The sequence below is a fragment of the Tetrao urogallus genome (genome assembly GCF_951394365.1).
Source record: "Tetrao urogallus genome assembly, chromosome: 12".
Taxonomy (NCBI): domain Eukaryota; kingdom Metazoa; phylum Chordata; class Aves; order Galliformes; family Phasianidae; genus Tetrao; species Tetrao urogallus.
Window position 1 is genome coordinate 4,427,403 of NC_136825.1, and position 121,454 is coordinate 4,548,856.

Here is a 121,454-nt window from a genome sequence, read left to right on the forward strand (position 1 = left end):
TCAATTGCTTCTCTCATTTACAAGTATAATAGTTACTTTCAAGTCATAATTTTTATTTACTTTTACAGCAGCTGCAGGTCAACCTTGGTCTTTTCGTTACAGAAACATGCATTTAAAATGAAATTAAAGTAAACTGTCCTTGGACAACGGCATCACTCTGCCCTGCTTCGTGTTTGGGTCCAGGTTTTCACTGAAGGACAAAATGCAATGTAAGAAAAGAAGAGGATATGACAAAGTGCAGGAAGGAAAAAATAAAATGAGGTAGCTGGGAACAGGGGCTTCCCCCCTATGGACCAAAGGCAAACGTGTGCCCAAAAGAACAGAGTACACACGGCGTGATACACATGTCCCACATCAAGGATTGCTCACGGCAGCTCAGGTGATGATTAACCTGCAGACAGCACCAGCTTGATGAGCAGCCGTTTTATCATCTGTTAGCCACAAGCACTGAGCAGGTTGTCAGGGGACGCCAAGACGTGCAGAAAGCAGCAACAGCAGCACCGAGTTTGTGCAGACCGTCTCTGACCCACCAAAGCATTTCTGAGTGATCATCTGCAAAAGCACTTGATCCAAATGGAAATTTGGGACAAGGGTGAAATCAAAGGCATGCTAGTAAGACTGAAAGACGGAACAACCAAGGCCAGGAAGCAGTAGTGCACTGAGGGCATGCACAGGAACCCAGATGTTTTGGGTCAAGGCTTTGGCTGGGCTGACCCTCAGACAGCCTCTCAGGCACCAGGCCTGACACATCCCAGCCCTGCTTCCCAACAGCAGAGGCAGCAATGGGCAGCATCACCCCAGCTCTGTGCCACAAAGAGCCTCGTCCCATCGGATGAGTACAGCTAATGCAATAAAAAAAAAAAAACACTGACACTTTATTGTTCCCTTTCCTCACTGCTTACCAGGCAGTATTAATACTACCCTGAGATGCCCACAAGAACACAGCTCACTGTTTAAATCAATCAAACTAAGGTGCTGACAGAATATCAAAAGTTGCAAAATGTCACCTCTAACCCTTAGATACAGAAAGCTTCAATTGGGAGAAGCAAAACTTTAGGTTTGGGAAGCCAGAGAGAGGAAGAAATGCTCAAAATTAGCTGAGCAGGTGTTTGTCCATGCAAACAAAAGCTAGAACAGATCTCAGCCGCTGTGAGCAATCCTGAAGAGTCCTTTGGAGTAATTTAAGACCTGTTCTCAAAGAGTTTATGAGAAAGCACCACTTGCAGGGCTACCCTTCAGCTCCCTATCAGGACAGAACTTCCACACAGCTTCAGGGAATGTCTGTTCAACACGACCACCCTGCCGTGCCCTGCAGTGCACCGTTTCACTTATTCCAAGATGGAAACAGGCTTTGCTTTTTAAGAAATGGTGAAACACGTGGCAGATGAGAACGCTTTCCCACTTTCACGCACAAATTAATTGAACAGATGCTGCCAGGCTGAAGCTGTAGCGTGTAGATCATTAAGCTGAGACATTCAAGAAGAGTCACAGTGATAAGTCTTTACAGCATACTGCCTACCCCATGCAAAAATGTAGGCTTTCCAAAGTGGCTCCTGCTTTTTAATCAAGTGCAATTTTGTTCCACAGTGTTTTTGATTTCTGTTCCGAAATGCACGCAGGCGGCAGCACACTGACAATGCAGACAGGCAGGAATGATGCTGTAAAGGCAGCCTGCAGTACAGCCCACCTTAACAACATCCCTCAGGTTGTGACTGGGGCTAGGAGCACAGATGGAAGAAACTCGCCCTTGACAAAACCAGAGGACATCCTAGCATCAACTGACGAGACATGAAGAAAGGAAGACAAAGGGAAAAAAAAAAAAAAGGGCAATACGTGGTGATTCAGAAGCACCCAGCATTAAAAAAAAATACATACTTGTGTTTTATCAGTAACATAATAGATGTTCCTTACAGCAGGGATGCTTCTGTCTATCCTATCATTGTAATCAAATCCATCAGCTTTTACAGGCCTACGGTACAGCCTCATTGCATTACAAACATTCAAGGGCACAGGTAGGCAATGGCATTGAGCACGTTCATTTACTGAGGTGCTGGGCAGGTGTGCAGCAGCCACACGCAAATCCTGCACAGATAGTGAGCAGTGAGGTTTAACTGCTTGCACTGAGAAGTTCCAGACTTTCAGCACATTATTTCAAATAACCTTTAAACGCTTTTCCTAAACAAGCCTGACACATAGATGACAACTTCTGGAACTACTGAGCAGCTATCCTGAATAAGCTATTAAAAAAAAATTTTGTATCACAAACAAATTTACACCATTATCAGCTGTTGGTAGCAGGTTATTGTTTAATACCCCATTACTATAAATAGCTTCTAGCAGATGTTCATCTAATTCATTAGGCACTTAGAATGGTTTTAATGCATTGTTTCAGGGTACCTGTTAATAAGGAATGGAGAAAACTGGTTACTGGAGCACAGCAACATAAGGCTGCAGTTCCCACAGGACACAGCTGACTGGGGTTGTTGCTCTGAAGCCTGGTTGCAATCCCTCCCATTTGAATAAACATAAAAAAAAAAAAAAAGAGAACCAAATCATAAGATGACCTGTCAGTAACATTCACAGCACACAGATGTCATCTTCACAGCAGTGCTTCACCCTCATCTTACTGGCTTTACACTTTATATCTCCCAGTGAGCTTCACTGGCCCAGCTTCTCCACCTTCAGACATCTCTCCTCCCTTTTCTTGCCAAAGTGCTACAGAAAAGCAGACACACCCAGCCCAGCTCAAGGCTCCAACAGCAGACAAGAACAGCAGCAGATGGCAAATATCAAAAGGCTACAGCATCAGTGACTGCAGCACAGGCCCCAGCTCAGCCTTCAGCAGGAAAGTACTCTGAGTGAACACAGAATAAGTAGCCTCTGCCTCAAAAAACAAGTATGCACATAATTAACACCACGCTCTGAAAAAGCTGGTTAATTACTCCAAGAGAACACAAACCCTAAAACCTTGATGCTTATTACAGGAAGGATCCATGCCCTACATCAAATAAAAGTCTTTTGAAAGCTTCACTGAGCAGCACAAATCACTCCTCGGTTAAAATCTGAAGTATGCCCGTGTCCTTTGCCATATCCACATCGCCCCAGAGACAACCTTCCTCCTGCAAATAAGATTAATTCAACTGAATTGTACTTTACCCAAGTATTTATCATTTTAAATATTAAAACCTATTGTCAGCTGCCATTTATTATACACTTGCATGGCATCAGTGCTCTAATAGAGAGCAGTGTCCGCATGCACCACATGGAGTGATGGCTGAAGGCAGCTGTGAGGAGTAACACAAAACTGCAGAACAGTACTTAAAAAAAAAAAAACCTAAAGATCTACAGTGTTTTAAGTAACATTCATTTAAAAAAAAAAAAAAAAACAAAAAAAAGAACCGCTACTCTTTTCTGGAGCACAGTGAGTTTTCAGCACCTCCACACAGAACAGAAGAGTTGAATTACTGCTATACACAGAGGAAACAGAAGTTTGGCACTTGTAACAACTACTGTTTGTTATTGCATCCTGCACTTGGCATGGCAAATGTGCATCACCAAAACCCAGGCAGGCAGTACAGACAGTGCAGTTACTGAGCTCACCAGAGATGCTGCAGCCAAAGCAGGGAAAGCACTCCCTAAACCCTTCGCTTCTCATTCTTCTGCATTTACCAAGTCACGCAGGCACAAAAAATACTGCACAAAAAAATTAATTAAGCTGCCTGATGCTCTCTGGAAGGAGAGCTGGTAAGAAAGCCAGGCACTTGGGAGCTCTGATGGAAACACTTGTACCTTCAGCAAGAAGTCTGACTCAGAAGCAGACGCTGCGACACGCAAGTTTTGTGCTGTCAAACACCAAAGAGATGCAAGCCTGTCTGCTCTCACCATTGAGCCGGCTTGGTAAGTTTGCCTATCGTGTAATCTCACGTTAATTTGAGTTTAATTTAAAGATGAGGCACTGTCAAAGCTACTGAAAGCCACTTGACCCAAACAGTTGAGCTGATATAGCGTTTCCACAAAAGTGAAAACTTGAGGAATAGCTGAATTATCTAAAGATGTGCAGACCTTGCTGCAGTCCGGAACAGCGCAGAGCACAAGGCCCTACACAGGATATCCCTTTTTCAGCTTAGGAAGAGGATGAGAGTTGGAACCCCAGGGCTGGAGAGCAGTCCACACAGGACAGGTGAGCAACAGGAACCAGGCCAGGAGTTCTGTTACCCAAAAACAATCTTTCATACCGAGGAAAAAGAATAAAAGTCTTTTATTTTTGGGAGGGGGACAGTGGTAGGAAGTGGAGCAAGGGGGGAAAAGAAACACCACCATGACTCCTGTCTTCTGCAGCCTTCACTCCATCACTGGTGGCTTTCTGTTACAATTACCAGTTTGTCCAACCCTATCACAGTGAAGGGGAAAAAGCCACACCTGCAGTGTTGCCCAGCTGCTGTGCAGGACCATGCTGGGCTCAATCCAGGATACAGCCACCCCAAACCTGCAGTGGTGAACACAGTGTCAGGGGGCACAGGGATGAACATCCTGGCCCCAAGAACTTCAGCACTACGGCTGCCTGCTGCCGTGATCCCCAGAAAGCAGCACAGTGCCCAGGCAGCTCATTGAGAGGACGGCTCAGCAAGTTACCTGTGGGGCAACCGTGCGGATTTATGAAGGCCGATTCAAGCTGGAAGGAATTGAGCTGGACTGGCTATCAAGAGCACCATGCCAGGCAAGGACAACTTAATATATTGTTACTAAACTGCCAAATCATTAGAAAACTCCTGGATTGCAAGCTGAGAAAATGCAGGAGCTGCCTCAGGCGTGGCTTGGCCATCCTGTGCAGGGGAGGCAGGTGCCAGGGCAGCACAGGGGGCTGGGTGGCAGCACCTACAAATGAACCCAGTTCAACCCTGTGGCTCAGGAAGCTGGTCAGTGCCTTCCAGTCAGTACTTCTGGAATCAAATCCTCCCTATCAAGCCAAACATCTCTTCCACCTTGCACAGAGACCAGCCATCCACCTTGCACACCATCAGCAGTACAGCACGGCTCTCTTTAGGAAAGCAGGGCCCTGTTTTCCAGGCCCAGCTCCAACCAGGGGCACAATTTCACATTCCCAGAGAGGCAGCGGTCACTGAGCATGCCAACTGACACCAACTGACACTTCCCACCTTCCTCTGTGCCCAGCGGCTCTCCAGGAACCGCTCACTAACGTAACACAAAACCACAACACGCAAACATTTCCAGGCAAGGCCAACAAAGACAATTTTGAGATCTCAGGAGCGCCTACATTTTTGCCTTGAGAACGTACCTGAAACTCAAGGCGCAGGTGTTGGCACAGGGTTGGTCCCTGACCTCCAGCCACATGCTAGGAAATAAAGTTAACTGTTTCAGGTGAAGAGACTTAAGCTTCTCGGTCAAATCTAGCTGAGCACATTTGCAATACAGCTCGGTTACAGCAGAACTGCTTGCTTTATTTACCTTTACAAAAAAAAGTAAGAATACCTACTGTTAATCCTACTTCAACTGTAAACATTTGTTCAATAACTTTAACCACAAAACACTGCTAATGTATATATGATTTGGATTTATTATGTGCATTTATTACTTAGGCCTTCTGGACACTAAATGCCCTCAAGTGTACTGGGGAGCTACAGGGACTCAGGAGATAGCAGCCTGCAAAAGTCTACATACAGTTTCTGAGAGTTTTCTAAGCACTTAGAAAACCAAGTTCAAATACTTAGAAACATTCAATCACTTTTGAATACAGGATCTCAGCACTTTGCCTAAGAAACAAAATTAACATGAAATTTTTGAAGAGGGGAGATTTTATAGATAAGCCAACAGCACTCGATTTATTTCACATGATGGCTGAAGATGGAAACAGTGGTTCACATTTCTGTAGTAAAGCATTATATATAAATTTAAAACCTAAAGACTATATATACACACATATCAAGTTCACCGCAATGCATAAATATATAAACTTTTTTAATATGCCATCTAATAGAGGTCAGAAAATCGATGTCTACAGTTCAAGTTTTGCAGCACTTCAGCATTGTAAAAAATAAAAAATAAATAAATAATGGCCAACAGATTGATTGCTGCCCTCTTTTGTTGCCTTTTTTTTCCCCCACCCCTTTTCTCAGAACCGGAGTAATTCCCACTACACATCAGCACTGTGGAAGGACTGAGCAAAAGCAAGTTTCAGAAAGCCTCGCCAAGGAACCTTTAGTTGAATGTAACTCTTGTGTGAGTTCAGGATTGTATTTCAGCAGATCTAAGGAGATTCAACAACAATGACAAAGGTTGATGCTAACACAACCGAGGGCAGATTGGTGTCTGAGGTCCATGAAGTTGCAGCATGGAAAGTACTGTACTTAGTTATAATACTGGTTGTACAAAATCTTTTTCTGAAGGGCAGGAGGCCTCATTTCTATTTCTACCTCTTTCATGTTATTACTTTTAAATAACCTTTAAATAACTACAAGTTGCATCCCACCCATCATAAACAACAGTGAAATCAAGAAGTGAGGTACAGTGTTCTACCAGCCCATCTTTACCAAGAACAGAAGTCAGTCGAAATCACTACTGACGTGAACACGACTCAATAGGAAATAAAATGCAAGATACTGAATTCCTCACTATAACCACACCGTAAAGCCCAGCTTTCAAAATCAAACAGCAGTAAACAAGACTCTGTGCCCTAGCATGGAAATCATTAGCACACCAACTTTTGATCCCAATTTAAAATAGCCATACAAATTTCCTGCAAGTGATAATACAAAAATCTGATTTCTGTGAAACAAATGTATCCTTGCCACATTTCACCTTTGCTCCAGAGATAAAATGTTTCTATAATCCTCAGTCTTATAAATAAAAAACAACATCCTCCTAGTTTTCAAGTGCCCTGAAGTAGGAAGGAACACAACCTATTCTCTTTAATTTCTCAAGCTTCGTTGTCTTCTACCAAGAGCAGCAGTCATCATGAACCATTCCAAAAACCATTTCCTCTTACTGCAAGGAAACGACCTCCAAAACCCCATGCAGAAACACATGCTGCCCATCTATATACCAGTTCATCAGGCTATCCAAAAGTCAGCATAAAAAAAGCCACAGTTTACTTCTCTGTAGTATACTGCATCCATTTTAGATTAGTCCATTTTAAATATATTAAAAATATTTTTAGGAATGAAAACATTGCAAATGAATGAAAAACATATGTACACACCACCACCATTTTTAGGCACAGACCTTAGCTTTGAGGAAGGACTCGGAGTGAAAGGTGCAACAACCAACGCCTCCTGTGGCATCACAGTCAAACAGCAGTCTTTGCAGTACACCAGGGAGGTTGGTTTTCATATAGTTTTCATAATATTCTGCATATTAGAGCTATCTGGTGCAAGATAGCACATTTGTTCTTATCGGTTCCCCCCAGGGGAAACGCACCTTAAATCTTTCTCTCTTTCCAATAAACTTCACCAAAGGAATACCAGCTCCCACCAGTTCCAGACACAGCAGATCTCCTTCAATAACACACTGTAAAGTCCAAATGGTTACGACTGAAGGTGTTTCCTCGATCCCCCCTCGTTTTCCCCCTCTTCTTTTTAATGTTTACGTAAGTTATTTGTTCCCGAAACAAGAACTGAGACTCAAGCTTTTTAAGCATTTAAAACAAAAACAGTTACCATACCAAAGCACAGCATACAGTGTAAGTTTCAGTTGTAATTTCTCAGCTTTTCCTTTATATAGAGCTACATATGGTGGACTGCGCAGAACTCTTCCAGTCTCCTCCACTGCCAGCACACGGATCATGGGGAAGGAACGCGGATGCGGAACAAGCCCTGCTGGAGCTGCAGTCGGAAGAGCTTGCAGTTTGCAATCCTCAAGGCTGCACAGCCAGTACGGCGAAGGTCCGACGGGAACAGCGGCTTGGTGCGCTGCCACGTCCCCGTGCTTCTCTTAAACTCCCTAACGTAGTCGTAATTCGTACCTAAACCCACATGTGGAGAAAGAGAGAAGAATGCTTAAAGACATACTGGACCCAGCAGCACATTCCACCTCTAATAACGGAGATGTGGGAACAAGAGCACACACAGGACTGCAGATCGGCTTCTGGATGCACTGCTGAAATCGTTCTCAAAAGGAAACTGTGACATTTCTTCTACCCGAATACACATCGCTTGGACTTTTGCTGTTCTATATTCTGCAGAAAGCCCTGTTTTACACACACACAGCCATAAAACATGTACTCTCTCAGACATCTTTTACAGCAGGGCCAGATGCTGACAGCTGTGTGGGAGGAGTACAAATGTGTTTGTCAGTACACCTGTGTGGTTAAGACTTAGAGGTAAGGGCCAATACCACAGCCAGGGACAGCAAAGGATGAGGGCCCAAAATGCAGAGCCATCTGCTTACTGCTGCAAGGATGGTGCAGCAAATGGACAGATCAATATGATGGGAAAGGCATTACAACAAAGGCAGGATGACAAAAGGACCAGCACAACAGAAAGGTGCTATGAGGAAAGGGAAGAAGATTGCTCACCTGTATCAGAAGATTCCAGGTTCACAGGGGAAAGCTTCACCAAGGAGGGATCTCCAGAAAGAGATCCTACCCAGTGGCAGTCAGCCCTTAAATGAGGTCTAAGAGGTGCAGCCAGGCTGCAGCCCTTCTGCTCACACAGCTGAATTGCCTTCACCTGCGCCTGCAGGGCTGACCAGGTTCTTTCCCCAGGTGCTCAATCAGTGGGTCAGGCCACGGCTCAACAGTTCTCATACAGATGGGATGAACAACCCTGGCACTAATTTTGTTCTCATATTTACATGAATGCATTAACAATCTCTTAGTCCTGATTTCTTCCAATCTTCAAGCAACAAATCAACCAAATGTTTACAGTGCTCAATTTCTTTTTGAAGAGGTACAGCAACAACAACAAACCACTATAAATCTCTCAACATCTAGCATTAACTCTCTGAAGACAACAGTAACAATGTAATCTGATCTATGATTACAGAGAACTGAAGTTCTAGGTTCTTATTCTACATGCATAATATTAAAAAAAAAAAAAAAAAGAAAAACATACTACAAGAAAATAAGCAGAAGTTATTAGTTTTAATTCTGACCTGTATCAAGATCTCCAATCACGTAAATGCTGGCTCCAATAGGCACAGCTCCATACACAAAAGAAGAGCTAGTTGGGATGCATAGGTTCTGGTCATTTAGATAAATCCACCTGTAAGAAAATAATAACAGAGAACTGCTGTATATTTGGTTTTTTTAATCTAGCACATTAAAAAAAAAAAATCCAGGTTCTCTTTCCAGCCACCATCCTCGAGTCAAAAGCAGAGCGCACAAGTGACTTTCTTTAAGAACTGCTGGGAACATTGTCCAGTTCAAGACAGTCCTGGCTCCTCCTAGCTGGGAAGCCCACACAGTACTGCTATTTGTCAAGTTCTGATGCTTCATGCTGAAGTTACTTTATTTCAGAATTGCTTCACTCTATAACCCAATCTGAAACAAATTCTTACACACAACCAGTAATCTTATGAAGACAGCAATCATGTAAGAGCCCTTTCTGCAACAGCTGCAACAATCAATTGTCCCTACAAAGACAACTTCAAGGAACTTTATCTTAAAAAATCAAAATCATAATTGTAATAGTCCACAGCACAGGAAATAACATGTTGCTATAGCAAGGGCTTGTCACGAAGCAATGCCTTCCCATGTATATTTCCTCAACTTCTTCAATTGCACATTATCAGCTACAAGAATCCCCTTGCCCAGTAAGAGGAATGCAGCGCTTGGCAGTGCTTCATTTTAAACAAGACATAAAGATTGGAACTCAAAATTGTAAGAGATTTGGAGACAGAAACGTCCTCACCTTGGAATTTAAAAAGAACTTCTCAATCAGGTATCAGGCTCTTCTCAATCACTTCCCAGCTCCTTCTGTAATCTTACAACTCTCCCGTGTTCCCATTTAAGATATTACATCTTAACACTACAACAGCCTGACCTTCCTACCAAGCAAAATACGCTTTTCCATGCTGAAACCTTTGGTAGCCAAGTGAGTACATACTCTTTACCCACGGTGGCCTTTAAGGATGTCCCCTGTCTGGAGCTGTCAGTTCCCTCTCTATGGCTTTGAACGAAATCTCTGCCACTGCACTTGAGCAGCTGCTGTCATAGTTACTGAAGACAATGCAAATTAATGATGCTTCAGGTGACCGCTCCTGGATCTTTCATTATTTAATAATTTAAAGAGAACAGGAAAGTTGGATAAGCCTTGCCAACAGCTCCACCTATTTCCAATCCCACACGTGGTTAGTTTGAGGGGAAAGTTCAGAAATATTCTCACAGCCGACCTTTGAAAATCCTGTATTGCCCTAACTCATGATTCAGAAGTAAGAAGCCTCCCTTCTGGCACCAAAGGAGATGCTGTTACACACCATTTGTCTTGGGACAGCTAATCCCTTAGTTTGGCTTTCAAAAGTTTCTCTCTCCAACTTTGTGTCTGTGCTATACAATAAATGATTGGGATTTTAGGAAAAGCATGGGAATGTCCTCTGCAGCTGTCGCAAAGGACAGCAACCAAACCATGATGAGAGGAAAGCGATCTTTTTCTGAACCACTGTAGCTCTGTTACACCACAAAACACCTTTCAGCAAGTTTCAGTAGCTCCCTTCCCTTGCTGCAGGAAAGGAACAGATTCAGTAGCTTCACACTTAGCACCAAGTTACCTCAAATTAGGAAGGGTGCATAAAAGGCAGAGAAATGGAGGAGGAAGACTGTAGGTTTGTTGGGGAGGAAGGGGTTGTTTTGCTTTCTAGTGGTAAATACAGGCCTATGTCAAGGGAAGGAAACACATAACACTAGATGGGTTATTTTAGCTACTCATCAAGTTCAGAAATCACACGAACTCTGGGGGTTGGCTCCACTAGAAACCCAAGGTTCCAGTTTAAAGGAAAAAGTGTGGGACCCAACCGTTTTACTACTGCTGCACTTCAGAAAAGAAAGAAGAAATTAAAGCATCTGTGGTTGCTTGTGAAAATTCACTCTCAGCCTTTCTCAACACGTCTTTTAAAAGAACAGCCACAACTTTTCAGGAACGCTTACAGCAGTTTTCACAGTTAGAACTAGGAAGGAACAAAGACAGGAAGGGCAAGGGGTCACATTTCATCAGCACTTGACGAAGCTCCAGCTCAACGTGGGCTGTGCCTACTGCTGGAACAGTATGGAAAAAACACCATAAAAAAGGAATGTGAAAACACTCTCTGGAACGTAACTCTCACATGCTTCTCCAGGATGGGTCTCCTCAAACCCAACCCGAGAGCAGCGGAGGAGACGGCGCCTAACTAGAGACAAAAACAATTACCATCAAACTGAAATATGCTTCCACTGAAACCTTTTAAAAAGAGAAGAAATCTTTTTTTTTTCTTTCTGTCTTAAAGTGATACAGACAAATAAATTCATCTGAACTGCCGTAAGCTGTAAGCAGGATGGTAACTTTTATTTCCAAACGGGAAGCACGCTGAGGCACAAAACAGAGCCCATGTATTCCATACACGTCACCGTAAGCTAACACAAGCTGTGAAAGGAAGCCTACAAATGAATGAAAACCTCTTCTGTGTTCCTCTTAACTGGCTGACTGATAGTGCTGTCAGATTTCTCATTACATCTGCATAAGCATTTCTTCGTAAGGAGATTCCAAGATACTGTATGTAAGACTCTTCCTAGTACTATGTTACAAAATCAGTTGGTTTACCATTCACGTATCACTGAAAATATCTTATTTCCATGATGGCCCATCAGCAAAATAAATATTTTAAGTAGTTGTTAACTGACTGTTCAGAGCAGTTGTTAACTGACTTGTTTCAGAGCAAGCACCCCTCACCATTACTCCCCAAGATAGCAGCAAACTTCTGAATGAGGAGCTAAGGAAAACAAAAACTGTTTAGAAAACCATTCTCCACTGACAGCCCACCCATGGCTATCACCCATGGCTATAGCCAAGGACAGGGCACACCAACAGCTCTGGCACACACTGCACATCTCCCACTTTCACATTTTTAAAAATCAATTCTTATCTTGAGAAGTGTTTTAAAAGAGAGGATGCATGCACACAAAGCTCAACCCCTGCCTTTAAAATCTGCATTTGCAGCCTCAAGAAAGCTGTGCTCCAATTGTATTCTACTTGCCTATGCTCACTCATGTAAGTCTAAAGACAAACTGACAAAATATTTATTAACTGAAACATTTCAGTTACAGAAATTTTTCAAGTACAATATAAATTACTACAGTACTCTGTTTATATTTCATGTTTATGTTAGTATTCCATCTCACTTCATTTATCTCACTACTTGTTTATGTAGCACAGTGTAGCAGGACTCAATGTTTGGTTTTTTTCTAGGGTGAAGAACTCTGCATATTCCCAGTCCTTGGAGGAGTCTGTATTGTACTTAAGAACTACAATTCTCAAAGACTATGCACCGTGAATTATCTCGGACTGAGTTACCATCAGAATAAAGCTAAGCCTCAGCCTTTTTACCCAATCCAAAGCAGATTTACACACTGATGTAATTGCATATGCTTATTCATATACACTGAACAAAACTTGTAACTCAGTTCCTCACGGGCTCTAGGGTTCCTAGGATGATGCTACATCCTCTGTTCACAGGTAATAAGAGCTATGACACATAAATGAGACGTGCCTATTGCTGCCCATAGCTGTGAACCACCAATATCTGAGAGCTGAACTCAGAGAACCAGAAGTGCTTCACACTCAGAAAGCAAACGTGATGGAGTTCTGAAGTTAATTAAACCCAGAAAACTCTGTGGTTCATTAGGAAGAATGAGATAACAACATGCAACTACTGAAAAGTCATTAGGAATTTTGGCTACAGAACCCTTCTGGAATTTACATGCTGTGCTTTTGGCTCACTGTCACTAAACAGTCTTGCAAACGTATACCACCCTTCCACAAATCTTCCCTTTTATCCTCATGCTTCTAGATTTTTGTCAATCATGTCATCACAGTCAATGTGGTATTTCAGGTTTAATTAGATAGTTCCAGTACTATTTCTTCATCCTGACTAGAAAATGAATAAGCTCTTGGCAGTTCAGAGGCGCTCATTTCCCTCCTCCTGACTCCTTGATGTTGCTGGTCTGAAGGAGACTGATTACTATTATTTGTTTTAGAAACTATTACTGCAGAAATACATGCTTTTCAATAATAAATTAATAATCTGTAATAACTGCAAAACATTAAGATGACGAATCAGTCTCTGTATGTACCACGTTAACTATGCACTAAGGAAAAGGAGGAACTGTCCCTAAGCAGGCCCAGCTCAGGCTCCTCAAGCCCTGCCTTGCCTCTGACAGATGGCACTCACCCTGCAAAGTGCAACTGTGTCTGGATCTGGAGATAACTACCAGTCCGTGCTGGCTGTTGCTGTAACAGACCATGGTATCACAGCACCCTCTTCTGGTAAGGAACATCACTTCTTGCTCCAACGGTGACAAAGGGCTCTCCCAAAACCAGAGCAGAGAACTGCTTAGAGCAAAGGTAGATCTGCTGCCTACAGCCCTAACTCAAGGTCACATTAAGACGAATTTTCAAAACAAATGACATGCACTGGCAATGCAGAAGATAAAGAGACAACCTGAGCAGCTCCCTACAAGTGCCTCCAGCTGCAGCTGGACAGTCAGACTACTGCTACCTCACCTCGTGCCAGCACACCCTTGTGGCACTAACATGACAGAAGGGGTGCAAGATCAAGAGCTGAAGTGACTGGAACTGTATTATATCTTTAGTCGAATCCTGTAACTCCCTGGGATGCCACTAAGCAAAAATAGAAATGCAGGCATTAGAAATGCTGCCTGGCAGGTACCTGTGCTGCAGACAGCAGGTGGCACCAACTCACCTGTGCTCAAACTTCACCAACCAGTGAAACAAGTTTACAGTCACTGGTAAGGAATTGTGAGCCACAGAGCACCTGAAGAATGGCATCAGTCTGGAAACATTTCCATCAAATGAACTAAAGCAGGAGGCAGTTCGTTGGACAGCATCTATTTCCAGAATTTTTCTTCTGCAAACTCTCCTGCCCTAAGGCTTATTCACTTTTAACATCTCCCCATGCCCCCAAAGGAACAGAAAACACCAGGGAGAATCAGCAGGAGGAACTCTTATCATCTGTCTGCTTCCCATAACCACCTTGAAGTGCGTTACCCCTCCAGCTTCTTCTGGTTAGAGCTCTTTTGGACATCACTTAGAACAACAAAAAGTCAATTTCATACAGAGATTAAAGTCTCTTTACATCTGCACCTTAGAATAAGATTATATAACAAATTCCCCACTGCTATACGATTTTTATATGCTTTTATACAGGTCACATCCTAAGATGTGATCTTGTAACAGATTTAGTAAACTCCACCACAGTCAATTCTCTTTGAGATATCTGACTGCAGAGTCTTATTTCAATTTGGTTGATTAAAAAGAAAACACAAAAAGAAATTTATAGTTAAATGCAAAAAGAAAACACTGGAGGTACGAAAGTTTTCCAATTACACCCAGAGCATAAGGTAACTTATCCATAAAATTCAGACTAACATAAGCAATGTTTTAATCAGTTACCACATGCAGTTAAGTAGATTCTAAAACAAGAGTCAAGAGATAACAAATGAAGTTGTCAGAAGCAGATTCAAAACAAACAAGAGGAGATCAGCCACACACAGTGGTGGAGGTAACTGTGGACTGAACAGCATCCACAGCATCTTTTCTATGACAAGAATCTACACTGTTTCAAAAGCCAACTGTGACTGTTGATTTGTATGTATTCCCTAGGCTTATAGCTATAATTAGTTACCTTTTAAATTCATCATGATAAAACTCAGATTTACACGTCACCATCTCGCTGGCTTGGCTGTCATCACGACTCCTGACTCCACCAAACACATAAAGCTCAGAGGCAACTCCACAGGCCACTGCCCCAAACCTAAGAATCCAATAATGAAGAAAAAAAACACAAAAACCACAAAAAACACAGAGTCAGAAGACATACTAAAACATTCCATCCTTCTCAACTTTTTCAGTTTTTTTACATGTATTTTTAGACATAACATTTATTGATGAAAAATATATGTATACAAATTTAACACTACATAATGCATTTATCTCTAGAGAAAACGTTGAAGTTCCAACCAAACTGTGATTTCTACTCTTCACTTTGCCTCAGAATAGTATTGCTTGTAACATGCTAAGCATATCTCTACAGAAACATTTTGATTGATTGGATACTTCTCTTTGCTCAGCCACATCTTGGCATTACAATCACAGGCCACCATGATCAGGAAGACAGTAAAATCCTCAGTGATTTCTAACAGCAATACATAGGGATTTACCCCATGAATAAAGGCAACTTCCACTCATCAGAGCATCAGCACTTCAGTGTTAAAAAGGCCACACACGTTATCAAACACACACTGACACAGCACTGATGACATCATCAGTCAACTCTTCCTTTACTTAAAAACAAACAGAAATAATACTGGTGCTTCAGTGACTATTCTGGGGGGTTCTGACTGAATAGACTCCAGCAGTCTAGCCATCCCTCTCCCCTCCCAAACTCCATCTTCACCCACCTTCTCTCTTTCAGAGGACAGATGGCCGTCCACTGTTGAGTCCTGGGGTCGTAACACTCAACAGACTCAAAGAGCTTTCCATAGGAGCCTCCACCCATTGCATAGATTTTCTTCTTCATAGCTGCATAGCAGCCAATCTCAAAAAAGAGAAGAACACAAGATTACCCACAAATGCATTATATCAAGAGCTCAAAACTAACCACACACACATTTATGTACACTTACATGTATTGTGCACAAATGTTTTCAGCCATGGTTCTAACATACATAAACAAGGAATGTGCTCTCATTCCCATGCTACTTACTAGCTTCTAGTTGAAGCAAAGCCTTATGATACACAGGATGGTTGCAATTGTTTAACAGCAAGGAAGGTGGTAACATACAATGTAATTCTTACCTTTCTAACCATAGTCAAGTCTGGCTGCTTGGTCCAGGTACGGTTATAAATATCATAGCTCTCCATAGAGATTAGTTCCCTTTCACCATCCTCGCCTCCCAGAATATACAGAATTCCATCAATCTCCACCACACCAAAATTATGTCGTGCCTAAGGAATATCAACAAGGTTAGCACTGTAAAAAATAAGTGCTAATTGTGAACAGTCAATACAATCTTCTCTCGTGTCTCTCAGCCCAATGATAATGGTATCAATTACTACAGTGTTTTTTCCATATATATTTTTTTTAAATACAATGAAGTCTGAATCTCACAAATAAGATTATTATATTCTCCAATTACAGAATATAAAGGATATGCAAAGAAAAAAACCAAAGAGTAGCAAAAGCGACGCTGCAGAAATCTAATAACAGAGCTTGGCCATATTTCAGTTTGCACAGCAGTGGGCTCCAAAACAAAGCTGTTGCTTTTCAGGTCTCTACTCTCACAATGCATCACAACTACAAATGTGGATTTCCTTTGAGCTCAAGTACAGGCACTTGACAGCAAGGAATTCCTGAAGTTCAACTGCACAGCAAGCTCTTCAGTAACAGTTTGTGTTTGCCAGTCCTGCAGCCATTAACAACAGGTAGCAACAGGGTATAAGCAGAAAGCAATCCCTAGCATGACTCTGAATGCATAAGATGCAAATGATCAGAGATTCAGATAATAATTCTGCAGAAGCAGAATTTTGCCAAAGTAGAAAAAAAAAAAAAAAAAAAAAAAATCAACTCCAACAGTTAAAAATGATCTTGCCTCATTCATCGGTGGCAAGGAACTCCAGGAATTGGTGTCTGGATCGTATTTCTCTCCAGAGCTCAGTGTTCCCTTGTTTTCATCCTGACCACCAAGCACAAATAAAAATCCTTCTGTAAAACAAAAAGCAACGTGATCTTAAAAACAGGACTTGTGTTCACTGAGCAAGGCAACAAGACTGGTGAGCTGTATCCTACGTTTGCTGAGAGTTTCAGATCAGTCACAGGTCATGCTCTGGACTGCAAGAAGTAAAGTTCTACCCACACTGAAGCCTACCACTTGCAGATACTCCTCAACACATTCAGTGATGCAGCAACTAGAATTCACTCAAAACACAATACACTCCTGGAAAAACAGATGAGCAGATTCCAACAGATACTTTGGGGATGGTGACTATAAGACACTCACATGACAGGGATTTTCACAGAATAAAGTGATGTTTTGGGCAGACAAAGGGGAAGCATGAAATAAGCCCAGTGCAACGTAATCTTAAACAAAAAACATATATAAACTGTATCTCATATTTTGAGGCACTGGTAAGTTTCCATAATACTGCCTTTACAAAAACAAAGCTCCCCTTTACCTGCTGACAACACTCCATGATTGATCCTTGGAATACTCATAGGAGCAAGTTCAATCCAGAGCTGTCTATTGGGATCATAAAGAGGACACATACACCGCATCACTGAGGTTGGTTTCCGGGATCTGAACACAAGGTGGGGAACAAACAAAACCAAAGCACAGTTTTACAAGTTCACCATTAACTAACTACTTGTATCTAAAGCTATGCTGTCCACAACATACATTCATAAAGTGCAGCAATTCCCTGATAAGGTAAGTTTAGTTTTGTACACACTGGAGACTTAAAAAGCAGGCCCTCCTCATTCATACTGCATTTACCTGTATTATTTTTTTAGGAGCAAATTTGAACAAAAGAATGGATAGAGATTATCAGTAACCTCTCAGCAAAGTGACCTACAAACTGATGAGCAAAATGTTATTTGAATTGTAATAATGAGCTATCTTTTAGAGTGCTGCAAGTACTAGAACTGCTCCGGCACAGAAAGGGATTATTCTGTGACACACCAATTTTCACCTGGCACCTCAGGTGCACCAATAATGACTTTACTTTAGAACCACAGCTGTCGTAGATGAAGCAGTTAAAGTATATGCTCATTATCTTTCAGGTTACTATAGATGCTTTTTAAGACGATTAGAAAAGTGTTTCTCCAAAGTTCTGCGCTTGTTTTGAGTACAATCTATTGAGTAAGAAACAAAATAAAAAACACCAACAAAGCAGCCAACAACTGATACCAAACAAACACCACATCCTACTCCAAGTCAGAGGATTATCACAAAACAACTACTTACTGCTGAACCACTCAAAAAATATCTCAGGCGTGGCTGAACAACTCCAAACCAAGTTCAAATGATAGGGTAACAAGCACACTGAGGTGCAAATACTGACTCCACGCTGCATTCTCAGACCTAGATGCTCCACCTAGACGCTTCTATTTGACCACTCGTACCAACCTGCATTGCCACTCAATACTTACACTCTTTCTTCCCCACCGACAGTCACGATGCACTCTGAGTAGCCACGGGGCTTGAAGGAGGCCAGCATGGCCTCTCCCTGCTGAGGTGGTGTGAGTGGGATGTTGTTGCATTCTTTAACAATCTCCCGTACCAGAGGTTCGCTCATCATCTGCTCACGTAAATACGCCGCATCCAAGCCTGAGACCCACACTGCTGACATGACATCCTTCATGTGAACCTACAGAAAGAGACCAACTCAACATTCCCAAGACTCCGTGGAATGACACTAAGGCATTCACACACAGATTAACAAAAACTTTAAAGAGCATTTCTGATATTTGGAAGTAGTAACAAGATCTACTGCAATGTTACTAAGAATTCTTTGAAGTCTCACTATAAATGTGCTACTTGCTTTCTCTCTCTGAGAACAACATTATATCATTAAGTGTCAAAGGGTTTCTTTTTTCTTCTTAATGCCTATTAAATAATAAAGACAGGAAATAATATATCATCAGCACAGCTTTCTTTCATGCTTTTACTACAGTCACACAGTCTGCATTTCTGGCAAAATTCAACTCTATAAAAATCAGATTAGCCCTGAACATAACATTCCTGGAAAACAAGAACTAGAAGGAGCAGCTGAGAGAGCAGGGATTTAGTATTGAGAAGAGGAGGCTCAAGGGAGAACTTGTTGCTCTCTACAACTGAAAGGAGGTTGCAGCAGAGGAGTCGAGTGACAGGACACGAGGAAACTACCTGAGGTTGCACAAAGGGAGGTTTAGATTGGATGTTAGGGGGAATTTCTTATGAAAGGAGTTGTTAGGCATTGCAGCGGGCTGCCCCAGGAGGTGGTGGCATCCCCAGCCCTGGAGGTATTTCAGGGTCACGTGGACATCAAGCTGGGGGGCATGGTTGAAGTGGTAGACTTGGTAGTGTTACATGATGGCTGAACTTAATGATCACATGAGTTTTTTTCCAAGCTAAATGACTCTACGATGCTACCTGAAGTTCCCACCCATTAGAATAAGCATACTGATTGAAGTCACATTCAAAAAATAAACCTTTCAGTATCCTGACCTTTCTCGATTCTGAATCGTGAGAAATCCACCTAATCACTGCTTCAAAGACGTATCTTTCATTTCCAACATTGAGCTTTTCCATCGACAGCACTTCTTTCAGTTTTTGAGGAGTCAGTTCCAAGAATTCCTCTGTGCTGCTGACATCTCGAAAATGAGTTTCCAGATACTCTGAGGCAAGGTAGTGAACATGATGCAAACAATAGTGCAGTGCAAAGTCCCGAATACCAATACAGTTCTCAGCAGCTATGCAACCTTCTAAAAACTCACAGCAGAGTGTTTTTAAGTCTGTAAGCAGCAGGAGATCAGCTGCCTGTACCACATCTTGGATAGTTTCTTCATTTAGCCTGATCTGCAAGAATTAATTTAGAAGTTATGCTACTATCACCCATTTGCTTCATGACATGTCCATATTCACTACAATCATTCTCAGTGGCTGGGAAATGGAATATTAACAGCATTGCAAAAGTTATGAGAAATCAATATGACTACTACACATATATAAATTAATCAAGGAATGGGAAGGGATTGGATTGACAGAAGGTGTCACTGCACCCCAGGGAACCATGAAATTGCTACTCTCATCTGAGAACCTGTAATGAATTTTTCTGCAATAAATTAATAGTCTTTAAAAAAGTGAACGTCCAGAAAAGAATCTCAAGGCATATCTGCTTCTTTGCTTTTGCCTAAAGCTTAAGCAGTTCAGCAGTAACTCTGGTTCTGAATGAACTGCACACACTGATTCCTGCTAAGGCTACTGGAATAAAGACACAACGGGCACATGGCAGGAGAACCAGATGTGAGAATGCCTGCAGTACTTCAATACATGGGGTCAGTGATGTGGTCTCAGCCTACACTGCTGTCAATCCAGTATTCTTTCCTGGTAGTGGTCTGTTTTAAAGCAGGTTACTAAACAGTGAACAAGCACAAGTTACTAAAGAAAAACAATTACTCAAAATGGAATTTTTCAGAGTCCTCCTCCATGGTGCGACATGAAAGAACTCCTTGCAGAACTTGCTGCCTCTATTTCATGGGCAGAGCCTATGTGAGATGTAGCACTCTGCAGTTGCTTCATCATTAATCTTTAAAGTGTGCCTCCTGATGGATTTGTCTTTCAGTATAGTACTGTTAAAACCCAGATTATTTTGTCAAGCAATCCAATTTCCACCTAGTTCTTTTTAATACCATACCTGTCCACTGAAGATGTAATCTAGTATCTCTTTCATGATATCAACAGATATCCCTTCAAGTTCAATCTTGTATGTTGAGCCATCATCCTTTGGAGGATTATAATTCAACTTCGTCCTAAGAGAAGAAGGGAAGATGAACCAATAAATAAGAAGCACTCATGAGCTGGGCACAGCATTTCTTTCTACAGAAAAATGACAGCAGGCAAGCTGCAAATTACATCTGCTGAAAAAGAAATGGTAAAACCTTACAACATAATCTGAAAATTGGCAAGAAGAGACTATACGCATGCTCTCTGGTACTGCTTATCACATGTGCAGATAGAACAAGCAGGCTAGCCTTGGAAACTACTTATGGCATTGGAGAGCCAAAGCAATTTTCTCCTGGCTCACTCATCCCAAGCATTCACAAGCATCACCCAAAGCTTCAAACAGAAGGGCAATTCTGCTGACAGATGAAAAAAGAATCTGCTTTGGTAAAGGTGAAACAAACTAACAAACAGCCCCTGTTGCTTCCCCCCCCCCAAAAAAACCAAAAACACACTGGAACGAGCACAGGTGACCAAATGTACACTGGCAGCACAACAGGACCATTCTGCCTGGTTTATGAAGTTATCATATCAACGTTACGACTGGCTTTCAGCTGCACTGTGTGCTCACAGTTCCAGGAAACAGACCATGTTCTGCTCAGTCAAGCTGTAAATATTCATCTATGTCAGCAGACACATTACTGGTGAGCAGTCTCTTCAAAAATCCCAGGAAGTTTGGATGTGCTTTTGAATAGAACAGAGAACTGAAAAACACCTCACATTGTCACTGTCTTCTGTTATCCACACTCACACCAAGCAGACACGACCTAGTTAAGGGCTAGATGCTGCTTCACTTACACTCAGAATTAATCATCTCAAAACATGCAACTCACATCAAATAAAATCTGAGTTATAAATAGTTATGAATAGTTATTCTGAAGTACAAATAAAGATGGCAATTTCAGCCCTCCACCATATCTGCTGCCTTGTTTTCACATTGCTCTTCTAAGCTGTGAGCAAAACTCTGTCAGAAATAACTGCTCCAATTCATGCACATCACTGCAACAGCACTGACACTGAGCTGCTTTGCTCTGTGTTTGTGTAGCACCTCGCACAAGCAACAGAACAACAACATCATTTGGATGAGCAAATTGCTTATTTCCTAACTCCTGGAATGAGATTAGGAAAATTAAACACCTTCTGTAAATGGCCCACATGACTCCCAATCATGTTGAAAGAACAGACACTGATCTGTGAACTGCCAGCTAAAAACTTCCATAGCAAATGTAGGGCTCAAGCAATTTCGTGCAACTTGTCTCCCAACCCACCCCTTCCTGCCCATGGGAAACAGGCATTTCCCACACCTACAAGCTCCAAACGAAGCAAAGAGCATATGCACACACACCAACATCCATTCCCAATTCCAGGGTTAGGTTTCTATACGCAGATTTTTCAAGTCTATCCAAATTAGCTCAGTTTTATGTATGTTGGTTACACTTGAGTTCAGGGTTTCTTGCTTGATAATGAAAGCTATTCCTCATTTCCTGGGACAAAATGGCATTTTTGTTCAGTAACACCAAACAGATCTACATTTGCAGTATCTGGCTTCTTCCCAGGAACAGCAGCCAGATGGGATCCATTCCACACCAAGCACCTATGTGCAGCAGCTACGGAACCACACCAAACCAGGGCAGCCAATGCAGTGTGGGTTTTAAACCGAGTGCAAGCATATAATAAACACATTGCATGGCAGCACTAATGGGGAGATTAGGAAAAGGACTAGCACTGCTTATCACTAACTTTCATCTCAGCATCACCAGCCCACACCCAAGCTAAATCACCTCCTTGCATGGACTTTACACTGACACCTCCTAGTAACAAGGAAGCATTGCCCACAGCTTTGGGGTCTTATCAGGCTCTGTGTTCTATTTCCTGTGTACTCCTTCAGGGTACAACAGTTGTTAACCTGAAAAGTAACAAACCAATTGCAGATGCCCAAAACAAACAGAGCAGAGAAAATAAACTTGAGAGCACATGGAGAAGTCGCACAGTTACAGACTCTTGTGTGCAGACAAACACTCACAGTATGCAACTGCGGCCCACTCAGTTTCAGACGACGCTTTGCTGTTTCTCAGATGATAGGAGCAGTTTTCCATCTGTCTCAGAGCCTTAATTTGCTAGCTAATGAACTACGAGGCTCTCCGTTTTGGCACAAAGGTATCTGAGCCATGACACAAGAACCACTCCCAAACAGCAGCTGGATGGGATAGCGGGGCTTAGGGCTGGAAAAGGCTAAGATAGAAAACTGAGTGTAGCAGTTCAGAGAAATCTGGAAGAGGAGAAATTAACAGGGTATGTAAGAGGAAGAAACGGGGACCTGCCTCCTCTTGTACCACCTGCATCCATTCCTCACCAGCAAGAAGAGAGCTCAGGTATCCTGATCACAGCACATCCAGCTCTCAGAACTGGGAAGTTTCCAAACACGTTTGTTCCCAGCTCAGGTAGAGAGCAGACAGCAGCACGAGTAACACATAACCCTGGTTTTCTCCACTAAACTTCAATCTAGAAGAAAGCTTCCAAACCACGCTTGAGCAAAGGTTTCCAGTCTGTGAATATGCCAGGAAGGATGTTTGCTTTCCCTGCCAGCATGCTCTTTTCCATAGTGATTCATTCTTCCTATGATCTGCATGGATGAAATCTGGAATCCAACAACGAACAGCGACGCACTACGGCTGCTTCTAATGCATGCATGTGAGAGCTTCCTACTAAGGACAACATTTCTGATGACTTTAAAAGCACTCTAATTTGCCAAACCATTGCATAAATAGCTGCCTCGGTCTTCCTCATCTCAGATGAAAGACCAGACCATCCAGATTTGGAAGGAAATAAAACCTCACGGCACAGAGCACAGCCCAGATGCATACAGAGCTAGGGGAAAACAAAGCAATGGAATTTCTTAACCTTATTTTCTCACCTAATTCAGTTTTGAACAGTTTGACTCCATGCATGCAAACAAGCACTACTGTGCTGTGCTTGATGTTGTGTGGCTGTCATAGACAAATTTAGAATCTGCTCTTCCACGTCACTTAAGGAGCACAGTCCTAATGAGTCATCTCAGATGTCACTGCATAACGCACAACAAGGAAAAACATCCCAACACCTCTTCTTGAGATGTGAGCAATAGCACCAGCAAGGTAAATGAGAGCAATGCAGCCTCCAAAGAGAACGCTTCAGATTGCAATTACTTGAGTAGATTTAAAATATCTGTAGTGAAGAGCAATCAGAAATTAGGAAACAAAGCTAGTTGCTTTGGTTTTGGTGCTCTGCAGAGGTTAAAACAAAACAAAACTTTTGCCTACTTGGACATCACCACACTGCTAACAATGCAGCTCTGCAGAGCTGCTTACACAGCTGTGAGAAGCCAGAACCCAGGAGGGAAGAGGGAAATGCTCTTCTTTTTGAAAGAAGCTGCCTTTCCAGATTACTGATTTAGTGATTAACTCCAGATTAGCCACAAGGGCCAGCCTACGCCGCACAGACTCTGCCAATGGACACTACTCTATCTCAGCACTAAGGAAAGAAGGCTATCCTTCCAAATCAAGGCATAATAAAATCCATTTGTGCTGACACATCCCTTATCTGCACTAGTGCTGTGACCTTCACAAGAAGGCATTTTCAAATGGAGCTGTATCTCTAACAAAAATTTCTGGCAAAGCTGCACCCCAGGCCAGAAGGAGATGGCCATGGGATGCCAGAGAGCACCAGAAACGCCAAGTTAAGTGCATCATTGCTCCTCATCAGTAGGGAAAAAACTTTCAAATTCTGGTTTCAGTGCAAACATAACGTCAGCAAACATCATTTTATCTCTTCCTTACCCTGGCTGAGTCTTCACACTACAAGCTTACTGGGTTAAATCTAACCCCTGCTTAACTTCACCATTACATTGGCCAATTCTTTCTCACATCTGCCCTTCTATCATAGAATGGCCTGGGTTGAAAAGGACCTCAAAGACCACCTGGTTTCAACCCCCCTGCTATGTGCAGGGTCATCAATCACCAGACCAGGCTGCCCAGAGCCTGGCCTTGAATGCCTCCAGGGATGGGGTATCCACAACCTCCCTGGGCAACCTGTTCCAGTGCGTCACCACCCTCTGTGTGAAATGTTCTATCTGCAACATTTTCCTTCCAGCCAGGCTGATCTTTCTGCATGCAAAGAACTTTAATAATTACACCGTTAAATAGGTCACACACAACAACATGATGCAGCAGTTCACTCCACCCACTGCCCTCCTCCAACACTGCACTTTACAATCAAATGAGAGGCTCTCCTGGAGGTTGCACCCTGGCCTTCAGCAGTGCACATAAAAGACTGACTGTCTTCACCACACCCTGGAAAGGGTGCCAGCTCTCAGTGCGTTTTGGCTGTGCCTTCACTAGGTCTTTCTTTTTAAAAGCATCTGTAACTGCAACTTCTGGTCTCAAGGCAAAATATTCCACCCAACAGCTCAGCATAGAGATCTGCACAAGTTGCTTCCTTTGGTTTAAAGGGGAACAAAGAGGAATAACCTCAACTTTCCAACAAAGAGAAAAATTTCAGGCAAAAACTTAACTTACGGTCGGACTAGGAGATGTTGGAGATCTTTTCCAACCTTGGTGATTCTATGATTAAGGCTTTTTTCCCCTCCCTCTATAAGAGAAAAGTGAAACAAAACAAGAAGCGACTCCTTCAGCAGCAGCACAGGGTGTGTTCACAGCTGGTGGGCTTCCCTCAATGAACTTCCTGCTTACCCCAAACATCTGACTATGCTGAGCTCGCCCAGAGCCAGGCTGCAATCTCAGTTGGCAGCCTCCCCTCAGCCAGCACGTCCTGCACAAACACAAGGTTAGCATTAAGCAGATAGAACACACACCTGACTAGAACAGCCTCCAAGCAGGGACTCCTGGCTTTGGGGCTCACCCCAGAGCTGCGTAGAGCCAGGCCTCACCGGGTCGTGTAGCTGAGGAGAGCAGGCCTGGCTGCCACCTCCTCATAGGAAAATGACTATCACATACCTTCCTGTAAAAGAAACACCTCTGAAATGTGGTATTTCTGTACCAATTGTTTCAGATAGGTCATCTGTTCCTTTTAAAAGGTGGGAAGAAATACTGAACTGCAGTTCCTCAGCAGGCAGCAGGCTAGTTCCATGCAGCACTCATCAAGGCTGTTCCTCAGCTACTTCAGTGTCACATCCACACCATTTTGGCGCTCCAGAGCATGTTCACATCCACCCACTGAACAGATGACTCATGAGACTTCCATTCAGCATCAGCTGAACACTAGAGCTGAGTTTCTACCAAACAGGAAGCAGCCTGGAGCCAGGTCTTCCTTGGAAGAGCAAGGAAGGCATTTCTACAGCTTTAAACCAAGAACTGAATTGTACCTTAATTGAAAAGTCTTCTTTTAAATTGACACTGTGTTTAAATGTGTTAATTTTTTTTTTTTAAATAAGTAGGAGCGAGAACAGTACCATACTCACACCACTAAACTACTAATAAAGTCTTTATGAACTGTAACACCATCTAATACATCTCTAATAAACTAGACTCATTGCGACTTACTGCAAACTTCCTGGAAAAACACCAAAGAGCCTGCTGAGAAAACCTGATTTTTTCAGGTGGGTTTTTTAACCCTCTTAATCTTGCGGAGCTCTGAAGAACACCAGAAGCTGGAAAACCACAGTCTGCAAGGCTGCGATGAAAAGCAAAAACAGCCAAGAGGAAAAAGGAAAGTGAAGTATAAACTTCGCCAGCACAAGAAGCCAAGAGTCTGCAAGTCAAAGGGCTACATTCATAACAAATAGCAAGAGTCGCAGTCGGCAGCTTACAGTTGTTCAGGAGATGTAAAAGCAACATGCCTAAGGACATAAGCCACCAACTACATGGTATTACAAAGCTATTTCCTTGATAGGCAGCTGGTAGTTTCAGAGCTGTCCACAGCAGCAATTTTGTTTGTTGGCTTGGAACTGTTGGGAGATGAACAGGGGAGACTTCAGCATGGAAACACACATGGCATTGTGCTCAGCAGCAGGATCAAGAGGGGAAGATTTGTACACACGTGACATAAAAGGTCTACACAGAGCAAAGAAAAACTCTGTCAGATCATTAGTTACTTCCCATTTCATTATCTGTCAGCCCACATGAGGAAGAAGTTCCTTCTCTGTTTGTAGCTGAGATCAATGCAAACAACACAATGAACGAAGCGTTCAAACTCAGTCTAGATTTTCCCTGGGGCGCAGCAGCACCATCAGAACAGACCTGCTCCACACAGAGTACAATTTAAAGAAGAAAGGTTAATACAAAAAGCCCTGTTAACAACAAAACTTTGGGCAAACAACAATTAACAGAGGTGGACACACAACCTGCAGAGTGGAACTGACCCAGACATCCTGAACTGCTGCATTCTGCTCCCCTCCCTCAAACCAAGCATGTGCTTGAATTGCACCTCTTCAATACAGAGACCACAAAGGGTCACCTCAAGATCTCCTCTGTAAACAAGATGGTCTGATTTCATGCTCCCCCTTTGCCTGACATGGAGCAACAACCGGCTGCATTGCCTGCCTGTACCTTGCTGGGCAGGAACCTTATTGCTTCCTCCCTCCAGGCTGTCTTTAGGGGCTTGTTGGAGCAGGAACGTAATTAGTAACTCCCCACTCAAGCCCGGCATAGCCCTTTTTAAACCATAAGCTCTTAATATACCTATATTACTGCTGCCCCTCAACTCCTTACCCAAACACAATCCACGTTTAGACACTTCTGGGCTGTGCCAGATAAAGAATTTCTGGATGCAGCCACAATTTTGACTCACTGCTCCTCAAAGCTGCAGAGACTCTACAACTGAGGTATCACTAAAGCATCACCAGTAACACTGTAGTATCATTTGGAAAGAAGTCTTGCATGATTTGCAAAACAGTCTTAAAAGTCCGGGAGGAAAACCTGTCACAGTCTGTTCCTACCTTACTGCAAGAGTTCACACTGTCAGGGCAGCCTCTGAAATCCCCGGGAGACCGACAGAAACAAATCTCTCCTAAGAAAGCTTTGCTATGGCACGGCTTGAAACTCCTGCTTGTAGAAGCACTTACTACAACAGCACTCTGCAGTGGGGAGCAGACAAATGGAGAGGGATGGGCAGACATATGCCTTCAACCTGCAAGAAGCAGAGAGCAATTCAGCTAAAGCACAGCTTAGGAAAACAGAGCCCTCATCACCAAAGTAGCACCCAGCTTCAGCTGTTAGTTGTCTCAGTCCTGAACAGTGCTAAAACACTACAGAGTCCCCATAAATGCCAGTTAAAACCAAACAAGGATCAGGAAATAATCAGCGGGAGCAAGTGCCCTGGAACCCACTTTGTGCTGCTCTCCAAAGGAAGAAGTCTTACTGGCTGCCTCTTGGTAACTCCAATGGACCAGTGGTGGCACTGAGAGGAAAGGAGCCAGGTGACAGAGGACACAGCACAGATCCACTGCGGTCTGTGGAGGTTTGGGAGTTGCAGAAAGGTCTTGCAGACGGGTCTCACAAGGTGGGCTTGTGAGCATGTTTTAGGTATGCCAGAAGGCTGAACAGCACAGCTCAGAAGGTGCAAATGCTGTCGTATTATTTCCAATCAAAACAGATCTACAGGTAAAGTACCAGAACTTCACCTTTCATTTTTATTTTGGCTATATTACGCTTGTCTGGGAAAAGACACAAGTATGGTTACTGGTCTGTTGTCGAGTCAGAAAAATGTTGAGGAACAGCACAGAGTACATACACCCATCTACAATCTGTTCACACAGATGTGTGAAAACCAAAGACAGACACACTGAGATAACAAAAAATTCCTGATTTGTTAAACACAGCACTTAATTGAGATAGCAGAACAATCACCACGTAACAGTGCGAAGTTCATTCACAAACTTGAGTTCCTACATCCCCCTTGCTCTCAGTGTGCCTTGACACACGGGGAGCAGACAGAGCTGCCAGGCGCCCAGAGCTGCAAGTTTCAGCCAGCCTCAAACTGCTCAGACAGCGACAGACCTGCTCGGATGAGAAACCTGCTGCTGAGGATACCAGGAATACTTAACCAAACCTATCCTATAAAAGGGTTCTGGATGAATGCTACAACTTATACCATGCTAGTGTAAGCAGTTTATTCTGTCAAAAGCGCTCTTATGCTGGAGTAATTTACTGTGGGTTCCCAAATCAAACAAATTGAGCCAAAGGAAACCATCTTGGGAAAAATGTGTTACAGCTATTGTCAGGACAAAAGCACAGAAGAAAAAAGCAGTAGTGCAGAGCTGTGGCTGATTTGTTACAGCAGAGAAAGCCAAGAGCTAACCTGGCTCAAACCAAACCTCTCTGGGGAGCAGAGCAGTGCCCATGAGCCAAACCATGCTTTGCCCTATGGCAGACTCCTCATTAGGACCACTCCTTTTCTCAGGCTCAGAAACATACCACGAGATGTTAGAAATATGCAGGAAGACTTCTGGTTTGTTTGTTTGCTTTTTAAATGTCAAGATTCGCTCTGGGGCAGGCTAAGGGATGAAATAAAGCTGCACAAATACGTCCATCCTGTAGGAATTCACACAGCCACCCAAGGCCCTGCTGCCCATAAGAGGACTATGAGCAGCCTGGCACTGAGCAGCTGGGGCAAGACCTCAAGCTACCACACAAATGCAGTCTTACTGGCCCAAAGGCTGACAGCTCATCCTTGAAGCTGGTGCTTTTTCCTGCCCCTGCAGAAGCCAGCAAATGAACAAAGGCAGATGGGGTCCACAGCATCAGCAGAACTTCCGTGTGTCTCTGCTTTGTCTTCACGTCTTTCTGCCTCTTCCCAGCTGCCATTTCTGAGCTGCATGGATACTCAAGCTGCCAAGTAACAACAGGGAAAACCACATCACTGCAATTTATAAATGTCCTACTCATAACCGCTCAGCCAAATAACTTCCATGCAAAACTCAAAAACAGGTAACGCTCCTCTCTCTGTGGCTACACAAATCCTTCAGCACACAGTGCTGTGCTCACACCCAACCACCCCCTCAGAACATCCATGCCTACTTATTTTCCTGCTCACACCCTAAATTCAGCATTCATGCAAACGATACGAAGTTTCTGAACTTGCCCACAGCCACAATATATAATGACAGAGCCAGGAAAGGCAATGCCAGCTAATACTTCCACTGCTACGTTCCACATATCCACTCATTTTTCTTCCAAATGTTCTTCTGAAATTAGTTATTGGATTTTTGGAGCTACATATTGGAATAAATGTAACTCAAATCAATTGGCAGTTGGACTTTCAGACTCTGGTAACATAGCATGCTTTGGAATAAGCTAGCTTTAAAATAACATGACATTGAATTCCTGCGTCTCCTGGTAACTCTTTATATAGAAACATAAATCAATCATTCTGAAAACACTCAGAATAAATAGGACTTGCAGAAGTTCGGGTACAGCTAGAGCTGCATTTTATCACCAAAGCCACTGAGATGTTCATTTCAGCTGGAACCACAGTTCTCCAGTACTGGTGCCCTACCTGACCCATTCCACCCAAAATAAAGGACAGCTGGAGTAAGAAAGGGATCCTATATAGTGATGAGAAGAGACAAGCATCACAGGTAAAAATGTGGTTTTGCAAAGGCAGGTAAGGCAAACATGTTTCTTAATGTGCTGCAGAATTGGGTACATGTATTGTCACATCTTGTAAGCCCAAGGAGAAAAGATGAGTAAGCTCAAAAAAAAAAAAAAAAACAACCAAAAGAAACAAAGGGACCAACACTACATCATATTTATGTACTAATACAGGTAACCTACTTTCCACATAGCTAATGAGTTCCTTCTTGGATATGAGCCTGAGCAATCCCGAGTTACAAAAATACCCACAACTCCAAGGAGTGCAGGTTTTGTTGGAGCCAGTGCAGTTCTGTCTAACTCCAGGACACCTAATTTGTGTTTCCCAGCTGGTTTTTCAGAGATCAAGAACAAAATGCAATACATTGAAATGAACATCTGTGAAAAGGCGCCCTTCTATAGAGTAGTTTATAGTATCCTTGAACTACAGAGGTTGTGCAACCAAAAGTCACACATTCTGTGTATGCCTATACTGCTGCTGCAGCAGAACGACAGCATCTCCCACTTACAGCAAGCCTTCCAGTCTTGATTTTGGATCTGGCATTGGGTCATCTACAAAATGACAAACAACAACCAAAAAAGGATTCAGGCATTTGAAGAACATTTCATTGACTGCTCACCCTTACTTCATGCCTTCGGCTTGCCTTTCAAAGCAGCCTTCCACAGCTGACTCTGAGTACTGAAGCACCTCAGTGTCCATTCTGAGGGTTCTTTTTCCTGCTCTTCCATCTCAGTGAGTTTTATGGCACCCTATTCCCGGCCTCAGCCGCGCCTGCTCATGGCTACGGGCAGGGAGAAGTGCTCCTTTGGACCAACATCCATTTAGAAGTTAATCACCAACTTCACACTCCGTTTGTTTTTACTTTGTTTTCACGCTTGAAAACGTTGAGGCTGTACCACAAAACACCGCGCCGCCCCAAAAGCGTACAGAAATAGAGCCGCGGAGCGCTCCGCGATGTGGCAGCAGCAAGCAGGCAGCGCCCGGCCCGCGCTCCGCGCCAACCCAGCGTGCAGGCGTGCAGGCGGGCGGGCGGGCGGGCGGGCACGACGTTCCGCACCCAGCGTCCCAACAGGCCCGGCCGCAGCAGCCCGGAGCCGCGCTGGCCGGCGCTGCCCGAGCCCCGATGCGCAGCGGCCGGCAGGCAGAGCGGCGGCCCGCAGCCCGCGCTCCCCGTTACATAACCGCCCCGGGACGGCCCGGCACCGCCGCACCTGATGTAGGGACTGGCGGCCGCCAGGATGTTCTTCTGCACCGGGATCTCCTCGCCTTCCAGCACCAGGTGCGCGTCGCAGAAGCGGCTCTCCTCTCGGAAGGAGCTGAGAGCCCGCAGCAGCCGCGCCGGGTGCTGGGGATCCGAAACGGCGCTCGGTCCCGACATGCTGCCCGGCCGGGCCCCGCCGCCCGCAAACACCTCGCGCTGTGCCGAGCCGCGCCGCGCCGGCCGCCTCAATCGGTGCCTCGCACCATGGCTGACGTCATCAACCCGCGCCGCCCATCTGGGCGGGAGCGGCGGCGGCGGAGCGACGCGCCCCTGCCCCGGCAGCGCCCCCGCGCGGAGCGGAGCGGCGATGCAGGAGGGCTGGCGGCGCTGTTAGAACGCGAGGAGGTCGCTTCTGGCTTGGATGTAATTATCCGGAATGTCAGATGTCTCTGCTTCGAACCAGACCGGCAGGACGCAGGAGGGCTTCACGCACGTCTCCGCAGCACTGAGCAAGGAGAGCTCTCGGGCTGCTGGTGGAAGGTGTATTTTGCTCATTGTTGGGTAATTGCACACCCAAGGGAGCAGTGGTTTGAATTATTGCAAAAGCTGTCATTGAGTGGCCTGGTTATTGGAAAAGACAAACGCGGGTTTGTTTCTGTGCCTCCTGCATGGGCTATAAGGGTGGAAAACACAGTTGTGTTACTGGTTTTAGCTCTTCCTCCTGCTGTGTATATGGGGCACTGGGACAAGGCGTAACAGATAATACCCACTTCCAGAGAACAAATTAATGGTTACATTTTGTTATTCATTTCATTTCATGAAACTCACTGATAAAAAACAACAATGCACCAAACCTGTGCCTCCTAGAGGGCTGCTTGCAGCATCTTTGAAGTGACGAGTTGTGTCCATCCCGCTCTGCTCAGCTTTCACTCAGCTGTTCTTTCCCTTTGAGGGAGCAATCTCTCTTTACTATTTTTATTTGCAGCCACTGAGTGTGGGTTCTTTTTCTGCCGTTACAGGAATCCCAGTAGTTTTAGGGGCTAGCTTAAGACTGGAACTGGTGCAAAAATCCAGCCCTTACGACCCTCAGGATCTCATTCATAGTGAAGGACGTCAGGGAAGCAAAGCAAATTAGGAACTTGCCTACCATGTGTTGTACTACCACAACAAAACACCCACAAGCCTTGCAGCCACTTGGCAAAGCACGCGTGCATTCCCTCTTGCTGTTGTCAGACTCGAAATTATACTGTATGCCACTGTACTTGTGGTAAATGTTTCATCAGATCACCATTGCAACCACTAAAAATAGTCTCAGAAATCTGTGATTAGCTGTATGGTCTGATCTGTATTGTCTGTGGTGTAGGATGACCTGGATCAAATACTGAGATTAGCAAATAGTAGTCTGTAGATAACCAATCTGATCTGTTTTTATGATGAATATTCCCCTTTCATGTCTTCTCTGTGGTATGAGTTAACTCCCCAGAATCCTGTCACTCCTGTATCCAAACTCATGGTCATCCAAACATGTAACACTATAAAATCTCAGATGGAATTCTGGAGATAAACTCTTAAAATGAGATATAACAATGGTTAGACCTTTGACTGACTTCCCTCTTATAATTTCAGAAATATTTATGGAGATTTTGGTAAGTCTGAAAGTATCAGCTCCTATTTATTTCCATGGAAACTACAGGAGATGCAAAGAGCACAATAACACTACTTGATAGTGCATGCCACACTCATAAAAATCTGCACCAGAAGAGGTGACCCACTGTCACTGTCCCCACCGCCTCACTGTGCTCACTTCCACTGTTTGGTCTCCGTAAATGTTCAGCAAGCGATGAATGTCAGTGGGTGCCATTTTTTTCTGCACAGAGGAATTCAATAACACACCTTTGCTTCATACATGCTTTCTTGTCTGATGTCATTCTGCCAGACTGCCCCTCTGCTGCCATCTGTCACACGGCAACAAAATGGAATGGAATATCGGCGGGAAGCTTCAGCTTCTACTGTCGTACCACAACATCCGCCTCTGATTTGTGGGCCAACATAATAATACAGGAGGCATTGCTTTTGGAGCAGCCTTTCTACTGTCCCAACACCAAAGGTCGGTCTGCCATTTCAGCACTACTTCTATGTTACATACAAAACGGAATTCAGTTTCTTCTTTAGATTATAAAATTCTCATATAGGGTGGTGGTAGCATGCCTTGAAAACACTGATGATCACTATTTCTGCATACGCATATTGCGGAGTGTTTATTTCCATTTTAGGGAACATATAAACATTTGAAAACCCCAAACTGCTTACTTCAGCTTTAGATCTGACCCCAGTGACTTTTTAACACGAAAATTAGGCAGTGTATTCTTTATGCATGCAAACTATAAAGACAGCAAAGGGAGTCGTAACAGAGGAAGCAAGAACTATGGATGGTGTTGGTTCTATTGCTGCTCTGCATGGTTACATCTTATGTAACCATGAACAAGTCACCAAAGCCCAGTTGTTCTCATGTGATGGGGCAATAGATGACAGTGATCCCATTTTGTTTCCCTCCTGCAAAATACAGTGAGTAGCACAAACACCGAGAACAGGTATGTGAAAGTGAGAGATACCCAAATAGTGTGGTGACACATACAGACCAAGTGAACACCTAACATGGATGGATGGATGGATGGATGGATGGATGGATGGATGGATGGATACACAGTTTTCTCACTCATTATGATTCAACCTCCATCAGAAAATAAACTTTTACCTAAAGAAATTGTTGAACATATATCTGAGTTATTCTAGAAATATATTGCTCTCATTCATATGCATTGTGTTAGTAACACAAATAACAATATTAATGAAAGATACACTTCTATTCATCTTTAGACAACATACTCATCTAATTACATGAAATGTTATGTTAGATATTGTCAAGGAAAACTGATTTAAGTACAAATTGCTTACAACATTAGGATAGAATAGCACTGAAGTATAACTGAATGCTACATAATGCTACATATGTACTTGGTTTTGTCATCATAAAAAGGAAAAGTATGGGATTATTAGCAAAGCAAGTTTTGTTTGCTTGTTTGTTTCAGTTTTAAATTAGAAAGTTGTAGCACCTGAATGTAATACTTAACTTTGGTTAAAGTGGAAATCAAGCACCAAGAAAATGCATTGGTATTAATTACCAGTAGCAGATGGTTTAAAACGAGGTTTTCTGGCTGGAGAAAACTTGCATCACAAGCTGCAATCTTGAAACGATCTCTGAAAGATACACGAGCTCCAGACCTATGTGACTCATGCCATGCATCACACTATAAATACTGTACTTCATTTGCTCAGAAATCTATATTCTACTTAAATATTCTCATTACCTTTCTCTCCAGTTCCCTCTACCACAGTTATGTACAACATTAGCACTTTTAAAATACCAATCATTCTTCTTTTGGAATAGTTATGTGCCAGTTGTGCATCTCGTTACCTGTAGTAAAAGTCATTGCTGTGTCTTAAAAGGATTGTATCTATTATTTAAGAGATTATATACAGTCATTTTGTGTCATAATATGGTTGTTCTTGAATGATAAAAGGGATATTATCCCACGCTCAGTAGAAAGCTGTCTCAGTTTGTGTAATGGGATAAATAGTGCTTTACTCCATCTCAGCCTCCAAATCATTCTGTGGTATAAACATTCCATGCAGGTCCAGATGCATTTCTACATTAACAGTGGCTCGGCCCAATTCTTTGAATGTTTTAGCATCCAAGATGAGTAGGAAGGGTGCTTTGTTTGGCTCAGTCACCACAACACAGGTCAAAACAACACCTGTGACATACAAGTGGAGAATTAGAAGCTCATACTGGTTACACCAAGCTGAAAACATAACACTGTCAGGAAATGAGTCTTGTTTGCTAGGAATCTGAGGATACAAACTGAAAGTGCTTACTAGATGAAGTCTGACTGGGGGAGCTGAGGAACTACTGAATGATTCTCTTCTGTTCCTTTACCTGGCCTGCCTGCAGCAAGCAAACACTGAACTGTGTCTCTGACAGTCTTGTTGGGCAACTGAGTAGTGAAGCTTGGGACACATCCTTTCAGCTATTTATCATTTGTCTTTGCAAGGAGCTGCCTCAGAACAGAACCGGATCCAGATTACAGGGAGACTTGCAATGCCACTTTGTGTTCTCATTTGTAACAGCACTGTCTTCCACAGCTCCAGCTTCTTCACTTGATAAATCTAGTTCCCAGTGGCAATCTGGAAAGTCCTAAGCATGGATTTTACTGTTTATGAATAGTGTGGGACGTTATGCAAGCTCCTTTTGCTCTGTCATTGATCTGTCTTTAGTCTGCAGGAGTAAAAATTATTGGCAATAATTCTAATTGATCTGCAGAAACATCGGCCTAACTGCCTTGTTCTGACTGACAACAATGAAACTTTTAAGACTTAATGCAAAACCCAGCTTTCAGAATGTTGTTGCTATTTTACCTTCATCTTCTTCTCTTGCACCGGGGCTGGGAACGAAGATGGGCTCTGAGGGCCAGCAGTGCTCTTCTCCCCAGTGCAGCAGTTCCTTTGTTTGGACGTTCAGTTTCGCAATCTAAGTTGTGATCAGAAAAGAAAAGTGTCAGTGACAGTGGTTGATTTTATAGAGACTATTTTAGTAGTGTTAAAAAAGGCATAGATACCACTTCATTACATTGCAATTGCATCTTCCCTTGTTGGGCGTGAAGTATTTGACAAATCCTAATAGGTGGTAAGATTTGCTTACCCTGCATCATGGCTAAATAACATCCTCCCCATACAGAGAAGAGTGCACAGCACAGCACTTTGAAGTGACTTGCCCCAAATGACTGCAGTTCTGTTGTAAAGCAGGAAACAGGATTTAAACCTTCCAATTTCTAATCCTGTGAATTATTTTCCTTTTGTTGTGACCTCAATATTCCTCAAGGCCTTCTATTGTTAATTGGGGTATATATGCCAGAACAAGGGCTATTAATAGTGATGTAAAGGTTAAACCAATGGAGCAAGAATTCCACACGGACACTGGCATTAACCAAAGGAACAGGGCACAGCTTTTCATCTCATTAATGGCTCAAGCGCCTGCCCAAACCACCTTCCACTGGGGACACACTTCCACGTAAGTTAAGTGTTTTTTCTTCACATCCAGATGCAGTTTTATTCCTTTCCCTTTTAATGTTCACTCCAAAAAATAACTCCAAACAAAAATGAAAGCATTTAAGCATTGGAGGAAGAATTTTCCCTTATATCCAAGATGACAGCAGTTTCACTGACCTAAGGATCATACATGGTTGTTGTTGTGACTGCATTCGTTAAAGAAAAACTGATGCGAATAAGCAGCAATATAAATATAAATTGCTGTCAGATTATGTTTTAAGTCAGGCAGGGATTATCTGCACTGGAAATCACAAACGTGCTTATTTGCTCAATGTCAAATGTTCTGCAATAAATTTTCTTGCATAGTGAAGAAATCCAGCTTTATTTTGTAATCAGAGGTGGTAATTATATAGAGCCAAGAGTGATCTCAATTTGCTCTCAGTACAGTAATTATAAAGTGTGAGTCTGTGTGTGCAATACTCCTTCACTAGCAGTACTTTTCACCTTAATCTGTTGGTAATTCAAAGCTGTCTCCTAAGAAGCTGCCATACACAGAGTGCCATACACATTTGCTATCCTGTTACACAGAACTAGCTCTCTAGCAAAGGAAAAAACTTTCTGAAAAATTATATATTATTTTAATAACTTCTTGTTTTAGCTGAGTTTCCTAAGGGAAAAAAAACAAACATACTTATTACAGATATGCGTCTGCCTAATGCTCTTCCTTTCTGCTACTCTCTCCTTTGTAGGTATTGGCACATGACAGAAGTTCAGTCAAATTGAGCAGAAAAGTGAGGGTCTCTGTAACTGCTGTATTCAGAAGACTGGAAATTAAAAAATGGATAAAGAAGCCTGACTTTATCCATACTTCACAAGAGAAATGATACAACTTGAGCTTACCCTTATGAGAATCCAGCCATTTCCTATTGCTTTGCATGTGGATGACTCACAAATGGGAAAAGTTTTAATAGAAACCGATTCTCTATTGAACATTACAGCATCCAATCTCAAGTCACACACCTAAAAAACCACTTGTTTGCTCTTTTTGGAGCTACACGTTTTGAACAGCTGGCAACAAAGTTCCATACCTTCAACTAGCAAAACAGGGATGTACTTCTTCCATAGTTTGGCCCGGTGGGGCTGTTTCGATTATACCAGTAAGCTAACATATGTGCTCAACTTTTAATCTCAGTGCTTTCAAGTGCTGAAGTTTATTATCACAGTACGCTGCTGCAGTGTTGTCATTTAGAAGCTTTATCAGTTTCAGTTCTGTCCTCAGAAGCCCCCCCTTTCAATTTGGATTGATGACTGCAGATGACACTGTATTTTGGGCCAGACTGAAGCATGGTCTACTTATAACTGCTTACATTTGATTTGTGTTATATATATACTGTTGCTGACTTTGTAAATGTTAGTGATACCTTTGTAGGAACAGGACTCCACTGGACTTCTGTTGCATAGACATATTTGTATTTTTTGCCATTGTAGTCATAGTTGACACGAGGCAGCTCTATTCCTAGGTAAAATAAAGCCCAAGACTTAGGAACAAAAGAAGTACAATTCTGAGCATACACTTACCTAGGCCAATTAATCTTACCCTGTGAAAAAAAATGTTGACAGCATTTCAAACATTTTATATGTTTGAATTTCTAAAAAGCCAATGATGGTATTAACAGAGCCCAATTAAGCCAAGGCAGTTTGTTCAAAACTGATAATTTTTCATTCTTGGGAATCCATTATACTGGAAATGATTAGTATCATGTCATTTGTTTCATAAACACATTACATGTGAGCTTCTGAGATATAATTGGAGGGTAACATTCTAAGAAACAACTTTCTCTTTAAGCACATCCATACCCTTTACAAATCCCTGTTATAACCCCTCATAAAATTTAAGTATCCACTCTCAGAGGTAAAACTCATAAAATACAGCACATAACTGAAGTTACCAATTTTAGACCTCAGTACAGGTAGATTTACAAGCCACATTAATAGCTGTAAGATCAGGCTTGGGACCCCAGAGCAATATAAAACTGATATAACTGATTTAAAAGATATCATGCTTGATGAATACGTATCCAGGTGACAGCAACCCCTTCCTCAGAGTGCTAGGATGTTCACCTTTCGGAGGGATGCTGTTTGGGAATCAGGATCTACCTGACCTAGGAGATCTTTTGCAATCCTTTTAAAAAGCTGTGCAGATCTCCAGTAAGCAGGCACAGATCTATCTGTCACTTGCAAAGTGAAGCTCTCTGTCTTTGACACAGTGGTATTTTGAACTTTCTAAATATAACTGTTTCTAGAACTGGGGTACCATTATAAGTCACAACAATTCACTTATTCCCTAGCTTAGCAACTCAGCTTCTAAATACTGCCTCTGAATCATTCCTGAGCAGGTTCAGGGTCTTATATTAATGGATGGACTCCAAGGAGTGAAATAAGAAAGATATTGTCCATATTATGCAAAACATATCAATTAAAGCTTTTGTTACTTTCAGCTTTATAAAGATCTGACATACAGCTGCTAGGCATTGTTAGAATACAGCTAAGTGTAAGTGTGTAAAAGAACACATCTGAGATCTGTGTAACAGACATTTCTTACCTTCACATAATATTTCAGGTTGGCAATAGATGCTGCCATCTTTTTCTTTTACAGCAGTCGCAGAAGTTGGAAGTTTGACTAAATTAGAACCTACTTCTGCATCCTGAAAGAGAGGTATGCTGAAAATGTAATGTGTTTCTAATTTAGAACTTTCATCAGGTTTGATATGAACAGGGACAAATTTGGGATTAACACAGATATTCCAGGTTCATGAAGTTCCTCCATTTATCCTGTAACATTAGATTCTGACCTTCTCTTTAGAAATCTGATTATACTCAGAGGGCTTGAATGTATCATTGTGTAACTGCTTTGAATCACAGTGAGCATTTAGAAAGGTTTAGAGAGATATGGCTGTGTTCCAGAAGCACAATAAATAGATGATACAGTTTGTGTATTTAATTAATAGAGATAGGCTTTAAAATGTTAGGGATAAAATTCACACTAAAAATCACCAAAGTTAAGGTGTGTTCTTGTTTTTAATATACTACAGCTGAATCTTTAACACTGCAGCATAGGTAGGATAGTTGAGATCCAACACATCCTTTGCCCTTGCCACATAAGTTTTCGAGACACGAAAAGCCAGCAAGATTCTGGGATGTAGGAGGAAAAAGCATTATCCGTTCCAAAGGAATCAAGCAGAAACTTGCCCAAGTTGCTGGCCAGTATATAATCTTTGCTGCAAACAATGCTGTAAAATGATGTTTTAAATTATATTGAAAGATAAGATCATTCCTCATGCTAGTAAATCTTGCACTTAACTGAAATCTTCTCATTTTAATAAAGCTATTGCAACAGTGGGGAGTGTGAATATATTTTATATAGGCTTCCAGTAAAGTGAAAAAATCATATTGTGCAAAATCTCACGAATACCTTTCTAACCAACGTCAAGTTGATATATCTGCTCATATTTTACAGCATCTTACAAATAATTGCACTGTTAAGGAAATGATACATGCTCAACAACCCTCCATAAATCTCCATAAATGCTGGTATCAGAACCTTCACCCACGTAACAGTAGGTCCAACTGCTCATTGCCATTTCTCACAACACATACGAGAAACAAAACTCCTGAACACTTTGTGAATATGTTATTTTTAAAGAACTAAAAATTTGCACAAGAGGGCTGGCAGCTGCTCATCCACCCACTTTCCTAATTGATCATTTGACATTACTGAACAAAGAGAGGTTTAAAAAGCCCTTTTCTTCCTACCTTGTCATACTGCAGAGGCACAACAAACCGCTTGCAGGTTGGGATGGAGGTAAGCTTGTTGTTGTCTTCAAAGTCTTTGTTCAGTTTTTTCAAGTAAAACATATCATACAAGCTATTGTCTTTGTAGGCAACGATATCAAAAACAACATGGCCATCTTCTTCATAAGCATTGATGTGGTGATAAAGCACCATAGCATCAGTGTAAAACTTGGTGGATACCTCTTTTTTTGTCTTTCTGTCTACAAAGTGAAACCACGTCTGAAAGACAGCGAACATTACGTAAAGCCAGTAATGATCAGCAAACAGTTACATAGGAAATTATTTTTCTAAGATAGCCATCTACATTCTAAACCACTGCCTGTTTCTACTGAAGCATATTACAAATTCAGGATTTGCTGCTAGGAGGTGAGACATTCCAATCTTGAGACCAAAAAAATGCAGTAGAAAATGAGTGTGGAAGTGCTCCAAACTCATGTCACTGTTGCACATTGCTGTTTGGGCCAAGCTGAAGGTAGAAGTTTTCCAGTAAACCTGGAAAATCCCCTGGCCTATTTTTAATTTACATAACTCTGCCCTAGCATCGAGTCTCTGTCTTCTTCTGTGACGGTGCCCTCTTCTCCAGCACTTTCCCCAAGTTGTGGGTCACAAAATATTGCCTCAACAAAACAGACTGTCCTTTTGTTGAATTCAGGCTTTTCCACCAATCCGTCTCTACTTAATCTGATGAAACGGATCTAGAACAGATTTCATCCACACTGTACAGCATTTTGTATGGAGCAGGAGCAGCTGCACATGCCTGGGATGTTAGAGCAGTTTTATTTTCTCTTCTTGCACACATTTTGACTATGCCAAACTGTCACTTCAGCATCAGTATTTGTGAAATTTCTGGAGATGGGAGATAATATTTAAAAAATACAACATTAGTTTGAAAAAAGTGCAACATGACAGTAAGAGCTTTTAAAGAAAGTGTTATTACTGAAATTAATGAACTTGACAAAAAACAGAGCAGCAACAGTAACAACAGGTTACTGGCCTGGCTGACTCCATTGCTCAGCATCAGATAGAATACCTTATCCTCCTTATGAAAGGCAAGGCAGGAAGCCCAGTTCACACCTCGGATGTAGGCAGTAGCCAGTTTGACAATATCCAGCTTGAATGGCTGTTCTATGAACACAATATAATTCTCTGTCATTCCAAAGCTGTGGTAGTAACTTGGTTGGAGCAGGGAGCGAGAAGGGATGGAGCATACTACTTCTGTGTGTTTAAAACTAGATTTCTTCTTTTCTGTCTCTGAACAGAAATAAGAAAAAGTAAAATTACATTTATAAAATCTTGTGTTTTCACCCCTTAACCTTAGAAGAAAAGAAAATGTTGACAAGTTTCTAAGAAATACTGCTAAAAGCCATATCTTACCTGGTACAGAGGAGGGGATCTTAAAGAGAAGATATTTCGTTCTCCCTTTATCAACAATTGAAGTACCCATGTTGAGAATATTTCCAGCACTGTCGTAGTGCGGGTGAGCAGTTGCCAAGTTTACAGCTACGTATTTGCTGTAGTCTACCTGGAAGATGATACAGTAGGAGAATTTAGAGATGTGTAAGTACATTAAAATTGATCATAGCTAACGGCACAAATCCACCCGCCCTTCTGCACTGGTAGCCTTATACTGGTGCCCCCCAGAGGTCTTGAAAATTCATCATTTAAGTCACATAACTCATGCAGGTTCTCAAATAATTTCCTAATTTGAGGCTAAACAAACTACAGAAACTGAATTCACCCCTCTGTTGCAGCCACACAATACAGCAGGGTGGTTGGCTAAAGGCATTACTCTGAAAATGCCCATTTCATTCTGAGAGCAGTTATTTAACAGGGCAATGAGTCTAACAGTTTTCTGGAACAAAATTATTTCTATTCAATTTAAGGAAATTGTACTCAAACCATAGTGTACGACAGGAAAAAATCAATATTCAGTATGTCCACATTTGCTTTTAATAATTAAGTAATAGCTTGCATAAGGCACTTGAAAAGTCATCAAATAAATAACCTACCAAACTGTTAATTACGTAAATCACTTCAGAACTACAGATGCATTATAATGGAAATCATCCAAAATAATCACGTCATAAGCACGATATGTGGAATTATGCCTGAAGCCTCACTACGCTGTGTACAGCTGTACAATTGCCCAAAGCCCCACTTTTCTCTAAACTGCTCGTGATTTTCTTTTGAACTCTTGAGTTCTTATGTGAACAGTTCTTACATGAATCTTCACCATTTCATTTTACCACAATTTTGAAAAAGTCTACTCTGCTAGCCTGGACATAGGAGGAAATACATCTTCCCAATTTTGAGTACTGCAGATTTAACTTGCAGGCAGGGAACCAGAACGACACACAGACATTTATACCTTTTCTAGTGTCTCCAGAGTCTGTGGATCAATTTTTCTGATGAAGTTAGTCTCACTGGTAGCATAATAATCATCCCCACTTTTCATAATGTTGATCAGGCAGTTGTCCGTGAACTCAGGAATGGTGTGAGATAAGTATGAGAATGCCCTGAGGGGAGGGAAATGTCATATTAGAAAGAAAAGAAAGCACTTGCCTGTTCAAAACTACAACAAAATCTACTTGCACTGGTGAATAAAACAGACAACACTACTGACAAAGTGGAATTATAATGTTTGCCTTAGACTAATGCACAGAGCATACGGTACCGGGTATCACTCCTGACCTTATCACTATGTGGAAATTGTAAATTTACAAAACAAAATTCGTATTTGTATATATCTGTCAAGAGTAAACAGAAAAGACAGCCGTGCTGGAGAGAGAGAGAGATAGCAGCACCCTGTTGGGGAAAGCATTGCTTACTTGGCAAATATGTTTTTGCATGGATCTGGATAAGCCATGGTTCCAAACTCGGACACCACAATTCGGTTTGCTTCTATATTGCAGCTGTATGTGTCACTTCGGAGGTACTTACTTCTGTAGTAAACTTCACCTGACAAAGGCCAAATGGACTTCAATCACATTTCATGCTAAGTTTTTTAGAAAACTGGCACAAAGATAGAGAAAGAATCTGTTAAGCAGATGTCCTTTAGCAAAGAAAAGTTTGCAATGGATCAGGCTGTCTAAATCCCTGCTATGGAAAGCAATCTCAGCTGTCTAGATGTCTAGAGGAACCAAGGATTGTTCTTGTGGCTGCTGAGATCAGCAACAATTTCATTACCTTCCTCAATTACCATCAAACTTGGACAATAGTTGGGTCTAGGGTGAAGAAAGAATGGACTTGGATAAATTCTTCCAGTAAACCAAAGGAATCAGTGTAAAAATGATTAATTATGCAGCAATGTGTGGGTGGTGGTAAATCTCTAGTACTGGCAAAACTTACACTTTGCTATTGATGTCAGAGTAGCACACTGCTTGAAGGAACCAACTTCGGCACTAACTGATCTAATGCACTGATATACTTGACCTAGCTGAGCTCTGTTTGCATCAGGGAGGTAAAACAAGTAGCAATTTAAAAAACACTGCTCATTACTTTAAGTTATTTTTTGGTGATGTAGACCTGGTCAGGCTAGGAGACCCCGCAGCTGCACCAAAAGCCTCAAGTTACAGAAATGAAAACTAAAAAGGAATGGAGAACAGCAAGGGTGATCTCAGTTCTTTTACAGAACTGTACTTTTTGTGGGAAGAATAGATGTAAAACATCCTGCCTCACACTGAAAAGTACTGAAGCAACAGAAAACGCTTTCACTTCAATGTTTATGAAAAATGGCCCTCTTGGTGCGTGTGGAAAGCAAATGCTGCCCTGCGGTGACCTGCTTAGAGCTGGCTGCACGCCATCCCACAGTGCAGACAGCGTTGAACTTTGGCTCTTCAGAAAGAAGGACAACATAATCTGCCCTGGAGAACAGCCCTGGAGAGACACCTCAGCTGCTGTTATGGAGATTGAGGTGTGAGTGTGCGTTTGGAGACACTTTACTGTAAGTGTGTTATCATTTCAGACACTCCGTTCTGCAGACAAGAGGCAGAAATTGGCCCTTGCTCACACTGAGTGGCTGAAACAACTTTTAGCCTCAGTTATCACAGCCAAAGAACTGTGGTTTTGCTTACATGACTTTGTGAAGTTGGTCTTAAAACACGTAATTGTTCCAGAGATAGGACTGCCCACTGAACCATCACAACAGTTTCTTCTCCATCTCCATTTATGTCAGGAGGGAAGGGCTGTAACTGGAGGACACAGCTACATCTGAGATCCTGGCATCAAGAAGCAGTCCCTCCAGAGCTCAGTGTTGTGACTGGGCACCTAACACACACAAACCAGAGCAGTGCCAGAATCGGAAACACAGGCTCTCCTCACTGATGTGTGCACAGCCCTCTCTCACAAAGAACTTACAAGGAACAGCTCACCTGCTCTGACTGCTGGCTGTGACAGACTCACCAGCACACAGCGCCTACATGGCTGTTTTTTTGCAGGGTTATAGCCAGACACCTGCAATGTCTGGTTATACAATTAATGCTAATCTAACTCGGAACAGAATTGGCAACACCAATGTTTGGTTTGTTTATCTTTCTGTGATCTGACGTGCAGTAACTTACCGTTTTTAAATGTGAAGCTGTGCAGCAGAGCCAAGCCATCGAACCAGTGGTTGTATTTAGTGTCCCCTATTGTATGCATCCCTGGGCCGTTTCGGAGAAGTACTCCTTGCAACCAAGTGGGCAACTGACCTGAGAACAAAAGGAGCATTCCAGTATTCATTCCTTTAGGAAAGGAGCATGCTGCAGGACAATTTTACTAAGGGCATAGGCTTCATAGACAGATGGGTTGTGAATGCAAGTCCACATCTGTAGTAGCAAATAATTATGCCTCCGTTTCGGATAACTAAAGCACAACCTGCTAAAAAATGTTGCTAGTAATATTCTGCATAAATGTTGTGATACGACATCATCACTTGAGTAAAAGACTGCTGGAAATTGCTTAAAGCCAGGAAGAAAATAGAGTTGGGCCTTTTCTTCCTTGCACTCAGTTTTTAAAGATCTGTGTTTAATCCTTTTTACTCATGCCAGGAAAAGCTAGAGCTTCTCAGAAATCAACATATTTTATAGGATGTGTGACTTGTACTGGTCTTCATTACATCAACTGAAGTGTCAGAGTTAAAATTTTTTATCTATATATTTAGATGTCTCTAGATATTATCTATCTATCCATCTATAAATAGGCATGCGTCTCTTTATACAGATGTCTAATAGGGAGATATATTCCCTAAATGAGAAGAAAGATGCTCAAGGAATTCCAGGACAGGAATAATGGGGAAAAAAGAAAGGTAGTCTTTTGTTTAAGGCACCGTAGACTTGATGCAACTTCTGAATCTTCTGGTGTAATTCATTGTAATTTCTGACACAGTTGCAGTATAAAAGTCATAGAGAAAATTGACATACTTTGAAGTTTTCAGATGAAAGTTCATGTAAGTGGGAATTAAGAACATCTGCAAATCACAATAGGTATCAGTCAGCATTTTTAAGTGCTTAAACAGCTTTACAGATCTGGACTGCATCTCTTTTTTGCCTCGTGCTTTTAACTACAGTGAAAATAATAAAGATTTTCTGTACTACATGAGGACACAAGAATGACAGCAAAATCTCCAAATATTTGGAAGAGTACGAGCTGTCACAGCCGTGGAGGATGGGATGTTCATGTGGCTGTACAGTCTTTAGGACAACAAGAGTTTTATGTCTGATGTTGGCGTTGAGGGGTCATATTTACAGTGCACATATTGAGTAACAAGGAGACAGTTCACGGGCAGGACGCAGGGGTTGCTAAACATGTGAAGAGGTCAGAGTCCTCTTTAATTTTCACTACGGGTAAATACTGAATGACCATTACCACTGAAGTAATATATTAATTTAATTTACTCAACTGTTCAGTTTTTGTTCAAATAAACCATTCCATAACACAGATAAGTTGTAGTAAAAGTTGTTGCTTGCAAACAAATTCATATATTTCAATACTAAGCTTTTATTTTGGGTGACAAACATCTGAAAGGCATAAAATCACCTCCAATTTAAACAAGGCACGTTGAAACAAAATCTTTTTCAATTCAGCCACCAAGCTGAACAACAACAACATAGCCATATGTACCTGATATGACCTACCTGGGAACTGACTTTAAAACTGTCTTAGATGCCTGCTATATGCATATGTACTGGAAAGAGGTACTCAACAACAAACCTCTCCTGTAGCTGTAGCAAAAATCTCTTTAAGTCCCTCTTCTTCAAGGTGAAAAAAGCAGAAAAAAAGGCTAAATTGATCAAGTCTTCGTACCTAGAAAGCCACTTCAGGCTATCTCACTGGAGTATACTCTGCATTTTTTGCTAGAATGCCTTCACGTAAAAGTACCTTCTGTACCCTAGAGAGGGTAGTGAAGGGTTACGGAGAGGAGAAAACGAAAGTCTGTACGGAACCATGGGGGAGGGAGTGCCACCAGATTAAATGCTGAGATTTTGTCCCTCACCACCAACTTCAGTGAATCCTGTTCAGACAGACTTTCTGAAAAAGCACGTAGAAATACCCATTAAATGAGAAAAATCCCACGGTCAGGGGCACAAATAAGGTCTGAGCTCAGTCCTTTAAACAAAACTCACTGACGTTTCTCACTTCCCGTTTCCCTTTTCTGCGTTGCTTTGAGAGAGCAAGTGTTTCAATGTTTTATATACTTGAAAACACAGGAGTTTGTCATTCACTTACCTTGCACCTCAGCTTTTATGGGCTCTGGATGTTCTTCTTTGTTTCTGCTAAATATTGTCTCCATTGCTCACGTAACCAAACAGTTCCTGCGTCCTCGACCCAGCTGCTCCTGCAGGCGTAGCGGTTCCCTCCTCTCTGGGCTAAGAACAGCTCTTTCCTGTTACATAGAAGGATGAGGTTAAAGTGCAACTCGAGCTAATGGCTGCTGGCTTATAGATCGACAACTTATAACAGTTGATCTTTAATCCCTAACACATACACAATAATTCTCGCACATTCCTTTAACTCTTTCACTAGTTTGATGTTAGAGGAGCACAGCTCACCTGTTTGCTCTGTGTGAAGATAGCTCAAGCAGCCAGGCACACCAAAGGTAAAAGGAAACTGAAATATCACCTTCAGCATTGCAGGGAAAATCGGAGCTGTTTGTAGGGGTGCCTGCCCTGCTTGGCAGGAGCAGAGAGAAAAACAGAAGAAAGCTCTACCCACTGTTCTGAATTTGTCTTGTTGGGAGTGATAGACAATGGAGTGTCATCGGTTTCTCTCCATTCTGCCAAATTTAACCTGGGCTATTCTATTAACTCACAAAATATCGCTGCTGAACAACTATGAGGTTTTTTTCTTTAAGTACAAACAGTTCCAGAGCAAACTGAGCAGCACACCTTTGAATTAAACACCTGTTTACAAACAGACACTATTATACATTCTCCCATATGTGACCTGATTCCACCTGGTTATCAGCTCCTTGAAGTCTCTGCGAAAGTATGGCAGGAATAATTAAGAAGAAGGGGGATTTTTAACTTCATGCATTTCTTTCAAGATAAGGTACTTAACTGAGTTCAATGTTGTTAATTTTAAAATCCTCTAGGAAAAGAATTATTTCAATATAAAGCATGTGATTGCAGAGGAAATCACAGGCTCCATTGAACATGAAGGATAAAAAGATTCTTTGCACAATCATATATTATGCAATTTTATATGAGGTTACCCTAAAATCCGATTTTTTTTCCTGCTAAATCACTGTTGTTCCCAAAATGTTTGAACATCCATTCCTAAGTCTAATAGATCACTTATAAATATCCACACTCGCTGTATTGAAAACACTATTTGTGCCACAGGTGACTGCTCAGACTCCTGTTATACACACACATTGCTCTTCTCATCCTTACCCCATGTCTGCTGATTTATCTTTACCTTGAGAAGTCACCAGGACAGCATGCCTTTGTCTCCATTTGGAAAGCACTGATGGAAACAAGTGATAAAAAAATCAGAACTGCTAACTGTGCAATTTTCCTCTTTTTACACTATTGTATTAACATCCAAGTATTTATTTACAATTATAATGTGTAACCGCTGGAGGAAGGGGGTGTGGATGAGGTGACTTCTCTAATTTCATTGTTTCACAGTGTTCCTTCTCCCTTTGCAAAGATGTGTTTGATGGGAGAGCGTGGTGGAGGTTACAGAAGTCCATGTTCTAGAGAGCATAGAAACCTTTTCCACTTCTCCTTATTCTTCTCATCTATTTTGAACAAGAACAAAGAAGTTCAGTTCAACTATCAGAAGTTCAGTTCAACTTCCCTTAGAGCTGAAGTTCTTCGTCAGCATGAAGTTGCACATCCTTATGATGAATCTGAGACTGTTTCCTATTAATATTTCCATGTCTGCATTTTGGTTTTGGCTCAAAACTCCTATACAGAACAACAGAAAGAGATTAGAAAGGGAGCTGCTGCCTTTAGTGGGCCTATAGAACTAGAAGCCCTCCTGGATTTTGGAGAGACTGCCTATCTCTGATGTTGGGCTTATCAGACACATGATAACTCACACACCCAATATTTTCCAGACCATCATAACTGTGGGCAGACTGTGCTGTCTGCATGAAGAACAGATGGTTTTCTGTAGTGTGAGATTTTCGGCATGTTGCTGAAGCTGCTTAATGGAATAGTCTGCACTGAAGGAAAGAAGTGAGAAGAGGGCAGTGCTTACTTTCTGGCTGTATAAATAGTTGAACATTTGTACAGCTCAAATTGTTAGTTAATTAAGCTTCTTTTATAACAATAATGTAATTGCCACGTGTCTACCTTTGTACTTTTGGTTTGCTTACACAAGAAGCAAATCAGTGCCTTTTGAATCAGGGAGAGACCAATCCTATTCCTTATCTTGATATTGAAATGGAAGTACTTATTCAATTTACTTTAATCACTACCTTTCCATTATAAAATTCAGATTATAGTTAGAGCCCATTTACAAAGATCAAATTACCTGACTACATCTTTAGGCTGTCCTAAGAACTTCCAACTAATAACTGTTATCTATTATTACCAAATAAAGGCTCCAGCAGTAAAGCTGATAGGAACTTAGGGCTGCTCTTGCTGAAATCATACTGGCTGCTATCTCACTGTACCAGGAGATGTAAGCTCCAACATTCATCTCTGTTAAATATTCTCTTATTGACATCATCTCATTTCAAAAGATGTATGGCCAGCACCACTGAGGAATAATCCTCTTGTACTGTCGAAGTCCAATTGCAGTTAATATCGTTTGTGTCAAACAACAGTAGTTTCCATACATTGTTCAGACTGGGCTTTGTTTGGATCAAACTAATTATTTTTACTGGTTTTGGTGATTTTTTTGGTGAAACTTCAATACATTTTGTAATAAATAAAACATTTTTTTTTTACAATAGCATGTACAAATATTACCAGAAAGACTGATTTAATCATTCAGATAAGAACATTCTGTAACTGAGCATTAAGACTCTTCAAGCACTGAGGCACAGAACTGCTGCCACAACCACACTCGTACCTAACCAGATTGAGCTCACTCACTTATTATAATGCTCAAATATTCAAATGCCCAAACATTTAAATGTGAGACATTCAAATAAGTAAAATATCACAATACCCACGTAAACTTCCTCATCATGAGGCTTTCATGACCCTACCTGCACTTATCATCATCCCAAGACTACCTACAAGTTTCGTTATTTAAGGACACAGTTAAGCAATCTACACTCAGATGTCACCTGACTAAAACAAGAACGTAAAAATACATGTAAAAAGCTTTTTACTTGTTCAGCAACATGTTCTCAAGTGGGCCAATTGCCAGTGTGGAGGACAGCATTTTCATCTTTGACTGAAGCTGTAAAAATAGTGTTACAGGCATCCAAATTGAGAAATGTTAATGTTGCTGCACACTGTCCTACCTTTAACCTACTGCACATCTTTGGGACAACATCAAATCAAAAGTGAGAAAGAACTGGTTTCTGGTTTCAGTCAGGTGGCATTTGAGTGCAGGCTGCTTAACACTGTCCCAAACAGCCTCTGGGACCTCTTCTCAACACGGGGACTGTGGGGCTGATCTCTTTGGTAAGGTTCTTTGAAATCTGCTGATGAGAAATGAAAATGTGTAACACAGCTTTTTTTCCATGTTCTTGTCCAATAAGCTCGGAAATATTTCGTGTCAAGATGGAGCAAAACAAACAGAAGATGGACGTAGGACTGCCTCAGAAATCTCTTGTGCTCACAGAAATCTGAAGAGATTGCAGAGATATGAGTGAAGTTGCAATGGCTGTAATTTATATCTAAGCCATTTTTTTGCCTGCTAAGTATATGTACTAGGAAAAGTTCAGCCTGTTTGTATCTACCAGTGTTAATGTTTTACCCAGATAGGGTGCCTTTAATCACTATTTCTTGCATTAACACACACATCTAAATTGTGCCACTTATGATAGTAAGAACACATGAGATGTCAGCAGATGTTTCAGATAGCTCTGCTACTTTATATGTGAATTCAAGTCTAACCTTAGCTATCAATAGCCCAGCCTGATTAATGTTCTTACGTGGCACACGTTTACTCTTCTTCCCAATAGTCCAGATTCTGCTGTGGACAGCAATAAAACATAGGAGCTATATGTGAGAGGGGGAGGTATACATGCATCAACTGCATGGCAAGCTAGGAAGTCGAGCTACTAGCCCTAAGGTAGCAGTACATGCTTCTATATGGACACTTCTCAGAAGACCTCCAGGAACTTATCCAGACAACAACTATGCCAGAAGGTAAGCATACACATCCTGTAAACACAAATTATGTCCAACTCAGCAGCTCCTGAATGTAGTCCAGCTTATCTGCACTCTGACCCTATCCTTCCAGGTATGCATCTAAATTAATTATTGCACCCTATAAAGATAAGAATTATTTTCTGTTTTTCTTAACCAGATAAGATCACAATTGGCAAGACTCACTGGGAAGTTCACTGTTACCACATGGAAAATTAGACATTAGAACCACAGCAAAAACAAATCCCTTTGATTCAGCAAACAAATCAGGACACCCAGCCCAGAGATCAGCAAGGAAGGAGGCCTGACTGTGACCCACCTTCTAAAAGCAGTTGATAGATGGACTCTTCCAAAGCACTCTGCGGATATGGAAGATCTATGTGTCCATAAGTACTTTTCTCCATACCTTTCCAGGCAGTCTGTTCCATACTCATTACTTCCTTCTTGGGTAATAATGAAACAGACCTTTTCAAGAAGCAGTTTGGCACACGGTGGAAGTGCATATGACACACAGTCTAAACTTAAGATAGTGATACCTGAAAATCATCTTTTTTTCCTACCTAAATGGCAGGGTAATGTAAAATGGTTTTCCATTTATATGATGTTCACAGAACAGAGATACATTTCTATTTCAGATAAAATCTATACATTACACCCAGTAATATTCAGGAATGTAAAGATGGGATGTCCTATAGAGAGTAAACTTGCTCCTCCTTCAGGCAAATGAACGATGGCCAAAACGAAGAAGGGTGTGATTTATCCTTTCTTACTGGCAGCTCTTCACTTCCTTAACTCTTCCAATCTAATTCTTTCTGGCCTGTGGGGGAGGATTGTCAGGCTGTCTTGCTGGGCTGCCGTGGTCCTTTGAAGCGCAGGATGATGTGAGGCTGCACTGGGGTACAAATCAGGACCACCACAAAGTCAGTGTGGACACCACACCTCTCCTTGTCTGTGCACCAACAGCACAGTGAGACTCTGGAGCTCATTTTCCTCAGAAAATCCCAGGGCTCCCTGTAACATTTCTGTGGAACATGAAAGACTTATTCCAGCATATGCAACAGAGCTCATAAACAAAGGAGTTATGTACAGCTTTATCACAGCTTGGAGTGAGGGTGTAAAAAGATTGAGAAAGCTTTGTCATTAATTTCTAGTCAAAGCTTGCAAAACACAACTGTTTTGTAAGCCTTATATTTGCTGGACAGTGTTTTAGTTGGAGCTGCTGGTATGTAATATGTGCTATAAAGGTACACAGCCTTTCAGGTGGACAGCTACAACTGAACAGAGATGAACAAATCTCAGCAAGATGGGAAACTTCCACAGGGACTTCTGACATTAAGAAAACTCTTTTTAAAAACGTACTTCTGTTGAAGCAGAATGCAAACAGCGTGTTTCCTACAATATGAAAAAATCCAGGAGCAACGTTTATATGAAATAAAGTCATTTTTTAGTTAGGAGTGAAAAAGGCTTTTAGGATTTTTTTTCCTGAGGACCCTAGTTGCTAATTTTGATGCTGTTAACAGATTTTTTCTTCTTTGTAAAAGCTTTTCTCTTCTTTGTGGTAAGCAAAATAAATGGCCAGACTGATTTAATGACACTAAAATGCATGAAACCAAGAAACTGCAAAAGAGAGAAAACTATCTTTCTTCCATTCCCCATCTGCTGCAGGCAGTTGAGGAGTCATTTACTGCTACTGTAGGTTAGGAAAAAAAAATCATCAAGCTGTAGAAATTGCTAACAGTATGTTACTTGAAGAGCTTGGCTTTATTTGTAGATATTTCCAAGCATTGCTTGTCCTTTCTGAGGCCTGTTTCAAAATCCATCAAAGTCAGAGACAAGATTTCCATTAACTTCAATTACTTTGGAGCAGATCCACAGGGGACAGCCTGTGGCACCTCTGGCATTTGTAGCAGTGTGTTCATGTATTCAAGTTTTCAGTTGCAGAGTCAGAACTGGATGATGCTACAGAATTAATCCATCACACATGTGAGTCAGTGGCACTTACCGGCAGTGCGGTCTGTATCACCGAGTCTGACACATTTAAGGACAGTCTCCTTCTTCATCCTTACATTTCTCACCTATGAGACCAAAACAGAAGGGCTATCTGTCAGCTTCTCCAAAGACAGGCAAGTCAGCATGGCCCAAGGAAAAGCAAGGACTCTAAAAGGGAATGTCATGAAAACGTGCAGTGACATATTTCTCTTCTCTCCCAGGAAAAGGGATGATGTGGACAGTGACTGGGCCAGATACATCAGACAATTGGAGTATGGAGTGGCCATCTCAGAGGTGGGAATCCCAGACTGAATATTCCATTCTCATCCACCACAACAGCCTTCTTTATCAATCAGAGATTAATGTGGGATCTGGAGCAAGGGTTCCATAGCTGAGACAAATCTCAGTTTTCAATTGCAGTGGGAGAGGGGGCATCTCCCACGAAAGCTCAGTGATTATCCCTCCCCTGCATTACATTTTCTTTCCCTTTCCTCTCCTATTGTCTCATCCATTAAACACTTTCCCGCAAACTTTCTCTTGAAAACCCTGACCATAATCCTGCTTTATCCAGCTGAGAAAGGTGACTGGAGTAAAGGTCGAGAAAGGTCTTCAGGCTAAAGACCTGAAACTTAAACATTTCTTGGATACAGTGCGCACACATTACTCTGCAAGAAAGCTGTAAGAGATAGAGCTGACTGGCACACTGCGATCGGTGCATTGCTTTTAGGGTGACAGTGTAATGCAAATGGTATTTTTGCAATGTGGGAATTCAGAGATCACTGCTTCCTGCACCTCTGTTATGTAGCTCCTGAGTCCAAATATAAGCGTGTGTTCTTTCACTGTCAGGCTATCATGGTATAAACTAATGTTAAGAGCATCAAATTCAGTGGAGCTGATACCAAGGACAGAAGGATCACAGTAGCTACAGATCCTTATTTGTGCTGTGTTTCTGCTAATCCAGTGGCTTTATAAATCCAATGGGTATCTTTTGTAAGGAAGTTCAGAAGCACTGAGGAATTTCAGCTCTTAAATGTTGCTGAGCTGGCTTCACAAAGTCCATCAGCAGTCGGTGCAGCGTCCACATAAGGCTCCCAACTAGCTTTGGTGATAAAGGCAGTATTTACATTTTTCCAGATCACTATATCAACTTCCAGCTTTCTCTTCCACTTACTAGCAGGTATGAGGTAGCTCTGTATAGTTAAGCAGCTTAGCTTTTAAGGGCTGATGGGAGCATTTCATATGGGTGTGGAACTTTAAACAAACACAACAATTAGGTCTACTTGGAATAGCTGAGATTAACCCTGGTGTATGTAAACAGGTGGGCAGGATGAGTATGATACAATAATTACAGGCATCACATTAGTCTCCAAAAGAAGTACCTCAAACAATCACACTAAAAGAATAATAATTATTAAAAACAAAGCAATTCAAAACTATTAAATGTATCTAGAGGAACACAGTGTGTTTTCCCATCTAATGACTTCTTGTGTTTCTCATTTTCCTTATTCTTACTGTCGTGTCTCTGTTGTCATTGTAAAGACCTCCGGCTTTAATGCTCATACAATGATATCTTTGATGGATAAGCTTTATCTCACTTTCACATGTGTCCAGTAACAGTATACATCAACTTTATCTTCTCTGCTCAAGAAGAAAGCAATACTATCATATCCTCTCTTCAAACTGACTTTACATGGAATGACGGTTATACAACAGGCCTCACAATGGCCACTGCAGTGATTCAGTACCAACATTTGGTGTGTGTGTCCACAGACACAATCGCCATTATGTAGGCCATTTGTTCCATGTACTACTACAGCTGTTGTTGCAAACAGAATAGAGGAAGGAGGAATACTGATGACGTGACAACTCAAGCTTTTGAAAAAGGCAGCAAAAAGAGCGTTGATGTGATAAGCACAACCGGTGCCACACCGGGCACTAAGCTGAGAATGTGGCTTGGGATCACAGTTCTAATTTCTCTTGCTGTATGTTTGGCTATGGAGGAGGCAACTGAGGAAGAAATCCCTTGCTCAAAACATCAGCTAGCTTTCAACCACTCATGCTATGAGTTTGTTAGACTGCAACGTACATTCACAAGTGCCCAGAGGTGGTGTGAGAGAGGAGGGGGGCACCTTGTCTTTATTGAAAATGAGGAGACTCAAGAATTCTTGCAGAAACATATTGCTGAAGATCAGGAATGGTGGATAGGACTGATTTCAGACTCCTTGCTGAATGAAACTACTGACGGTAGGTGATTTTAAAATCTTGTCTTCTTTAGAACTATCAGCCTGTGATGCTTACCTACCGTGACAACAAATGCAATCTATCCTACTATAGACGTCTGCTGAAAAGCCACTGTCTTTTGTTGCTGTAACTTTAGATTTGTATTAAGATATTTTAATTGTCCGCTTCACTTCTCAGTTGTATGCTGTCACCATTTGCATTTGATCTTGCTCTTGTAAACACACATTAGATCAGCTTGCTGACCCAGTGAAAAATATGTGCTGGGTTGGTTTTCCAGTGGACAAGCAAGCTAAGCATCATGCTGGGAAATGCTGCAAGATCTGATGCAAGGGAAATGGTGGAATCTTGAGGCTGAGAGTCTGGGTGGAAACAGCAGTGTCTATTTTAGTGGTTATGTCAGATTTCATGTAAAACTAAATTGAAGATCTCTATTCAGACAAAACTGCCTTTCCTTCAGTAGGAGCGAGGATGCAGATTTGTTCTGCAGACTCTGACTCTAGTTGTTTTCCTGTGGGAAATAAACACTCAGGAAATGTATATTTTGTTGACAGGGTCAATTATTTGGCTGGACACCTCAGATGTAAGCTACAGTAACTGGTACAAGGATCAGCCATCTCCTTTCTCATCTGTGTGTGGATACATCCTGAAGAATGCCAAGTATCAGTGGGGTGTGACTGAAAACTGCAGCCAGGAATTTGACTTCATTTGTGAGTTTGGTAAGATGGAACTAAGAAGTGAGCTTACTCTATTCACAATTGTGCATAAATTGTCTTGCTTCTTTCAAAGTGGCTGAGCAACAACCTGAAGTTTATTAAAAGTGAGCAAGCAAAAAACCATACAAGCCCAATAGTGCTCTTTTTCCACTTCGTTGGAGATCTGAACTGAAGGAAAGAAGAATCCTAAAATCACCGGGTTTCAGAATGGTTACAAATATGAACTCACCTACCTATGTGATTGCTCTTAAATTCCTAATCATAAATATGGGCCAAAGCAAGCCCATCCAAATAATTTCCATTCATCACGGAAGCAAAAATACAGCCAGGCTTCCAGTGATACTCGTTCTAGCAGTCTGAAGTAAGCAAATGTGAGAGCAAGTTTTTCTTGTTTCTTCTCAGATCCTTCCATCAGTTGAAGTTCAAGGGCTTCCCTGGGCCAAGGATACAGACAAGAGCCTGTTCTTCCTTGTGCTCAGACAGAAAAAGTACGGTCATTGCATCCCTTAAACTGCTTGGAACAAACAGTCCTGGAAAGGAATGCTGGCAGTATTATCCCATTTGACATATAGATAAGAGGGGAATTTGTGTTTCTTGCATTTTGCACATAAACCAAGTACTTTAAACTGTAACTAGATCTAAGGTCACAAGCACTCGATGGCAAGTCTGGCTGTAGACTCATTAATACAGTCTTCAAATCCAATATACAAGTACAGGTTACCACAAGCCATAGCAGGGCTATTGCAATGGTCTGACATAATTAACGAGTCATTCCATAAACAGCAAAATGAATAATGCTTTGTTTCCTGTCTTGATCTTCTGTTTCATATCCCCACCCCATCCTTCTCCCCAGTCCCCCTGCTCACTCCTATATCCCCAGCATTTCCTGTCTTTCCAAATACTTCTCCCTCTGTCCCCATGGCTCTGCAGCAGCTTCAAAGCATCAGCTGTCCCTGCTGGCCCTCATCATAAATTGGGGTATAATTTCTACTCATAAGAGAGACACTGATGCAGTTCTTTCTCTTTCATCTAACTATTGGTTTTCGTGAATTTTTAGGGTTTATATCTATACATCAAATTTGGCTGAAGATGACTAACATTAAAAATGACTGGGGGAGTGGAAATTGGCAGACAGTACAATTCCTTCAGCTGATTTTCCTTGCAAAAACAGATTACAATTATTTTTTTCCATTGCAATCACGGTAGACAACTATCTGTTTTTAAGGAAGCTACCATCTGTTACCATAGGATCTGACTTAAAGCCCATTAAATTCAATGAGAGTTTGCATTATTGAGCAACAATGCCCTGCCCTACATCCATCTTTTCATTACCAAGGAAACTGAGAACAGATTGAGGTAATTGCAGCCTTGTTTTCAGTATCTACAGCCTATGTCCATTAATGCACATACATGTTTCAATAATAATGTAGACTCCTCTTTTATTAGCTTTGCGTGCAAGGAATTTGAACCACAACCCTAAAGAAACTGGGACTACATTCTATCATTAATTCCTCTGGGTGCTGAATGTTTAGAAGTTTGTGCAGCCTCACTGCTTCAGTTTGCCTCTGTAAAATGGGCATAGTGATATTTAAGTCCCTCACACCCAGGTACGGTGAGGCTTGATTCACACCAAGTATGAAACTTCATATGAAATGTGTAGGTAGCTCCTATAGTGGTGTCACTATTTGAAGTGAATCTCTCTGATTCCTTGTAACTATGCACATTTGATGACCTGAGATATATTTCTAAAAGCATCTAACCAGAGACAGCATTCTGCCTTCATTCTTTGACTCTGTTCTAGAATGATGTGTGCTTCTCAACTTAAGCAGAAGCCTTCCTTAGTTCAATTCACTACTCTTATTATTTCACCCTACCAATTGGTGCTCTGTGAATTAGGAGTCTGCCGTAGTAAAAGTATACATATTGAACCAGCACAAAGGAACACACATCTGGTTCTATGCATTTTCATATGTAGATTTACTAAGACAGCAAATACTATGAGAACTCTCTATGCCAAGTAAAGAACAAATAAATGGAAGAGATAATAGCCTGTATTATAATTTAACTGCAAATTATTTTCCAAGCTTATTTAGAGAGCTCTAATCTGTAAACTGATCATGTTGCTATAACTACAGCCAGGCTTAGATTTAGCTTTAAATAACAGTAGCAACAATTACTGCAGTGTGAAAAAACTGGCTCTGTTAATCAAGGTGCTTAAGGGGAATGATCAAAACAGCAATTGGAGGACAATGTCTTTAATACTGAGACAGCTGAAACAAAAACATTCTTTTGCAACGCTCTCATGTAAGAGCTTTTCATCCTCCTCTTCAGGTACTACATACCCTGATTGCTAAAGGATCCCAAGAAATCTGAAGGGTAATTAACTGCCACAGAATAACCCAAGAATGAGGTGTTTGCTTTTAGAAATATGACCTTACTCATTTGAACAGTTCTGCTGAATGGAGCCCATTGAATATCAGAAAGGAATAAAGATGTCTTTGTAACAGAAATGGGATCAGGTCCTGCACTTTATATGCAAACACTTTTCTGATGCAATTACCTGAATATCATGCAAATCACACACCGCCACAAGGCTTTCTGAAGTAAGATGTGATCAGAAACCTGCCAGTACTGCAGGTCAAACAAATGCTGTATGTTTTTCACAAATGTGTATTTACTCTTTTCAATGGCAATATTTTCTTTTATTAAATATGTTACCAAATTTTTGTTTAAGGTGGTAAAAAGCATAAATCTATTCTTTTGGATTTTAAAAATGGAAAAGTGTTTGATGCTTTCTTCTTTTTTCCACTTTTGGTATTGCTTAATTTAAGAGGGAGAGAAGGAGAGAAAGAGAAACAAAAGGGGAAAAAAAAGAATATGCAGGAGAACTCCATAAGATTTTGTTTTTGAAATTCAGAAAGTGAAATCAGATTTTTTTTTTCCCTATTAGAAAATGGCCAGAGCATTGCTTGTGATAATTACAATGCCACCATACAGTGTGGATCAGGAGAAGTTATTCAGATTGGAGAGTCATCCTACGGAAGGAAGACCCCTCACTACTGTGTATTGGAGGCTCCTCCCCAGAATGACACGGAGGAAGAATGTAGCTGGATCAGTGTCAAAGAAGAAGTGGCAGGTAGTGTCTTATGGCATGGAGGTTTGCTGTGGGATTTTGTCTAGAACTCAGAAACAAGATACTAATGCATTTCTACCTTCGTTTCTGTGATTGTCTCTCACCTAAATTATGATGGCTACAGAGAAAAACACTAATCCATATAAACTTCCTTCCAGGACAGTGTCATGGTCTCCAGGCCTGCCAGGTGGCAGCAGATGGCACTTTCTTTGGAGATCCGTGTCCAGCTTCTGGAAGCTACTTGTCCATTCAGTACCACTGCAAGGAGGGTAAGTGTGAGAGGGCTGTCAGTATCAGTACCTGCTCTTCACTAGGCTGTAACACTATGAGTGTAATATTTTTCTCAAAAATCTCTGCTCCATCCTCCAACCTGGAATGTTCTTCCTTGAACACTCAAAATACTGAAGACATAACAATGTAATTTCTTTGTCCTTACTGACAGCTCTAGAGGGTTTTTGATAGGATAAAAAGCCAGGAAATCCATACACATAAAATACACAAATAAAATTGTATTCCAACATGAATATTGACCAGCTGATACGGAGAAGAATCAGCTCCTGATCACTCCACTAATGCATTCAAATTGACAGCAGTGTCAACTCTGATTTGAAGAAGGCCAGTTCTCACCAATGCATGAAAATCTACTGACTTAAGCAAGAAATGTAGACAAAATGGCACTGAATTCTGTCGTGTTTTACAGGTCTGCAGCTGATTGTAACAGACACATGTTTTATCTTTGAAAACATCACAATCACTTTGAACTGGCTGCTCTCTCCATACTCTGGCAACCTTTCCTGCATCATTAGCACCGGAGATGGCCACACTGTGGATCCTTACTACCCTCTAACGTAAGATATATCCTTTATACATCATCAGACAAATTCCCTGGATAGAACAGAAAAATTAAGGGCATTGTTTTAGTGTGAAGAGCCTCGTCCACCTCCTGAGTGCAGGAGACATGAGTCAGGTCAGAAATTTGACAGCTGTGACTACTGCTGCCACATAAGGCTGGAGACTTGCCAGGACAGTTTTCCACAAGTGGCCATTCTCTTTCTGTTCTAGACTGCTCAGCAATGTCACACATAGATATGCATCTCCTGGGGAGTTTGTTGTTTTTGTGGAATGCAGCACCAGCGAGTGGCATGTGACAGCACAGAAGCGGGTGATGGTTCAGGACAAGATGGATGAGCTAAGCATTACTGGCTGCTACAGCCATCATGAGTCTGGGAACGGCTCTCACTGCCGAACGCTGTATGGAGAGTTGTTGTGGATTCAAGTTGAACTCAATGGAGGTAAGGGTAATTAGTCTGTGTGGTTTAAATAGCAACCTAGATACTAACCTAACCATGGAATGGAAGTAGGATTTTCATTACAGAAAACACTCTTTTTTTCCCCCCTCTAATTGTTGCCTTTCTGCAACTGAACGCTCCAAGCTCTATTGGAGGGATTCTTTCCCAGAGGGATTACACCACTTTGAACATAAACATAAACCTTTTTCCCTCTCCACAAATCTAACAAAGCGTGACCTCGACTTTAGTCACATGAATCGACATGGAGCCAGTAGTAATATTGCTGCATTTGAAGTTAGGAATCCACAGAAATGCCTCTCCAACTGAGGGTAAGAGGATTTCACACTAAGCGGGTCATATTTGCTATTGTATATTTTGTTCTCACGTTGGGCTCCTGGAATTTGCATGTTTAAAAAGTTAAATTCAGTAGCATTTGAATTCTCTTGACTGCCTTCATGCTCACAGCAGAAAATGTGACAGACTTCCATAGCGAGCCTAGATGAGCACAAAAACACTTGAAAGTGACTTTATCCAAAACAACTGCATTGCTGCAGTATTGTTATGACTCTAGAAATGCTTACATTTTGTATGAAACAGAATGGGATTGCCTATTATGCAAGCTGTGAGAAATTTTGAACTGTCTTTTTACAGGTAGCGGAGTGACCTACATTGTAATAGCAAATAACATGACTCTTATTGAGTCCAGTGCAGAGGAAGGAATTGCCCCTCACAACCTGACACTTGACAGTGCTGCTCAAGAGCTGCTAGGCCCTGGGGTACATCAGCTGGAAATCCGAGTGTCCAGCAACACAACTGCACCAGAGATCTCGGAGAGCATCGCTGTTCACCTAATTGAGCCAGTGTCTGGCCTTCAGGCTGTATTAGCTTCTCACACGCTGCAGCTGGGGGAGAATTTGGAGATAAATGTCTCTGTGTCTCATGGTGCCCCAGCTAAGATGAGGTTTGAAGTGGTTGGATCAAATGAAACTCGTGCTCACCAGGAAGACTGCCCTCAAGGGGAACCTCAAACATACATCATTCCCATGCACTCTGAAGGTACAGGATGCTGACTTATGTGTTTCTAAGATGCTCCTTTTTGTTCACATATATAACTTTCCAAGTTTATACCTCATTTCACACTATTGTGATAGAAATTCTGAGGAGTTCTTAGCACTCCTCAGAAGGAGAGGAGTGCTAAGAAAAAAAAGGGAGCTCCATCCTCACCTGCACATCAGTCTCCAGCACATAGTTTTTATTGGACTTAGGAATCAGCTTTTTAGCATTTTTTCTTCCCATTATTAAACAATCAAAGCCTTTAAAACATGGGACTAGCAAGATTGTCTTTAAGAGATTATTCACTGGCAGAAGACAAAAAAAAAAAAATCTCCTTCAATGAATTATTCAAATTCCATGCAAAAGCTGGCACACCAGAAGCTAATTATGATTTTGTTTTATGTTTTAAGATTTTCAACATTAGAAGCTTTCTTGGGCCTCCTTATACCCATTTGAACATCCCATCCCCTCAGGTAGAAAATCTCAAACAAGACAGCTGCTTTCCTAAGTGGAAAACTCATCAACAAACAAATAAAATTAACCAAGAGAAAATAATAGAATTTTCTTTATGAGCTTTATATCATAAACGTGATGGTCCGGTCCATTGACATACTAGTTTGGACATTTGTCTTTCCTAGGTACTTTCCTAGTGAAAGTGGTGGCCATGAATGCTTTCTCAAATGTGAGTCTGGATATTGGGTTCATCAGTGTGCTGGCAAACAGTTCTCCTAAAGAAGGTAATTGCGTTAATCTGACAGTGCTGGTTTTGACCACACGTCTTTTTGCAATCAGAGCACTTCATGGAGTGTTTATGGTTTGCATCTAGTAATTTCTTCCTTTCCAGCAACAGTGCTGAAACTTTTGAGGAGGCTTCTTCCTGATGACAGCAAATTCCCAGGCTTTGAAGTGCTCATTAATTAGCACTACTCTCTATGTATTACACATTGCACATTTGCTGTTTGTCCTCAAGTTTAATTAGTGCAGTGCATGTCCTGGGATATACTTAGGAAATATCTGTATCACAGCAAATCACATCAGTTGCTGTCAGTAAACATTTCTAGATGGCAAGTCCTTACATTTACAAAAGCAGAATATACCAGGAATAAAGTGACTTTAGAATTAATCCCATTGAAACCTTTCCAGTACTTTCCCTCATTTCTTCTTTGTACATCAGTTAAATTTCATCACCTCATGTGAATTTCATCTACACCATTATGACTGAAGAATAGCAATGATCTTACTTACAGTATGTGACTATCTAGTTAGAGTTTCACCTACTGAAACTAAATTGCTTATCACAATGACTGTTTTTTGTAACAGATCCTGCAAAGGAAAAAGACACCTCTAAAACAAATACCCAAATGACCAAAGTAAGTATTATTTGAAGATCTTTCTTTAAAATTGAAATGCATTACATAAGAGTTTGGGAATATTTAGCCACATGTCGTTCTTCTATGCCATCTGTTGCAATTCCTACAGCAGATACTCACACGCTACCACTGGTTAAGGAAAGAGCATTTAAACCACAGATGCACACAGAGTGATCCGGTGTCTAAATTTTCAGACCTTTTTCATTTATTTATGAAATAATGTATGTGTTTATACATGCCATTGTCCTAGCTGGTATATTTACTTATTTTTTAGGGTCACCAAAGAAAAAACAAAATACATATTAAACCAAGTCGCCACGTGGATCCTTTCACAACTATTACTCTTGGCTGGCCAGATAACAATGATAATTCCAGTTTTCTCTGGTCCTGTGGTATGTGAATTTCCTGAAGTTTTTCCACCAATTTTTATTTCATGAGTGACAAACTTACTGTCAGGCCGGACCAAGTTGTGATATTCTGACTGATGGCTTAGTTTCTGCCTGGCATTAAAAGTTTGCCATTCACTGTGCATGAAGAATGCCCCTGTACCTTATTCTGGCTTTAACACCCAACTAATCATGTTATATAACGCTGCATGGTACGCAGTTCTGTTTTTTTCCCAAAGATAGATCCGAGGTTTGAATTTGTCAAGATCTACCCATCCTAAGCCTTTACTCTCACAGCCAAGAGTTAATTCCAAGGGACTTACATAGTCAGGTATTTGAAAGGTATATGTCTCAATAGAACAGCAATAGTTGACATCAAACATGATGCAAAAACATTTATGGCTGAAAACTGGATTTAGAGCGCCCATGTTCTGTCCTCACATTTTTCCTTGATCTCTTATATAGTTACAAATAAATCAGTCTGAACTTTGGTTACCCCCTCTATAAACTGGGTTAAGGAAACCTGTGGTTCTATAAAGGTCTTTGAAACCTGTACCAGGTAAGACCCTTATAAGTGACGTGGGATGTTATAACTATTCAAGCTATAAAAGAAATGTTCATGCAGGAGCTTGCTGGCCTGAATGGGATGAATGTGTGCAGCACCGGATAATCCTTACCAGCCAACAAGAGGTGCAAATCCCACCTTCCTGCCTTCCTCCTCCGAAGTCAGCAGTGACTGTGAGGGTCACAGTGCGAAGCCACGGGAATGAAGAGAGGCAGGACGAGCAGTGCCTCTATGTGACTGCAAAACAAGATCTACACCTAGAAATCAGGTCTGTTCTCAAACTTGAGCATTCTCTACTTAATATCACTACACAAACCTAGTGCAGGACCACGTGTATCATTATTAATTACAATTATGATAATTTATTGATTATTACAAATTTATTTATTACCATCGAAGGAATTAAAGATAATGGGCCTAGCTGCATTTTTCCAGGCTGCATTTCTGCACATAATCCCTTTATAAACTGAATAATATTCTTCCCAAAACCACTTTGGCATTTTAACCCCCTCTACCTTTTATCAGCTTTGGAGATTTCCATATGCAAACTTAATTGAAATGATGGAAATAAAAGTAAAAAATAGGTCTGAAATTCCTACTAGACACCCAGAGACACAATAATGCTTTAAAAAATCTGGTCCTTGGGAATCTGGGGCCTCGCTGAAGATCAATGGCATTTCAATGATTTGTTAATATAATCCTTTCAGGAGGTTAAATAGAGCTAGGATTTACTTGAGAGCTTGAATGAACATAAAGAGAGTGTGGATTCTGCTCTTCAGTCAGTGCTGAAAATAAAAACGAAGGTTTCTAAAACTCTTGCTGCAAAATGAAGTATTTCACTATTTGTGAGTCACTTGTATATATATCATGGGGATTTTGCAGATGTTCATTAAACAAGGTTAAAACAACTGACATCGAGGACTGCGACTTCTCATCCAGTTACTACTTGTAGCTACTGTCTTACTTCCCTACAGGTGTGAGGCAAACTGCAAGCCAGTGAATGCTAGTGAGGAAGTTGTTTTGAATGTGTCTGGACAGAAGGACTCCCAGGACATGTACTATAACTGGTACTTAGATAACACGTTCCAAAGCAAGGTGAGAGCAACAGATTTGTCAGAAATACTACCAATAAGCATCTATTAAGAGGAAAAGACACACAGCCTCAGAGTGGTGCTTTGTCACAGGGGAGCTTTGGGAATCAGGGAAGACCAAGGCGTGGTGGTGCCGTGTTTGGGAGCAGTTATAATAGCATCAAATTGCCACCCCACTTCTGCAGCCCAGCTGAAATAGCAAACCATCTTTGCTGTGCAAGAAATCACAGCAAAGAGCCTCTCCTGTCATGTTTTCTTTTCTGTCTGGCTTTCCAGTCTACACCCCTCCCTCCAGCCTGCAGCCTGACTGGTTTCCGTCAGAACTCTTTGAATTTGCTTCAAAGCAACACATCCACGTTGATAATGAACAGCTCCTTCTTGCAGACGCATGGAGAAGCTTTTCAGATTAAAGTAACAGGTAGGGGCAAGCAGGGTTTGTTAGACTACTTTGAGATAGTCTCGCCACCATGACATCATACAGATGTTACATACAGGTAGCCTCGCTGACAAGCAATTCTACAAGTTTAGAGGTATTACTTTACTTATGGGTTCCTTAAAATAATTAAGTTTTTTCTGGGCTGTTACATGGCAGGACAAATTCCGTTCTTTCCAAGAACGTTGGAACGTTGGTTTCTCCAAGCTGTTAATAATTTTGTTAAGGCTCATCTGAAAATAACATTATGTTGAATACTTGATCAAATAGTGGAATTTTAGTTACAATGCAAAAACTACTGTGCTCTTAACAGTTCTTCTCTTCTTATGGCTGATTCAGTAGTGGGATTCCACTTCTGATTAGGCCCACTATTAGGTTTGTGAAGCCTGAACAAACCACATCATTGCCATGATAGGTAAGATGTCTGCAGATCAGTGCTGCTGCAGCACGATCACTGCTGACGTTGTGCTCCCTCCCCTCCCAGCACTGACTCAGCGTGCTTACGGGGAACAAACCTACCTTGTCAGCACCGTGCCTCCGCCCCAGGTCCCCAGCTGTGCTGTGTCTCCCAAGCAGGGATCTGTGCTCACCACTTTCACAGTCTCCTGCAGCACTCCATGCTCTGTGGATTCGTGCCAATCAAGACATAGCACACAGCTCAACTACTGCTTGTATCTGAACTCAAGTAAGTCCTGAGGTGAACTGTTTGACTAAGTACTTCTTCACATTTCTGGCAAGCACTGTTACTGCTGTTAGTAAGAGCAAAGGCACAGCCTGCTTCTGCTCTTTGTCTACATATAAGCCAGTCAGGTCTGCACAATGCAAACCCACAAAGCCCTGTTCTTAGATAGCAGGAGGTGTCTGTGTGATGTCTGTTAGGTAACAACACCTTTCCTATTTCAGATTCTCTCCTTCACTGTGGCCCAGACCCTGAACTCTTCCCAGTTTATCTCCCACTTGGAGAAGAGGAAAATAATTTCATTTTACACGTGACAATTACTATTAGCAACAGTTTTGGTGATACAGTTCACACCAATGCTTCGGTGAAGGTACACACAAGAAATACTTTATTTCAAGGTGTTCCAAGTTGATGTTAACCTGTGAATCGCTTTTGGAACTTCTTCCCATTTTGTATTTATTATATGTCTGTGACTGTACAATAATCGCCATTTCCCTGTCTAATTGAGGCTATTCTCAGTGGACTCAAAGTAGTTGAGAGACTTCCACTGTTCTTTTTCTAGGACAGAGTTTTAAAAGATGACCTATTTGGACATTGGGTAACAAAAGCTGTATTTAGAGAGTCTGGAGTTATTCTCTAGTAGGTCCCAGAAAACTCCTGCTTTTGCCTGCCCAGCAGATTCCTATCAGGCTGGTAGAAGTCTATGCTTTTCCCCATGCTTCACATCTTAAAATGACAGAAATTTGTCACAGATTGATAACTGGGTGTTTTCCTACATTTGGACATTTCTAAAGATGTCCCGTTGTATTTTAGAAAGCAAAAAACATTCAATAGGGTTTTAACAACAGCATGAATCTGTTCCATCTGTGCAAGACCATGACTTCAGCACTTAGTCAAAGGACCCAAGAAGACAGCAAAGCTGTCTGGAGAATTTAATACAAAATAAAACACACAAAAAAACCCCAGTAACATAGTTTTCTGTCCCACTCTGACTAGGCTGCCAATGACATGATTGCAGAAACTGTTCAATGACAACTACAATTGTTAGCGATGTTAAGAGCATATCTGATTTCCTCATCAGGTTATACAAGCAGATACAATCGATGGGAACCTGACCCTGCAGACCATTGTATCTGAGAAGGCAAACACCATCCTAAAAGATGGGAACAACAGCATGAGTCTTTTCCAGCTGTTTAAGTCAGTGACTTCAGTCCTTAATCATGAAACCCAAGAGGAAAACTTTAACATATCTTTACAGACAGACACACGAAAAGAGGTGAGCCAGACACTTGTTTTCTTGCAGTATGGTGCACTATAATGGACTCTTCGTATTCTTTGGCAGCTCTTAAGTAACAAAAACCTCATATATCAGCTCCTCAAATCAATGGAGGTTTCAAGTTTCTGGTATCCATCTCAGTGTTTGGCACGGGTTTTGGCTGTTAATCACTACTTGCCCAAGCAAAAAATTTCTTTTATCATCCATCAGTAAAGGAACACATTCACAATTCTTACTGCAATCACTTAAACTAATTTGGAAAAGTCTTTTTAAACTTACAGTTAATTTGATTTAGAAAAAAAATTAATAAATTGCCTTTCCTCTAAAAATTTCCCCTGGAGCTCTAGGTAGCAAGTAATTTTAGTTTATTCCTTTCAGCTACAAGCTTATGTTTCAGATACAAGCTTATATTTGCACTGTGCTTTGCATGCTCAGGTGAAAAGATCTAGATAAATGCAACGTATCCTTCAGTTATGATTTTTTATTTGAACATGGCTCTGCTTTCTCAGGAAGTGGAATTTACGTGGTAATTCACACGCATCTGAGAAGTAATTGCTCACTCCTGATCTGTGTTAAATGTGAAAATTCTCTGTGTTGGAAGGAAACACAAAACTCTTTTGGTTACACAGCTACTAAGGCAAGTGGCACCTTCTCAGCAGACCTAACATCCTTTCACATGATCCTTGAGGAGTGCTATTCTACCACATATTTCACAGCAAGCCTGGCTGTCAATATATAGCACTATTTGCACGGTCTTAATTAGCATCTTAATCTTTCACCTAATTACCCCTTTCCATTCCAAGCTCCGAGGGCTAATGCTGGCAACTCTCTCTGCTGTTAACGTAACATCAGTACAAACTGCTCTTAAGATGTCAGAAGTACTGAAAGAAATCACTTACAGGACTGAAGAGCTGTCTGTCTCAGCACAGGTAAGAAGCAATTCGTCCTCTGTCTCCATACACTAGCAGTACAGACTCTTTTGAACCCTTCTAACCTTGGAAGAATGTCAGTGCCTTACAGTTATCTGTTCTTTGCTCATTTCTTTTTATAACTGTACCAGCATGTATGTCTTGACCAGCAGGGAATACATTCTACTGTTTTGAGTAAGCAAATCTGGAACCACAAACACTGACTCAGCAGCCACTGCAACCCTATGGTTATATCCTATAACTGGCTGGCTATGACTGGCCAGCCAGTTGCATTCTCTGATACATCTTAAGATGGAAACCTTAACTTTCAGTGAGCAGGCAGCATGGCAGGAACATGGCAGCACAAACAGAGGAACCAAGCACAAATGTTAAGACTAGCCTTGCAAAAGTGTTCCTTGAGTCTTGAATACAATATGACATTAGCAGATAATGCTATTTGTGTTTAAGGAGTAAAAAGTAAGCACATGGAAGAGCAGAATAAACTGTCACTGCGGAAATTTTACAAATAAACTGGCAATGAGAAAGTTGTCCTGATTTCTGGTACATTATACAGCTATAGCAAGACAATGGCCTGGGAGCATTTCAGCAGTATGTGTTTAATTTCAGCAGGACAAGAATATAGCTCAGATTCAGCATTCATTCTACAGGAGGCTGCTATGCATTCGCAGACTGTGGGAATGGACATGTACGAGCTTGCACTGAATTTGCTTGGCTCTCTCACCCTGGGCTATTATGCTGGCCAGTGCTTTCACAATCACAAAGTAATCATTAGCTTTGTTTGGGCACAAAATAAAAACTGTAAGATTCATTCTCGTTAGGCATTTAGCATAGCACAAGGCCAAAGGTATTACTTGCTGATGATCCAGCAGGCTATATGGGAATTAAGATTGAAATGCACATGCATTTGAGTGTGGTTATATTTTGGACTCATCACTCTGAAGTATAACCTGATTTACTACATTACTGTACACCTGAAATGTACCCTGGCCCAGTGTTTGAATGACAAGTCTCTTTCAAATATTATTCATCTTGTTTTTATGGGGTGAATCTGTGGAAGCAGGCTGCACTTTTCAGGTCTGTATTACACATTAGTATGTTATCTAGTAGTATACCATGTTTATTAGTGTTTGAAGTGTTAGCCCAGCACAGGTAATTACAGTAAAACAGCCTTAGCCACAAATAGTCCCATGGGATTACTTATGTTGCAATACTCAGTAAAAGACTCCATGGCACAATGTGTTGCTTTTGTCATTGGTAGTAATAAAACAGAGACTTCTCCACTTATTTCCCATGCAGGTGGAAGCCAGCAATACACTGAAGGATGTCAGCGCTTCCTTGCTCACTGTAAGCACAGAGGACAGCAGAGATGATCAGAAACTAACGGATGCAGCCAGCTACCTATTTAATGCAGTGAGCAATGTCCTTCAAGCCTCCACACAAAACAGAGCCACGAACACTACAGTGTCTGAGGCAGAGCAGGTAATTTTGATTCACCCCTGTTTATAGAAGACTGTGGCTGAACACCTACTTGCTTCTGAAGATTTTAAAGAGTTTTGCTGCCTTGCATTTTTAAATTGGCATCAGGTGGGGCACAGGACAGTGCACTGTAGAAGACAGGATCAGTGTTAAGGCCTCTATGGGATGACAAGTAGATGGATTGCAATAATTTTTTTCTCCAGATTTGGTTCTATCCCCTCCTTTTTCAAATTCCCCTCAGTTCAAGGAAGACTCAGGTATTCAGTATTCATGACTTGTTTCATTACTTCAGAGCTGAAATCTGTTCAGGTTTCTGCTTACTTTTTTTCAGAAAGCCCACTCTGATTTTCTATTCAGAATTAAGCAATGTGTTTCTTTTGTCCTAAGCCTTCCTATTTATATGCAAATTGTTTCCCTTTGTGTAATTCCTGGACTGAATACACTTTAGCTGTCAGTCCTGCAAAGGAATATGATATAAATCTAACCTCAGAGAAAATGCTACAAAGTGTTCAGACTCCCCCAGGATAACACAACAGTAACACAGCTAGCAGGTAATTAGCTCTTGCTTTTCAGACACTAAAATGTGCAGTGAAAGGGCATTAACATACACAAACACATAAATGTCTTGCGTGAAAATGGTATCATGTTTGTAGTCTTCAAATTTCAGTGCACAGAAGTTCTAAATATTAGATTTCCACTTACTGTAAGACATTTATTTGCAGTATGTTATGTTTTCATGAGAATTACAGAACTTGAATTGCTGACAAGTATAACTTTCTCTGAGATTAACAAAAACATCACCGAGTTTGGCAGTTTTATAAGACACAGTGAAAACAATACTTCATCATAAAAGGAACTAAGGGCCAATAATGAGCAACTTACTGATTCTGAGCAGCTCTGTTACATGTTCCCTCCTCTAATGCTTGTCTAGAGTTTGGTGTCCCAGCAACTCCTGAATACAGTTGAAAATCTGCAGAGCGCACTTCTGTTTGGGAAGGAACCAGATGATGAACCCATGGTCCTTACCACTCATTCTGCCACAATGTATATAAACAGGTAACAGTAACAAATGTCTGTCTGTCTGTCTGTCTGTCTGTCTATCTTCCCCAACCACTCCCCCAAGCTCCTGATAGGCACCCAAACTTTCCTCAAATAGAAACTACCCGACCACTCAAATTAATGCTGCAGCATAATGACAACTTCAACAGCATGATGAAGTTGCTAATTAATTGTAAGAACAGCTTGGACCCCAATTAACTTCAGTAACACCATCTTAAAAATTCTCATGTCGTGCTTTCTTCGACCAAAGAACAACTTACTAGCAGCTGCTTGCCTTTAAAAGGTAAGTTCTTTGTTATTTTCCAAGTGGCCAAGCTGCCAGTAATACGTGATATATGAAACTGTAACTAGATTGACAAGAGCAAATATAATCATAAGGAGCCTGATGAGCATTCTGCACTCCCAGCAGTCATCCCTGAGAGTCTGATTTTCATTCCCATTTAACTGTGTGTAGAAATCAAGAACATGTTCACACCTGGACCAGGTGCACCTTTTGCATAAGTACACCTAATTGGGTACAACTTCACAAACAGATATGCCAATTCCACCCCTTTTCCTGATGACTGTGTGGTAGTGTTATGTGGACTACTACATCAGAGACAATGTGCTAAGGTAGTTGCTGGCAGAGTCAGAAATAATTTTCCAGATAAGCTATACTCACAAAGAATACTTTTTGAGAGAGCTTTTTCTCTGTGTTTGAAGTTCATACTATTGACTGTCTGTATGTTGGTTTGTTTTCTGAGTTTTTATTTTCTTTCTCTTTTTTTCTGTTTCATTTGTGTCCAACTGGACTGGATAGATTAAAAACAGAAAATATGGACGGTACATCCATTAATATCTCCACTTCCAGCTCTGCCAGTTTTACTCTCCCAACTGCTTCCTCTCTTGGCATTTCAGAAGTTGATGATGAAACAGTGGATATAAGGGCAAGTAAACAGCTTTAATCTGACTCAATCTTACATTCTTGGTCAAGCAATTTTAGAGTCCTTTCTCCTTTTGCAATGAGTGTGCAAGCACACAAGTCATCCCTCCAGTCATTTTTGGTCAAAGAAGCTTTCACTTATCTTAATTGCAGGAAGCTGGCTGAGCAAACTTAAATTCCCCATCCCTCAGCCCCTCAAATGCACTCTTGCTTTAAACTTGCATGGTTAGAGAAGGTGATGGAATCAATGCTAAAAACTTATTTGCTGTCTGTTTACATCTAATGCTCTGGGGGGTACGTAACAGCTCAGTGTCCCTTCAACATTCAAACTAATAGGCAGCAGACTTTTTTCATCCCAGCTAGAAGCAAATGATTCTGAGGCACTCAGATCCTGCAGAAGACAGAAGGTCTGCAAATATCTTGATCATAGCACAACTGTGATCCGAGTTAGGAGATTTTGTTTTTAACCCTCAGAGCAATGGATTGCATATTATTGTGGTGTTTTTATAAGAAATTTTCAAAGGGTTCTCAGATTAATTTCACACTCTCGTGAAACTCCTATAATACTTGTAAAACATTTTTTTTCATTGTGTCTTTTCCAGTTCTGCCAAAAAACGACCAGAACCTCCTTATAACAACAGCAATATATCCACCTGAGTGTTAGGAGAGGCTTGTGAATCCTCTTATTGAAATAATGACTCTGACACACAATTCCACGCATTGCTATCATAGTAAAAACAGATTTTTTGTTTCTAATTCCAAGAGGAGTGACACAGGCTTGATGGAGTTTCTTTCAGAAAGGCTTGTGCAATTGCATTTTGATATCTGATACCTGAAAAACAAAACAGTTCCAGTGAATGGAACCTCACACTGTTGTATACAATCTGCATTTCAGAATCAAAATCACTTCTGGAGTTGTTTGGCCTATCACAGAAATTAGGCATGTATTTAAAACTGGACTTGGGCTTCTTTTGAGTACTGTTTAAGTCTGAGGTCAAGAAATTTATTTGGTCTACTCCCAAATTTAATTTTTAAGATAGTGAAATACTAACAGTAACTCAGAGATTGTTATTAATGTCTTGCTAACAGATGGTGAGCTTTGCCGTGAATCCCTTTTTCTCCAGTGACACCAGTTTTGACATCAGTGGAACAGTGGGAGGTCTAAGTCTTACTGGTCTGGATGGCTTGATCATACCAGTCAGCAATCTTAAAGAAAACATTGAGGTAAACTCACTATTTTCTATCCCTCATCTCTCTTCCGTTTACAAGCTGTCTTGAATATTACTGTCCTATTTGACTACAAATGGTGGAACTGTATTCATTTCAGTATATAATGGGTGCGTGCATTTGTGATGGAGTTATTTTTGTGATATGAAGAAGGAAATGACAGATATTTCTTAGAAAAGAGATGATATTCAATTAAATGGTTGTGACAACGATAACGGTTGGGGAAAACCATTCCAGATTACAGTGACCTTGAAACACAATGTAATGTCTGATTCAATACCCAACAACTGCGTGCTCATATTGCTTACGTTTGGGATTCCTAGCCCATTTATAAACTGACATCTAGGCAATTCATTTATGTACTTCATGTGACCACTATTTCAGTAATAATCTCAGCTTTCTGACTGAAGATGACCGATTTTGTGATGAATCTATACAGGTTGGAAAAAGACTTTTCAGAAGTTAGCTGACAGTATCATGAAAAAAATTTCAAAGAAAATATTTTTGACAGCCATACTTATAGAAAAGATTATCTAGTGTGTGGCTGTACCTATAGAAACTCACAGTGCTTACAGATAAGTAAGATGCTGGTCTCTATTTGTATTTGTCTTTCTGTTTAAAACCAGATAATATTACCAAGGCATTCTGCACCCCAGGAAGATAGAATTCTGTTGAACCTGAGCAATTTTAGCATTTTCCAAGTAAACATCACCTCAGAAAACACATCAATAGTGATTCAGCTGGAATGTGAACAAGACATTCCACTAATACTCTACTTAGGATATGGTTATCGGCCAAATGAAACTAACTATGACATGAGAAGTCATCTGTTCTATAAGAAAACTACTGGAGGTAAGACAGCATGTTAGTGATGAGTTAACTTTTGCATTCTGGGCTTATGTAGCCAAAAGACTTAGCCCTGTACATGTTCACTACTGGGAAGTTGAGGGCATTCAGTACGGATATCATGGAGTGCTCACCGACAAATTTATGGCGTCATTATGACCACAAATTTGCAGAATGAGCCTGACATCTAATTGGAAAGAAACTTCTCAAAGGAGTTTCAATTTATTGTGCTTCAGGAGCAAGGAGTGGGATGCTTTGAACAACGAGTTGCAAAGGATTATTTGGTACCTGTTTCTTTTATCTTGTTCAGTTTATTTATTATATGCAATATAGCTGTATTCAAAATACACATTTCCACATGTACATTGAAAATAAATATTTTTGTTCGAGGTGAAACAAATACCTGGGTTCTTAGCCCTGAAGAACTCATTTTTGGAGAGGGAACTTACTATTTGATGGTTTCACAAGACATGGGAATGGATTCCACTGTCTATGACGGGCTAGCTATAGCTGTCACTTGCTTTGCATCCCGCTGTGTATTTTGGGATGAGCAGCAAGGGAACTGGAACAGCTATGGATGTCAGGTAAGTAGAGAGAAATAAAGAAATCTTTATATTATATATGCCAAAGCCAGCCCCCGTGATCCCCATTGAATTCATACCACAAAATAACATAATTCTCAGATGTTTTAGTAAAATGAAGAAGTGAGATTTAATCCACTATGACTAAATTTCAAATTGCATTCCCATTACACTTCTTGGGATGCACTCCTACATAAAGAGAAACTCAGCTGTTCAGACAAGTTTGTATCATATTATTAATGCCTTTTTCTGGCTGGACATCAGAATTAATATACCTAATAACAACTTGTTCCTGTACAGCAGTTCTCTGTACTAACTCACCATTCTCAGCACTGTCTTCATTTGTTTGGTAAGTTATCCAACACTTTGAAACAAAATCTTCTATCCAGAGTTTTTTTCTGGTTTTCAGGTAGGACCAAAAACAAATTCTAGAAGCACACAGTGTCTCTGCAACCATCTGACCTTCTTTGGGAGCTCCTTCTTTGTCGTGCCTAATGCTGTTGATGTTAGCAGAACTGCACAGCTATTTGGTACATTTGTGGACAACCCCATCGTGGTGACCACAGTAGGATGTATCTTTCTGATATATGTGATTGTAGTTATTTGGGCCCGAAGGAAAGACATCCAGGATGATGCCAAAGTAAGTCTTGCATTAATAAAGACTGAAAGTATGTAGGCCAATTGCCTTTTTGACTGTCCTGCTTTAACACAAGTCTTCATCTAACCCTAACCATTCACACTGTTCAGAAGATGATACGTTCCTACCCACAGCTTTAAAGTATCTATACTTACAGAGCTGCTAATGCCCTGTTTGTATCATGTCACTCTGCAGGCAAAAATCACAGTGCTGGAAGACAATGATCCCTTTGCTCAGTATCGTTATCTTGTGACAGTTTTCACAGGACATCGCCGTGGGGCAGCCACAACCTCCAAGGTATCAGCTGTACTGTGTAGTAAGAGAGCTTTGCACTCATTTAGAGAACTGGAGCAATAAAGGAGCACCCAAGCTATTGAACAGCACAGCTCAAATGCAACTTCTAAGCTAGACAGTGGGCAGAGTGTGTCAGAGGAATAATCACATATAGGATTCTGAGATGAGTGATCCTTCATTTCGCTATCTTACTCTGCAGGTGACACTCACTCTCTATGGACTAGAAGGAGAGAGTGAGCCACATCATCTAACTGATCCTGAGACACCAGTGTTTGAACGTGGAGGAGTGGATGTTTTCCTACTCTGTACCCTCTTTCCTCTAGGGGAATTGCAGAGTATTCGACTGTGGCATGATAATTCAGGGGACAATCCATCCTGGTAAGTGCATACAAGGAATAATAAAGATTCAAAAATATGTTTACAATGACAACTGCTTTCCTTTCCTAGCACTTGAAATTATTCTTTCTACAGTTCTAGAAAGTAAGGACTAGTTTTGCCTTTATTTTTTTCCCTGGATGAATAGATCATATCATGGTCTAAACTGCAGGACAAGGAATACTTCCCATATGCAGTTTATACTACAAATTGATTCTGAGTTAGTGCAAGACTTTCATCAAACATGCTATAGAAAATATTGCATGAAACGAAGGCACAGTGATCAGATGGGAGCTGTAACATGCTCTGGATCAGGTCACCAACCTAAGTATTCAGAAAAACATTATTTTAGGGCACTCTGATGTATGTTCTGTGCCTCACCACTCAGACGCAGCCAATGAAGTCAGAGGTCAGACTTTGTCCTCCATAGTTCTGCTGAGTCCTGAATTTCATACCACTCAGTTACACGTGACTGTGCCCTGTATGTTTTCCCACCAGGTATGTGAATCGAGTATTGGTACATGACCTTGTGTGGGACCAGAAATGGTACTTCCTCTGTAATTCCTGGCTAGCAGTTGATATTGGAGAATGTGTCCTAGATAAAGTGTTCCCAGTAGCTACAGAGCAAGACATGAAGCAGTTCAGGTAACTTCTATTTTATGCCTTTTTACTCCTAATAATCAATCTGGAGAAGCGAGTATGCAAACATTAACTCTCTAGACAAAAAGAAAACAGTGGGGTGTTTCCACTGCTCTGAGAGGGCTCTGAATGAGGAGAAGAAGGATGATTAACAGTACCTGACTATTACCCTAACAGTTACATCAGACTAGAAATACTGATGTTAAAGAGTGCTTTAATGAGACATGTGGAAACCCAAGCATCTTGTCTTCAGTGTAATTTCCCTAAAAATGTATATAGAAACTGCTCGTGATTATCTTCACCACCATGGTGTGGCCAGAAAGAAAGTACATGAGAAGCTATGACCATTCTATGTAAATCAAGCCATGATATTTGATTTTTTTTTCATAGTTAATATGTCTTCTGACTATGCCTAGCATGAACAGGCCAGGACCCTGAAATACAGCTTTATTCTTTCCTCTCCTTCCTAAGCATTCGTTTAATTTCCCCCTCTTCCTTCCCAGCAACCTGTTTTTCATGAAGACCTCCAAGGGTTTCCAGGATGGGCACATTTGGTACTCAGTTTTCAGCCGCTCCCCACGAAGCTCCTTCACGCGAGCCCAGCGCGTGTCATGCTGCTTCTCACTGCTGCTCTGCACCATGCTGACCAGCATCATGTTTTGGGGAGTGCCAAAGGATCCAGCTGAGCAGAAAATGGATTTGGGTAACAATTGTTTTCATTACTTGCAAATGGAAAATACTGGAAAATAGAGAGACAGCAGAATCTAGAAGAGGAACAGTTGAGCAAATTGACTTTTTCACGAGACAGATCTGATGGGTGCTGAGGTTATTTTTATTCCTTTGGCCTGTTTGATCTTGACAGGTAAGATTGAGTTCACGTGGCAGGAAGTGATGATCGGCTTTGAAAGCTCCCTCCTCATGTTCCCCATCAACCTGCTCATCGTGCAGATTTTCAGGAACGCGCGGCCCCGGCCAGCCATGCAGGGCACAGAGAAGAAGCCAGGAAAGAATGTCCGAGTGTCCCCAAGCCTATCTCCCGCCCCACAGCTCACCCCAGCCATCTCGCTCACTCCAGAGGATGTAACAAAGGTAAGCGTCTGTGGTTGCTTCCCGGTGGGTCCTGCACTGCCCTCTGCTGTCCTGCGCTACTCGACGCCTCCAGTTTAAGAGCAGAAATCTTCCCTGCCAGAAGACTTTCAAATTGTCCGGCACGATGAGCCAAATGTGCTTTGGTGCAGAACGCTCAGTTACTCACCTATACTGCCATGGGATGAGCAAAGGGTTATCCACTTTCACAGTATATTCCACATGTAGGGAATCCTCAACTTCAGCAAGATTAGCCTATGTACATTTCATCCCCTTGCACAGTGATTAAAATCACTGTGTTCACTGAGTTCAAAGCAAACATCAAGCAAGACAATGAAGAGAAAAGGTATCATAGACCCTGTCTTCCCCAGCTTAGGCCCACAGACAGGTCAGCTGCATTACTGAATCCTGAAAACTGAATTGCTGAACTCATTGAAATCTAGCTGTCATATCCAGCTGTTATATCCAGCCCTATAGGATATGCCATCCTTACCCATTTTAGCAATAGATGCAGCTCCCAGCCAGTGGCACCTCCTGACCACATCAGCTTAAGTCACTGCAGTCTGAGTCATTGTCATATTGCTGCTGTCTTTTCTAGGACATAAGAAGAATTGCTAACTCGCTCTTTAAAGCCTTGAAGGCTCCATCACTGACCTCAGTATCAGATCTTGGAAAATCAACTAACATCAACATGCTTTTGGCGTTGGTTGAAGATGTCATTTGCCAGCAGAATAGAGCTGGGCAAGAGTTTTATGATGAAAACAAAAAGAAGGATGACCCTGTAACTGTCACATTAGGTCCTATGGATATACAAGGTAAACAGCTTAATGTGACACGCTTACTGAAACCTTTGAATTGAAATTGATGGTGACTCTGGATGGGATGACCCAAGCTTTTACTCAAAGGCAATTACAGAATCACAGAACAGTTGAGGTTGGAAGGGATCCTCCAGCAGAGTCAACTGGAACAGATTGCCCAAGATTGCATCCAGTTGAATGTTGAGTATCCAAGGATGGAAAATCCATAGCTTCTCAGAGCAACCCCTCCATGGTGTCCAGTCACACCAATACAAAAGTTATTCTTGTGTTCAGATGGAATTTCCTAAGCTTCAATTTGTGCCCATTGCCTTCTCCTTTCACTGTGCACCTTCTACCACCCAAGTAAATACACTGAAATCTCTATTTCTTTTGCTGTAGAATGAAATGTTAGCTAATAGCCTTATCAGTATCTAATTATTAACTATATATTATCAAGACCCACAAATATCAGTTTTTTTGTCCCGTTTATTTTCTTCTTGGCCTTGTGCTGCTGCTGTTCCTTTCAGTCCAACTTGAACTTAGGCACTGGTTCAATTTCAATTAAATAATGTGAGCGAACAATCCCACTGATTTCACAAAGACCTACTTAGAATCATAGAATCATAGAATCATAGAATCACTAAGGTTGGAAAAGACCTAAAAGATCACCCAGTCCAACCGTTCACCTATTCCCAATAGCTCCTACTAAACCATGTCCCTCAACGCAACATCCAGTCTTTCCTTGAACACCCCCAGGGTCGGTGATTCCACCACCTCCCTGGGCAGTCCATTCCAGTGCCTGACCACCCTTTCTGAAAAGTAATACTTCCTCATGTCCAGCCTGAATTTCCCCTGGCGCAGCTTGAAACCATTCCCCCTGGTCCTATCACTAATGACACGAGAGAAGAGGCCGACCCCCAGCTCACTACAACCTCCCTTCGGGAAGTTATAGAGAGCAATGAGGTCTCCCCTGAGCCTCCTCTTCTCCAGGCTGAACATTCCCAGCTCCTTCAGCCTCTCCTCATATGGCCTGTGCTCCAGACCCCTCACCAGCTTCGTTGCCCTTCTTTGAACACGCTCCAGGGCCTCAATATCTTTCTTGCAGTGAGGGGCCCAAAACTGGACACAGTACTCGAGGTGCGGCCTGACGAGTGCTGAATATAGGGGAACAATCACCTCTCTGCTCCTGCTTGCAACACTGTTTCTGATGCAAGCCAGGATGCCATTGGCCTTCTTGGCCACCTGGGCACACTGTCGGCTCATGTTCAGCCGAGCATCAATCAATACCCCCAGGTCCATTTCCTCTACGCAGTCCTCCAGCCACACCGCCCCAAGCCTGTAGCGTCGCCTGGGGTTGTTGTGGCCGAAGTGTAGGACCCGGCATTTGGCCTTGTTGAAACTCATCCCATTGGCTCCAGCCCAGCTCTCCAGCCTGTCCAGATCCCTCTGTAGGGCGTCGCTACCCCCAGGCAGATCCACACTTCCAGCCAATTTGGTGTCATCTGCGAATTTACTGAGGGTGCACTCGATGCCCTCATCGAGGTCATCTATAAAGATATTGAAGAGGACAGGCCCCAGCACCGACCCCTGCGGAACACCACTCACGACCGGTCGCCAGCTGGATTTGACTCCATTCACCACCACTCTCTGCGCCCGGCCCTCCAGCCAGCTCCTCACCCAGCCAAGAGTGCACCCATCCAAGCCTCGGGCTGCCAGCTTCTGCAGGAGAATGCTGTGGGAGACAGTGTCAAAGGCTTTGCTGAAGTCTAGGTAGACCACATCAACAGCCTTTCCTTCATCCACCAGATGGGTCACTAGATCATAGAAGGAGATCAGGTTGGTCAAACAGGACCTGCCCTTCATGAACCCATGCTGGCTAGGCCTGATCCCCCGGTCACCCTGCACATGCCGCATGATCTCCCTCAAGACGATCTGCTCCATAACCTTCCCTGGCACCGAGGTCAGGCTGACAGGCCTGTAGTTCCCCGGATCCTCCTTACGACCTTTCTTATAAATGGGAGTCACATTGGCAAGCCTCCAGTCATCTGGGACCTCACCAGTCAACAAGGAGCGCTGACAGATGATGGAAAGCGGCTCGGCTATCACCTCCGCCAGTTCCCTCAGCACTCTCGGGTGGATCTCATCTGGCCCCATCGACTTGTGACAGTCCAGCTGGAGCAGTAGGTCTCTGACTGTTTCTTTCAGAATCGCAGGGGGGTTAGTGTGCTCCCCGGCCGAGATTACCAGGTCAGAGAGAGGGGTATCCTGAGGATAACTGGTCTGACTTTTAAAGGCAGACGTAAAGAAGGCATTCAGAACCTCCGCCTTTTCCTTATCCTCAGTGGTCACATTCCCAGCCTCATCCAGCAAAGAGTGGATATTCTCCTTTGTTCTCCTCTTACTGTTAATGTATTTATAAAAGAGTTTCTTATTTCTTTTCACACCAGCAGCTAGGTTAAATTCAAGCTGGGCTTTTGCCTTTCTGATTTCACCTCTACACATCCTAACAACTTCCCTGTATTCATTTTGAGTGGCCTGTCCCTCTTTCCACAGGCGGTAGATTCTCTTTTTCTCCCGGAGCCTCAGGAATAGCTCCCTATTCATCCACGCCGGTCTTCTTCCCCGCCGGCTCATTTTGCAGCTCAGGGGGACTGCCTGCTCCTGCGCCCTTAAGACTTCCTTTTTGAAGAGCAACCAGCTCTCTTGGACCCCTTTGCTTGCTAGGACTGAATGCCAGGGGACTCCCCCTATTAGTCCCCTGAACAATTCAAAGTCCGCCCTCCTGAAGTCCAAGGTAGCAGTATTACTATTCCCCCTCCAGGCTCCACCGTGAATCACGAAGTCTATCATTTCATGATCACTCTGTCCAAGACAGCCTCCAACCTCCACATCTCCCACCAAACCTTCCCTGTTTGTGAACAGCAGGTCTAGTGGGGCAGTTCCTCTCGTGGGCTCTCCGACCAGCTGTATCAGGAAGTTGTCCTTCTTTTTGTCTTTTCCATGAGCATTCAAGGATGGAGAGTTCAAAGGTAAATTCTTTTCCTGCAGAAAAAATAAGAAGCCCAAGTCCTGAAAAGGGAATGTGTGAGCGACTGAAGTGCAGCGATTACAGCCGTTGCTTGTACATGCAACTCCAGCAGGTAGAGATGGAGCTCGAATTACTGGGGCCCCATAAATTTCAGATACCTCAGAGTTATACTCAAGCAGTTCGGCAGGTTCAGCACATGAAGAACCTCCTGCAGAACCAGATTTGCACGTCAGCATCCATCACTGAGAGGTAACCTAATTCTCATTCCATTTTCAGTGTAAGTAAATTCAGGTCATGAATTCAAAAGCAGTGAGTTGAAAATAATTACTACTTAATATGTTGTAGATAATCATTATAATAGCTGTAGAAACATGCCTTACTATTATTCTATTGTAGGAGCAACAAAGAAATTTCAATGCAGTGAACTACACATAAAAGCAGTAATGACAGATCCTCACTCTCTGTCACTTTTGCTTTCAAAACTGAATGTTACAGTGCAGTGCTACATGGCTGTAAAGTGCTGAAGATAATCACTGAGCTTTGGAAGTCTCTCTGGTCTCTAATAATGCATGGGGAAAATAAAATGAATAAGCAGGCAATGGAAAACCTGATAATTAAGTAGAAAGAATTGAAAACAATACCACTAATTATCTCTCTGACCTTTGTGGTGATCATGAGATGCATCCAGCACCTAAAGGCACTCATGGTTGGTTTTCTTTGGTCAACATTTCTACTGGAGTTTCAATAACGCATGAGAAGCAAGTAAGAACACTGTATTTCTTTTTATTTTCGCTGGTGTCTGCACACTTTCTCGTATCTTTGCCTGCTGTACTTTTTGCCATCCATATATTCTGTGTAGTTACATTAGCTAAAAGAAGAAATTAGCTAAAAGAATTTAAATCACAAAATGTTGCCTACAGTCACAGAACTTGAAGAATGTGATTTTGGTTTCTATTCCAGTGCTGAATGATTTTTTCTCTTCTGGTTGATTCTGAAGGTGGTCACTTACTCCGAGCTTCTCTGGTGATGAAAAGAAAAGTTCTTCAAAAGGGCTGCCCTGGTGGTTTGTGTTCATTGCTTGGTTCCTTGTTGCAGCCACCAGTGGTGTATCTGGGTTCTTTACCATGCTCTATGGGCTGCATTATGGTAAGGAGAACTCCATCAAATGGCTGATCTCCATGGCCATCTCCTTCTTTGAAAGTCTTTTCATCACTCAGCCCTTAAAGGTGAGATCCTCAGAAATGGAACCACTGGCCAATATGAACTCATTCTGCTATCATTACAGGAAAACAGTAGCTTTAAAAGAACCACAGGATTTAACATCTGAAATTGAAGTCGTTTTGCCCTTAAAACAAAAGCTAACATGTATTACAGAGTTCTGTTGTCATTTGTTGGCATTACATTCGTTTCATCTCTCATTTTGGTAGAGTTTAATAGTTGACGAGGTGACCAAAGAAGATACGTCATACAACAAAAGCAGTTGAGTTAGGGTTTGTGCACTGTTTATAAGCTTCAGCTGCACAAGTTGCACAAAGCCAAAGGACAGTTGTTCTTCTACAGTAGCTGTACCAAAGTGGTGTGTGCCAAACCCTGAGCTTCATATATTAATGGGCATGCCATGAGTCTACAGCTAATTCTTGCAGGTGCTGGGATTTGCTGCTTTTTTTGCTCTGGTTCTGAAGAAGGTGGAACATGAGGATGAAGAAAACACTGCCATTGATGGACCTTTACCTGCACCAGGTAACTGTCTGTAAAGTGAGAAATTATTTAAAAAAGTGAAATGATTTTTGAATGCTTTACGCACCAATATGTGATTCATAGTGAGGAATTCACTGGTTACCTTTATACACCTGAATGGGCAGAGAAAGACACCTGTACCTAAACCTGACACGCTGCTCAGGACCTCAATCATTCCCCAGTGTGCCTTACCATACTGCTTCTTTAAGTGACATCACCTGAATTTCTACGGGAAAGCATTAAGTAGAAGTATTTCCTTACAGTGGCCAAAGTGAAAAGCAGGATACAAATGATCTATTGACTGATTCCAGGTATTATTGCTCTCACCCACAGGCGACTCAAATCCTCTCTTTGGAGCCCGACGGGACAGCAGAAGCAATATTTACCAGCCACCTCCTGCAGCTGATGTTGAGAAAATGAAAATCAACTGCATGAAGGAGCAGAAGGCATTTGCCATAATCAGAGAAATCCTGGGTATTACTCATATGTAGTTCATCTTGTTTTATTCAGCCGTATTCATCAGGACTTTTACATCAGTGAAAACATTAAACACAAAATTAAGCTACTCATTCTGTTCAGAGCTGTCATTATTGCTAATGTTCAGCCAGCCTCCATGCTTATTTTCTCAATCACTTCTCAGATTCCTACTTGTGTTTCAGATGTGATATGCTTAAACTTCAGCACTTTGACATAACTTGTGTAAATTCATTAGCACTAGTCAGTCAGATTCTTGCAAAGCATCTCTTTAACCTAATAAGTGATGACAGCAGTAATCATTCAAACAATCTATTTGAACGGCAGTTCAAAATTCTGAGATCACATGTACTGACTCTTCTTGTGTTGGTTGTTTTTTTTTTCCAGCCTATCTGGGGTTTTTATGGATGCTGTTACTGGTTGCCTATGGGCAAAGAGATCCCAATTCCTACTACTTAAACAAGCACATTGAGAGCAGTTTTTCAGAAGGATTCCGTGATGTCTACAGTTATGAGGATTTTTTCACGTGGGCGAAAACTACTTTAGTAAAAAATCTTTATGGATCATATAAAGGTGCAGAGACAGTTTTGATATCATCTTGATTCACTTCAGCTTGCCAGCTTCTGAAACATTATCTTTTAAATCTATCTCCAACTTGTACATGCATATTTGACTGGAGGAAGACACTGTGACTGTGTAAAACTAATGTGAATTTTCATAAACTGAATACTAGTGGATAACAAAAGCCCCACATCACGACCCCAAGTACCACCTGGCCTGACATTTTCATTATCTTTAATGCAAAACTCAAGTTTTGCACTGAGTTTTTTGATTTTTCACATTTTACATTACCCATTCCAGGTACATGTCTCAGTTTCAATTAAGCTTCTTTCCATCGCTAAGAAAAAAAGCAGAATGGCAGATAGATGGCACTATAAAGCTTTCCATCAGGAGAGCTCTGCATTCTGTCTTAGGTCACTGTGAGGGATAATTATACAACATCACTATGTTTCCATCAGTCCATACCCATTAACAAACATGAGCCATGTTCAAGCTCACATTTTAGAGCACCTATGAGCATACAATGGCATGGTTCACTCTTGGACATGGCACTAACCAGCTGTGATCAAGTGTGAGCACTGCACATGGGTACTCTGCTCCAGGCAGGTCTCTTTTCTCCTGCAGACCTCTGTTTCCTTCTCTATAAAGTCAGGCAGGTAATGATACTAAACTGTTGTCTATGGATGTTTTCCAAGAATTCAGTTTAAATCAACGCAAGCACTATTTTGCTTACAGTATTGTTGTGTTTGGTTTTTTTAATCTATAGGAAAATGTTAATGCATATCAGAAGGATAAATGAAAAGAAGAAATATTAATCATAGTTCTGTATTTTCCATTTCCCATTTAGGGTTCATTACAGATGGGAACTCCAAGCTGGTGGGCAGTGCTCGAATTCGCCAAGTGAGAGTGAAGGGAGACACCTGCCCTATTTCAGCCACCCTCCAGCGTGTGATTCAGGAATGCCATGCTCCATACTCCCTACAAACAGAAGACACATCAGACTATGGAGAACACTGGAACACTTCAGTCTTTGACATCTCCTCAGACTTGAGCTCAGCCTGGCACTATCAGAGCCAGACCAAATTGAGAGGGCAGCCCGTCTGGGGCAAACTGGCCTTCTATGGGGGAGGGGGATATGTGATTCACCTGGGAACTGATCCTCAGAATGCCTCCAGGTAAAGCTTGCATCCTGGTAAAATATCAGTGAATGTGCTGTAGTTGACAATGGTGCTCTTTTCTCTGTTCTATTTAGGATTAATCTCAGATTGAATTCTGAATTTTGCTACTGTGGATTATGCTGAATATTGAAGATATTACTGTGATGACTTCAGTGTACTTTATATTCTTATAATCTTTCTCCATGTTAGATAACAACCAGATCAAAAATTATAACCTGTTTTTCCTAATTGCATGCGTGGATTCCATATTTACATAGCTGCAGAAATACATAATGCTAAAGAAATAGTAAACATCTTACCTTGGGTGTGCTGCTTCTCTATGAAACGATGCACTTCTATCCTCTGTGTGATACAGTGTATGATACTGTATGAGTTATCTCACTGGCTTTACATTTTTTGGCAGGATTCTCCAGTACCTTTTCAACAACGTTTGGCTAGACACCTTCACAAGAGCAGTGTTTGTTGAATTTACAGTCTACAATGCCAATGTGAACCTGTTCTGCATTGTAAGCCTGATGTTTGAAACCAACGCTTTAGGTGAGAACCTATGCCCATATCAAACCACAAAACTGGGCTCATTTTCTTTTCAGAATGAGATTCAGATTTGTATCTGCAGTCCTTCCTGTTTCAGTTAACATCTGTAGTCTAATCCAAACTCAGTCTTGCTGGGATTAATATCATACTGCCACACAGAAGGGCATTAGCATCCCAAAAGCCACTGACTGTCCAAAATTTGAAGAAACTTTCAAAGAACATTTACAGGGCTACTCCTACAGTCGGGCTTAAATCTCAGTATAACTGGATTCGGACTGACACTGATGTGAATGTGCATATGGAGCTCTTATTAATGAACTAAATTGTTTGAATGAAAACAGAAGGATGTAATTATTACAGCACTGAGCTGACCACCGTTATTTTCCAGGGGCCTTTTTCACAAGTGCAGTGCTGCAGAGTGTCCGGCTCTACCCGTACACCAACAGTCTTCACGTTTTTGTTGTTGCTGCAGAAGTAATTTATTTCCTCTTTATCGGGTACTACATGATCGTTCAGGTGAGATACACTGGAAAATCCTGCTGACAGCATTACCTTTTGTCTTTCATTTGTGAAAGCTTTAGCTCAGTAGTTGATTTCAGTAGTGCTGCTGCTGACTCGCACCAGTGGAAGACTGAATCAGATCGTGTATCTTCATTAAAAAGCAAGAAGGTGACGTTTTGTTTGGCAGGAATGTCAAAGATGATGAGAAATTATGATGTGCAGAATTCTGCTTTATTGTGGAGGACAGAGACCTAATCTTGAGAAGTTTACTGTATGATATAGTGTTGGGCTGCAAAAGTAAGGCTCTGTTTTCACAGGGAAAACTGATGAAGACTCTGAAATGGAGATATTTCCACAGCAAGTGGAATCTCCTGGAGGTGGCCATTATACTGATTAGCTGGAGTGCCCTGTCAGTGTTTGTGAAGAGGACAATCCTTGGGAGCCGAGACATCAGCTACTACCAGGAGCACAAAGAGGAGTAAGCAATAACCCTAGGAAGAACTAACTGAGCTCCTAGTTCCCTGGCTGCTACAGGACATCCAAGCTAGTAAATCATCTGCTTTATTCTTTACCATCAAGAAACATAGGGCAGAGGACAGCAATATTTAACATGAATGGAAAATAATAGCATCTGCTAGAAAATGGCCATAGAAGAGCAAGCTCAGAGAATCACAGGATAATTTAGGGAAGCAAAGCACAGTCATGTACAGCTGAGCTTTTTGTGTGCACACAGCAGGGAGCAGAGACAGAAACAGCCAAGCAAAAGCTCAAGTTAGCTCTCCACTGAAAACAAGTTCAGAGTGACTGGCTTTTCCAGAATGTATGCATTCCCAGGCTTCTGTGTGATGGTCTAATACATCTTTTCTTTGTTTCTAACAGCTCTGTAAGCTTCAATGAAACAGCAAGAGCCGATGCAGTTCTTGGCTACCTGATTGCTTTCCTCGTGCTTCTCTCCACAGTGAAACTGTGGCATCTACTGAGGCTCAACCCTAAGTTACACATGATCACCTCCACTCTAAGGAGAGCATGGGGTGATATCTCTGGATTCATCACTGTTATTGCAATCATGTTTCTCGCCTATTCCATTGCTGTGAGTATGACTGTGGTTTCCCTTGTCTTCAGTCTGCATTGAGGCACTGCCAGGTTAAATGAATTGTTTCTGAATGGGGAGAGCAACGTGTCTTTGAAACGTAAAACTGAATAAATCTGCCTGTCTAAACCTTACGTTAGAAGACTGGATTCTAATTCTTCCATATATGTGAAGGCAGTTAAAATATCCACCTGCTTCTTTCTTTGCAAACTGAAATTCTGAAATTCAGTACAAAAATCAAAGACGGAGACAACAAACAAGCCAACAAAAAAGGATTTTCTGTGTGTCACAGGTGTAAAGTACACAGCAAAGTACAGGAAAAGTCATTTTTTGAGTAAAGCTCAAACTGGGAAGAGTGCACAAAGTATGATTTTCTGTTCGTCTTCTTTTTAGGTGGGAAATAATTATTTTTATGCCTATCATAGTAAAACTCAAGATGCAAATAAAATATTATTTTCATTCTAATGAGATTAAATAATTATTGGTCTTTTTTAAAGGTTTTTTTCCCAACATAAATAATTCTATGGTTCTTAAATCCAGGATAAAATGTCTTATAGCTCATGCACACCTCTGTAGACAAAGCAAACAAACAAATAGAGAAAAAAAATCCAGTAGAGCAAAAAGACAAAAAAACTTCATGGCTGATGATAGACTGGAAGAGCTTTCTCTGAATTATCAGTCATCAGCTGATTTGCAGCAAGGACTCTGATTATGATGCAAGATATGCCTTCTTTCCTTTGCAGACAAACTTGATATTTGGCTGGAAGCTCTGCTCTTACAAAACTCTCTCCGATTCAGCAGAGACCATGGTCAGTCTTCAGCTGGGAATCTTCAACTACGAGGAGGTACTCCCTCTTGATTTTGAAAAGTTCATCACAGTGCAATTAACACCTCAGTTTTCATATATGCTTTGAATCAGCAAATAGAAGGACTCTTGGTTAGTGCTAGACATGAATCGTATTTTGCAAGTGCCACAGCCTCCTAAAGGAGCCCTCATTACTCGTTCAAGCAATAAAAAAAGCAGTGAAATATATCTCCCATCCCAACCTAAACATTGGTAGATTCATAATGAATATTTCACTGAGAAAGCTGCTTACATTTTAACTGGGTATGTTACTTACTGATTACGGATAAAGTTTTGAGCAGTTTTCCTTAGAGCACTACAGAGATATAAATATGTAAGTGATGTCCTGGCATTTACTCTGAACACGCACCCGTCACTTCTCAAGAAAGACAACACCTTCCACAAGGGATCTTCATTACATTTAATTTGTTATTACTGACTTTTTCACTGGGTTCTTTCAAATATCCTTGGAATGACTCTCTATGTTTTCAGACCACGAATCCAGCAGGGTAAGATCAGTAATTGGGCATAACGCTTTTCAGCTCTACATCCATTCAAGTAGTTAATCCCAAAAATATACTCCTATGTTTTTTAATTCCTATGCAACCCTTACTTGATACGTTCCGTGACAGTCTGACTGGACTTCTGTGTAATGACATTTTAAATAAAAGCACACAGGGATTTTATTTCTGCTTTGAAAGCTGGGACTTGACCGAGCTGCAGCTGGTACTTATGTGGCTAAACAAATTTACAGGTTTGTCAGATTTCACCTCAAATTTCCTTACCAGTGCATTCAAATGCAAACACTTAAAACAACAGCAAAACACAGAGACTGCCCACATGAATGTTTCATATGTATGAAATATTTCATCTCCTTTGTACAATACTGTATTAAAGCCCTAAAGTAAAAGGAGAAAATTTATCTATATACATATGATATATAACTATAGCGTTATTTATTACCCACAAGGACTTTCAACGGGACAAACTCCTAACTGTGTGATAGCTGCTTGTACATATGCTCCTTTTTAAAAATCAGAATGTCATGTCTTACCTTATTAATCCTACAGATCTTGGACTACAATCCGATTTTAGGTTCCTTCTTAATTGGATCCTGCATTGTTTTCATGACGTTTGTGGTGCTGAATCTCTTCATTTCAGTGATTCTGGTTGCTTTCAGTGAGGAGCAGAAGCACTACCAGGTGTGTTCATCTCAGCTCTCCTGCCGTTCCTTAACATTTGTTGTGCAGAGCTTACTCATGGCGTAGGTATTCCACCACCCGATGAAACTATGTAAACTCGGTCCTACTTTTAAGAAGTCAACATTTACTCATAAAGCATGCTTCAGATTTTCCACAATTACACTGTCCATTCCTGTTCAGATGAGTCTCTGTTCAGACTTTAAGAACTGTAGCCTGGCATTCACATGCTAAATCCAGAGCCCCAGCTCCATTGGAATCAGTACCAAAACAGCTACAGAATTGATAAGGACTTTACAGCTCATTTTAACAATGTCACCAAGCTCCTGATCTGTTCAGGTATTGATAGCATTTTGTGAAATCCAGGTTGGGTATAGGGAAACATTTCTTCTCAGAAGGAGTGGTGATGCAGTGCCACAGCTGCTCAGTGAGGCTGGGGAGTCAGCATCCCTGGAGGTGTTAAAGAACCATGGGGATTGGGCACTGAGGGATGTGGGCAATGGGCAGGTAGGGGTGGGTTGATCTTAGTGGCCTTCTTTGACCTTAATGATTCTGTGATTCTATGACCTGCACAGCAGTCAGCTAGTGAACTCTGGGCTCCAGTAGCTACATTTTCACAGCCTTTGACAGAGTCAATATTTCTTCAGCAGCATGCACACCCTCAGGCTACCTGAGACTGGTGAATGCAGCTGCATGGTGTTCGGCTTTGGAAGCGATCCGTGCTCTGCCTAGAGTAAAAATTGACCTCTATGGTACGGAGTGCAGATCTACTCCTGCAACTCTCTCTACCTCCAGCAGGAGCTGCATCTGCTCCTGGCCTGCCCGCCTGTTGACTGATCTCTTGTCCTTATTTCAGGCTTCAGAAGAGGAGGAAATCGTGGACTTAATGCTCATGAAACTTTTCGGTTTCTTTGGGATTAAATGTAAGCAGGAAGAGAAGACGGGCTGTAACGATCAGCCAAAGCAACCCGTCAGCAATTAGTGGACAACCGTAACGAAAAGCTGCTTTGTTAGCGTGCAAAAGATCGTCCTTTGTAACTGCCAGCTGTAACGGCCACTTGGCTGTTGTGCTTCTGACTAGAACGCTGTACGTAGCCTTCAACAAACTCTTGCAGACTGATGCTTTGTAGCTAAAAACTCGCACGAAACGTGAAATAAAGCATCCCATGCGCACCGCCTGCGGGCTTTGCACCTGTAGTGATTCAGCACCGAGCGTGCGTCGCATCGCTCGGCTCACGGCGCTCGCTTTCTGCCCAGCATCCCTGGAAGACGGCGGTGCGGTCAGCGCGGTGCCGGCCCCCAGGGCCGTTATCTCCCAGGGCAGCGCAGGGCCGGCAGCAGGGCGCACGGGGGTCTCGATCCCACCCCGCTCGCTGCAGCCGGACGGCTCCGCGCCGCACCGACGCGGCGGCCCCGCCTGCCGCGGGGCTCCAACGGCCGCCTCCGCCATGAGGCGGGAGCTCGGCGCGGCGCCGCCCCCGCCCGAGGCCGCCGGCAAAGATGGCGTGGTTGGCGTTGCGGCGGCTCGGGCCGGCCCTGGCGCCGCGCTGCTCGCGCCTCTCGTTACGGCCGCGGGTCCCCGCGGCGCGGAGGCTGGGCACCGGCTCGCTGCTGCTGTCCGGTGAGTGCGGGAGCGCCGGCGTGGGCCCGGCGGCCGCGGGGAGGTGCCGCTCGTCCTCGCGCGGCGCAACTCGGCGCTCTGTGAGGAGCGGAGGCAAATCCTGCGGGTGCCGCTGGCTGCCCCGGGCGCGCAGCTGCGCGTTACCGCTGAGCTCTGCGGCCGGGCGCGAGGTCTGCCGGGGCTCCTCTGTCCCGGGCGCGGCGCGTTTAAATAGCGGGCCTGGAAGGACACCGTGCACAGAAGCGCTTTGTGTTGTGTCTTAGCTGCCTCGTGCAGGCGGGAAGGGCAGAGCTGCCCGGGCAGGGTGCCTCAAGATGGCTGGAAGCAGCAGTGCTGTGCCGTGCTTCTGGCAGAACCTCCGCGCCGGGCTGCTGATGCGCTCCCGATTCCCGGTGCGCAAAGACGAGCGATCCCTCGGCGGGCAGCAGAGCTGAGCCGTGCCGGAAGGGAAGCCGGGATCGGTCTGAGCGCTCGAGTGCAGCCGCTGAGGTGTGGAGGTGTGCGTGTGCTGTGAGCTGCTGTGCTGTGTTCGTGCACTTGAGCAGCAGGTGGTGTCTCGCAGGTGTCCATTGCCGAAGTAGAGGCAGGTCTGAATTTAGGATGTGCTCGTTAAGCTGAAACCAAAGCCGTGCTGAAATGAATGAAGCTGGAGTACGAGGAGATGCTCTTGTGGCAAAGAACGCTTGCGGAAGAGATTTGCTGTGCTCTGACATTATTTATGAATATATATGAGCATATTCCTATATGATATATATATTCATCTGTTTTGATTTCTTTCATGTGCCAGTCACGTAAGCTCAAAGTTCGAATTTTGAGATTACTTATTAACTCTTTCTCATTTGACCTGAACTTTACTTACCGTGGGTTTTGCCACATGGTTAGAATTTCTCATTTTAACCTTTTTCTTTGTGAAAAATATCCTACAAGAAGCATACATGCATTTCAGACTGCTAAGAACGTGTCAATTTCTAACAAAGCAGTGAAATTTTTATCTCTTGTCTTTTTCTTCCCTGTAATCTTGCCCTTTAAAACAAATCTTACACAATATTATTGTCCCACATAGAAAGGTGCTGGCTGGCTCCTCTGTGATGTGCATAATGTTAATTAATGTTCAGTGGGGGCTTGAGGTTCTGCGTTCTTCTCTGTTCTCATGGTTCATTACTCATTTCCAATCAAATCCCTATTACCTGGGGGTTAATGCATTGACCTAAAGCGATTTGGTTTCTTCTGTTCATTAGAACATGTCCAGAGAGATTTATGTAGATATTAATAACGCTAGATGAAATTCTGTGGTCTTTTTATTATTATTTGAGCGATGCTGCATGGGGAAATGCATTATTAGCATTTTACTCAGTCTGTTTTGTGTGCTCTGCTTCTGTATATTGTGCTGCCACAATAAATACGAATGTAAAACTTGAGCTGCCATAAGAGAGAGACCATTTTACCTCTTCCACACATTCAGCTCTTGTAAATGGATCACTATAAATGAAACATCTCAGAATGGTACTGACTTAGCGTGAGGATTTTAACAGACCTGAAGTGAGGATTTCTGCTTTTTGTCATATGCAAGCCTAAGAAATAAGGCTTTCTGGAAGTTGAATTTCTTTAGGGGGTGCAAGGAGCCCAAGAGGATTTGGGACCCAGAAGGAGGGCCCAGCTGTGCTACTTTGGCACGTATCTCCCAGGAAACTCTGTTTAAGTTCTTCCCCAACTTGTGGAACATCCCCTGTGTGATTGGAGGGGTGCAAGAAGGGAGCGTGGAGAAGAAATTTAAAAACTGAAGAAAACCCAAAGAACTGCTGAGGAAAATTGCATGTGAGGAGCAGGACAAAGCAGGCTGGAAGCTCTTGGTGTGATGTATCAGGAAGAAAACTGTTTCAATTTCTTCTTTTGAATATAAAAATAACTGCTGCTGGTAAAATACAGTATGAGCAGCCCTGAGTCCTACAGACCTACACTGTATGCAGAATTGCAGGATTGCTGTGGAAAAGATTTAACAGTCTTACATACGCACATCTTAAAACTATTCAGAATGAGTGTTGTTCTAATAGTATTAACAGCAAATTCTCTTAGGTAACTGTTTCCTGTTTGAATGGCCCTATTAATTTCACCTATACTTATTGTGCCTGATATTATATATATCAATGATGACATGAAATGGGAGAAGTAGATTGTAGAGGAGATGTCAGGGCAGGGAAGGGACTCAGCTGCCCGGCGCAGACAGGCTGCAGCTTCACCTGGTGGCTTTGTTTCATCTGTTGAATGAGATGCTGCAATGCTGACACTGTTTAACTGTCATTAACGCTGGCCTTCTGCCAGCAGCTTCTTATTCCTGGGAAAGAAGCACAATATACGCTGGGAAAGACCTGAAGGCATCATAGAAAAGCTGTTACTGTGAGTGAAGTAAACATGTATGCTTTGGATTTGTATTTTACATTTGAATGAGAACTATTCACTTTCCCCCCATGGTTGATCAGTCTCTGGATGATTGCACGGGAACCAGGAAGGCTGTCAGGCAGAACCCCACAGTGAGCTGCTGCTGTGTCACTACGTGTGTCCTGAGCAGAACAAAGTGCTTCTGCAAATTGCATTTGCTGTTTGGAGTATTTTCCAAGGGGGGGTGTGGGGAAACAAAGCGCCAACCTCAGGGGAAAGCAAAGCAAACCAGCAGGGTTTGTAACTTCAATGTATTGCATTTAAGCCAGCAACTTGCCACTTATTTCTGAAGTTTCAAGTTTGTTTCATTGTAGCCCGCAAATTCACAGACAAGCATGAATGGATATCAGTTGAAAATGGCATTGGAACAGTAGGAATCAGCAATTTTGCACAGGTATTGATCAACCCTCTCTTTTCCTACCCAAGCCTGCAATATTTACTTACCCATACTCTTGTCCTTGCTCTTTGGATAGCTGCTGTTGTTTTATTGTTGTAATTGCATATGCTATACACACAGGATGAGATTTGTGGACTTGGCACTGTCACGTTATTTGAGAAGTGCACGTTGTTTCAGCGTTCTGATAGATTCTTAACCGGTTTAGATCAAGCCTGTGGAAAGCTGAGTGTGATGGAAACTTAACGGTCAGCTGAATTTAAAACTGCATTTATTGCCACAGTTCTGTAGGCCTTGGGAGTGTGTGGCTGTAGTAAGAGGCTGCCATGCACTTTTCAGGTCAGATTCCACTTGAACGTGAATGTGGTGCAATTCCTCTGGCTAAAAAGCTATTCCAAACAGAAGTGTAACAGTGTATATTTCTCAGTATAAAATAGTGGAGGTAGGGGGACCCTTTGGAGTTTTGTTTTGATCTGGTGCAAGCATGTGATTTGGAGTAGCCACAGGCAAATTCAGGATGGAGATTTAGTGCACGTGAAAATTCTAGCATGGGAAGTTAGCAATGAAGTGGAATTAGTGTTAGGACAAGCAGCATTTCCTGTAATCTGCTTTCTGTAAATGCCACCACTGCTCCGTCAGATCTGTGGGCTCTTGTGAAATATGGTACCTTTGCCACTGAAGAGGCAGGAGCCTGTTCCAGTCGAGCTGATTCTTCTGGTGGTAAGGCTCCTGTTCAGTCAGGAAGGACAGGCTGTATGCTTACAGCTCTTGAGCTGCCACTGGAGAGGAATCGCTGCATTTGATTTCAAGTGACATTTCTGTGCCTTGTGCCACAAGGATAATTCCCTAAAACTGTTGGGAACTTTGTCCATCACAACACGTGCTGTGCTGGCTGGTGCTGAGAAAATAAGCAGATGCTCCTCTTGTTCTGCCTGAATAAATCTGTAGATACATGCCTTGCAGCTCAGCCTGAGGGTTATTAACATCATAATAGATAACAACTAATTTGCCATTTGGGTCACTATAACCTAACATTTTGGTTTTCTTTCAAGTTAAGTGTTTAAAAAGTGAAAAATGCACGATCTTTAAATAACATCTGCATTTACACAGCGAGGTGACTTGTTTGCGTTGCTTCTAGAGTTACTGTGTCAGATAACTCCTACCTACAGTTTCTTTATTGTAAGCTTTGATGCATTTGTTTTTCTTTTAAGGAAGCATTAGGAGACGTTGTTTATTGTAGTCTTCCAGAAATTGGGACAAAATTGAATAAAGATGGTAAGTTTCAGCTCTAGTTCTACTTCTAGCTTCTTATCAAAGTTGAATTTTATTAAGTAATCTTTATGTTTGTTAACACCATTACTCATCTGGATGCAAAATAAAAGCAGATATTTCTATGAATAGAGATGATAGCTTTCATTTCGAAGTCTCTGAATGCATGCTACCATGCATGATAGTAGGAAGTATCTACTTTTCAAGATCTTTATTTAAAATCAAACATTTTTAGATATGTTTTTTGTAATACTTTTACCTATATGCTGCTTTAAAACACTTACCTGCTTCAGGTAGGTAATCTTCTGTGTTAAAGAGGTGTGAACATCAACGGCTAGAAAGGAAAAACCTGTCCCTGTTTATACACAGCACTGAGAAAAGATTGTCATTAGCTTCAGGCATTGCAGAACGAGAGTGTAAATGTACTGAGGTGAAGCAGCAGTTTTTCTTCCCATCCTTCTGCATCAGGCTGCTGAGGCCACAGCTGTTATTATCACACTGAATGGTGAATGCTTTACAGAAGTTTTCTGTTTCGGGTTCTAATTAACCAACTTGTAGCGTTATCTGAAGGAACTTCATTTCCACTTCTCTTTTCTACCGCTTGCAGCACTACTCTAATCCCAGGCTTTCCCAGAACGTGCTGTTCTCTGTCTGCTGTTCTGACTGCTCCACGTTCCCCAGCCTCTTTGTTTGCTTATGGTTTAGAGCTGCTCTTGTCTAATGCTGCTCCGGGCCCTGTTTCCATAACTGCATATGAAATAGAAAGGAGAGCAGAGCAGCTGGGTGGTTCCGGCACCCTGCTTCTGAATACTAATGAGTGTTTTCCAGTGAGTGCAATGTAACAGCTGATAGTGCTGCTGAAGAACAAGCCAGCTCCTCAAGTTCTATTTTGTAACCAGATTTGGCATTAAAAAGGTCTACACTGTAAATAGAAGGCTTATTTAGAAGTCTTGCAGCAATAGTTGAATGGGATTCCTTCTAACCCTGCGTCAGACCACGCTGTAGGGCTTTAGCCAATGAATTAGCCAAACACAAGAAATTTCTATTCCTCCTGTAATAGCCAGCTAGCCAGTGCTATGCCACTTCCCTGCAGGACTCAGTGCTGCTGCTCAGTGATGCTGAGTTGGCGACTTCCACTCTTTGATAGCTTTCCTCCCTCAGTGTCAAGGCACTGCTGCACAGACAGGTCATCGCTGCAATGTCTGATTGAAACTCGAGTGCTTTGTGAATTCCTCTTAAAAGTGTGAAATCTTGTTCTGTATTTCAGATGAGTTTGGGGCACTGGAAAGTGTGAAAGCTGCTAGTGAACTCTACTCTCCTCTCACAGGAGAAGTGACTGACATTAATGCTGCCCTTGCAGACAACCCAGGGCTCGTCAATAAATCTTGTTATCAAGATGGTAAGATGTTGTTTTTATCATTCAATACAGAGTGCCACCTGGATGCTGGCAGTGTTGCTTGTGATCACAGATAGGCCTGTCATTCCTAGTTCTTCAAATTTAATGGTATGGAGGCTTAAAATTGACTATGTTGAATATAGTTCAAGCCCAATAAAATTTATAGCATAATAATAGTATTGTAGTCTTGCCTTTGCTGACAACTTCATTGCAGTGTGTTCTTTGCAGAGGTACTGAGGTTTAGTTTAAATCTCTTTCCCTTGGTGGTATTTTTCATTCTTGATTCTGTAACAACTCATGATCCTGGGTGGTCAGGCTCTTTTCCTTGACAGTCCCTTCCTAAAGCCACTGTCAGAGACAGTGCTGAACTAACCCCTCTGACTCAGAAGGCACCTTCAGGTTATTTGTTTGGTTTTGTTGTTGTGTTTGCTTTTAAAGTATTGCAATGCTGTTCTGCTGCAGAGGAGGTGCCCTTAATTCTAACAGTGACAGAGCTCTGTATGAGTGGTGGGACTGCTGTTCCTCGGCGCTGTCGTGGATGAACCCTTGGTGCAGGCTGTTTGCAAGTGTTGTTCTTTTTAACTTCCAAACTGCAGGTTGGCTTATCAAGATGACTGTGGAAAAGCCTGCTGAACTTGATGAACTGATGAGTGAAGATGCTTATGAGAAATACATAAAATCCATTGAGGACTGAGCTGGAATAATGAAATAAACCCATATAAAATATTTCACTGTAGTCTGTCATCGATCACTGAAGTAGAGAATATTGAGTTTTGGCAAGCTGAAAAGTATCACTTATGTTCACATACACATGCCATAAATAATTGCAGTGATAAAATGTTTAACATGTGCACACTTGTAAGGGATTTCTATTCTAGACTGCTTGATTTTTTATATAACTTTGGGACACAGAAAAACCCAGTGCCTCCCTAACCTCCTAATACTTTGACCTAGTTATAGTTGCAAGAATTATGCCAAAAAAACTACGACCAACTACCTCTTTGCATGATTATGTTGGTTTTTTTACTTCTTTACATAGTAAACTGAAGAAGGAAAACATAAAGAACTAATAAATTCAAATAATTCTGTCTTTACAAAGGTATGCTCCTTGTTTTCTGATTTACTGCGCTTTCTTACCATTCAAAACTCTGCACTGATCATTTAGCTAGGTTCTTGAGTGCACTGTTTAGGCTGTATTTTCTTTTGTCTGGACTAAGTAAACACTGCATGTGTCACAGGGAATTCTACATCACGTGCCTATCGTGTGATCAGTAACACTTCAGTAAATAATGCAGTCATGTGTGCCTTTGAGATCATGGACGCATGCTGCTGTAATGAGGACAGACAATGAATGAATGAAACTAAAACTTCAGTTTTGCAAACCAGTAAACTAATTATATTAGACTTGACCTTAATGGCTCCACAATCACATAGTCGACGTTGATGTGACGTCTAAAGGTTTGAGTGGTGCAGACCTGTGTCTTACAAAACCATAATAGCACAGCAGAGGTTTGGAGTACAGCTTTTTTTTAAAACATGATTTTAAAACGGTGATCAGAAGCCAAGCACAAATCAGGAGAGAAAACCAAGTGCCTCTCAGTTGCTCTGAAGGGAAGTAGGGGGATATTAATCCACATAGGGTGACACAGGTGGAATTCTGTTGGAGGTTTGATGTATGCTGTTCAAGCAGAGTTCCTAGCTTTCAAGTCATCCCACAACCTTGCTGCATCCATCATCAGGAAGAAGCTTCAGTTAGGCCAGCATGCACTGGTTGGAGCCCGACTGCAGCAGCATAAATTCAAAGTCTGCCAACATAGATCTGTAATGAATGCCTTTCTTCAAAATAAAATGGGGTGAATGTATTTTAGATTTGGACTATGACTAAGTGCTGTGTAAATTGAGGGAGAAATTAAACATGCTTACCAGCATGTTCCTACAGAAAATGAATAAAGGAGACTTTTTTTTTTTTAAACAAAATAACCACTTTCTCTGTGGCTTTTTATGTCCTGATCCTCAGAACTTAGCACTCATAAGTACTGGATACTAAATATTACAGGCCCATTGAGAAGATGACTTTTATGGGAAATCATGATTTCCATGTTTCTCCCACAACTAATAATTATGTCTCTTTATATCATAGGAGTTAATTATGTCATCACATCTCCTTTCTGTTTCACAAATACCAACCCCTTTCTCTCTCAGATTATCTAACACTATCATATAAGTTCACATCATCATATAAGTATGGATTTTTTTTCAATCCATATTTACTTTGGAAGGCTTTTATCTGAAAAGACTGCATATCTCAAAATTTGCTTTTTTTTCCACAGTGAATTGCTGCCTCTCCATCTGAATCGTGACCCATTGTGCATATGAGTGCAAATTATCTGTTACTCTGAACAGAGAGAAAAATACAAGCAAATGGTATTAAGCTGGAAAAACAAGACCACTTAAATAATAATAATTGGTGTTTTGAGGTGGTGACATCCCAGTACTGCTGTCTGTGTAGATCGTTAATCGTGACTTTTCATCACGCCATGTTAAACAGGGGTACAAAGCACTGTTATGCATTGTTAGCAAGCTATCATCTAATTTTAGTAATAAAGATGAAAGGTTAAATAGTATGCTAGGTATAATGCTAACCTAAGTGCTGGAAACATGTTTGTATGAAAATATCATTCTAATTTGTCAGGAGCCTGTTTTGAACACAAAATAAGGACAATGTGAACTTCACTGCCATTAAATTAGCTGTAGGACAATTACCTAAGCCTTTCATGATTAGATTAGGAGCGTGGCAGATCTGAGTTTCTAATGCTCCCCTTAACTGGGGTCTCCAGAGAGCTGCTGTTGTGCAGTCAGGAGTCTCTTTGCTGCTGCTTTGTACTGGTGGGTCAGGAATTGGGATCTTTCTGTAGGCTGGTTCCTCAGCACTGTACCAATAAGTTGTTCCAGAGCGACCCTCAGCTCTTCAACTAAAGACACGAGGCTTTTCTGTTGCAGTGCAAGAGCCAATGGAAACATCAGCACCTGCACTGCTAACCTGGGTGAAGAGAAGGAAGCCTAAGAATGGTGCCTAATGGAATGGTAGCACAGTTTCCAGCAGGTGGAACGGAGCGTTCCAGGCTATCAGACGGCTACAGGGCAATCTCAATCTTATCGTTCTCAAAGGAGGAGTTGTATAATTCACCCACGCGGTGGCGCTCAGCACGTTAGAGATGGAGCAACGGAGCCGTGCAAGCGGCCAGGTACCGCAGTGACTCAGCTGCAGCGCCAGCCGGCTCCCTAGGGCAACTTCAAGGCCTGAAAACACATCAAAATATTGAAAATTGTCACAGGAAATGTTTACAGGCACTCCTCACAGAACTGTACCACTCATTCTATCTTGCCCATCATCCTGCCACCCTTGTCAGATTGTTGAGGTGAGGCATTTAGCCTGAGTCTGCAATTTTATACCAAGTTCCAAGTGTGATGGCTCCCACTAAGCCAACAGCAGCCTGCTCGGTAAGCCTGCACACAATGCTCTAGATGGCACGAGCCAGAGATGAACTGTAAGAGCAGCCTAGGAGTGTCCTCAGTGTGATTCTGCTGCACTTTCCCCAGGCTGCTTGGGACACAGCCCTAAGGAAGCACTCCTTGGCAGGGGAATGCAGTCTGTGGTATCTGCACTGATACTTTCCCTTACAGTATTGATATCCCTCTCTTCCTGACAAAGCATAATTCAGTCACTTCAGACCCAACCTATTTTAATGCAGTACAAGCATCCAACATCCCCTGCTATTAGGCTGTTTTATTTGTCATTTGTTTATAGTGTTCAATTATTCATGCTATTGAGTGGCTTTCTCTCAGAGGCTATTTTAATGGAGGTACAGCACTTCTACCTTTCTCTAGCCATGAAAATCAATCCACAAGCTAGGAGGATGAGTTAGCACTTGGAACCCATGAGTACTTCTGCTTTTCAGCCATCACGCTCTCCCTTCTTCACTGCAGGGGGCTGGATCAAGAGAAAATGACAGAGAACTCAGTATTCTTGGCCATTCCTGCCTGTTCCAACTGCCCCACTTGTGCTACAGCTACCAAGGCAAAGTCACCTCAGCTACAACTGAAATGTTTTGTCTGCCTTCCATTAGACTAAGGAGCATTTCTTAAATCAGGCTGCTTGGTAAATATGTTAGCCAACGTAGAAAGATGATGTTTAATGCCTTGGAAGGAATCTGTCTAGTTTCCATATTGTGGTCACAAGGATCACGTCATCCACATGTGATCCTGTGTGATCTAAAGTCATATTTCTGATACAGAATCTAAGTCTTGAAAAGAGACTTCACAGTTGGCACAGCCAGTTCCTCCTCCTTCCTACCTATACCTGTGCAAGTGAAGAGCTGTAAGGAAGAACAGGCAGTCATTCTGATGTCAGAAAAAGCGTATTTGGAAGAGTCCTTAAGCTTCACCTAGCTGACAGTTAAATAGCCTCAACTCTGCATCGCCACTGGAGGAAAGAGTGTGCTCCTTGCAGAAACAGCTCTACCACAGTTAGTGCTCAATATACACCAGGCTTAGAAACCCTCCTCCTGGACCAAGTGGCCCTTCAGCACTAGAAAACTGAAACTGTTATTTTTTGTGCAGTAAAATAATTACTATTCACATATCTCCTACTTTCCTGCTTTGAGAGCCCCTCTCTGCCCTCCTGCAAAAAGGACAGACTGTTGTTTCCATACTAGCACGGGGTTTGGCAGCTGAATGCTCAATTGCACAGAATGGTTCAGTGCTGCTGACCACAGCAGTGCTGAGCTGGAAAGGATTAAAACCACAGGCAGGTAAAACACAGGCATCCCTTTCTGGACTACAGGCTGCTACACTGCCTTTATCTGCAACAGTGCTAAAGATACAAGACTATAAAGATAGCTACACGCACTTATGCCAACTGATAATCTCATCTTATCTTCTTGAGAAGTGGTTATACTTCAGCAGAGCAGACTGCCAACCCAGCTCCACACTCAGAATATTCTGAATGGAGACCTCGGAGATTGCTGTTTGTCTCCAGGTAGGCAGTGCATCACCCCCTGCATGGACAGAACAGAACAGAATTCAGACCCTCAGCCAAAGGAACTCACAGCCTGCCCATTAAAATACAAGGTTTTATATTCACCACATGCTCACAACTTGTTTTCTTAACCTTTAATGACATCGAGAAGCTACAAGTTTATAAATAGGTGTGACAACCAGTGATAAGATGCCGTTTTGGTGGAAAATAATCTGAATGCTATAAGGCTACGTTACAAGGCATTATTTAAAAAGTTGATTTTGAACTTCCGGTGATATTACGTTATTTTCACAAACATTAGAAACAAACATTGCTTTGCGAAGGATCAACACTGCAGAAGAAAGTGCAACCAAAAGGAACAGAGTAGTAACATTTAGAACAAATTCTTCCGTCAACAAAGCCCGTGTAAATCAAGGAAACAATAAAAGCTCGCACGTTACACTGTCTTGAACAGACAGCAACTCCATTACCAAGAGCAGCAGTTCAACACTATACTGGAGGAGTCAGGTTTGTTGAAATGGCTTCAAGAAAAGTAACTTCTTGCCTGGCAGTCAGTTTTCCTGTCCCCCACATGCAGGTATCTGCACCCAGGCACAGCTGGGGTGTCCTGGCCTTTTGAAAATACAGAATATTCTGCTGCTCAGTGCTGCCCACTGAGCCACTTACACGGTGCACACAAATGCCTGGGATGCGGCAGTTTGGAGACAGGACTCGACAGTAATCCAACAGTGCTGGGCCCACTGCTTTTGAAGGGCTTTAAGAACACACCTGTGAGCTGTCTGACAGTAAAAGTACAGCACAGTTTGGTTTGTTGCTAAGATACAACATTTGAAAACATGATGGTAATGCAGTGCTTCCTCCTGGAAGGTGACACGGAGTAGAGGAAAGCACAGTGTACGACCCTGCATTGCACGTCCATGAAATACTGTCTTGCTACTGCTCCTCAGACTGTGCTTTTGGTTTAGGGAAGTCAGAGTGGACACAACAGAGCCTCAAAATCTAACACTACTTCAGACTTGGTTTCCTTAGTGACACTTTTAACAGAATATTCTACACACAACACACCAACACAGCGATGATACCAACCAAGTTTACCCCTAAAAAACCAGGTGCACGGTAATATTGCATAGAAAGGTCTCCTTGGTAGAAATGCACTGGGACTAGGGGGGATTTCCTGCCTTGCTAAACAAAAGCACATACATTTCAAAAAGCATATCTCACGTTTGACATTTTTCTTAGCTATATTCTTTGGAATTGCTAGTGCATATGTTATTTCAAGCATATTTTATTCTGCATGCTACTATTTGATATTAAAAGAGTAAAACTGGAAGGAAAGCTGTTTTTCTGCCTCCCCCCAGAACGGAATGTAAAAGAATTTTTCATGTTGTTGCATAAAAATAAAATCCAATCCTTCTCAAAAATAGAAAGCTCCAACACAACAGAATAGCTGAAGGAAGAGGATATTCATAAAAGACAGGACAATCCTGGGTTAAAAAAAACTCTTCAAAATAAGTTAAAAGCAGCATTCAAGAATTGAGTAAAGAAAGAAGCCCACATTCACCTCCTACCTCAAACTGTACATGACTGTAGAGCCTTAATTTTGGTACTCAACCATATTTTCATTGTGGTAGGCAATCCTGCCACAGTCAGCACATGGACACATGGAGTGCGTATGGGAGGAGAGTTAGGGGGAGCCTGTCAGAAGGCCATGCAGCACAGCATCACAAGGTAGAAGTCATTTTCTTCAGCTACTCCTTACAGTGAGCACTTGAATCCCAACGTACAGAGAGTGCAGAGAGATTAAGCCCACCTAAAAGTTGTAACTAAAAGCATTATGCAGCATCAGAGAAATCACAGGAAAAGCTGTAAGGATGATCACGTCTACACAACTACATTCCATAAAAAACTAGAACTTCTGCTCTCAGATAGAATATATATATTTAGAACATCTGTGTAAGTGGTAAATATATACAATAAATATATTTTGTTATACTATCTATAGTCACAGTTTTTTTACCCAGCGACATAATTTTAGAGGTATACCAGGAAGATGTGGTTCTGACAGTAAATTCTGTCATAGTAATGTAGGAAAATACTATCAAATTCTTCTGGCTGCTGCAGATAACAGCTGAAAGTGCTTCAGGAATTAGAATTATTATATTTTTAGAATTCATTTCATTTGAATAAGAAAGCCATTGGCATTCTGTGGGACAGTTAAGGAACAAATAAGATTTCTTCCTAGGAAATGCTGAAAGGCACGTAAAGATTCCAATATAGATATTTAATAATGCATTAAAAAGCAGATTTGGAGCATTCTTGTAGATGATGTTAAAACACAGAATTAGCAGATGCGTGCCTGTTGGTGCTACTGAGAAACATTTCACATATGTGTGAAAAAGTCGTGTCTTTATATGAACAGACATCTGCTCACTGCAGCGATCCACCGCCCCCCACCTGTGCTGGAATAACAGTGTGCACTTACTCTGCTACTGAACGACACACTGAGGCACATGCATATGCATCAAGAAGTTATCTGCAAATGGTAAAAGAAGGAAATGGTGAATTAACCTGAGGAAATGCACATGTATTGACAATGAATGTGATGTTTCAATTCTTGTCCTTACGCTAATACAGCCAGCGAGCTGAAATTCGGTCACTTAATTGGTTTGATTCTTGTTAGGATTTGTACTAATTGGGTAGATTTCAGAAATACTGCTGTAAGAGGCATAGAATTGCACGCAAAAAAACCAAGCAGCTTAACTGTGCAACAGCAGACAGGAATGTCTATGGGCATACAGAACAACTTACTGCAGGAGGGATCACCGCACTGCACATGAAATAAGATGGCACGTTCCATAAAGCTACGACTCTGCACAGTGAGTGACAGACATCTCTGTGTCACCAAAGACACCAGCGATGAGTGTTATTAATTCACTTAGAAGTGAAGCACACTACCTAAGGGTTGTTGCCTTGCCTACACCATTCTACATCACTTGGAGGGGAAGGCGGCGTGGGCTTCAGTCAGACCAATGAAAATATTTGATATTTTTGTTCCAGAAGAAGTCTGGCTTAAAGACAATTCGCCCCCCCAGAATAATTCAAATATTTTGCTCTGCCTCGCACTCAGTGCACCTGCACTTTGTTTTTTTTTTTTTTTTTAAATCTGCCTTGAGAATAAAGTGATGTGATAGAAGTGAAATTGTGTAAGCAAAGCAGTGCACCTTTGGCATGTATTGCTGAGGAGTTTCTATTTAAACACCTCAAACTTGTTCCACAGACTTTGCCAGCAGCATCCTCTGAGCCACCCGGGCCACCTTCGAGGCTTTCAGAAGTCCCTGTGTGCCTCCAGAAGACTTGGTCTTTTACTGGAGTTACACATACGTCACTGATAATCTGCGTTCAAGCTCAAGCCCATAAAGCTACCCACAAAATTTAGAGCTGAAGACAGGCTGAGCTGCTTCAAAGCTCAGGAGTCTGCTTTGCAAAATGCTCTTCTGGTGTGCTACATCCCACAAAGGTTTAATATTCAGATATTTATTTGACAAAGGGGTTAAACCTTCATAAATAAAGTTATAGCTCTGGTTAACCTCCACTGCACAGAAATTGCTTTTTCCCCACAAGCAACAGCATTGGGATGCTCCAGAATAAGTTTCTGGTTTAGTATGTGGGCAGAGAAGGCCAAGAAAAAGCATTTAGGAAAGCTACAGCAAAACTGAAGAGATGTTTGGCTGTATTCCCACCACATCTCAAAGTGCTTCCAAACAGAGATAAGTCCTTTTCCTTCTCTCCAGCATTAAGGCTCTTACAAAAAGCTAGGTTTAAAACTAAAAGACACTTGGGCTTCCAGGAGAAAGTACACCACTTAATACGCTTTTATCACAAACTAAGACCTAGTTCTGCAATTCTATCTTTATAGACAAATAAACACATGGTGTTACTTTATTACAAGATCTGGGCCTTAATATTCTAACACGTGAGATGCTCAGTAGGTCCTAGCAATATGTTTCTTTTAAGATCACAGGGATGGGAAAACTTGGTAGGGAACTAAAACCAAGCCATGATAATATAGAGCAGCTACTGTCATTGTGATTTTCTATTAGGCCAGAAAGAGGTCTAGAAGAATTAAAGGAAATGCTCTTTTCCCATCATGTAGACAAATCTTTTTCTCCAGAATTCATCAGTTCAATTATTCTGACAGCACCAGGAGACATAAGTGCTCCCAAATCCCACCCAAGTCAAAAGGTTCCATGACAACTTGACACCAACCAAGCTGTCTGAGATACTTACTGAGATACTAACTCAAAAACACATTAGAATTAATAGAATTAATGTCATTCCTGAAAAACCTAAAGAAGATCCAAAATGTTCAAGACTGCATCTTACAGCCCTGCATGAGATCATGTCAGAGCAGAGGACAGCCACAAAAACACTCCGAGGGATGGGACACCTCTCCTATGGGGACAGGCTGAGAGCTGGGGCCGTTCAGCATGGGGAAGAGAAGGCCCCAGGGAGACCTGAGAGTGGCACCTAAAGGGGCTGTAAGCAGGAAGGACACAGACTCTGTAGCAGGGTCTGCTGTGCCAGGACAAGGAGAAGTGGTTTCAAACTAAAAGAGGGGTAATTTAGACTGGATATAAGGAGGAAGTTTCCTCAGTAAGGGTGGTGAGGCACTGGCACAGGTTGTGCAGAGAGGTGATGAATGCTCCATCCCTGGAGTCACCCAAGGTCAAGCTGGATAGGCTCTGGAGCTGTAGAGTCCCTGTTCATTGCAGGGGAGCTGCACCAGATGGCCTCTAAGGGTCTCTTCCAACTCAAACGATTCTATGATACCAACACGAGTTTTGCCACTCTGAGCAGTGACACTTCAGAGGTCCCTCTCCTGCACGCAGACACGTGCTGAGCTCCTGGAGGGCAGCACCGGGCAGCAGCACAACCCGTGTCCACTGCCTCAAAAAGCAAGCTGGAAAAAGAAAACCCTTCACTGCTCGTACCAATCTAAAGCACAGCTTTGAAGGCAGAAGTCAACGTACTCTGCCATCCCAACGTTTTTACTGATACACTTATTTTCATATGGCAAGACATGGCTTCTCTTCAATAGGTCAGAGCTCATCCAGCTTTGTGAAATCTGCCTTTTTCCAGAATGAGGGAGAAGAAAAATGGGAGTGTTTTCCAAGCACTCCTGCACCGACAGCTCAGCTGAGGAACCTCAGTCAGACGGGAGATGGAAATCAACCCGCAGGGCCGAGAGCTACCGGCACGGCGGAGCTCCCGCCACCCCCGGGCGGGGGGGCTCCACCGCAGCGTGACAGACCCTCAACCGCACAGCGCCGTCTTTCAACGGCAGCACTTTCCTAAATACGCTCGAGTACGCCGAGCGCACAGCCCACACCCGCCGCCCGCAGCCGGACGGCTGTCCGGGACACAAAGCACACGTCGGTTATCCGCAAGCAATTCCAAGCGTCCTCCGCCGACTTACAGCGCAACGGCGCGGCGCGGGGCGAGGCCGGGGCCGCTCCGTCAGTCAGATGAAGTGGATCCAGGCGCTGCTGTCGGGGTCCTGCGGCGGCCCCGAGGCGGGGGAGCGCGCCCGGCCCCGCAGGCGGTAGTTCGAGCCGCCGTTGTTGTCCCAGTACTCTGCCCCGGCCACGCGGTAGCGGACGGCGAACTCCAGCGCGGCCTCGGAGCCGGCGGCGGCGGGGCCGAGCGGCAGATGGAAGGCGAAGCGGTCGGTGATGCCGTCGGCCGGCCCGGCGGGCTGATAGGCGGCGGGCACCTCGCCGCAGCTGGCCCAGCGGTCGAGCGTGTAGCGCACCGACACGGCCTTCTCGTAGGCCAGGTTGAGGACGCGCACGGCGCCGCGCAGCCCCGCGGGTTCGCAGCGCACCCACTCCAGCCTCACCTTGTGCTGCCGCACGCGCTCCGCGAAGCCGGGCCCGGCGCCGGGCTGCGGCGGGAACAGCGGCTCCAGCGGCGGCGGCGGCGGCCCGAACAGCACCGGCTCCAGCTCGCCCAGCACCGGCGGCTTCCCGGTCTTGAAGAGGTCGGCGCGGCGCGGTGCGGCGGGCGGCGGCACGCGCGGCAGGTCGGCGTCGCGGAAGTGCCGCACGGAGATGAGCTCCAGGCCGAGCGAGTCGGCGAAGCGCACGGTCTTGCGGCGCGAGGGGCTGTGCCGCGGGGCCGGCCGAAGGCCGCGCTCCCCGGGCGTGGGCAGCGACTTGGCGCGGCGGCGCTGCGTGGGGCTGGGCGGCGCGGCGGGCGGACGGGGCTCCCGGCCGCGGGGCGGAGGCGGCGGCTTCTCGGGGGCCGCGTCCCGCGGGGCGGGCGGCGGAGGAGCGTCGCCGTCGGGGCTGCGGCCGCCGCCGCAGCGCTCGGCCAGGCTGCCGTAGAGGCAGGCGCTGCAGCTGAAGTTCCGCGGCAGGTAGAGCCGGGGCGGCGGCGCGGGCACGGCGCCGTGCAGCGAGGCCGCCTTATCCATGGGGGCGGCGGCGCTCAGCGCTCGGCGCTCGGCGGCGGCCGTTCTCCCGCGGCCGGTGCCGCTCTGCCCCGCGGGCCGTGCGGCGCTGCGGCGGAGCCGGGCAGGGGCGCGCCCCGAATCATCCCGCCCCGCCGCTGCCCTACTTCCAGCACCGCGCCGCCGCCTTCTGGGTCTTTCCTCGAGGAGTTCAGCCAGGGGGAGGAGGAGGAGGAGGAGGCGGCACAAGCAGGGATTCCCCGGTGGAGGCGCGGAGGTGCATCTCGCGGCGCCGTGCTCCGCCGAACGGTGCCAGAAATAGCTGCGAAAGGAAGGAGCGGAGCCGGGCTCGGGCAGATTAAAGGGGCCGATAAGAAACAGCTGGCTGGCAGCTCGGTTCTCGCAGTGTACATTTAAAGGAAGAAATCCAACTAATCCGCGATAATGCGGTTACGGTGCATCTGCTGAGGGAAACGGACGCGCCCGGCCGTGCCGCAGCGCAGAGCAGCCCCCGTCACGGCACGAAGGGTGCGAGGCGCGGGGTTTGGTGCGATGACGGCCGGCCGGCGCTCCAATAAATGGCAGGCGATGAGAAGCGGAGCGGCGCAGCGCTGCGCGGAGCTGAAATACCGCCCGGCAGAGCCGCCTCGCTCCGGTCTTTCCGTAATCTGGTGCTCGTTTTTAATTAGTAAATTGCATTAAAAACAGTGATCCTGCCAGAGGCTGAGCCTGAACTGTGCGGACGTGTAATTCTCGCTTAACTCCTGAGCTTTTCCACCTTCGTCATTCCGCCCGCGGCTCTGTGACCGGCGATGAGGGTAACGGTGGGAGCAGCGAACCTGAAGGAACCGAACAGCCGCCAGAACACGGGGCACAGCTCAGTGTTGGCTCACATCGGGAATATCAGCTTCAATCCCTTTCTTAGGAAGCGTGAAAATAATTGCCAGGTTATTTCCAATGGATTCCAAATCTCCTTAGAGACACATAAGCAAGGAAAAATTATGCCTTGCAGTGTTAAATTTGACACCATTATTGTTATTATTATTGTTGGCTAACGTTAACTTCAGTTTAAAACCACTAAACAGAACTTCGTATATTACACGAATATGTAAAGTCTTTGTATTTTTAAACGATGGTGAGACTATGATAACTAATAAGTTGCAGTGGCTGAAAGCTGTACAGGAAAGGCGTTCAGTTTTGTCTTTGTGTAGTGCCGACAAAGCTGCTTGGGCTCATTTAGCTTCTGCTGCATTTCACACAGTGGGGATGTTCAACTTCCCCCTTCTGGTAATTTTAGTTGCTTCACTACTTAGCATAAGCTTGTGTCATACTTCTGCTTTTTGGCTTTTTCATGTCTCTCGTTTGCTTCACAAAATTCTAGTAATATTTCATGAAAAAGGAAGGAAAGAAACAAGTCCTTTCTGGACTGATGACTGTAAGCTACAGAACTTGTGTGACAAAGCTGAAAAACGTCCATTCCCCAAAGTTAGTAAAGCAAAGACATACAGGGAAAAAAAAAAAAAAAAAAAAAAAAAAAAGTTCCATGATAAGAAAGCAAAAACCCAACGTGTTCAGCTTTGGACTGGTCAGGTCAAAGCAGTGTGAGCTGCAGAGGGGCAGCCCTATAAGCAGAGCCATACCATGAGCTGCTCAGAAATTTGGGTTGAGTTCAGCTCTTGCCATCATCAGCTGAAACCTACTTGTAACTTTTGCCATCTCTTTTTTTGCAAAGGAAAGAGTAGAAAGAAAATAAATGCATGGCCACTATAAATAACTTCAGAGACAATCCTTGTGGAGTAAAGCTGAAAGAAGGCTTTTTAAAGGCTTCTGAAAATTGGGAATTAAATGGGACTTAAATAACGAAAAGCTCAGTGTAGCAGCTAATCCTACAGGTGCTCAGGTTTTCACCTGCAGTTTCCCTCACACACCTCAGCTTCTCACAAACACCTCAGCCTTGTCTTTGCTGGGCACTGAAATTTACCAGATGTGCACAGACAGCTTCTCCAATGGCCTTGTGCTGTGATGGGTTTGTAACAGGAAGCAGCAGACACCTTCATTTCTAACAGGAAATGATTTCAGCTTTGCCTGCTGTAAATATTTGTGCACCACGCTTGAACTCTTAGAAGTGAGCAAGTGCTACAGCATGAACAGAAACTGCCTTAATACATGCAGTGGTAGCCATACACCACCCCCTCTGTGTTACAAACATGTACGTTTAAAAGTTGAATCTGTCTGCTGTTTTACAGTGCGTTATGACAGGGATGTTAGCCAAGGCTCCTCTTTGAGTGGGAACGAAATTAGTTCTGTCGTAGCTTCAGCCCCTTCAGCTATCATCTTTCCGCTGGAAAATAGTACTTTTATGATGAGACAGTTTTGAAAGTTCCAGCAGGAACAGACCAGTTGTCATGTAAATGCTGGAGCTACACAGTGTTGCTCTATTATACTGTAAGAGAACCAAAAGGTTTTGTATTATATTAGGCATAGGAAATGGCAATCAGTCTGGCACTGTTGGCATCCTTTTGCACATTTAAGGGGTGCAATCATAGAAAAAAATGTTCTCCTAATAACTCTGTCCTACTCACTTTCTGCAGACCTTCCAGCTGATACAAGCAGCTAAAGACAGCCTCTGCTCTGCTGTGTGGCATTGCCTGGCCCTGACCCTTCTACAGTGCCAGACTGCATTTCAAGTCAGCCCAATGCCTGAAAGCTTCCAGCTTCTCATCTTGCCATTCGGTCCTCTATTTTATTATCATTTAAACAATTCAGAGAAAAAAAGGCAGAACTGAACCAAATCATAGAGGGCAATGAACTGAGCTCTCTTCTGCTGCATTTAGCTGTTGTCCCGACTCCAGGTAATCTAGGAGAAAGCAGATGCTGGTGCTGGGGAGCACTGAGCAGAACTATAAAGGAACCATTAACAGGGAGAGGAGTGTCTGTGTGCTGGGGCTTATCCAAAGTGGCCATTGTCACATATCTGCTTCAACTTTCCAAAACAGGTTTATTTATAGCAATGAGAATTGTGGAGAGAGAAAATGGATGTAAAGATGAAGAGCATTATGATTACATCAGCTTTTGAGATGAAGCAGTGACTCAGTGCGTGCATTCAAAAGGTCGGCTTCTGCTCTCATTCAATTATTATCCTCACCTAACCAGGACGTGTGGTCATTATCTCTGAAGATGTAAGCTGTACGATGCACAAGAGTTTATCCAGGATGTTTGATTTGAGGGGTTAGTGAATGATTTCCAAGGGACTGCACGTTCTGATGAACAGAGAGGTGACAGCTTGGAGGGTTACTCTGCAGCTGGGGGGTTTGGATTTAAATATACACACATATATATATTACTTTAAATATCAGGATCCAAAGAAACCTACGATAATAAGAAAATGGAGTTGTAAGAGTTTACTTCAGTTCGTGACCTTGTGAATCTGCCTTCTGTGTGCCCTGATGGAGCTCTACGCAATTTTATTAGCTAAGCGTTAACCACCCCTCCAGACTCTGTGATTGGCTTTAAGGCTTTGGGAAAGTGTGGGAGCTAAAAAAAGCCCCAATTAAGACTGCAGTGGAAAAGCAATAAACAAACAAACAAACAAATAAATAAATGAATAAGAGACCTATCTTGTTCTTTGGAAGTGAAAAACACCATTCATTTGTAGTATTTTTTTCTCATAGAAGTAGTTGTGTTCTTTTTAAAAGGATTCACAGAATCACAGAATCGCCAAGGTTGGAAAAGACCTCCAAGATCACTCAATCCAATCATTTACCTACCACCATTATTTCCCACTAAGCCATGTCCTTCAGTGCCACACTTAAACCCTTCTTGGGTGACTCCACCACCTCCCTGAGCTGTTCCAGCTCCCGACCAATCTTTTGGAGAAGAATTTTTCCTAATATCCAACCTGATTGCTTGTTTCCAGCACAAAGTGGCAGCTGGTGAGGTGGGATTCCTGCAGCCTGTAACATGGCTTGTCCTGGACAAAGGGAGTGAACACACTTTGGGATGCCTGTGAATCCCATCTCCTGGTAGGAGCACATGCAGTTCCATCCTGGTGCCATGCTGTGAAGGAAGCACAGGACCAGTAGTGCTCGCTCATGATTTTAGAAACTAAAATACATCCATCACATGATTCATTTCCATTTCTTGTATTTTTCCAATTTATTATCAGTTGGTCAGGCAGTGATCCACTGTGAGAGATGATTCCTTACGCTGCACAATTCACTGTAAGATCTCACTGTGTTTTCTCCATCCCCCTCACAAGTTTTTCTTTCATTTCCTATCTGGTCATTTCAGATCCACTTTTTCAGATACACAATTCTCTTCCTATTCTTAATACTCTTCATGCTCTCTGCTTCCTTCGGGTGCTGTCAGCAACTTTCCCCCACCTCCCATCCCTCCTATTCCAGGCCAGCACTGCCTCCTTTCCTCACACAGAGGCGTGGGTTCCGTCAATTGTCAGAAGCACTCCTCAGGCTCACTGCCCTCCAGGCCCACCGCCAGCCCCTGGCACTGGGGGAATGCAGGGAAGGGGAAGCTCAGCCATGCCCCCCTCATCCCTGGGGAAGCTTCCCTCCTTTTGCAGAGCTGGATGGGAAATAACATTTTTTTCCTCTTTGAAACAATTTCATGGAGGTGTGGTTGCTAATCAGTTTTACATACAGTGAGGAGAAGTTGCATGACCCCTCAGAGAGCAGTGTTGACCTGCACAAATAAACACGTCAGAGGTCAGATGAGTCTGTTCCAGCTCAGCATAAAACTGAAAATCCACATGGAAAGGTTGTGATACTCTCTGCTCTATTTTTCAGTTCAGAGCTCTTTCAGAACACGAGGTAACTGGATAGGAATGACATCTGCATGTTATTTTGTTCTTAGAAGAAAACTCAAATAGCAGGAATCCTCATTTGCATCAGCAAAGACTATTTCCTCTACATTTTTCTCCTTGCAGTGCTCTGGACTGCCTTAGATTTATCCTTTCTCTATGACCAGGTGCACGGCTGGGATAGAACCAATCCACTCGCCTGCTTTCAGTTGCAAAAGCAAGTCAAACTTTAAGTCAAACGAAACTTCCAAGTGCTGCTTAGACACATAGGACAAGTAGACACCTGCTTAGACACTTAGACAAGTGCTCCTGTTCTGCTCAGACACGTTGCCACCTATTGACAGAAGTGCAGATCAAGAAGCCAAGACCACAAAACATCAGTTGAAACCAGAAAACAAATTAAGTGTAGATGCCACCACCAGTGATACCACTTCAGGAAGAGATGTCGATCCATTCTACCAAGTCTAATTGCTGTTCTACAACACATGGCATTAAAACAGTAATATGGAACAAAAAGGTGCACTCTGTTCAAACCTAGCAAGGTGAAAAGAGCCTGTCAATAAAAGCCAACTGTATGTGGAACTGAGGAGCTCTGAACAATACATGAAGCAATAAAACCCCAGGCACTTGATGTGCTTGATCCACATGACTTGGAATACTTGACTTCAAAATCTTCACAAATACTTCCACCTGTGAAAGATGCCACTCCCAAGGACACTTCAGACCCCTCTTGGAAGAATAAGAAAGGCATTACCTCTCCGAAGGTGCTCAGTGGTACTTCAGTTGATACTGCTTCCTGTAGCCATGGTGCTAAGTGAACAGAGCAGGAGGATAAAAAGGGAGCTGACATCATGAATGATAAATGAGGGGAAACGCAGCAATTCATGAACTACTACAATTCTTCTCAAGCCATACAGAGCTCACACTCCTGCAAGAAGATCCTGAGCAGTTATCCTGGGACTTTTCTCCTTGTTAATTTCCTGTTTAATTTCCAGGAAACATGTAAGGAATTTTTTAGCAGTAGCTCTTGTTCTCCCTGCTGTTCAGTCATAGTGCCACAGTTACTCATTCTGACAGAACAGAGACATCCTCCAACAAGCCATTCTCTTCTTTTCTTCGTCCCCATCCCTCTCACTTCCCTATAGGCAGTATCCTTTCTTGTGCTGTGCTCCATTTACACTTGCCAAGTCCTCTCTTTTTCACTATGTAGAAAATTCAAACATGTATGCATCTGTGAAATGAATAACATTAGTAGCATAGCCTGGAAGGAAAAATAACGGTGTCCCATTCAGAGAACAGAAAACATTACTATTTCAGTGAGAAAAAATGAAAAATAAATGGCGTTAACACAGTAAAAAACATGTTCATTATAGTGATTGCAAGTTGCTCTGCAGATGGCTAATAAATTCTTCAAGACAACAGAAAAAAGGTTAAACATTGAAATTAAAATATGTATTTCCCTGTTTTCCAGTTCCTCGCCAAATAAGACTGTTTTGCTGAAATCTCTGAAACAGTCAAGTATCTCACAGATTAGGAGTTCTTACTATAATTTGATTCATAAGAATGTGTGAAAATGGATGTAAGTCACAGCCAGAAAATACAGAGGACATAGAAAAATCTTTAAGCTCTTTCTCTTGTAAAGAAAGTGAAGATCTATGTTGAGATTATGATTGCACTTGCTTAGGGTACAGGTGATTTTTTTATTGTTGGAAGAGCCCACAGATAACTAACATAGCTCTACTGTTGTTTCATATGTAAAAGGTTGCACAGAGACGCTATCAGGTATGAACCAAGCACTCCCAAAATACTGGTGAGCAAAATTGCTACTGACATGCCTTCTGTAAGCATGGCAGTGGTAGCTTGGAGACTAGGCCCAGTCAACCAAGTTAACAGGAAATCAATTAAAAACTGATTATAATTTAGTTTCCAGCAAGTCTGCTGCAAGAAACACTGTTTCCAGGAGGGGAACATTTCTAGTTTACTGAAGCAAACCTTCCTTTGTGCTTCCTTCACACAAAACTTGAAAGAAAGGGATAACAAAATAAATGTAAGAATTTGCCAAGAAAGGAGGGAGGAATGTAACAGAAGGCACCCCGAAAGGCTGCCAAGTAAAGGCCTAGAACATAAATTCACAGCACGTGATAAGGCCTAATTAAGTTATGTGACCTTGAAGACATTGGGTTCATCTGCCACAGGAAACAGCAGCTTCTTGTTTACAATCAGATTCTCTCAGGAATAAAGCCAGTCCTGTCCAGGGAAAGGAAACAAACTTAATTGCTAGATCAGCTGGAAGGGTTTCCTGTATTCAAGGCACTAAAAAACAAAACAAAAAAAAGAACGAACTGCTGATAAGTGTAAGAATACAATGAGACAACATGAGACAACACCTGAAAGTTAAATCAACACTTTATTTTTATGTCCAAACCTCTCAAGGACCAATTCCACAGGACATATCAAATCCTGGAGCCAGAAAGAAAACTTGCCTCTCCCTTCAATTGTTTTGATGGAATGCAGTCAGCTTGCGCAGATACAATTTCTTGAGGCAAAGGAAACTCAGAATCTCCATGCAAACTGATCAGCAGTGCTTTCACCACCAACAGAAGGAATAACAGTAAATTCTCATTAACACCAAACAAGAAAGCATTTAAAAAATGGGTGGAGCTTCCCTGATTTCTAAACAGCCATAATCTTCCTTTCAAGCTTAAGAGTCTGTCCTGCCTTCCAGACCATCTCGACATCTTCGAAAGCTTCACAAGAATGGTCTGTTTGAAGTGTCTGACTGCTGTCCGTAGGGCAGATCTGCTCCGTCTGAATAATAAGCCTGAAATAACACCACTAAACTCACCAGCGTCTCATTCCTGCAACAGGAATAGCCTGTAACTTCAGCAAGGACAGTCAGTGCCTTATGCATCTGATTCTTTCAAAGATAACTTTAAATGCTCTAAAGAGAAATGCATTCAGCCTCCAGGAAATACCTTCCATCCTTTGCTACCACTACAACTGAAAGCTGCATTGTGCAAATAGTGACCTGAGCACGTAATAGCACTGAAAGCAGCAGCATGGAACACCACAGAGTGTTTCAGTAGTGACTGCAGCCACTGTGATAGTACAGCTGAGCTTTCCATCACAGAGTGTGTGCTCATTCATCTTCTCTGAACTAATATGCGAGTTGACAAGATATACAAGAGCAGAAATCAGCATTTTGTATTTTCCAAATAACAAAAAAGGTTTGGATCATTATTACTAAGCACAGGGTTTATCCAGGAGGGGAAAGGGACAACTATCATCCACGCTCCTATTCAATCTAGTCTAGCTTTTTAAATTTTAATGGTATTAAAAGTTACTCTATGCATTAAAATATTATCAAAATAATATAAGCTAATAAAAAGGACTGTAATTTTATTGTAGGATATTCTGAAAGCTAATCATCAGAACGTAGTTAATTTCTGCTTAGGACTCTTGAAAATTACAGGTTTAGGTAAGAGTGCTGAAAAACACCAAGTAATCCTCCTGGCCCAAGAGCCTCTTGTGGAAAAAAAGACTTACCAGGGAGCAGAAACTGCTGCAGAGGTGCTCCTCGTGTGTACAAGATGATTAAAGGCAGATTGAATTTTGCACACATTAAGTCTGAGATGAGCACCACTCCTCCAGCCCAAATGCTGCTGGTCAAAAGAATCCAGCCCAAGCTGTATACACCCAACTTGGCACAAAAACTCTAAGCAAAGGCTCACTTAAAGGAAAGAACCTCCCTGATGGTTGTTTCAGATTCATAAAAATACAGCATCTTCTGATTACATTTGTGTTATATGTTTTAAGTTCCCAGGATTCATTGAGAAGTAGAAAAACACAGGAAAACTTCAGTTTTTCCTGCCTCTGGAGATGAAGGACTGACATTGTAAGATTGCTGTAAGTCACAAAAACTACCAATTCAAAAGAGAGCTGGCTTTCCAAAGATAAGATGTTGCAGAGCAATGGGTGGTACTTACTAACAGGCACTGTATGCCTCTACAGAAGATCACAGCAGAAAACAAAAGGCAAAAATTGATTGAAATTCACTTTATTCCAAAATATGTATAATTTACAGGACTAAAGAAGTGCTTCGTCTGTGAACACAAGGTTTCAATACTTGTGTGAATAACTTACTAGTAGCTCTGTGTAACAGTTCAGTTTCCAACATAAGGAAATATGAATCAGTATTTTGGCACAGTTTTTTTTGTTTTTTGTTTTTTGTGTTTTTTTTGCTGCATGCATTGATATACTTAAATGTTTCACAATTGTTAGGACAACATTCCTTCTTTGGGACTGTCACTCGTAAAACAGGTATCAGAAACAAATACTTGCTTTTCTCTGCTTATTGCAAGTTTATTGGCTTAAATAGCAAGAATCAAACATGAACAACCTTTGAAAACCAGATTTGCCTGCTAGATCCCACCAGTGATGAGAATATTTTCAGGACATTTCTCAGCTTTATTAACTCACACATGCTTTGGGAAAGGCTCAACCATGAGATGCATTACTCATCATTCTAAATAGTTACAAGTTTAAACTAGATCAATATCAGGTTTTGAATTCTGTAAGTTGAAAAAAATATGGCTACTTTCATACCTAGCTTTATTTTTACCATAAATGCACTTGCAAATATCTGTAAAATAGAGTACTGTCAATCTAGCTCTGCAAGTGCCTGAAGCATGCATGTAAAGCATTCCTCACTGTGAAATGGCTACAGCAGGGCTTACTTCAACACAAGCCACCCATCATATTCCACTGCTAGTTACATTGAAGATACTCCTGAAAAACCAGCACATGAGAAAGAGTCAGAAGTGAAGGACTTCTTTTAACTAGAGATCTGCAGCTCAGTCAGAGATTTCCACTGTTTCAGGCTGTCTGATGACATTTTCAGTAAAGTGGAAGAGTCACACACATGAAGACAAACATCAACCTGACTGCATGGCAACGCAGAACTGAACAATGTAGTTCCTTGATGCTGTTCACTGCACAGCAATGGCACTTTAAACAAGAAAATGCAGTCATGCTCTAACCAGTAAATCCTTTTAGCACCCGTTTTGATTCACATGAACCACAGAAAGAAACAACAAATCAAATCAAGACCCACCGCAACAAAAGGAACAGAAGATGCACGTTTGCACCATGCATCGAAGCAGCTTGCTGTTCAACAACCCTATTCTCATAGTGTTCAAGGGGAATTGTTACGGAGGTCTGTTCACAGTAGATCTATTATGAACACAAGCATAGCAGCACCTTCAACCAAACAGGAATGAAAAAGCTCACAACATTAGAAATATTTTGGTGTGAATGTATTTGGAACTGTAAATTGTACATTGAGATGATGGTAAATAAAGAAAGAAAAATGTCAATAGTAGCCAAAAGGAAGCTGTGCAAACTGATAATAAAGGCAAGTAAGTTTGGTTCACCTCTGAGTTGTCATTTCAGTAACATTTTGCAAGTTTAGCACCTTACGTTGATTCAGTATGGTTCTATTGATCTTACTTATCCCACATTTGAAAGGTTATTAAAAAAAAAAGTCAAAATCAAACAACCAAAAAGCCCTGAAGACCCTAAGATCCCAATCCTGCCAATGCCTACATCTCTTACCCAGCCACACTGAAAGATCAGTTTGCATCTGTCTCAGCACGTGAGGGTGTGCTACCAGGATAAAGACTTAAAACAGTGGAAGGCAGTCACCTTTCTTTGTTCTGTTGCCTCTACACTCTCAAGGTATATGGCTAACAAGAAAATTTAACCCTTTGCTTTCTTTCAATTGAGAAAAGATGTGAAAGTGAGTCTTGAAATAAAATATGGAAAGGATTGTTAGTTACATGCATTAAGTTACAGACCCTGAACTGTTTAAAACTGGAGTTTTTTTACAGCTTTTAAAGTTAAATAGCTGCACACATCTTTTTCCTTAAGATTTCACATCCTTTGGAAGGGAGAAGTTTCTAGATACAAACAGCTTCGCATGGCTAGATTCTGGAGCATTAATACTTTAAACTAGCAAGATCTCTTAGGCTGCCTTTAAGAGCCAGAGGAGGACTCCCTCCTTTCCCAAAGCAGAAACAAGCATTTACAGCCACGGTAGTGGAAATGGACATAAGCCTAACTCCAAAAACTAGAAGAAACTCTATTTACTCTCATACAAACAAACATGTAAGGCAACAAGACATGATGTAAGACAGAACTCTATTTTTTTTCTCTTTTTCTGAGGCTGTTTTGTGCTTTTCTTAGAATGTGTGTCCCACGTTTTCGTGGAACACAGTTAACTTTTCTAACAGTCAGTGCTCTCCCAGAAGCCAAAAGTTTCAAGTACATCTGCTCAGTTTTGCCCACTCACGCACACTAACAGCCAGTGGGGGATTACATCCATCAGTTGACCAAACACAGGTGTAAAATTTATCTTTTTTTCTTTCCAGAGAAGCTGCACTGAAGAATTCAAGCACGGAACTTAATGTACACACAACTGTATTCTTCTTAAACAGCACAAAACTAAATTCTGCAAAGATAACTGTGACTTATGATTATCCTCAGCTATCTGAAGAAAACTAAGACACTGATATTTTGAAATTGTTTAAAACAAATTGGATAGCATAGCTAACAAATTCACCTTTCCCGACCAGTTCTTAGCAGAACGCTGTAGTCTCAGCAAGATTGAAATTACAGTAAACTAAATGCAGGAGGAAGGTGTTTGGTTTTTTTTTCTGACACCATGATGGACCATGAAGAATTTGGAAATAGCCTGACCAACCGTAGCAATTTGTCAGACTCTACAGGTTAGTGGAGCACTATCACCAGAGACAAAATACTGGACTTGCTGAAGCAGTGGTTAAAAGACAGTGGCATATCTCAGACTTTCTCCTTAAATACAAAAGAAACACACAAGTCTACCACTAATTAGACTAATTAAACTACTAATTCAGTTTTAGAATAGTATTTACACAGACATCCAGATCAAGAGCCAGCAAATAAGCAGGAAATGCAAAGAGCAAGCACAAGTAGTATTAGTATCACTTCCAGATAAAAGTCTGTGCTGAAAGGTTGTGGACAACCTGATGTTACTTTTCATATAGCAGCTCAAATGGCAGTGGAGGACACAGAGGAGAGAATGAGCAAAATAGTAAGTCACTACTGACCAATACTTACAACAGAGTCAGAGCCTTGAAAATCAAATCAGAGTCAAACTGCAGAAAAAGGGAGATAAGTATCATTTTAGTACTACCAAGAAATAGCTCTCAGTGAAGTTTATTTTGAAAACAATGGTCAAAATAGTCCATTACCCATTTAAAATCAATTGTTTCATTTTTAAGAATAAGCAATATTGACTAATGATATTTTGGACCAGTTTTCAGTAGCTTTACTGTGGGATTCAGCAACTACAAACAGCCTGATTGCAGCCTTTGCGTTTTCACAAAAATATTTAATATATCCAAAATGAAGGACATACGCCACCAGTGCAGGACTCTGATACTCATCAGATCACTGTGTTGATTTCAGTATGGCAATTTAAAGAGCAGTAAGATAAAATCAAAAGCTATTGCTCATTTTCAAGAAAACAAGCCAGCTGTGTTGGGTGAGTAACTGTGACTGTACTCCCACATCCTTGAGCTGAAGATATGAAGCTGTGCACAAAGCATAGCAAGTCTTCAAGAACTGCAGCTTGGACAGCCGTTAGTGGTGGGACGCCTAGCAAACACGCAGCCAGTACCTCCAACAACAGAGAAGTAAAGCCCAGGAACATGACATAAAGATGTTCCATTTTTCAATTAATGTAATAGAAACTAAAACCCGTCCAGGACAAAACCAGAGGCCTACATTTCTGCAGGCATTACAAGAAGATAAGAATCAGTTAAGGCCAAATTCCAGCATACATTCACAACTGGCTTTGTTTTCTCCATGTGAATACATCTGCTACAAGCACAGTACGAAGGGTAAAACAAACATACAAAAATCCAAGAGGTCACATGTTTCTCTTTGACAGATCAGTCCAAGTTTTTGATTACACTCAGAAAACTTTCCAAAAGCTGCAGGAACCACCTGCTCCTGACCAATGTGCAAAAGTAAAATACATCTTTTCTGAAGGGTTTTTGGGAGCACATCTCCCAGCTCTGTTGTATGCAGGTGAGTTTGCTTCAGTTCTGGAAGCATAAATCCAAGTACAGGAAAAGAAGTATTTCACAGAATTCAGTTTCTCACCCTTGATGGTTTTTGTTAAGGTAGTGGAAATATAAACCATTGTGACATTTCCCAACTTACATCTTCATAGGAAATAGAGGAATTTCAGAGAAAACAAACCATCCCAGTTTCTGAGGCACAACCATTGTAACATTTGTGTCTTACAGTCTGAAATAATTCAAGCAAATCCCTTCTGAAGACTTTAAATTACTTTAGTCCCATTTATGACAGGGGCTAAAAGGACATCGTAACAATTTTCCAACTGATCATGTATTCTAAGCTCTTTTTCTACCCTTCAAAGGGCATCAGTAGCACCTGGGAAGCACAGCTACTGTTTTCTACATGTTTTGCAAACCATCAGCGCTCCGTAATTCAAGTCTACATGTATTTATGGCTGCTGGACGGGTGTTTAAGT

The 121,454-nt window shown here is 42.2% G+C and overlaps 5 protein-coding genes across 5 annotated transcripts; 2 read left to right on the plus strand and 3 right to left on the minus strand.

Moving 5' to 3' along the window:
* Window positions 1-7,796: 7,796 nt before the first annotated feature.
* GAN (gigaxonin) lies at window positions 7,797-31,664 on the minus strand (the record flags this gene model as incomplete). The annotated part of the gene is made up of 11 exons (XM_079541356.1): window positions 7,797-7,978; window positions 9,109-9,218; window positions 14,848-14,976; window positions 15,623-15,759; window positions 16,020-16,169; window positions 16,814-16,926; window positions 17,397-17,518; window positions 18,370-18,587; window positions 19,427-19,777; window positions 20,616-20,730; window positions 31,498-31,664. The coding sequence occupies 11 exons, from the start codon at window positions 31,662-31,664 to the stop codon at window positions 7,797-7,799; spliced, it is 1,794 nt and encodes a 597-aa protein (XP_079397482.1).
* A 3,465-nt stretch (window positions 31,665-35,129) lies between these two features.
* Window positions 35,130-47,214, minus strand: BCO1 (beta-carotene oxygenase 1; the record flags this gene model as incomplete). Its single annotated transcript, XM_079541388.1, has 11 exons — window positions 35,130-35,302; window positions 35,964-36,075; window positions 38,015-38,109; window positions 39,196-39,298; window positions 40,407-40,664; window positions 41,476-41,696; window positions 41,820-41,967; window positions 42,814-42,961; window positions 43,274-43,403; window positions 45,005-45,133; window positions 47,151-47,214. 11 exons carry the CDS (start codon window positions 47,212-47,214, stop codon window positions 35,130-35,132), a joined length of 1,581 nt encoding a protein of 526 aa, XP_079397514.1.
* Window positions 47,215-51,077: 3,863 nt separating this feature from the next.
* Window positions 51,078-89,503, plus strand: LOC306950899 (polycystin-1-like protein 2; the record flags this gene model as incomplete). Its single annotated transcript, XM_079541297.1, has 39 exons — window positions 51,078-51,202; window positions 53,413-53,485; window positions 55,024-55,435; window positions 55,984-56,148; window positions 59,096-59,281; window positions 59,437-59,547; window positions 59,979-60,126; window positions 60,350-60,570; window positions 61,219-61,623; window positions 62,259-62,357; window positions 64,002-64,209; window positions 64,916-65,036; window positions 65,309-65,450; window positions 66,369-66,514; window positions 67,226-67,420; window positions 68,224-68,349; window positions 69,646-69,828; window positions 72,896-73,030; window positions 73,660-73,885; window positions 74,270-74,463; window positions 74,870-75,100; window positions 75,293-75,394; window positions 75,591-75,769; window positions 76,265-76,411; window positions 76,909-77,108; window positions 77,268-77,494; window positions 78,090-78,306; window positions 81,337-81,565; window positions 82,314-82,542; window positions 82,960-83,056; window positions 83,387-83,527; window positions 83,915-84,100; window positions 84,936-85,263; window positions 85,670-85,803; window positions 86,189-86,316; window positions 86,619-86,779; window positions 87,181-87,391; window positions 88,135-88,236; window positions 89,306-89,503. 39 exons carry the CDS (start codon window positions 51,078-51,080, stop codon window positions 89,501-89,503), a joined length of 7,068 nt encoding a protein of 2,355 aa, XP_079397423.1.
* A 1,431-nt stretch (window positions 89,504-90,934) lies between these two features.
* GCSH (glycine cleavage system protein H) lies at window positions 90,935-97,244 on the plus strand (the record flags this gene model as incomplete). Its single annotated transcript, XM_079541599.1, has 5 exons — window positions 90,935-91,055; window positions 93,806-93,885; window positions 95,097-95,160; window positions 96,422-96,553; window positions 97,147-97,244. The coding sequence occupies 5 exons, from the start codon at window positions 90,935-90,937 to the stop codon at window positions 97,242-97,244; spliced, it is 495 nt and encodes a 164-aa protein (XP_079397725.1).
* Window positions 97,245-107,109: 9,865 nt separating this feature from the next.
* Window positions 107,110-108,063, minus strand: PPP1R3E (protein phosphatase 1 regulatory subunit 3E; the record flags this gene model as incomplete). Its single annotated transcript, XM_079541636.1, has 1 exon — window positions 107,110-108,063. The coding sequence occupies one exon, from the start codon at window positions 108,061-108,063 to the stop codon at window positions 107,110-107,112; it is 954 nt and encodes a 317-aa protein (XP_079397762.1).
* Window positions 108,064-121,454: the final 13,391 nt, after the last annotated feature.